Below are 144,179 nucleotides of genomic sequence, written 5' to 3'. Positions count from 1 at the left end.
TATGTATCTTCCTAATGTTCTTTTAGCTCCCGTAGAATTTATGCTTTAAATTAAAGTGGAAATGGTTAAATTGCAATTTAAATAAGGAAATTTTTTACTGAAACAATGAATTTTTTTTTCTTTTAAAATATGAGTACTGAAAACACAGTCGCTTTGCATTTAAGCTAAACCTTATGCAAAATTAAGAATATCTTTCTTAATTTATGTAATATCTTAAGAAGGTTTCTACAAAATTTTCTGAGATTCATCATGAACAGATCGATTAATTAACATTGTTTAGTTTTATATGCATCAAACACTAAGAAAATAAACAGAATCCTTTGAAATAATCTGTCGAAAACATATTAAACCTTCAAAACGAAGTCCGTATCCATTGTCGACAATCAGAACACAATACGCATGCGTGAATTTTCAACGCCAATTATGGTAACGCAAATGCTTGAAATTTCTACGCCAGTTGGGGTAACGCTATGCCGATTAGAAAATTTTAATTTCCTTTAATCGGAGTTATTTTAATTCAAAAGTACTTCAGAATGAATCTGAAAGATCGATTAATTAATAATCTTTAATCTTAAATGCATAAAACATTAAGAAAATGAATAGAATCGTTTGAATTAATCGGCAGGAAAATGTTACGCCTAAGCCTCATTGCTGTTGGGAAAAAATGTTGAAGCCTTACTCATTTGGCGGTGGGGAAAGAAATAATTTGTTTGGCGGGAAAGTTAGTTTTTAATTAAAAGTTAAAATTCTAATTAAAAATTCAAAAAAAGGAACCCCAGGTGCACATTCCCGACCTCCAAGGTATACATGTACCAAATTTGGTAGGTGTAGGTGAAATGGTCTGGCCTGTAGAGCACCCACCCACCCACCCACCCACACACACACACACACACACACACACACACACACGCACACGCACACGCACGCACGCACGCACGCACGCACACACACACATTGAGCTTTATATAAGTATAGATAATGATACATGTTAATTTTTTGCAAAATAATTTAAATCTAATAAAAAGCAAAAAAAGAAAAAAAGAAAAAAAGAAGGAAACTTGGTACTGCGAACAGGAAAATTATTCCATTTTCAATAAGCTTTGTGAATAATCAGAATAAAACCATTTAACACAAACCACAATTTTTAAAAATAAAAGTTTTTTCTCAAAAACTCAACTGAACACATAAATAAATTTCCACATACAAATCAGACAAATCTGCCTAGTATTAACAGAGACTAAGCATAATACAGTGAAAAAATATTCTCAAGAAAATAATCCATATATCCTAGAAAGAGAGGAAAGTGAGTTCAAAGAAAATATATTTTAATTTCAAGATTTTCAGAAAATTAATATCACAACAGCGGTACATTTTAGAATAAAGATTTTTTTGCTTAGAAATTCATCATATTGTAAAAAAAAGTGACAAATAAGTTTTTATCCAATAGCAAAAAATCGGTTCTAAAGAAAATGTATTTTTTAGTTGAATTATCTTTCTTTAATAATTATTAATCAGATATAACTGATTTAAAATATTTTAAAAAAGATTTAGTAAACCTGAAAGCTTCCATTTCTGTAAAAGTTTCTAGAATTCTACATCTACAGTAGTAAGACATACTTAATTTCATCGATTTAAAAGTTTGTTTATAATTAAAGAAAGTGAGATACACTCTTAATGATATTCAAATAAGTTTGGACATATTCGAAAATTTATAATTTACAATATTACTTAAATAAGTCTCCCAAAATTAGAGGCACTCTATTTCCAAATACATATTAAACATATATCTAAAATTAAATTTTCAGTGGATTGTCCGGAATTCTATTTATTTAGAATACAGGTCGAGTTAGATTGTTATATTTTTACTAAAAAGCTTTTTAACTAAACTTTTACGCTAAACTGGGAAAGATATCACATTGCAATGGAGAAACCGAGGAACTGCATAGTCTAGCCAAGAATCCTGTAAAGGAAATTAAAAATAATAAATTATTCATTATTGAGGAACATGATATTGTATAAAGTAATCTATCACAATTAATCTTATTATATCCATCATTTTAGTTTGGAATCTTTGGAAATCAGAAATATATTTAATACAACTCAAAATTTTTTACGCATCTAAAGCAGAAAGTTTATGCTAATTAGTATATTACTACGAACCTACTGTCAATGCGAGCATGATTTTTTTTTAAATATAATTATTTCTAAATCTGAAATGAATTTCATCATAATATATATTTTAAAAAAAATTATATGTGATCCATTTTTAAAAGAACTCGTAGAAAGAAAAGAAGGGAAAAAAAAAAAAAAAATTGAAATCTGCTATCGCAAATTTCAAGTAATCATATGATAACATTATTTGTTTTAAATTAAGTGGTATCGATCCGATAGAAAAACATGTTCTCACATGACTCATATCTCGCAATCACCAACATTTAGGAAAGCGATGGTTTTTGACCATATTAAAATCAATAAATAAATCTTAAAATCAATAAAAAATTTTTCGCGAGGCCAGATTTTTTTCTTGCAAAGCCAGTTTAAACCGGTTTTAAACAATTACGTAAATATCAGATTACGCATATACGTCGATATTTAGAAAACGACTTTTTTTTAACTCTCAAAATCGTTCGAGCTCCAAAAATTTTTGCTAGCCAGGAAAATTGAAAACTAAGAAAAACAACAAAAAAAACATATATTATATAGCTTTCGATACTTCTCTCACTGTTCCGCGTTCATTTCCCGTTTCTTCTGTGCGCTTTTCCGGACGATAACTTCCAACGTCCCTCAACTTTATTGGCCAGACCGGAGAATCGGGTGCATGGCAAACATTCGTGCTATTTTATACCTTTTGTTGGCTATAAGTCACCAAATGTGACAATCTTCTTTATCATTTTCTAACAACCCTAAAAGCAAAAAACTGGTGCCTCAAAGCAATAAATCGCCGATTTTCTGCCCGTGCATTTCGAGGCTTCAAACACCCCAAACCAAAACAACATAATTTTATCACAAGATAAAATGCTAAGTGATAAATTGAAAGTGATAGAAAGACATTGAGTGATAGTGAAAATAATCATGCTAAGTGATAAAAAAAACTCCATTTTTTCTAGATATTTATTTATAAAGGAAAAAAGTTACAAGGATGCAACAGTGCATGTCATTAACATTGAGGTCTGAGATGTGGATGCGTTATACCCCAACTTTCAAATAACGGAAGTATCATCTCAACAATCTAATATATTGCGTTCTGTGCTTAGTTCCGTCTCGTAAAGAAAAGAATCGAGCACTTCTTTTGCAAGTCAACTTCCAGTAGAGCAATTAGATTCTTTAATTTATACAGATTTGCAAGTTTGATCGCAAATTAGCTTAAAGCATTTATAAATTTTCGAATTCACATACGAGCAAACGGATACACCAACAAGCTTTTCATTCTTTGATAGATTTAATCTAAAAAATGTGATATAGATTTGTGATTATGATAATAAATCCATAAATCAAATTTCAGTCCTTCAGATTTTTGGGATTTTGAATTCTGTTTAAATGCAATTGGAAAGATAGAGAATAGATATTAGACAATGATTACGAAAGAGCATGCGATTTTTGGCGATTAATCGCCAGGATTTGGTTAGTACAAAGTACCAGAAAATCGAATGTATATACTTTTTTCCCGTCCAATTAAAAATGAAATTTGACATAAAACTTCAATGATAGTTTCAAAATCACATATCATATTTAAAATCTTTTAGTCATCACGTTAAAGTGTAGAAAAAAGTAAAGAAAAGCTTGTGAAAGATGGTTAAGCCCTGCACGGATTTGGTTCTAAATTAAATGCAGGTCTACACTTTAAATTTTAAATTTGGGTACCAAATTTTATCCATCCAGCTTTTTTGTTTGATATTTATCGTGTTAAGATATACTGGAACAATTGAAGGGACAGACCTTCGTTTGAAATGATCTTGTTCAAACTTTGACAGAAATCTTCAAATTTGTTGTAAAAACCATACAACAAATTTCGCTCGGCTAGCTCAAACCATTTTTTAGTTATCGTGTTCACAGACAGACAAGTATACTTCCAGAAACGTGTTTTTCGGATTCAGGCAGTTCTGAAACGTTGAGTTTCAACGAAATCTCGACTTGCAATTTTTTGACGTGTATAATATTTTCTCTTTCTATACTTCGTGTGTAGGAAGTAAAACTAAGTTAAAGGAGGAAAAACCTACTAAAATCCTCGGGCAGTTGATCCTGGCAGACATTTCCAAAGAGTAGAAAACTAGTAAAAGTCCATATCCTAGCAACAAAGTAAACCAAAGGAAAAAGTTCCAGAAGTTTGAGGTTCTTCTTCGAGTCATAAAAATGAATATAACTGAAAAAAAAATATTGGATTTTTATTAATAGTTTGGTGCAAATTTAAAAAAAAAATTAAGATCGAGACAGTTACAAAAGAATACAAAAATTGGAAAAATTTGAATAAATTAAAACTAGATATTTATGTAACTTTGATTTAGATATAACATGCCAAAATTTAATAAATTATGATTATTCATATAATAAGGGTTAAAAGAGAGGCTAAATCATTCTTATGCCTATAAAAAAGAGTATTTAATAATATGAGCTTAAATAAAGCATACTGGAGCTAATATTTCTTAAATAGTAAAGCAATGTATCGGTTGATTATAATTAAAATTGCACTTTCAAAAGGCTGTTAATAAAGAACTACTGGTCAGAATGACACAATATTTCATATTGAAAAATTCGTTTTATGAATGAAAAAATTCAAAAGTTTACCGATATATGGGGCTGTATTCTTCACAGTATGTTGAAATCTGTTGCTTTAAAAGATGTGTTAATTTAAAGGTGCAAATTCAGAGACATGATATGCGCAGCTCACATTATTCTTGTGATAAAAATAAGGAACAAGCAGTTTCTGCGTTTCAGAAGATAGTCGTGTCTCTACTATGAATATTTTTACAAGAATGGTGACTATGCGAAAATTACCTTCAAGTAATCCCGGACGTTACGGGATTTTAGAAGCGGTTCCGGTAAAATAACAGCATTCGGTCTGAAGAAGATGATTGATAAAGCTGAAGAGACGGGCTCATTTGAAGTGAAATGTGGCATAGAGAGGAAAGCAATTGCTTCGACATCAGGGGAGGATGTGGCTACACCACTATAAAAAGTGCCAAGTACTGCTCTGGTAATGCGCAGTATATAGGGAATTTTCCAGACTTCAGACATATCTGTGTGCATGATTTTGTCATTCTTGCAATACTACCCATTCAAAATTACACATTTTCAGGAGTTACTTCCTATTGATCTGTCAAAACGAGGAGCTATTACTGAAGCCGGTTCTTTTTTTTTTTTTTTTGCTTCAAAGGAAATGGACAATGCATAGCCATAAATCATTTTGTAGACAAAAAGGCCCATTTAATTCTCCAAAGTTCTATCAACATTCACAATTCCAAAACACTGGTAAGAGAGAATATGTTCCAAATGCAACCATTACCTCTTCATTTTCAAAAGGGCACCGTGTGGTGAGAGTTTACGGCAACCTTTATTATTGATTGCTTAATTTTTGAACAGATTGATATTTTGAATCCTATAACCGGTACAGTCAATAGGATACGTTATGAATCTCTTTTGCGCAACAACTCATTTCAACACTGCAACAGAGTGGATGTGGACATCACAATTTTTATGCTGGGTAGCACTCCCCAGGACATTTCAACACAGCAAAGCAGATCTTGATTCTTCACTTTGGAAATGACAAAAATATCAGTCGCCATTTTCCAACAGCTTGGCCGTTACGATCAACATACTTGAACCCTGTGGAGTTACCTATAAATGTTGTGTACAGACGTCCGAATGCGGTCTTAGGTGAATTGCAAACATGCATTATGCAACACATTTATATTATCACCACTGAAACACTCCGATATGTTGTGAAACATGCAGTTTTGCTCCTTCAGCTGGCAGGAGGAAACGGTGGACAGTATACTGAAAATTTCTCAAGCAAATCATCCCCAAACTTCCTTTTCTTGAAGGTTTTACCAGTTTTGATTTAGAAACAGTTAAAAATCGATTTCATTTTTGCTTTTTTACGGTTTTTAGTCTAAGGACAGCTAAAAATCGATTTTTCCCACCTTATCGGGAAGGTGTCACACCGGATAAGGAACAAAGAGTACCTCGACAACATGTCAGGATTTTTAATTAGCACTTTATGACGAATAGAAGGACTTTCAGGGCCGAATCAGTCAACTTTTGAACTTTATTTTTTATTTTTCAAAGTCAATTTTCATTGTCCTACTTATACTCAGATCTCACTGTAAAAATATCCCAAATTTAATATAGGAAATCTTTATTATAAATTTCCACTCCAAAGGAAAAAAGAAGTTTAATCCATATCTGTTATTATTCGATATGATATAAATGTTATTTTTCAATTTAATATTTCTACTGAATTTAGATAATTTAATATTTTTATTCATAAAGTTTAATGTTCAGTATTAATGTTTTTTAATTTAAATTAATTAAAATACTTTCAACTTTTATATTGATATTTTAAAATCCATTTTGAGGAATCCCAAAATAATTTCACTTATAAACGGTTTAAATAAGGCGTATTCAAAAATATTCAATTCTACAAAAAAAAGCATTCTTAGTTTTGTTAAAACAGGCCAAAGCAGTTTTAAATACTTGTATTAGCTTTATTTGATTCCTTCTATAAACGTGAAATTTATAATCACTTTTATACTCAGTTATACTTGTATACAATAGTTTTGACTCCATATGCATGGCTCAATTTATATATTGAATCTGGAAGAAAAAAGGATTTTCAGATTTCGTAATTGTCGTGGCTGGTTCGTGAGTGCTTTGAAAAAATTAGGCAAATAGAAAACTTAACAAATTTATTGCAGATTCGTTCGTGTTACTCTGCTCAGTAACTCCTTCTCCTCCAAGAGCAAACACTCGAATGACCTCACTCCTTTAATTACACTCGCGCAAGTGGTCTAGCGCCATCTATGAACGTTTATTTCCTAACGCTTCGAAATCCAATCACTACAGTAATATTTACAATAGCTAATTACAAAATATTTATTAAAAGGTTAATTAAAAATTTTCTAAATACGCTTTTATTAGTGTGTTGAAAATTTGAAAATAATTTTAAAATGTGAAGGTGAAAACAAAATCGTGTTATCATGAAGTAGTGAAAACAATACTATAAAGAAACTGAAGCAAAATTAAAATTATAAGAAAAAGAAATTGCAAATTAATATGAAGAAAATTTCTAGGTATTCATTAATGATTTAAAAAATTATGTATATGACATATAATCGGTTACGGTTATTATATCTTGTATTCTGATGTTCTTATAATAAAACGTGCTTTAAGCAGTACAGTACACAGATATAAACGTGCTTTAAATATGTTTTTATTTAGAATAATTAAAAAGTAATTCATGAAAGGATACTTACTACCAGCTATGTAAAATAATGTGAATAAAGGAGGGAATATAAATCTGAGAGAAATGGCTACGATATATTCGTGAACAATTGCAGATAGCATAAAAACTGACAACATAGCAACAGTTCTGCTTTTCAAAATCTAAACAAAAGAGAAGCAGCGAGAAATAATCAAATACCTTTAAAAAGCAAAATATTCTGATGCTTTTAAAAACGATTTAATACAATTAATTAGATTATATTAAAGATTTAATACAATCTAAAAATTATACAGCGTTATATTTTATGTAGAAAGAAATTAATATTTACTATTGTTTCTTCACTAAATTTTTTATTAATAGGCTTTTTTTTAATTATGAATTTTGATAGAAATATCCACTTCAATTCTTTTTTAACTTATAATATCTAAGATTTTTGTTAAGTTTATAAATAGAATAATATATGAATTCTTGAACGTTTACTGAATTTTAAGCGTTTTACTGAATTCTTAAAACGCTTATTAAAGATTTCTTTTCTTTTCTTTGATATAAATATTTAAATACCATCAGTGTGGTGCATATTAAATTTAGATGGATATTTTCCCTAAAATACAAACACAAACGCATCATTCAACTTGTCTTCCAAATGAACTAACGCTGTTCTCGAAACAGAGAACTTATAGCATTTTTGCATTATGTGGTTCATTTAAATATGCAAATAAATTTGTTACTTACAGCGTACATATCACAATAGATGTAGGAGTACAGCCAATCATGTACAAGTATATTCAAAGATCGGTAAAATTTTGTATAGGAAGTACAGTTCCACCAATCCTTTAAATAAAAATACACGAGGTATCATCTTTTCTGGGTGCAAGTGACTTTCAGAAATACATTATTTTTTCAGTTCTTTCAGTTATTAGTAGCAGAGTAAAATAGATAAAGACAAGCATCAAAGAAAACAAAATTTAATTTGAAAAAGCAAGTTCTTTTTCACAGGCATACACGCTTGTAGTTTACTGCCTCAATAAGAAACGTTCTCCTAAAGCAAACGTGCATTCATAAGATTTAACTTCATAGAAATGTTCCGAGCCAAACTTTGAAGATATCACTTTCAATTCCAGGAAAAATTGCACAATACTAGAATCTAGATTTCAAACAGTGTAGTTTTAATAGTCTTACATAAGTTCTGTTCATCATGTATGAGAACCTTTTTAATGGAGTTCAGCTCCATGACGTCAGAGCTCTATTATGTCCAGTTCATTCACCTTCTAAATAACGCGATTTTCATTTTTTATTCGTCTATAAACTACTCAGCTATTAATTAGAATCCTTCTTCTCTAGCATGAAACAATGAACGAAAATCATGCGATTACGTATTGGAAGAAACAATGAAACCGATTTCCGTTTCATTCACAGCAATGAAAATATTATTGTGAAATATTCTCCAAAATACATTTAAAACCTAATTATATATATATATAGGTCTAAAAATCTTACAGGAATTAAATTCTGAATCATTGAAAAGATGAAAAAGATAATTGTCTGGTTATTAAAACGATGCAAAAAAAATATTTTTCATATAAATAATTTCATTCATTTTCATATAAAAATATAAATATTTTTTCAGAAGTTACCTCAAAAATCTAAATTATTTTAATTAATTTAAATTTAAATTAAAATTTCATAGAAATCACTCTGAAATGCCCATTCATACTTCTCAAAATCTGAGCAAAATTTAGTAACTCGAGGTCATTTAGAGCGCGCCCACATTCATACATATCAATAGTAGAGATGGGATTCACATGAGAAATAAACCGAAATGACTAGGATATCACTGTGAAATACGATGTACATTAGAAGGTCCATTACACTAACAGCTCTGTTTTCAGCGAGGAAGCCTTGAGACTTTATTAGAAAATTTCACTTATACAACATACAAAAAACATTGGAGGGGTATTAAAGAAAGCTTTAATATCTCTCACAATTTGAAGTTAACAAATTATTTTTGAGAAAATCATAAATATAATTATTATAAGATATTTAATTGAAGTTAAATACAACCAACATACTGAACGAAACATCTAATCGCCGAAGGCGGGTAATTGTCAATTAAATGAACACTCCAATCTATTATAATTTTAAAAATTGTAAACATTTATTGTAAATATATCAAAAAAATATTGGAAAAGAAAAGATATCTACATATAACAATTATAAATGAAATTATAAAATTGGTATATATAAAAATAGTCCTTGCAATTAAATTTAATAAAAAAATTCGCTTAAATTTAATAAAGTAATCTTGTTTTTTAGAAGTTCTAACCACCACAACAAAAAAATGGAGTTTAATATTTAAGGAAATCAATCAAGTTATTCAGAATTTTATGGGAAAGAAATATACAATCAATATCTGTATTTGATTTCTAGCAATGAAAATTTTAAATTGTTCGCTAATATTAGGATGTATCTATAGAAAACGGTATTTAATCTTATACAATATCGATGTTTAAAACTAGGACAGCTAATGTAAGTAAGAATTTTTTTGTTCATCCTCAAAAATTCTATGAAGCTTCCAGTAAGATGGTTCTTTTTTTTGTTTGTTTGTTTCATTTACTGCATTAGAATAAACTCAAAAAGGGAGCAAGTAACTAATTGTTTTCAGCTATATTACTTTTTTGGTGGTGAATCATAGACTAATTACTCTGACCCGTTCGAAGGCATACGGAAAAGAATGATTGGACTGCCGTGACAGCAACACTGCCGGGAACTGGGGTTGTTTCCTAAGGGCCATCACCGGCTACGGTACAACCCTTCCCTAAGAAGCACGTCCCATCATCGATGGGAACTAGCCACCCCAACATTTTGTATACCTACAAGGGTGGCGAGAACCAACCACCATGCCAAACGCTTCTCACTTTCAATTACGAGGTGCTCCCCCGTGGGACTTCCTGGTTATGAAAGCAGAAAATCTCGTTACATTAACAAAACTAATCATGATAAAACTGAATACTGAAATTCAAACAAAGGCATGAGAAATACCAGACTCATCTAACAAGTGAGATTGATTTTTTTTAAAGAATTTTGAAAATTACATTTATCACTCACATAAAGCAAAAAAAAAAGAAAAAAAAACGTGTTTAAAATCTACATAACAAAAAATCTTAGAAAAGGTCACTCCATCAGCAGTTATTCTGAACATTTATAAACATATGAAATCAGCACGCAACTAGAAAGATACTTACGTCATAAAACAACCTGTCGCCAAACCTCAGCATTTCAGCAAAAGCATTCTGCAAACAGTGTAATATGCGATAAAACGTTAAGAACGAGATCATATTACCTGCGAAGATTGCAATAGCCAACAAACCCACAAAATGAGTGATGGGTATGGGTTCAATGCCCGACTTGTTGAAGCTATTCGCTAAAAAACAAATGTAGACAATATAGTCACCCAATACAATAAGAAATGATTGCAAAAGATTCCAGGCAACGAAACCCCAGCGAATACCAGATGTTCTGAAAATAAAAGAAAAAGTGAAACACTTTTACAAACTTTTATTTAACGTGACTTTTCCATATTTTTAACCAGAGGGAGTAGTCTTTCAAAAATTTTCACTCACAGTCCCTAATAAAGCTGTTAACCCAGAGAGCACCCTGCATGGTATTGACCTATTTTAATTATGATATATTCAACTTTGTCGTGAATTTACCATTTTTACTGAATGCATCGTGTCATTCTTGGCGAGTTTTTTTGGCGACCCATCTCTGACTTGTGTAAAAAGTATCCGAAAATCGAATTAGTATTTTTGACACGTTTTTCTCAACTGATTCAAACAAAAATTTGCTTAAAACTGCTTTTTGTAGTTACAAAATCCCATGCTAAATTTGATATTTTTAAGTCACTGCGTTTTTAAGTTTATCGCGTTTATTTGTTTCTGAAAATACAAACCAATAAGTAGTCAACCTCTTGTTGAATTTCTCTCTAAACTAGATACGTAATTACAATACAGTTGCTAAATTTATGTACTGAGTTTTATACATCTCTCTTCGTTTTGTAGTTATCGTGTTAGCTTGTGCTCTAACAGCCGTACAGACAGACTTCCTCAGAACGGATTTTACAGAAAAGTTGACAGATGGCCAGATATTTTTTAATTGTATTAGTCGAACTAGAATTCTTCGAACGTATTTTGAAAAAAAAATCCGTTCGAAAAAATGCACAAATTTTGTGCAAACACTATATACTAAATTTCAACCCTTTAGCTCAAAGCTTTTTTGAGTTATATTTGTCACAGACAGACGTAATGTCAAAAATGTGTTTTCCAAACTCAAGAATTTAAGTTTAACATATATTCATTTAAATCTAGAGTAAAATTTTTTTTAACGATTGCAATACTTTTTCTACGTGAGGAAATAAAAATGGAACTTTATAATCAATTTTTAACGCACTATAGAGTTTTCAAATTAAGTATACTTGTAAATTAGTAAATTATGCAATATTTAAATATTTCAGAATATAATTATCATACTGCATTTTTTTTTCTGCAATAGTATCACTATCTCATAGTGAATTTGAGAAAAAAATTTGTCTCAAAATTCACTGATGTTTGTGTTAATGAATTATAAAATAATTAAAATAAGAAAATTCCTTTTTTAGTACATTCACACAAGATCGCTTCTGAAATAATTTTTTTACTTAAATTTATTTTAAATCTAAGTTTGTTTTTTTTTTAAAAAAAAGAAATCAATTTACATCGATGCTTCCTAAAAGAACTATTCACCACTGATGAACTTGACTCAATAGTTAAAGTTTTAACATCTCATTTGATATGCAGATGAATTTTATTTCAGTATCGAATGAATTTATGAATAATTAAAATATTTAGAATTTTAAAACATTTATCAAATTAAGGAAAGGATTTTTTAATACTATTTCTACTACGATTTCGTGTATTTTTATTTCTTATATTGAATAAAGGAAAATGAATGAATGTGTTCATGCTATTTTAAAATCTCATCTATGCAACAGAAAAATTCTCACAAATTCATATATATTGTTTGTAAACAACATACCATTGCATAGCAAGTAATATCGTCCTTTATTTCTGTTTTCCAAATATTAAAACTGGAGGAAATAATTGAATTTTTCGCAATTAGTAGCGAATATGGTATGATTTTTATTACATAGACATAGCATGTAGGTCTCATGTTCATACTAAATAGGAAAAGGGGAAAAAAAAAAGAATCCCCCACAATCACTCATGTTTGCAAAAAATAAAAATCAGTTTTTTTATTCCATGATGAAATTTGGAAAACAGAGGTGTGTGGTTATTATCTTGTAAGTCGCAGTACATTGCACGTAAATTAACGAATGTAATTTTTTTTTCTATTATAGAGATGATATTTTAAAGCGACAGAAATATATTAAAGCATTTTTCAAGAATTTGTCTAATTTTATTGATGATATATATATATATAAACATATGCATAACTGACTTGCAAAATTCGTAGCTGCAAATTCGTAAAATATCATAAATGAAAGAACGAATGCAAGAATTTTTCCTTCTTTTACCTTGGATAGCTATCCCTGTAAATTAATGTCGGTGCAAATAAAAAATATATCAGTTTTCCTACTTCTGGACAAGGAGGTGAGTTTGATTCCTCATCATCATCTGAAAAAAAATCTTAAACGTAGCTTTTTAATTTTTTAATATGAAAAAAAAAACAGTACAAATAACAGTACTTATAAAAAGTAAAGAAAAAAGTAAAGATCATTAAAAGCTACCAAAATTGCGAAATTTCTTTAATAATTACTTTTAGGCATGATTATTTTAACTTCTTAACGTATATAAAACATTAAAAAATGATAAAATTAAAAAAAACTGGAAAGCTTTTCTAACATTAGGCATAATTGCTTGTTACGATTCATACGCAGTACTAAAGATTTAATTACTTTTAACCTGATAGTGATTGTTGGTTGCATATTCTCTGTATATTATTTGGTGCAGCATGCAAATTTAAAAATTATTCAAAACTCATGATAAGGCAAATTATTTGACCCTCAAAAATCAGATCTAGTATGTTTTTCGGTAGTACTCAGAAAGAGGTTTATCAAACTTTTAATTCTATTTTTAAATAAAAATTGATTAATAAATTTGTTTTTTTTTCCTAGGCAGCTTTGGCGCATGCTATAGCCAAAAAACCACTTTTACAATACTCTTAATTTCGAAAAGTTGATTTTTCAGTAATACCAATTTTAATTAACGAAGTAATTGCATAAAGTAAAGATGCTTAAAGTATTATCACAATACCATTGTTCGATTCTAGATTTATTTATTGTTTATTAATGGAAGGCTTTTTAATAAATCGCTATCAATATTTTAAATAAGTAAAAAAAAAAATTAACTGTCATATTCATACTGCGCATGATAAGAGCGGATTTACACTAAAGAAACTTTAACGTTTAGTTTGATTAAGTTGAATTTATTTTCTGTAGGTGTTTAAAATAAGTGCTTTTGCAGATTCTATCAAAAGAACATTATGTGCAATGACTACACTGAGAAAGGATCTCATTGTTTTGAATCGTAATTAGATGATTAGGAAAACATCAGAGCCACACTCCACACTTTAATTCGAGAATGTCTTGAATATCGACGGCGAGTTTTACATAAAGCTAGCCAACACACACAGTGAATATTCAGAAAAATCGAGTCTCATATTTATAATCTTTTCTTCTCAAAGCCGAGATATCACAATAGGATTAACAGTCTTGGGAATTCCTATAATCATCTTATTTGTAGTATTAAAATTTTCAGTGGGACACATTTTTGCTACTGAAATACTAAATAGTGCAATATTCGAACGCAATTAAGATTTGCGCACTGGGAAAGCAACTGAATGAATCATCGTCATCCTTGTAACCTGTAGTAAGTGAAATATTTTATCAAGATTTGACATTAAATATCAGCTATTGGTGTTCTAAGCAGATTTTTATCGAAAAACGCAGGTAGAAATGTGTAGCTAGTGTTACACATACATAAAGTAGAAATGACTGATTAAAAAGTGAAATCAAAATAGACATTGGTGATTCAATTCTTTATGATAGGTACTCTTAAAGGCAAGCATCAACAATATCAGAAGATTTATATTGCTTTGAATGAATTGATTCTGCTAGAGATCCTGAGCATTTCAAGCATATTTCCGGCAGCAACTGACATATTAGAAACTGGATTATCAATCTTGGATTAGACTGCGCTGGCTTGGGGAAAGGTTTAAGATCTGGATTCGTGGCAAATAATTCCAGATGCAAGTGGACTAGGTTACGTTGAATCTGACATCGAGGACCGAACATCCTCCGAATACTATGGTGACATTTGGAGCAGGTAAGTACCAAATCTTTTAAGTATTCTGCATCCCAAATAACCCTCGTGATGCTCCTGTCAATACTCCTTCGTACAGTGGTTGGCGGGGTGGCCGGCTGTGTACACAAGAGGACCTCGTGATGCATTAAAAGAAAGCGTAAATATAACTTATTCAAACTAAATCTAACCAAACCTTATGTTATAAAAACTGAAATTTGAATTAATAATGCGAGACCTGTGGATTAGGAGAGGGCCACATTTTTTGCCAGTCTGTACTTTATTCTGATTTTCTTTTAAATCTTTTGATGTTAATGATGGTTGCACACGATAATTTATACATGAATTACAGTCGTATAGCTATTTTCTTATATCGTATATGCAATCTAACTTTATTAAAATTGTCATTCTAACGATAAACACCAGAAACGAAAATTTTCTTAATTTTTAACGGCATTGTATAATTTTATGGCTTTAGCAGGATTGAATCACGAAAAATACGAATCAATTGAGATTTCACAATACCTTCATGGAGCTTATACTTTAAAACTCTGTTAATGTTTTCTCGAACAAATGCATAACTCTTCATAAAAAGTCTAAACTGAAATGGAAGAAATACAAAACATATGTCAATATAGATATAAAGCGAAATAAAATATATATAAGTAAAAATTGATACAAAAAATGCTAATATTTTTCCTTTACAGTTTAATATCAATGACAATGAATGAAACGATGAAAATGAAATTTGCAGATAAAATATAAAAAAGATATTTCAAAACTATGAAAGATCAAATAATTTGAAAATCATAATTGTCTTAACTATATTTTTACTTGACAAAATGCTTTTTATCCAGGCATCAGTATGTTATAATAAGAAATAGATCTGTCTTATCAATCAATATCTGCTATCAACGCTGTAGTCTATGTTGCTCTATATTTTACGTCGTCATTATTGGCTTATCTTCATCAGATAGTTCCAAAATGTTGAATATTTCTTACTATACATCAAGGGATATAAACCATTTTTAATTGGACGTCAATAAACATTACGAGAATTAAAAATTTAGAGAGCATAAGGAAAATAAAGTTCGTTTTCCTTAGATTTCTAAAACATTTTTGAATGAATAAATGCATTATAAAAAGGCAGATGATATTATTAGCTTGTATTAAAAAACTGTGATGACTACGAATAATCTATCACTATATGTTCCAAAAAGACTTGTTTTGGATTAATTTGCATAACTTTTCCACTCTATTTCCAAGAATTTTTTTTCGTCGTTCATGATTCTGCAAATTTTTTATCTAATTCAATTGCACAGACTTTCTCTTTTATTGAGCTAACGAAAATGAGAATTCGTTTTAAATTAAGAAAATATAAAACATTTTTCAACTCACTGGAATACAATCCCTTTCATCAAATGCTCTGTTTTGAAAATTATCTCTGCCAAAAGCATCTATTGTATTTCCAATACAATCTTTATTTTTATAAGACTTAGCATTCCTTTATAAATCAATGCTTTGTCATATATCATGTGCTGACTAACCACAGAATTTAGACCAATAAAAATGAAATGCCAACTTCTTTTACTTTCATTTTTCAACAGCTAAACAATACTGATGAAATCTTATATTTTTTCTTTTGGTTAAATTATTCTTTGCTTGTAGGCGAGAATTGGCCTTTGTCAAAAGTTTTGGCTCTATAATTTGCTTCCTACATATAAAACATAACTTTAAATCAAAGTCTTTGAAAAGCACTTTTTGATAGATCTTACAGTTTGTATTCATTTTGCTCATATTGCTTCTTTTTCTATAACTTCTTACTTATGAAAGCATTTGCTTATTGAGTCTGTGCATTTTCAATCTTTTTTTATCTATCAATTGATAATCTATTAATAAAGTCATTAATACCTTGTTTATCAGGAGGTACATATTCACAGACACTAAGGAAATACTGATAATCTGGAAGCAAATCATCGAAAACTTCAGTGATGAGCATATGGTCACGTATATGTCCCGTAGATTGCTTTAGTTTTAAGTTCTAATTTCTTTTAAACTGGAAATACATTCCGGCATTTGTTTTCCATCGCAAGTAGCATTAAAAATCTTTTTGTAACATACACATACTCACTTTGGATTTGTGCTGATACAAAAAACATATTACTTTAGCAATATTACAGGTCCATTTTCATTCCAGCTAGCTGTGATATCTTATGAATTTAAATAACTTTTCTTGCATTCAGTTAGCTGTTTTATGTCTTCCTCTAAATCGTCATTTATTGCTGGAGCAGTTTTTTTAAATATTCTAAAATAATTCTTCGCTCTGTAAAATTACTTTTGCTTGGAATTTCCATAAATTTCAGTTCTGAGCTCCTTTAGAAAGCAATAATTCAGTACTATTACTTGATTCAATCTCACTATTGTTGTTTCAATCTTAAGTTCAACTATCTACTAAACCTAACGTTTTATTCCTCTGTTTAATTTCAACAAATTTATTTATAACTATAGCAGATATATGGTACCTGAATCCATTATCTGTTAAACTTTTAACCATTTTACTAGATAAGCGATTTTTACTGGATTTCAGATTTGTAAAAAAAACTACTTTCTTATAACCATAAATAATTAACTTGAAAAAGAAATTTATAATCTACAAACTATATACATAAATGTTTTTTTTTTCTGATCTTGATATTTAAACTGGTTCCATGTAATAATTAATGACCCTTACAATTGAATACTGAACACTTGTAGTTTAGTTACCACATTATATTGCCTATTATGTACACTATCAGCGAAATAAAAATAAATAAGGCCTCCGAAGGCATAATTCAATTACTATCAAGTATCATATCAAGATACCACTGAGCTAAATAATACAGAAGCGAAAAAAGAATTCTTTAAAACCACATAAAAATATGAAAAGAACTCGTATGCAATAATAATTCATTTACTCTCAATTGTTATTTTTATTGAATGGCAACACGTGGAACTCAAATATTGCGCGAAATGCTAATGCATAAGCCTGGTGTTTAATTAATAATTAAGTCCCGTAGGTCAACTTGGAAAAAAAAGTTTATTCAGTAAAATAAATAAATAGAAAACACACTAAAATTAGAAAAGTTGCACAGATCAATTTTCAGTTACAAACTTCAAGTTACGATAATTAGAAAGGTACTGAACTCTAGAATGATACAAAAATTATAGCTCTCCAATTGCAAACAAAATTATGATGATTCCTAAAATTTCCCAACTATTAATTCTAATTTATCATTTAGAATCAAGTTAATAAAAATTAATTCGAATTTTAAAATAGCTTTAAAAAAAATTCCATTTGGGATAATCCATCTGTGACCCATATTTCATCTCGATATACAATATAAAACGATCCAAGATTGCAAAGCGACGATTAAAACGAACATAAAGATAAACCAGATCTTTTATATATTTAGAATATCATCCCTAAATGGTTTTGCAATTTATTAATTAATAGATTTCTGATGTTTCACCGAATGAGAGAAGTATTAATTATAACATAACGTAAATGTAAGAGAAATAAAGACAACATTAAATTCTTATTTAACTCTTAACTTGTATACTCTATTAACTCATATTTATGTATACTTGGTTTATAAAAAAAGAATACAATACTGACCTGTTCCATTACTAACGCGCAAGATGATGCGGGTGGTATATTGCAGTCTATGATTATTTTTGGTGGAATTATCAGCAAAGCCGCTTCATACAAAACGAATAAAGTGCAAAACATCAAATCATAAAGGCCTATAAAGAGATTAAAATATCCATTAATTTCATATCTATTCATACTAATCCATTGTTTTTGTTTCATACGAAGTGAATAAAGTGCAAAATATTGAATCACAAAATCTATAAAGAGATTAAAGTATCCATCGTTATACATACAGAGCTCTAAATATTGAGCGATCATAAATTCTTTAATTCAGAAACGTTCTTTAATTTAATTTAAAATTAATTCTTTAATTTAAACGTAAGCCACTTTATACCAATTTTCCAGAAAAATGAAAAATAAAAATGGAAAAACTTTAATTCGTTGTTTGAGGATTTATATTCATATTAACCAGAATAAATTATAAAAAGTGTATTCTTAATAAATTTACCTAGTTATGACTTGATGTAAAATCAGATTTTGTATATAAAATTGTTGTAACTGGAAAATCGTCTTTTTTAAATTTCATTCCTTTGGTACTGAAAAGCAGAATTATAAAACACCTTTCAGGATTGAATAAAGGATGAGTAAATTATAGTACTGGTGTAAACTTGATATCTTCTTTGCGAAGAAATTGCGAGTTATTTCCTTTATATCAAATAATGAGTTTAAGAAAGTTAGATATGCGCTACATTGGTGATACGTAAAATATCCAATGGCTATTCAGTCTCAAATCTAGTGTTATGGGGCACGCATTTCAGACATTATTCCTCCAAGGATCTTGTAGCGAATGCCTATCATCTTTCCATATGAATCTGTAAACTACAGTCTCCGTCGAGGCTGTGTGTGACGTAATGGCGCGCTGCACATCATCCGGGTATTGACACGCACGATGCTTCTAAAAAGCTATTCTCTCCGTTTTCTTCGGAATGTTCGCGCACTCGCCTCGGTGAAGCTTGTAGTGAATCAAAATTATTTGTTTCATTTCTTAAGTTTAAAAGTAAATAAAATTATTTTTCTAACATGTTGCAATAATTGGAGTCAACCACAACTGCACGTAACCCTAATTACGACATCCTCAAAGCTTATTCATTTTTGGTCTTAAAAGAAATTCATAATTCAAGAGGTTATACTCTGAATTAGATGACACATTTTTTAGGAGGGAGGATATGGTCATTTCCATTCACATGACAACTGAGAAATTTAAAGTCACATTCAGGCGTTCTTTTTTAAATCTTTTAAATGAATTGCTATTTTAACTGAATCCTTTAACGACGTATCATGCATTAAATACAGAATTTACGTTCTTTAATTCTGTATACGCTTATTTAAAATTAATAAAAATATTAATTTAAAAAACAAAAATCAATTAAATTCTCTTAAGAATATGAGATGCTCTTTTCTTTTTTGAAGCAATAGCAATAGAAGTAAAAAATAAAACGTAGCATTTAATTGAAAGCTAGAATAAATTTATGGTTAAATACAGATTTAAAAATGAGAAATTCCCTAAGATTACTATGCTACCCTATCGGTTTAATTCCACCAGGAATTAAAACCGGTAGGGTAGCAAAAAACTGTTTATTCTATTCATTCATTAAAAACAAAATATTAAAAAAAATCTGCACTGTTATGTTTTTGCATTCAACTTTTAAATAATTTCAATAAAAGCGTTATCAAATTGCATGAGTACATAACCAATAACTGAGATTTTCAGCTTTTTTCAAAATAACGACCCGTTTTGAAACTATATTGGAGCTCTTTTAGGATTCAACTTTCAATTTAGAACGCGATTAAAAAATGCAGGTGAAAAGTGAACCACCATATCCTCTTCAAACCTCCGTCCAACTCTAGCAGGAGGATGCTCAATGGATTTGCCATACAACAGACCAGCGTTCAATCGAATCTCTATCCAGCAACCTTTTCAATCTTTAAGCCAAATATGACTCTTGCGCCAAATAAACTACAGAAAAACAACAACAATCAATCTTTAAACTGAACTCTTGGCCATAAACGACGATTCGGTGTGAAGGAAATATTGGAATGTAATTTAGTTAGTTTTTCCAGAGTTTATTTATTTATTTTTATAATTTCAAAGAAAAATTTATTTTTGTCATGGAAAGTTCACACATAACAACAACAACAAAAAAAATACACTAAAAAATCCAAGTAGAATTTAAAGGATTAAAAAAAATCCAATTAGAATTTTAGGGGATTAAAAAAAATTCAAATAGAATAGGGAAAGCTTTAGAGAGAAATACAGCGCATCTTGGCATACAAATCCTGTAAAGATGAATGAAGTAGCATAAGTATATTTGCTGAATCAAGTCCTAAAAATGATTTATTCAAATGATCATTTTTGGAAAGATGTACTTGAAGTCTGAGTCTGAATTTTGTAGTGCTAACATGGTCTTTTGCATTTCTTTATACACAAAGCGAGACTAACTGGAAGGAATAAGTTTTAGTTATGGTATTTGAGATCATTTTAAAGACCTGAATCTCATAACTAAAAATAAATATCTTAAGGTTCTCTAAAGTCTTATTTGATTAGTTAAAAATTACTTCCAAAAGCAAAATATAAAATGTAAATCACAGTTCAAAGAAATTAGTGCGTTTTAATATTAAAAATATGACACCAAAGTATCTGGAAATTTAAATTTCATATTTCATAAAAATTATGTCTAAATGTTCCGAGCAGAAAACACATTCAGCTCTCGATTCTACCAGTTTCACAAGCATATGAAAAATTCTATCATCATATGAAGCCTTTGTCTTTTGTGCACAACGTTCTCTTTCGTTATAGAAATTTTAAATATAAGATCTTAATCACAAAATAATTAAATTATATATTTTCTAAGGAACTATATAACAATCAGTTTTTCCATTTGCAACTTAACACTAAACTTTGAATTTGAAAGTCATAAAATATGCTGATTTTTTCCTTTTAAATGTAACATGCTTTGAAAAATGATCAAAGATCTAGCAAAGCAACACTGACTTCAAAATTAAATATGTTTATTTCAAAATGTTTTTGAACATTTTGGAAAATATTTCTTTTTAGAAAGCTTAAAAATATAAAATAATAACGAAAATACAAATTAACTTTTTATAAAGAGGATGAATAGTATCACTTGAATCATATGAATATTATCTTACTATCATCATATCTTTCACTTGAGACAACACAAATCATTTCATTTCTACTTTATCCCATATTTTTCTGGACTATTCATTATTTCAATGGCATATTTATTTAAGATACCCAAAAATACTTAATACTTACCCTTCTTCTTCGCAAATGCTCTAGAAGAAGCCCAGAATCGAAAGACAGGATGTAAAAAGAAAACAATCGGTAAGTTGATGCCAATCCATACGGCAGTAACAATGTGAAACTGACCAAATGACCATGAAACCAATGCTAAATCTCTTGTTAACCTAAAATTTAAATCACAATAAAATAAAATAACGAATAGAATGCAACAATTATTCATAAAATCATTATTTAAATTAAAAAAAAACTTTATTTGAATTGGATTATGGACTTAAAAAACTAAGGGATATATTCGATCATGTTGCGTAAATAATTTTTAAGTATCAACTATTTTTAAAATATATTTTTGTATTAAGGTAGTTGGGTCGACCTAAAAGCCTCAATGGGAGTAAAGGTTTATATAAAAAAACAAATGAAAAATTAAAACATAGTTCAATTTAGCTTTGTTCGAATAATGTTACTATAAGAAATTATTTGGAACAGATTTCTCAATTTTTAGCAAATAAAAGAACAAATGAAAAATTAAAAAATAGTTCAATTTAGTTTTGTTCGCATAATGCTACTACAAGATATTATTTGGAACAGATTTCTCAATTTTGAACCATGATCAAATGAATAAAAAGGAGCAAAATATGTAATTTTAAAGGTGGAAATATGTTTAACTATAAACAATTTACTAACATATTTTTAAAATAAGATTAAATTTAATTATAATTATAAAAACTGCACCTGACTGGAACACAAATATCTTCTTGAAGTGGAATAGCACAGAAAATAGTTATAATGCAGTTATAATAAATAGTATTCCTCAAAAGCTAGACTGAGAAGAAGGCAAAACATGAACACACTATTTCAATTAAAAATTTCAAATGTTTATCCAAAGAGAACATAAAAAAATGTGGTTATGTGATTTTAGAAAATAATTCGAGAAAGAAATAAAAAAATGATATAGAACATATGACATTGTATTAATGTAATATGTTTTATAAAAAGTTAATTATGTATATTATTGTGCTTAAATATAAATAATCAACAATAAAATCTGCGTTCAGTGAATTTATTTCGTCAACTCTGTACAGTTAAAATGTTTAGATTATCCAAATATCATAATAAAATTCACATAAAAATTTGCGTCACAAAAGTGTAAAAATCCATCACATATATGAAGACATAAAATAAAGTATATGTCATAAAGAGTGAAGAAATATGAGCGAATAGAAATTTTCATCAAATCAGTAAAAATAAAAAAGGGATTATTCCAAATATTTTAAATAAATGGAAGCAGAGTAATAAAAAAGAAGAAGAAAAAAACGATTAAAATTCAATTTATAAGAATTTATCGTCCAATTAATAATAGAAAAAATATTGTCAATGAACGAATAAAATAATGCAAATGATAATTTGCCCTGAACAAAAGGGAGGAAAATATGGATATCATGCTGTATAGTTTTCTTTAAATTGTTAATCAGTGAATACCTTTCAAAATTGAATTAGGTTTATAACAATATTAAAATTTTTACATGCGGATTATCATCATTAGGCTTTATATGATATTTAAAAGTAAAAACCTTTATTATAAATTGATCAGTGATCCAGTTTAAATTTGTGCATATCATAAATGATCAACTGGCGCATTTCTATATTCTGCGGCATGATTCAGATCACATTGTTTACTGATTTTCAACCCTCCTTTGTATGTTTTTTTTTTGTGAAATAAATCAGGATAATTCCTGCTCTAGATTAAAGGAAATCTTCAATGTCCCTCTCTTCTAAATTCCTCCACTCATTATCGTATTTATTAGGAAAAAAGAAAAGAAAAGAAAAAGAAATCAGATGTGTTATAAAAAATATTCAAGAAATAGAAAGTTTCTTCCAACCACAACAAGCAGCGAAATGACAAATTCAAACCTCCTATAATGATTGTGACATTTAATTTCTTTGACAGCTACGTTCCTTATTACACAATAGTTGTGAAAAAAGTCAATAAATTTACAGTACACCTGTTTTCAGTACATTTTTTGTTCACTAGATGTTATGATGGAAATTTCTATCATCATGCAAAGAAGGGTTAAGTAATGGTATGCTTACGTATTGTGGTTAATAAACAAGTCTATGGTAGGCGAATAAAATAAAAGAATTGTATGTTTATATATACATTTTTTTCAAATGGAGATTACAGCATAGTAACTTCTAGAAACTGAATGCAAACGGAATCTAAGAAAGAAAAAAAAAATCTGGTACTTACCGTTCGACATTAAAGTAATAGAAGATAGCGATGTGCAGGTACAGGAATACAAAAAAAGCAAGAATTAAGTTATATAAAGAGCGTACGTTAGGACTTCTCCAAAGATTTCTGAATAGAAACGGAAAATCAATAATAATAATAATAAAAACTTTTTTTAAATGCTTAATATTTTTAATTTTTGACATTTAAGCATAAAATCAGTTAGAGATTCTTAAGAATTTCTTGATACATTTTATTCGAAATCAAAATTATTTAAAATTGCATACTTTGAAAAAACCATGTTTAAATTTCAGGTGGTATCAACATGCTTGCAATTTTATTTCTTCGTATGCGCAAGTGCATATATAGACATTTTTATTAAAAATTAAACGACACTAAGATTCTCTAAAAATTTGCCATTTTAGATATCGCCGAATTCAAAATAAATCTAATGAAACTATTCATTGAAGCTACTTTTATTAATATGCTTAAACTCAGAATAACTTTAATTTTAATTTTTCTACTCTTTCAATTAATCTTTAATTTATAATTAAAATTATCGTGTAATACGGTAATTATTTTTCTGAAATTATTTACAACGCAAAATTAAATTTATCAAGCCACATACTCCGAATTTTAACACACATTTAAATTCTAGTCAAATTTAGTTAAATTGATTGATAAAATAATAAATTAAGTTTTGAAATATTAGAATATTGCTTTTTTATCGAAAGTACGCAGGTATAAAAATTTTCTAATTTCCAGCATATCAAATGCATGTTAAAATGGAATAACAATCGTCAGTCCTTCTGAACATGAAATAAATCAAATTTAAATTGAATAAAAATTCGTTTTTGAAACTATTTCTGCAGACATTTTCGTATTTGTAAATTAGCATATGTTTTATCGTGTACTATAAATGAGAATTAAGAAAATAATATAAACACAACGAAACTGCATGCATCCATAAAATATATATTATGATTTTGCAGGAATTTCGTAAAAGAAAAAAGTCCCTGTTTTGAAACCTGACTCAGTCTTCTTTACTCTGTTATGAAGTTAGGATAACTGAGCGATATTCACAATTTTTTTAAAATCTCTATTGACACTCACGTTAAATAAAAAACATCGCAAATATTTTCAATTATCGCAGTTAATTAGCTTCGAAATGACCTCGAATTCAGTAAAAAATGGGAAAAAAATTGCAAAGGAATACAGAATACAATTTAAAGATAAAATAAAACTTATTATTCTGGAGCATATCGTAACATACAAGAATAGAAAAACTGTCCACAACTTGTAGGGCATTTCAAAATTCTTCTATGTATTCGAAGAATATTTGAGAATAATTATTCAGAAATGTAAAGAAAGATCTACAGGGTGTCTATAAATGATGGACCCGATTTTAAAAAATCATATTTTCAAAAGTTCTCGACGGAATAAAATAATTAATACTTAAAAATAACGAGAAAAGCACGAAGTTTTTTTTTGTTACCAACAGATAGTTTTTTTAACCTTATAAATGTTCGGTATGGGACCCTTTTGTCACACGGCATACGTCCAATCGATAATCTAGTTCATTCCACACATTTTGTAACATGTTTCTGGTAATGTTTTGTAATGTTGCAGAAATGCGTTGTTTCAATTCTGGGAGTGTTGGCTGTACGAAAACACGGTCTTTCACGTAACCCCATAGAAAGAAATCGCATGGGGTTAGGTCAGGAGATCTTGGTGGCCATGTTAATAACGTTAAATCATCGTCACCCGCACGGCCTATCCATCTTTGTGGAAGCACATTGTTTAAGTAACTACGAACCGTCAAAGATCAATGAGGAGGTGCTCCATCTTGTTGGAAGATAAAATCGGGACTGTCCTCAAGCAGTTGCGGAAATAACCAAATTTCCAGCATGTCGAGATAATTGTCACCTGTGACAGTTTTTTCATCGAAGAAAAAAGGCCCATAAATTTTTTCACATGACATTGCACAGAAAACGTTTACTTTGGGTGAATCTCTTATAAACTGTTGAAATTGATGAGGATTTTCACTTCCCCACACTCTCACATTGTGACGATTAACATGTCCTGATAAATGGAATGTCAATTCATCCGAAAATACCAATTTTTTGGCAAAATTTGGATTTTGTAATTCCATTAGCATGCGTTCACAAAAGTCTAACCGACACACTTTATCATTCTCTGTTATTTGTTGCAACAACTGTAAACGATACGGTTTAAACTGTAATTTTGTACGCAAAACTTTCCATACCGATTGATGTGGCATTCCTAATTCTCGGCCGGCAACTCTCGTCGACTTCCGCGGGCTGCGAACAAAACTCTCCCTCACCTTCTCCACTGCGTCGTTCGTAAGGCTTGGCCGGCCGCTGCTTTTCTTTTTGCACAAGCAACCTGTTTCTTTAAACTGCTTGTATCATCGCAAAATGCTTTTGTTAGTTGGTGATTCTTTACCGTATTGAATTCTAAAAGCAGGTTGAACAGTAGTAGTCGAAAAAACCCTTGCGTACTCCAACACACAAAAACTCTTCTCACTCAATGTCGCCATTTTGGGCTTCTTACTCTCAGCGATCGTAAATGTGCTGTCATCTGTTAGTAACAAAAAAAACTTCGTGCTTTTCTCTTTATTTTTACGCATTAATTATTTTATTCCGTCGAGAACTTTTGAAAATATGATTTTTTAAAATCGGGTCCATCATTTATAGACACCCTGTATTATTCTTTAGAAACATAAATTAGTAATAAACAACATTTAAAATGAAACATTGAATCAAGCCACCATCAAAAAGATTTGAACCATGGTTAATCACATCGAGTTCAATATTCAACTAAGACAAGATGGCTGGTGACTTATAAACAAATCTAGGAATCGTGAGCTTTCATTTGAAATTATATATATTAAGTGGTTGTAGTCAAGGAACTATTCTTTGGTTTTCCTCGTAATTTTAAATATTTTGAAACAATAGTATTTATTAAACTTAAAAGTTATCAGAATTAATGATACTTTAGCAAAAATATTTAATGGCATGGCATCTAAAATAAAACATCATTTTCATGGTTATCTGAATGGAGAAAAATATATTTAAATTAAAGTAATAATCTTATGACTTACGTTAAAGTTGAATTTCTTAAAACAAATTCTTTTCTTCGTAATTCCCTCAGAGCTTCAGAATATCTGAAAAATATTTTAGATGAATAAATGTGGATGGAAAACTACAGGCTGAATATGGCGTCGTTCCCTGGTTATGAAAATTCATTCAGCAAAAAAATATATTTAAACAAACAACTATTTTTTGTAAATTATTAATAATTTTATAGGCTGATTGTCAGTTAATTGCAACATAATTTTTACTGCTAGTGTAAAAGTGAAACTCTGCCACATATCTTTCGTTACGCAATAAATTTCTTAGCGCTATATACTTTTATCTATGGAACTACCTATGGATTCTCTAATTCTCACACTCGACTTGCATTTTTACCCCTTCCGACGCCATGAAAGGATGATTTATAAGAACAAATCCAATTTAAGTGATTATTGTCGTCACTTATTCCACCGAGAATCTCAATTTCAAATTCTTGTCTCAGGAACAATGTTTGAAAAGTCTGAAAAGTTTGTTCTGTATAGGCATACAATTCAGGTCTCCTTGAAACGTTTCTGTCCTAGATGCCTGACATGTTTCCCTTGGTGCAATACGAATTCATTTTGCAGAAATGCGCTAAAAAATAATAAACGAGATACAGAAATGTATTACTTCTTTTAACCTGCCACTTGTTGGAAAGTCATCAACAGAACCAGATTTTTAAACTTATTTAATCAATTTTTGATATTAGCTGTTTAAAATAGAGTTCACGACTCATTCCAGTTCTATAGAAATGGCTAATTTCTTTCATGAAACCATATCGTGCTTTATGTCTCACTAATGAAATTTCTTGAAGAATTAATTTTCGATTTAATGCTTTTTGCTCGGCATTTCTATGAAGAGACATTGCCTACAGATGGCGCTACTAATTTATCGTTTTGTTTCCTAATTAAGACCTTCATATAGCGGTACTAGTTCACTGCTTGGTTTCTTACTTTTAATTAATTAATTTCGCCTCTCAGAGAATCACTTATCGTTGGAATTTTAGAACTTTTTATGTTTTTAAATCACATTTGTGTAATACAACTTATATTTATTCTTTTAACCTTTTGTATACTTTATATCCGCATTTTTACGACTTTAACTGCATGTTATGACCTGTAAATGCCTCTAAAAGAAAATGTAAATATGTGGTAAATATTAAAATATATTTTAAAATCAAGCTACATTATATTCATTGGATTTTACCAAACATGCAACAGCTTTAAAAATATTGCAGTATTCTGTTTGTATGACGGATTTGAATGTTTGAGGTACTTAGTTGGTTTTGAAATGATACCGATTCCCTTTACAGTATTATAATCCTCGTCAAATAAGGCAAAAGAGAACAATAGTGTATTTCACATATAGTATATTAATAAGAGATATAATTACTGTTTTGAGACATAGGAAAAAACCTTATCTGTGATTGAAAGATTTGATGCTGTAGAATTAATATGTATTGAATTTTTAAATAATTTTGTTGTCATCCTGTAACTCATTTATTTTGCCAAAAATATGCTAATTGAAATCATGTATTGTTTTTACTAAAAAATTTAATGCAGAAAATGTTAAGAAAAATTGACTTTTAATACTATTTACATTATGAATCTGACAGCAAGGCATTTAATTATATATTAAATGTCTATTAAAGTTTTAAAATTTAAGTTTGATCAGATTTTAAAGATTTACCTTAAGCTGAAATTAATCAGAGATAAAATATTTCATGAAAAGATAGAAATAGAATACAATTATAGACATTCATAGTTGTTAGTTGTCGTTATCAATAATTTCTTTAAAGTTTTGCCAGAAAATATCTCTACATTTCTTGCATCCTTAAACTAAAAATAATAGTAAATATTCCTTAAAATTCACTAAATTGCATCAATTAGGTGCATCATTATAAATATACCCACATTAAATCTATCGAGTCAGAAAATTACAGCGTGAAGTTTGGCTTGCAATGATAAGGACTGTTATTGCTTTCGCCTGACCCTTGATAGAGTGGAGTTCGCTGAAGACACGGAACTATAATACTAAAACGTTTTTGAGACACTTTGTATACTAAAAAGATATTGAGAGGAAAAGCACGAAGGACATAAAAATTCACAAGGAAAAGCGATATAAATAGAAATAAAAATGCAAACAAAATATGATAAATGTAAAATTTATTTATTAATGGGAGATTTCTAGATTAACATTGTCTATTTCGTTCTTTGCATTTTAGAGGCATTTTTCTTCACTATTAATGAACTATAAAAATCCGGCATATTACAAGATATTAAATCAAAAAGAAAGTATCTAAACGCTCCATTGATATTATAAGTCACTAAAACATACATAATATTACATTATAACGAAATAATGTAGCAAAAAATGCTCCAATTTCTAATTACATTTTAAAATACATCTCCGCTTTTTTAAGAATTAACTTATTTCTTACATGTGTTTTGAAAATTTTTTCAAAATTCAGATGTATAAAAAGTTTTGATTTTCTTGGAGACAAAATTGTGTTGAATAAATATAAAAATAATTTTCTGTTTTAAGAGCCATAAAAAAAAAACTAAAAATAATAAAAATGCTTACTTGGGTAACGATGGCTTATTTATAAAATCGTTTTGAGGTTTTTTATGTTTTAATTCAAGTTCCACGATTATTCTATTATGGCCTTTCTGGAGCTTGGCGTCGACATCATCCAAAATATCACTACTCGGATCCTAATAAAGCAATGTATATATTAAGAATATTCAAATGAAAAAAAAAATCAATTTTTCATTCAATAAATGAAATTGACAGAATATCTCTCTCTATCTATCTCCTCGTCATCTGACCGCGGTTCAAAATGACGAGGTCCGACCCAAAGTAACCCTAGTGTTGCTTTACAACGGGACGTTAATATAACTAAACTAAGATCCGAACTAGAAGAGACAGCATTCCTTCAATGCATTATAATGGAACAGGAGACAGTGGAAGCGAACAGTAATGGCACCCATTTATTGACATTCAGTAGATGAGAATTAAAAAAATAAACGCAAACAACAAATCTGGATTTATCTCTTTTATACCAATGAGAAGCCAACCACGTAAATACTCTCCAGTTTGACTCGATGCCATTCGCATTCATGGAGCAAATGCAAGTAAAAAGAAGTTGCAAAAGAATTTTAAAAAGTTTTAGAATCACTAATGTATGCATATTCTGCAAATAAGACCGCTGGCCGGAATTAGTTTTTTCAAAAGAATATGAAACATCTCGGTACATTGAAAGTTTCGAACCATAAAAAGAGCATAGAAACAAAGATTTCAGAAAAACATCAGGAATAATTCAGTGTATTTTTTATTAATATAAAAAGGCCTTGAGAAACTAGCGCATTGTTGAAATATTTAATGATATTTAAAAGGAATTTATAGTGCAGGATATTATTTTACATATTTATTGATCATTATAAGGGAATATTATGTAAACAAAATTGAACTTATGCTACTTGCATGCCATCCAGTTTGTTGAAAGCACCAAAACTACTAACAAGATTTGTAAAGAATCTGAAAAATGACTATTGCCTAAAATTACTCTCCACCGATAGCTTCCGTATTTCCGAAACGGAAATTTTCAGATAAAACTTTTAATTCGAGTCATTCCACCTCAAACAGAAAAGATATATTTTTAAAGAATAAATTTGAAAATTTTTAATCAATTGGAAAACACTCATGAAATATTCCTCAGTCCAGAAAGTATAGTAATTAATTGATTCATTTACCTGCAGCATTTGCCTTAGTTCCCAAGGCTCTATATCTCGAGCCTTCTTTCCGATCTCCACCCTGCTAGACATGATCCTCAACCCTCTACTCTTGAACACCAACCCTGAATGTGATAAATTTCATACAGAACGATCAACATAAAAGCAAATACAAGAAGTGCACAACAGGTGCGAGCTCGACGGCAGTAAGCAAACAATTTTAGACAGAACACGTGTCCGGTTAAAATCCTTTTCACTACGAAACAATCGTCTGCTCCTAAATAGCAAATATCTGTGTTTAGTTTTACGTTTATTCCTTTCAGTAATTATAATAAAGCTAAGGTCCTATGTTTTGATTTTGTTATTTGCATTTTCAAATAAATATGCATTAAAAATTTATAAGGCATATTTTTTGCAACTTGAGCAACTTATTATTCAATGAAAAAAGATTTTGAATAGATGATAACGGCAATTACAAATATCACTGCATTCCCAGATTTTCAAAACTTTAAATTTTAATATTAAAATACCTCTTTAAATAAGCAATTTCAAAACAATCACATTGTTCTTATCTGGATATAAAGGCCTTTTTGGCAATTTGAAAGTTTATGAAGGCAATTAAGATGCGACGTTATTTCCAAACACTTTTCTGAACAAACTAAAATTAAATCAACGCCAAGGAAGAGAGATACAAATTTAACTACATGATTGAAGAAACAGAACAATACTTAAAGATGCAAATCAACGTTCCCATTTAGTTTTTTGATTTAAAAAAAAAATTAGATTCTATGTGTGTGGGGGGGCTATCTATCAAACAATACGTTTCGTAGTCTTTCGATCGGTATAATGTTATTAAAAGAAGATACCATCACCTTCATCTCTTTCTTTCTTAAAAAAAAAAAAAAAAAGTTTTGATTACTTATTCATTTGCAAGCCAGCTTGCTTTTATGAATGTATGAAGCTACACTGAGGAAGTTTTTTCTACTCACCAACAAATCCTCTAAAGTTTTAGTATTTTTCTACGATGGAGAACAAAGAGAATGAATTATTGATTACAATTTATGAAAGCAAAAGACAAAATTTGTGTTCTTATAAAGCTTACCATGTAATGAAATGCAATGCAATTTTGCTTTTTAAATGGAATAAATATATAAAATTTTGTTTTTCAGATCAAATTTCTTTTAACATTGGAGATAATAATTTAGAAATCACTATATTAATATATTGTTATTCATAAGAACACAAAATTCTTTTCATAAATGCATAAAATTATAAATAATGGCGCTCATACCGATTTCGGGATTATTTTTATTTTAATCCATGGAAATTTCTATTCTAAGCTTTACAAGAGACTTAAATTTTTATGCTAATATATATATATATATATGTATGTATGTATGTAATGATATCTAGTTGAAACATGATTTCCTAATTTTATTTTCATTCAGCCCAACTTATTTTTCTTCCGAAACATTCTCTTGCATCCTGATTTAATTCTTACTTTTTGTTTTGTTTATTGAATTATAACACATTCGAAGTAAAACTGCCGATTCCATAACAACGAAGGGATAAAAATATTAAAATTCTTTTCAAAACACTCCTTTCCAAGTCTGCTCGTGTCCAAGAAATCCCTACCAAAATCTCATAGTAAAATCAATGAACAGAAAAATTTTGCTCTTATGTCGCGATGTAGATAGACGAATTTCTATCACATTTTCGATGTCCATAATACAACTCTCGTGGTAAAATAAATCAAAGTTAAAATTTCAAATATACGTATATATATTCTTATAATTAAATGAACGTAAATTGATATGTAGGAACCTGACCAAATGATAATTTTATCTTAACATTTTAGCTTTTGAAGTTGCAAAATAGTTACACACATATAAATATTCCAAAATTCGAAGTGAATACGGTACTGAAAATTAAATCGATCCCTCCCCCCCCCCTACCGATCAAGACAGAACATAAAAATTAATGCAACATCAGAAATTACCTTTTTACATGATATATACCTAGCCTCTGTTTTTATCGACTCTGAATCAATTAACGAATAAATGATCGAGGAAAATTCAGCTGGAAGTAATGGAAGACATTTTCCATTTTATCACTTCAGGTTATTTAGCATTTAGATGGTAATAAAAGAGAAAATGCAGAACTCCAAAGAGCGAATTCTACGCTATGAACGGATGACTCAAACCTCGTATTGAATATTAACTTCGAACCTCCATTACATCTAACTTTAAATTAAATTATCTAAATGCAGTTTTAATGGTCATTCAAACTGTCCATAAAGAGAAATTATTCAATTCTCCAAGTTTTTAATTAATTGAATTACCAGCTTATCGCAGAAAAATCCACATAAATACGGAAGCCTGGTTAGCAAACTGGATGTCAACTGAAAGACGAATCGGCTCTAACAGAAATTCAAGAATGTGTTACAATTTAAATTAAAGTTCTAAATTATTCCTTTTTTTCCCCACCTTGCAGTTTTACTTGGAACGTATATTAATTTCGCGCGATAAGGAAAAGTAATGCACACAATTTCGAATTTCTGCCGATTCTTAACATTCCAGCGGGAGCGCGTATAACAGAATTTATAATAAAGTATAATTTCATTTAACTTTTAACCTTAGGGCAGTAAGAAATCACAATTTCGACTATTCTTCCTGCCTTTAATTGAAGTTTAGAATTCGAGAATTTAAAAAAAAGTTTTATATTACATATACACACGACCCTTAAATCAAGTTCGTGCTCAAGTAGTGCAGTAATTTTTTAAAAATTTACTTACAATCAATTGCCATATTATTCTAAAAGATCTGCGATTACTGCCAAGTGATTTTATAGATGGTATATTTTGAACTATTTATAAAATGACCTTAAACAGATTAATTAAAAAGAAAAGCACAACCAAGCTTCGAATAAGTAAACGATGTACCAGCAAAGAGAAAATGTGCAAACCTCCAAAAATGACTCGAATAAAAAAGTTTAGCTACGAGTTTTCCCAGAATTTTATGTTTTGAGCATTCGAAACGCATTTACTTGAATTGCAATAAATTGAATACTGAAATCCAATCTTGACCCTTTATCATATCTAAATGTTAATCGTTTTCTAAAATCCCATAGCCGTTATTTTGCTAATGAGAATATTTGAAATTTATCAAACCCGAACTTTTTCTAAAAAAATTCTCCTTCTAATGATTTTTACTACAAGAGACCACATTCCGTTACTATACCGTCGGTCATTTAGGATATATGGAATATATTTGAAAATTCAAATATTTTCAGATTATTTTATTACATTGTTTCCGTCCTTTTTAATAAATTATTAAACTTAACCTTACTACAACCTACAGTTGATGATCAAACCAGTTAAATCTTACAAGTTTATGTGCCAAACGCTCCGCTCCTTTCTTGTTGGTATAGATGACGCCTAACTGAGAGAAAAAGTTACCATTTCATTTCTTAAGTCAAGAATCGAAAGATAAGTTGCTATAATATTATAATATATAACTTTAAACATCTTAATGAATATTATTTTTATTATTGATCACTGTTTTTAGCGAAGCTTCTTTTATTTATGTCTCCCTTGCCACGAGCGAAGGAAGCGATTAGTTTTACCAATATTGTCGATGATATCGTAATTATTTTTTCAATTTAACAAACTAGTTAAAATTTAAATCGCTGAATTAAAGAAACTGCCTCTAATTCACGGGATATTATATAATTGAATAGTAACTAATTAAAAGTTGAAATTTCATTTTTTCCCACTTGTTTGATGCTTGTCACGCATCTTATTCCTACCCAGTTCCAGTTATTCTAATAATTTAAAAGGCGACTGCTTTTAGCATACAGTTCCGGATTTTCTGATATTTACTGAGCAGGCTACAAGGTTGATAACGACTCGAAAATTCGGCAACATTCAAAAACATTATTTTTTCGACTGTCATTTAAAGTAACGTTGCCCGAAATGTAGAGATCTTTGTGCATTATTGCTTTTAAAACTTTACCGGGAATTTTCGCAAAATAACAAAATTAAAATCTGGAAACGATCCTATTCGAGATCAAGGAGTCATATTTCTCATTTTATGGGAGCAAACTTGACGACATACGCGTAAAGTTTCGGTCATCAAATATTAAAACAATACAGGGATGTGAATAAAGAATTCGTCGTACACCAGAGAACATGCTTTAAAAGGGATAAAGAACAATTAAACTCGCTTTACGATATTTAAATATAAATCTATTACTTAAATCCATTTTAAACGACCATTTAAACTAACAAAAAAAAGGCCTGATTTTATCAGCGCGGGGAGCTCACATTATTTGTATGATTTTAATAAGACTAAGCATTTGGGCCTTTCATACTACTTCATTGCGACTTTGGAGAGCTCAATTAAAAAAATTTACAGAAAACAAATTACGTTTTTTTGAAAAAGAGAGATTTCAATGATTTGATTTGCAAGAGGAGAGTCTTATTTAAAACGACACGCCCAATTAAGCATTAATATCAAAGATGCACAACTCTAGTCGCTTTGGCGCAGATAAAATTTTGAATTTCCACGAGAGAGATTAAACGTCAACCGGTTTGTACTTTCAGAAGCATGTAAAAGTGCTAATTCAAAAATGCAACCTTTTAAATATATTTAATTTTTCTACGTTTTAATTTTAACTGCAATTTTGATTTCAAGCGTTTGGCAAGAAGGCGAATATAAAAAACAAATGCACCATTATTAAGAGTTTGGGGTTAGTTTTTTAGAGATGGTTTCTATAACATTTTTTCACTTAACATATGTAAATTACCAACATCAGCGCAAATGCCTGTCTAAGCTACCTTTACTGACGATAGTTTTTAGAATACAGTTATGATATCGATGATATGAAATAAGTTTGTTGATAGCGAATCAAAAACTGTACATATCATATTTCCATTTTCGTTCAAACTAGGAATTTTGTGAAATAAAAAAACTATCCGAAAGTACCTGGTATAAATATTAAATACAACAATGCTCAAATAGCGAAGTGAAAATATTAATCGCATTTCACTTCTGTTCTTCAGGGATAATAATTAGAATTTATACTGTTTAAATTCAATTATTATGTTTAAATAAAATCCCTCTACTCCAATCTCATTTAAATGACAATTTAAAATAAGAATATAAGGCTTGATTTTGATAATTATTTAAATTTTTCTAAACTTAAGATAAAACCTATATATATTATATATATACTCCCTATATAAGATGGCAAATTTGTCTTAAAAGTCAACAAACTAATTTCTTTAAATGGGAAGAAGATAATTCGCTTGAAACAGGAAGTAGAAACTACAACTACAAATTTAGAATAATACCAGATTTCCATAATTGAAGGAGCTTTAGCGCAAATAAAAGAACACAACACAGACCTACTGACCACACAGCAGTCGCATGCCAGCTCATAAAACGGCGTCTGGATGCGAGCGATGCGGGTTTATGGGTGCCTTTTGGCGGCTGTCTATATCCCCTTTTCTTTTGTAGGAGAAAGATGAAGTTATATTTTTTTTTTCTTTCGTCACTTACTAAAAATAGATAATAGTTAAATTTAAATTACAAATTAATGTGGAAGCTCTTGCATGTTTTTACAAAAAGATATTCTTGCATATTGTGAAAGTCCAATGTCTATATCTGTGATAAGTCCTAATGATTTAAAGAATGAAGAAATCCAACACAAAAGATATTTCAACATAGTCTCATTCCGAAGAACAAGCAAAGGAAAAAGTCCAAGAAAGTGGAGAAGAAAGTGTGTTTAAGTCTTCAGAGAAAAAAAAATGTCCATTGTTCATGGATCAGTAACAAATTCAGCAGATTGTCCTTTCAAATGTCAACAGGTGTCCTTGATTAATACACTATCAATTCAGTCACTTGTAAAAGGTCCTTCATTGAGAGGAGTTTCAGACCTGCACTCCTGTCCGGTATGACCAGCAAAAGTTTCTTCAGCCCAGCTGAATGTTCTTCACTCTCGCTGAATGGTAACTCCAATTGTATGGATAAAGGAAGAAAAATATTAATAACAATGCATATAAAAGGTATCAAAAATATATTAAAACGACAAATAATGGACTAAAAGACCGCATTAGATTATTTTGACATGCGAATCATCTGTGTTAACCAAAGTTAATAATTTCAACGTCTGAAATTAACACTTAACAAGAAGTGAAAGTCACAACACGATAAGGATTGGCCAAATACCAGCTCGCGATCTATCTATGTGCTATGCGAGTATGGTTTAGATTTTTGTTAATTACTTTCTTAAATATTTACCTCATAAAACAGGAATACGTCTCATGAACGAGAATTCTACAATGATATTTCAGTAGCGGGTGCTGTCGACAAGAAGCAAGCCATAAACAAACTAAACTTTCATATCATTAATAAATATAGAGACAGAAACCGCACAACGGATTTATCTGCCTTTGTGGGAAAATAAGCGTGTTCACCGACTGATACTTATTTAAATGGAGAAAGTTTATAATCAGTTTTAACCAGACTTCAAAAATTTAGAGAGTCGTACTTACATTTGGACTACCAGAAAAATTCAATGTTAATTACTTACACAACTTCTGTTTTAATTATAATTGATATCCTATGGCAAAGTTATTTTCCTGTGAAGTTTAATTCCTTTCACAACTACGATAAATGCTTTCAAATCAATAAGCCTAAATATAATTCATCATATAGCAATGCAATGGATACACAATTTTTAATCGCATTATTACGGTAAACCGACAGCTAGCGAGTTCATAGAATAAAGTAGATTTGTGAAAATTCTATCAGATCAAGTTGTTTGCTCATAGTGAATAAAATTATTTTAAATAGAAACAATCACCGAGTCCTTTCGGTTTCGAGTTACCACATACAGCACATAATTATTCTTCGGTGATAAGTACACAATAAAAAATATATTTAAAATTTTAAAAAAAGAAATAAATATTTACGGAAGTTAAAATGATTTTCCCCAAAAGGACAGAAGCCAATTATAGTACAAAAACCTTAGCGCAAGGCTTTCAAAAAATTAGCTAGAATTTTTATTTAATTCTTTCTCCAATTTTAATAATTTAAGAAACATTTAGCATATTTAATTATACTTTTATATATATTTAAATATGTTTATTTCCTCAACTGTAGAAATAAGATGCATTTCTTTCCTGTTCGCGTGCATTATAGTTGCTACAATTAATAAAAAAAAAAAAAAATATACAAAAGATGAATTGAACTTCGAACACTATCGAGCTACCACTATTCGAACTAGAAGAAGGAACCTTTAAATAGAAATTAATAAATAATATTCTTTCATTCCAAACATGAACTGTATTTTTTATAGAGAATACAATGCGATCTTTTAAAATATACAGCTTAATTTTTAACACAATCTATTTTTAAAAATCCTGAAAAATTGATTACTTTTAAAATTTTATGTTGTATTTTCATCAATATTTGTGAGATAAAACTATAAAGGAGAGAAAATAAAAGATTTCCAAGCAGATTTTATGAATTTATTCATCGGCATTTATTTTATTAAACTGCGATTGAGATTCGAAGAAATATCTCCAACATTCAGATATTATAGATAAAAAAAATGCCCATTAAAATAGAATTCAAAATTTTGTTACACATTTTACAAACTAAATTTATTCAAAACACTTCAAAATAAGAGTGATATTTTCTATTTTACTTAACGTTAGATTGAATATTAATGATATAGATATGTATTAATGATATAGATATGAAATGTGTATCTTCAATAGAATAAAAACTTTTCTTCTAAATATTTATGCCATAATACTTAATTTAAGCACTAGCCATAGCTCAGAAGGTAATAAAACCTATGCAAGAAATGCATTCCCCAGTTCGTTCCAACTTTTAATCCAATTTTATTGAAGATTGTGGAAACATTTGACCTGTAATAACACTTGAATACAGCATCGCATTCCTTACCACACTGTAACAATAAAAGTGCGAATTTATTATAATTCTTAAATGAAATTTGACAAATTAACCCTTTGCATTTGGAAAAGTATCTACATGCATAAATATATATCTAATGTTTACCTTTGCGAAAAATAAACACAATTGTTTTGATAGAATATCCACGAAAAATTAATTCTACATCATTTTACTACTCTTGAATATTCAAGCAATCAAAAGTGAAAAATATCTATAGCAGGTAAAAGTTTCCGTACGGAAGACAAACATAAAAATAAATTAGCATTATTTCTAAACCTTGTTTTTTATCTTTGTAAATTACTTATATATGGTAAATATTAAGAGGGAGTTTCATAATAAATTTATATTTTTACAAAACGCAGCAAGTTTTTCTGTGTGCAAGTTTTAAGATAACTGATGAAGTAACATGGAAAAAAAGTTTCCGCACGCAATATAATAATTCTTCCTGACGTATTCTAGAACTGGCTAGCAGTAAATATTCGAAATTTGATGGTTTCTCAGAGTGAAGAATACGACATAGCAACAGTTGTTTAATTCCAATTTGTAGAAGATCGTCTTAAAATGGAAGTTCAGAAATCTATTCGAGAGTTAGTGATTCGGTTATTAAAAGATGGATTATTTATGAAAAAATTAGTGAAATCATTAACAAACCAAAATCTACATTGCAGTATATTATTAAAAAATACCGTGAGCTGTAAACATTTAAAGATAGAGATCGATCTGGAAAGACCTGTGTAGTTAAATTGCTTGCATAATAGAAATATGTGCAAGGGGCAATATAATCCCACCGATTAATGCAACTGATTTAATTATTGATTACAATATCAAAGTCGCACCTCAAATGGTGAGAAATGTCATTAAAAAAGGATTGTAATGGGCATGCGGCCAGTAAGAAGCCTGTTATAAGTCCCTGCAACAGAAAAGTGTCTCGAATTTACAAAGAAGCATATAAGTAAGCCTCTTATTTTTGGGAACCTGTAATTTTAAAAATGAATCAAAATTCCATATCCGTAGGTCAGATGGTCGAGTTATGGTCCGGAGGAATCAAAGCAATATATGTTAATTAGGAATTTATGTGGAACTGTTAAGCATGGTGATGGCGGGAACATGGTATGGGGGTGTATGAGTGCTGCTGGTGTCAGACATTTGTTTTCTAGTGATAAATATGGATAGATACATATATCTTGACATTTTAAAACAAAATGTTTTCACCGTTGCAGAAAATTGTCCTTTGGAACTAACTTTACTTTACAGCAGGACAACAATCCTGAGCACACCTCTAAGATATGTCAACAGTAATGTCTCGCATAATATTAAACAACAGCTTCATAGCTCTCCCTAGTCTCAAGATTTAAGGCCTATAGAACATTTATGGGAAAAAATCAGTCATGAACTAAAAGAATATGACACAAAGAACAAGGTTGAACTCAAAGCCATTCAAGACATTTGGAACAGTATTTCTCCAGACACAACAACAACAACAACAACAAAAAACTTGTGGAGGTGAAGTCACAACGTTTGAGAGAATGATAAAGCTCAAAGGAAGGCCTACCGATTATTAAATGCAAGTTGGTCAGCACGAAAAAGACCTTAAATGTACTATGCAAATACCGTACGGAAACTTTTTTTGTTCCTTATTAGTGGCATTTTCTGATTCTTTCAATTTACGTATTTAATTTTCTCCGTAGTTTTTCCTTTATAAAATTCATAAATGATAAATAAAATTGTGTTAAACCAATTTTCAAATTTTCATTTTCATAACAAAATACTTAGTGTCAAAAATTAAACTTTCATTAATAGTCATAACTGCGTACGGAAACATTTTTAACCTCTGTATATATGAAACGTCAAAATGATGCAACGGTTTGATTTGTGCCAGAGAAGAGCCATCAGAGTGCAAAGGTTCAAAAGGCCTTAATCTAAAAAAAATTAAATAAAAATTATTTCACGATTAATCTTTTGCCTCACAAGTATAACTATATTTGTTAATCACTCTGATACATAGGAAAATTTAAGTCTAGTTTACATACATTTCAAATAGAAAAAAGGCGAACGTAGTTTGTCATCCCATGTTAAACATTCCAGTTTTAAGCAACAGGTGGAATACACATAAAAACGAATTTTGCCCAAAAATATCTTTTTAAAAATATTTTCTCGTATTCATAATTACAAAAATACAGAACACTAGACACTTAAAAATATGCTTTCACGAAAAGTGATTTTGCAAATAGTGAAAAGTGATTTTACAAAAAATATTGCTTAGTCCTAGCATCAAACATATTCTCAAAAAGAAATAAAAAAGATACTGAATTCAAATAATTTTAGATTTCAGTTTCATATAGCCCTACAATAATTACAAGACTGAAAATAGTGTTTCACTGCTGGATTTTGAATCAGAAATAGTCATATTACTTTTAACCCTCTGACTGCGTAATTTTTTAAAATTACTATTTATTACTATTGCAAATAAGTTTAAATAATTTAAGTTTTAAATAAAGGGCATTGATACTTTATCTTTAAGATTACAGACCGTGTAACATAAACACTCTAAACTTCCAAAAGCACGGGACGCAATTGAAAATGGACTGACTGTCAATCCTCTGGAATCACGGGATAAGCAACTGGAGGGTTAAAATCAGATTTTGAAACATGGCATTTAATTATTGGTAGTTATAGGCAAGGTAAAAAGGTTTTTAAAAAAAATGATGAAAGGAAACAACTTTTAAAGTTAGCAATTAAGATTACAAAAATAGATATTTTTTCTTTCGATAAAAGGCCGTTTTTGGGAGAACTATGGTGTAAAATTAAAACATTTACACAAAGATACAAAACTGCAGTAGCCAAAAACAAAGAAGAATGGGACTGTTCCTTTCTTATCCACGTGCTCTGTAATCTAATAATATATTAATCTCCCCTTTATAAAATTACTGACCTTCGGTAACACCGCGATTCGCACGAGCATCTAGATTCTTATTTTCAGCAACTAGATTTTCTGCTTCATAGTACAGTAAAGAAAAACATCGGACATCTTTTTTTCTAACCGATTAAAATCCAGATTCTACCAAAGACAATTTTAGTCACAAGATCACATACCAAATTTCATTTAATTATAAACCTCTGCTATTGGGAGTCGTCCCATTTACCTGCATGTGAATGTACTGATTGATTGACGGTCAAAGCTTTGACAGATTTTGTTCAAATTTTGATACTAATTTATGCTTCAGATACAAATTCTGCATATTAAAATTTATCTATCGCTTTGTGTTTAGTTATTTTGTTCACCTGCATTAGGACAGTATAGATACATTAACGTCCAGTTTTAAAGCAATACCAGGACTATTTTGGAACGGACCTCGTCATTTTGAACCTCGGTCAGAAGACGACACCTGAGATGAAGACAGAAATTACGACGGCACCTACCCTCTCCAAACTTCTCCACCACTCCCGTGGGAGAACGTTTGGTTCTGACGGATTTAACGTGCGCCAGACCCACTTACACGATGGTTCTTCGGTGGAATCGGCCTGAAACCTTCCGGTTCCGAAGCCGTGACATTACCACCTTTGCATTCAGAGAGACAACCAGCCAGAATTTCTGCGTCGATTTGGAGCAAAGTTCGGTAGAATTTTTTAAAAATTCGTATTAAGATCACACATAAAATTTAAACCATTAAAAACGCTTTTGTGTTATCGTGTTCAGTGACCGGCAAGCAGAGAGACGCCAGGTAGACGTCATTCCAACGTTGGAGGGAGGGGTGAGGGGAAGGAAATCTCATGTTCGATTTTCTTTGCATATATCATATACGAGAACGTAAAAATGGAACAGCTGTATACTGGAGTATTTACTATCGCTTCTTTACAAAAACTAGGATTATTTTTAAATTAATAAGTTGTTTAATTAAGTGGATTAACATAAAAAGTATTTCGAAATTTTCTATTATGCTCAACAATTTATTTCGTACAATCGAGCAACATGAAATAAGACAATAAGAATAAGAAAAAAATATGATATTATAATTCTTCACGTTTTGCTACTATTGCTCGCTTCTAATTGGGCAAACAAGCAAGCTTATTTTGTATTAATTTCATGATTGAAAATTAGTTAGAAATCTACAAATTTGGTTTAAAGATCTCACACCGCATTTAAGTACATTATAAATGGAATAAGAATTTTAATCGACTTGTATCTTTTCTATGCTTACGTTTTGACAATTTTTGCTAAGATCCATATTTTGATTTACAAATATACTTTCAACTACGTAGCTTTCAACTTATAAAAGCAACTTTAAAACCTTTTGATTCTTATTATTTAATTCAAATTTCTTAATTTTAGAAGTCATTGCATTATTGAACGCAAAAGTAAATACTCTATTGAATTGTTAAAAATTCGAACATTAAAATTTATTACTTCATATTTCGACCAACCCGATTCCGAAAGAGGAATTTATAGAATTAAATATGTCAGTCTGATTCAAAAATGTAAACTAGCATATGGCTTTCACAGACATTACAGATCACTTAAATTTCGATCAAATCGGTCAAAATTAAATGCAATTGTGAAAGTGCAATTATCCTGTAAGTGCAATTATCCTGCAAGTATCCTGTAAGGATTTACAGGACAAAATTCTTAGCACCGAATTTAGGAAATATAAGACATTGTATTAGAGAGAGAGAAAGAAAAATTTAAGTAAAAGTAGTCATTTTACTTGAAAAATTTTTGGATTTTCAATATACAGTCAAAAGGTAAATGGTAATTTGTAATACTTTAATGACTTGTATGACATATGATTACACTGGTAAATTCATTACACGCTTTACTTTAAATTACTTACACGCTTACTGAAGAATTTAGTTTTTCGATTGGCGAACCCCACGTGTCAGGTATGTTTACTACAGCCGCAATCTTTAGATGTTTTATTACCAGTTTTTTTTTATAGTTTCTTATAATTACATATTTAGCTTTAGACGAAATTCCTATCAAAGAAAAATCAGTCCCAGAAATAAAAGAAAAGTCCTAGATGGCCATAGCATCACCCGTCAAAATATTTATCAAAATTTTCACGTCACCGAAAATATCTATACAAATAATTTATCAGAATAAAACAGGAGAATGCGTAAGATGGAATTAAGATATCTGAACTACAGGAAATAAAAGACGAAATCGTACTGTCTGACGCCCCAAGAAGAAACATCTAAAAATTATTAAAAGCTTTCGTTCAAACCATTGTAAGGATGAAAAAAGAATGAAGAGATTACAATTCTTTAAAATACCTGGAATTTATGGGCTTAGATATTACAGAACAGAAATGCTATTATTTAATTTTTATTTCTTTGAGAAATTAAAGAAACATGTATGATTATTTCAATATCTACAATATCACAACTTCTGTAACAAAGGTACAAATCGAAACCTACAGAACTTCAATTATAACTGCAATGTGTTTTAAAAGTGCCAGTTTTTACCATAATAATTGGCATTGCAAATGCAATTCCCGCTGCATCAAATTCAATAGCAGGCATTCCACCATTCATTGACAAATTAAAGAAAAACAACAGAAAAGCATTTGTAAAAAGAAAAGCCAGTTAGTTTCGTGGTGGGTATAAACGCACTTATCATTCCACTAGAAAATACACATCCTCCTTGATAAACAAGAAAATTTGAGAATTTTGCTATTTTCCATATCAAAATATCACAAAACAAAAGACCAAGGTTGGAAATCAAACAGAAAGCTGAAAACTCGTAACCAGACGAAAGGAGTTTACTGGATATCAAATATAATAAAAAATATTTGGAAGTATTTAAAAAATGCAATCATAATGAAAAAACAAATAAAGAAAAACTGCTCGATACTCTGATTACGTAATTTTTTAAAATCAATATTTAGATGCGTTCTTCGCAAATAAGTTAAAAAAATTTTCAAACAAAGTGACTTGATACTATATATTACACGATAATAATATGACATAATAAAAATCGAATCGTAAAAAGACACACTAAACTGCGAAAAACGCGGGATGCAACAACAACAATGGACTGATTGCTAACCCGCGGAAATATCGGGATAAGCAGTTGGAGGGTTAATTCACTAATGGAATAGTTCTTATAACTTTATACCTATCGTTAACTACTAGACCTGCTACGACTGGCCTCTCAGAAGCAATAGGAAATCCCCGAAAACTTACAATTTCAGAAAAATTATTTTCGTCTCCCTCTTCTATTCCTGAAGATGAAGCTCTCTTACCCCTCCTGCTTCATCAGAGCCTGTAATTCAGTTAACGATCCAGTTCATTTCTCCCACCACAAGTATAGCAAAAGCCCATGCCATCTGGAAGTGCAAAGCTTCCCACAATCAGCCCTCACAAGAGATACTTTTTCCGCAAGTAGATGCTCTTTAAAAGTCATCTAAGTGTAAAAAGATGAGCTGAAATTAATGTAAATTATCTACCCGCAGTTACCATTGCACTCTTACAAAACGTAGGTTCAGAACTGCTTCTTAATGAGTCTTCGTAATTGCTCTCCTGCAAATCAATGTTTTCAGAAATCTGTATATATTTTGATATTTATGCACAATGTAATCTTGAAATCAAGCAATTTACTTCTGATTTTTCCTACACATTACAGGGCATTGAATTATTCCTCAATATATATTAATATAACTATGAAAATATTTGCTAAATCAGATCATTGTTACGTAAGCATATTGCTCCGCCTCTTACTTGTAACGCCCTCAAGCGGTATGTGTGAAAAACAATCAGATTTCTAAATTGATAGATGTAGCAGCAACGCCGAAAGGCAAAGCTCAAAGGAACTCCCGAAAGAGGAGAAACAAAATCTTTAAAATTCTAAAAAGGTCCGTCATTGTTGAACCTCTCCATTCTGGCCCTAGCGACCCGGAGACGGATTAGCGAAAATATGGATAAAAATAAAGCTGAAACAGCCAAAGAGTTAAATAGCATACGTGGAAGAATAAAAGCCAAATTAACAAGTATTAAGAGGTTTGTTAAAAGTAGTTCAACGGTTGAAGAAGAAAAATTTATATTCAGCTGCCAGAAATAAATGAATTAGAAATTTATTCAAGGATTATTTAGAAATCAACGAAGAAGAAACACTAATCCAGAAGTGCGATCAAGAATTGTTGGATATCAAAGAAGAAAGAAACGAAATAGTGGTAAATTTGAAATGCTTATTCTCTCATTATAAAGTTAAGGAAAATGTAATGCATAATAAAAATGATCAAAATTCAAATTTGAAAGCTTATATCGATCATATTGAATTAAAATCGAAACTTCCGGAAATTCCCTTACCACTATTTTACGGAAAAAAAAATGGAAGAATTGAATAATTTCAAAAATCAATTCATGTGTCTAATAAACGATAATACCGAATTAACGAATGATTAAAAGTTATTTTATTTAAAAGATGCCCTCCGAGGTGAAGCTAAATTTATAGAAACAAGTGACGATGCATTTGAGTCACTATTTGCTGGTCTCAAAGAACGCTTTGAAAATAAGCGAGCAATTGTAGCATATTTTGAATGTGAATATCAACAACTAGAAAAATTAAATTTTGAGTCTGCAAAAGGCTTACAAAATATCAGATACAATAAACAAAAGTCAGAGCTTTAAAAAGTTTGAATATAGAATGCAATAACTTAAATGCTCTATTAGTAAATATAACATTAGAAAGACTTGACAAGAAATGTCCATACAATCAAAACAAATACCTTCATTGAAGGAGCTCTTGCAATTTTTAGAATCAAGAGCGAAAGTACTCGATCAATTAGGGTAAACCCCTACAAATAACAAATTCCACATAGAATTTCAAGGCGCAATATAAATAAGCCAAAAAACTTTCTCCTTAATTTGAATTAACTAAGTAATGTAAAACCATGTATTTTATGTAAAATTGAACATCTTTTGCAAAGATGACCTGAATTTTTAAAATTGAGTGCTTCTAAAAGAATTGAACTTTTAGAAAAATATAACATTTGTAAGAACTGTTTGAAATTGCATAAGCCACCCTGCAAATCCACATTCATCTGCCGAAGCTGTCGAAAATCGGGCCATAATTCTTTGATCCATTTCGATACCAAACCCAGAAGTACGCTCCTTCCAGGCGGCGAGGAGCAACTTAATGTAAGCAATGAAAGATCTGGCTCGTCAAGGTCGCCACAAAAAACAAACAAATTTACCCCAATCATCCCTCATAACAGGTGGTTTTAATTAGAAATATCACTGAGCATTTCATGCATTAACCCACTGTTATGTCATGGTATGTAAGAGCGCCACCTATAACAAATATGATCTTGGACATTGAAATGCTGTAATCCGTTGGAAGCAGTTGCACAAAATAAAGCCTTAATAACTATAACATCATCCGTATTTTCTTCTACTATACATCCGATAACACGCCCGCATTTTTAAAAAACTGTAGTGCCGTTAAAGATGTTATCAACCCCCCTCCCCTCCCCCAATAAGAATTATAAACCTTGGGCAAGACCGTCAAGATTACGAGAACTCAAGACTTCTATTTTTAGAATCCCATAAGCGTTTTGCACTTAACAGCGCACAGAAAAAAAAAATCGGTTATGCCATTTTTCCATCTGATCAAAAAAGAAATTAACAATTTTAAGTAGCAAAATGACATAATCAAATTCATTTATCTCAGTTTTGCATTTGGATTGTCGCGGTTACATGTATGCGATTATACAGACTGACAGATGGCCATCTGCTTGAAGAATTTGCTTCAGAATCCGATATTAATCTGCACTACAAGGTGAGTCATCTATCAAATTATAACTCATTTCGTTTAGTTACCACGTTCATTTCTAATTGGACAAAAAAGCAAGGTTTCCCTTTATGAATTTCATTATTCAAAATGATAGAAACCTACAAATTAGGTTTAAATATACCGAATTTTAAGTACATTATACAATTTTTGGTAAGATTCATATTTTTAATTAACAAATATTACTTTGAACTACGTAGTTTGCTGATAAAAGCAAGTCTGAAAGCTTTTAATATTCATTATTTGATTAAATTTTCTTAATTTTGAAGTCAATCCCTTATATTAAATGCAAAAGTAAATATACTATTGCATTGCTAGAAATTCAAACCTCAAAATTGATTGCTTTATATTTCAAAACAATCCAATTTCGAAATAGGCATTTATAGAATTAAATATGTCAATCTGTTTCAAAGATGAGAACTGGCATTCACAGAAACTGGTGTTTCACAGGAATTGCAGACCAACCAAAATTTCGATCCAATCGATCTAAATTAAATGCATTTTGAAGGTTTACTTATCTTCATTATAGGACAAAGGGCCATGCTAAGGAAATCGAAGCGCCATACTAAGGAAACATAAGAGACTGTATATGAAATAGATAAATGAAATTTACTAAAACAAGTCATTTTACTAGGAAATATATTTCCAATATAAAGTCAAGAGGTAAATGATAATTTGGAAAACTTGAATGTCTTGTGTGATTTCTTGTGATTGCACAGGTAATTTCATTTTCACGATTTATTGAATTTATTTTTCGATGGGCGTGCCCTAAGTGTCATGTTTACTAAAGCCGCAATCTTCAGGGGATTTTTTTTATTACTAGTTTTATTTTTTTTTTATTTATTTTTTTACAGTTTATATATTTAGCTTTAGATGAAATTCCTATCAAAGAAAACTCAGTCTCAGAAATAAACTTAATGTCTCAGACGACCATAACATCACGAACCAAAATATTTTTCGGAATCTTCAGGTCACCGAATATATTTATACAAATGATTCATCAGAATAAAACATGAAAACGCATAAGATAGTATTAAGATGACTGAAAAACAGGAAATAAAGAAAAGACGAATTCATACTGTCTGGTACCCCAGAAGAAACATCGCTGACAATTACTAAATTCTTTCTTTCAAACTATTGTAAAGATGAAATGAGAATGAAGGGATTACAATTATTTAAAATACTAAGAACTTTTTCGACTTAGAAATTATTGACAAGAATGCTATTATACAATCCTTGGAAAATTAAAAGAAAATGTACGATTATCCCAATATCAAAACCTCAGTATCAAAAGCACTAATCGAAACCTACAGAATTCCAACTATAGTTAGAACGTGTTTTAACCGTGTCAGGTTTTACCATACCAATTAGTATTGCAAATGCAATTCGCGTTGTATAAAATTCAAGGCAGACATTCTATCACCGACAAATTAAGGAAAAACACCTGAACATTAGCAAAGAGAAAGGCCATCTGGTTTTGTGAGAAACGCTCATAACAATCCACTAAATAGCATACAACCTTCCTGATAAGAAAATAGAAGAGAATTTTATTCATTTTCCATATCAAAAAGTAACAGACCACATTTAGAATTTAAACTGGGTAAGCTAAACAACTCATATTCAGACGAAAATAGCTTAGTTGATGTCAAAAGATATTTAAAAAAAACTAATTGGAGGCATTTAAAGAAATCCATACCCCACCCCCCAAATGGATTCTCAGGTCTCAAAAGCAATCACAATTTAACAAATAATGAGAATAAAAAAATCGGATTAATGCATTAATGAAAGAGTTCTCATAACTTCACACCTATCGTTAATTACTAGACCCGTTGTGATTAGCAGTTCAGAAACAATGAAAAATTCCTGGAAACTTCCAAAATTTCAGAAAAATTACTTTCAATTCAATCGTACATTCCTGAAGATTAAGCTCTCACAGTGACTGAGTATTCACCTTTCCACTTACCCCTCCAGTTTCATCAGAGCCTGCAGTTCAGTTGAAGATTCACAGGTATAGTAAAAGTCCATGCTAACCACGAATTACATAGTTTTTAACAGTCGGCTCCTTGACAGAAGATACCCTATCTCGAAGCTGGTGCTCCTTAAACTCTGAATGAAAAAAGAAGCCAAGATGACCTGAAAGTAATGCAATCTATCCCCCTACTCTTAAAAAACGCAGGTTCCGAGTTGTTTCTTAAACGAGTATTTGTAATTGCACTGCACAAATAGCGTTTTCAGAAATTTGCTTATATTATATGTAAATATTAAAATATCTTTTCATCAGGCATCGTTTAATTTATTGGAATTTTTCATTCATAAACATATTAAATTGAAAATATTTGCTAAAAAGACCACAAGCGCCACAATATCTTGCGACAGCACCGGCTAAATTACCTAGGACTGGAAGTTATCCGCTTAAGTATTGTTGCATTTTATTCCAAAAAATTATCTTTGGTTTCACGAAAAACGGCAAAAGATATAGAAACTATTAAGAATAAAAGGCATCGTGCCAGATTGGCATTAATTCACAACATATATCATTGGATTAGTCTGAATCTGTGGGAAAAATGTGAGCAGAATTCACAGATTAGAAAATGAGTAGTCTGGTTTTGATTCAACATTTGCATATAGACACGAGTCGAGTTCAGAAAAGAAAATTTGTCTGATTGTAGGATTAGATTCTTAAAATCTATAGAAATTTGTTGCTTATTTTAATATGCAAGCATTAATGAGTACTATGAATGGCGATAATACCGCCAATTGCAGTTTTGAGTAGTTTAGAATAAATATTAAATCATTCAATAGCAAATAAAATCACTAGTTAGACTTCAAAACTATATGCTTCAATGATTCAAGAAAATGAAACTGTTTTTAATATTCAAAAATTCAATTATATTTCTTGCCTTTTAACTAATGAAACAATTATATTAAAACATATTCTGAATTTCTGATAAAAAAACAAAAACAATTCCTTTAAGATAAGAAAGCTATCACAGTCCTTAGTTAAAACTACCATTGGTAAACCGGATATTATTCAATTTATTGCATCCAATTTCCGTATCATTGACGATGAGAGGTGAAATAATGCAGGTTTTAAATCCCTTAACAAAAAGCCACCAACAGATAACCTCAGTTAATTTATATTTTATTATAAAATTTCAACTCTGAAATCCATCGCTCAAAGCCTTTGCCAATTGCCGATAAAAAGTTTACTTCATTTGAAGAAAAAAAAAATCTGGAAATCCTCAATAAAAAAGGCTTTTATCTTTAAGCTTGTGGCAGTAACCGTATTGCAAATGCAAAATTTCTAAATCTACTAAATTCATTCTTACACATTTGTCCAGTGGAGAGCAGCTGTAAAATCCATAAAGTTCCATCTCATGCGCGATAATCGTGAAATATATTTGATTTTTGAGAAATTCATCATCTTCACCATAGAAACAGAATCTTGTACCAAGCCTATATTTTTCATTGCTTTGAGTGACAACTCCAATAACTTTGTCTCACCTCTGCTAACGTCCTTATCGGATAGGTTCTTATCAGTCCTCTCAATGATTATATTCATTTCAATGTTTCGAGTTCTTGCTGGCAAGACTTACTGAAAAAGGTTTCATGATTTCAGGGAATCCAGGAATGCCTTGCCTATATATCATTCGTGCAATCGCGGAAAAAGTGTACAATGTAGACGTAAAAAATTCAACTGAATAACGCTGCGGTTATCAAAGATATTGCTTAGAATTAAAAAACGAGCAGGCAAAGTTATTGAGTCTAATCCTAAAGATTATGGATTAATTTACGTAATAACAATTTGGATGGCTAAGACTGATTGTGAAACTAATCCATCTCCCCTTCAATAATCCAATTCTTGAGAAGATAAATTTTATACAGAGATGTTCCGCATTTCTAAGTTTATTCATTTAGAAAGTGATGTCACTAGCTTACTCACAATTCTTTTTGGTTTATTTAGATTTCCTCCCATATGACTATCGCAAGTTATCTCTCATCTCACTTCTGCCAGACAAGTTATATTTTGCTCATAAACGAGTCTTTGTATCCGTACTCCCACGAGAAGTAATTTTCAGACATTTATACATATTATATGCAAATACTAAAATATAATCTTTAAATAGTTCATCGTTTTATTTTTTGGATTTTCCCACAACTAACGGCTTCTAAAAGATTCCAGACATGGTGAAGTTGTGATCCGATTTAACAAATATTTTCAATTACTATAACAACGCGAAAAAAACAATATGTGCTTATAAGAATGATGTAAAAATTCTGCTTATTATTACGTAAATAATAAGAAGAATTTACTGATTTACCATATATTAAAGTATAAAATTCAAAGCTTCAATATCCATATCAAGTTTAGTTGCAAAAATTGGAACTGAAAATATTATGGCAATATTTTATTTAATAGGGCAGTTTACGGAAATTTAAAAGATTATATTTTTGAAACTTATTTACCTGTACATATATTGACTAAAACTATGTTTTAAAAAAATTGTTTACTTCAGGACAAGTATTTTTACAATTGAAGCGTGCACCCATTTCTAAATTAACCATTGAGGACATCCAGTAAATTCTTCTAGAAAAGATTTCTAATCCATAACTGAAAACTTTGAAAATAATACGAAAGAGGAAAGAGTAAATATACGAAGAATTATTTTTTCCCTGACGAATCATGCTTTTCTGTTTTATATAAAGAAGCACAAATTGTGCAAGGTTTTCGAATTGATAAAATTCAATTTGAACTAATTTTATAGATTATATTTATTTTATGTAAAATAAAAATCAACTACCAGTATGCTGGGGTCACTTATGCCTTTAAAAAATTAATGAAAACTGATTTCTCCCGTATCTTCTGCTCATATTTTTAAAAACTTAATCTTAAGAGAAATCTGAAGTTTCCATTATAGATATTCTTTCACTTTAATATTAAATCCAGAAAAATAATCTAGCACAATTTTATATATAGTATATATATATAATCTAGTATAATTATATATAATTACGCTTTTCTGTATTATATAATTTCAACAAACTTTGATCAAAATGGCAATATAACCACATATGGAGGTAGAGATGACAAAACGGGAGATTTTAGCTTCTTAGATTAGCACTGATACAAAAAAAAAGTACCAAAGTTACCAAAAAGTCTCAATTTTTTTTTTAAAACTTAACAAATACGGCCTTAAAAATGAATATTTCAAAAAATTATCTAAATACTGTTTTTTTTTTATTAGACAGACTTCTAATACAAAAGGATATAAACATTCAATAAATCAGAAATATTTCTGTTGAGGCAACAAGAATCGAAACCGAACAGCCATTGAGAAAAAGCAAAAACACCGAGACAACGAAGACGAACTTTTGATGGAAATGGAGAGATGGGTACTTTTGATGGAAATGGAGAGATGGGTACTTTTGATGGAAATGGAGAGATCAATTGGTCTCGCTCCACGCTAGGTCTGATCTGATTACAGCTTTAATACCTCAATTCTAAGGGATAAAGAATTGCTTTTTTTTTATTTTGATAAATAAATTAATTGTGGCAATCCATTCTATTTTACCTCCACCTTCTTTTGTCTTATTTGTTGATTCATTTTCTGTCTTATATTTTCACTGCTTTCTTCCCATTTTCTTAGCTTATCTTAAGTCTCAAGCATGTAAAAAAAAAAGCACAGAACTCGAACCCCTAGACTTGAAAGTAAGCAAATGAAATAAAAGAAAACACAACCGGTAAAAATTATTTAAGGGGATGCTGCAGCTCTGCTGCTCTAAGAGACGTCCTTGATCCCGGATCAACAAGTTAATGCATCGTATTCATTAATACATACCGACATAATTTACAAACTGCATGCTTTTGCTTATATAGACGGTTTGGACAGTTTACCAAATCAATATCAATGATATATTAGGATTCCGCATAATAAAAATCTTATTGAACTAGTTAAATACGTTTGATGTGTATAACCGTCAATACAAATCATTTTGGCACGGTCGAAATGTAATTTTTTTCTAATAAAATCATATTTTTGCATTACGTTCGACATGTATATGCGTCATTGCTTGGCTTGGTTTGACTTGAGGGACTTTAAATTCCGCAGTTAACTAGTTAAGCTAGTATTTTAACTTTAAGAAAACTCTTGCATTCACTAAAAGATCTAAAGGAAACCTATTCAGAAATTCATTTACACTTGAGACGAAACAATCATTTAAAAAAAAAAGTCGAACAAAAATCTGCAGCTTTCTTTTGAATTACGATACAAGCACCACAACCGTTAACTACACTTTGGTTACCAACTATTAGATGGAATTTCACCCAAATTAAAATTGTATATTCACTTCGCTAGCACATTCACACTCGAGATGAAACAAAAATCATTTTTAAAAAGGCTGCAGCCTTATTTTTGCAAGTTATTGGCAGAACGAACCGAAATGCACATGGGACAGATAAAAATCCACAAATCTTCAGTTACGTTTAACCAAAGGAACTGCAAACAGTTGAAACATTAAAAAGACTTTTTAAAAATTCTGTTCTGTTAAATTGTCAACCTCTAAAATTCTATAATAGATTTAAAATTTCACATATTTTCTGACTTTACAATAAATTTGTTCACAAACTACTGAAGTGTAGATTGCATCTACTCAGTTTCCAACAATTCTAAATGTTAAAACCTTAATCTCCTCAGTAATGTATTCTATTTTCAAATTCTTTTTATTTATTTCAGATTACAATTTTTGCTCCTAAATAAATTATATGTACAAATTGTCCAATATGTCAATTCCTTCGTGATTTGGCTGTATTCTGCCAACAGTTTTTCAGACCAACAGAAACCAAACATTTTTCTATACATGTTTCTTTTTCAATGTTTTTAACCTGAAAATTCCTTGATTAAACGGAAAAAAACCAACTATAGCCTCTCAATGGAATAGTATCATCAGAATCTTAATTATCAATCCCAAATATTTCAGATACGACTTTTGAAAAAAATTTTTATCAAAGAATTTAGATTCCTGGATAATTCAAATTCATTAAATCTATTAAAATGCGAGCCATATTATACGAAAAACGGTGTTAAATTCTATTAAAATAGATTTTCTATTATATTTTCTTGCATTGGTTTATTACACTTTGCAATAAATTTATATTATTTAGAGTTTGAATAGGATACTTCCATCGAATTTCGAGAACTTATAACAAAAATCGTTCAAAAAATTAAATGGAGTAACAAGTATTATCTCCAGCTTCAAAGTCTTTTGAAAATTCTTTGGAAGCTGTGGTAATACAGCTGGATTCACTCCTCAACCCCCACTTATCCCCTTATTAATCGAAAGTACAAAGAAGAGACAAGAAATTGACACTGATACTGCATCAGTATCCATTCTTTTACATTTGCGGAACAGTCCGGGTAATACCAAGTCTCAAACTGGTTTTCTCTTCTTTCTTATAAAAACACATTTCGACTACATTTTTAAGGACTTTTACAGAACCCAACAAAAAAAATCAAGTACTTTTCTGGAACCCAAAATAGATCATAATGAAATAAAAGGAATTAAAGGATCTTGAGAAATACAGATTTAAATTAAGGTTTGAAATGCGCTGAAAATTCTTGAACACTTATAAATTAAGCACATACGAATGTAAAATAGGCATCATAATTAACAGTAAAATTTATTACGTTACTATGAACTGTATCTGCGGATACACCGGCGTCTATTAAAGCAAAACACATTGTAGGTCGTATATTTACTCTGTCTATGTATTTACATTTAATACGTCGTTTCAAAGATTGTATTTACATTTAATACGTCGTTTCAAAAATACACGATAAAAAATCCAACTAAAACAGCTGTATAACAAAAGCAAATGAAAAAAAAATTACCGACGAATTACCGACAACACTAGAAAACCGCGCGATTGATAAACGTAATAAAACTTAATACTTCAAATGAAAATAAAGGCAATATAAAATGTGCAACATTTAAAAAAAATCTGATTAGAGAAATGGTCTTTTAGAAAGGAAATTTATGTCACTATAAAGCTTAAATTTTAAGATTTTAGAAAATTTTCTACAAAGACTTCTTCAACATTTATGGTGGGAAAATTAAAATTTTTTTACCCTTATATCACCTCCTCCCCTTTAGAGGGTCGTAGAAACCTTTTGACAGAATAAAAAGTCCTCTCAGCTGCTAAGGAATACGTATACTAAATTTCGTTTTAATCCTTATAGTGGTGTTGCGATTCAAACATACATCTTGTTACAGCCAGGCTGTTACCATAGAGCTAAGCCGTATAAGCATTATTTGTCGTGACTGATTGTTATGCCACTCACTATCCAGCTTCACAAGCAGCCAATTCTCGAAACCTGAACACAGTCTTAAGTCCGGTCCGACCCATTCTTTCCCCTTCTCCTCTCTAGGGGCACACCATGTCGGAAAAATCATGTACCAACAGTCACTCTCCGGTTCACTCACATATTCACAATAGTACAAATATTAGAATTGTTTATCTAATTGCAAATCATTACATTAAACAATTAAAAGTTTCAGCACACTTTGACGCTTCACTTTTCCTGCCGATGCGTTCATTACTAATATAAAAGAATGCATGCCATTCTTGTAAAAATGAAAAGTCAAGCCTTGTTAAATATGAGGGATAATTTTTTGTCTACATAGAATTTGATATTCCAATTCATTTCACATATCGGGAATCGAATGGATGTTGAGGCATTGCATTAACCTGCTCAGAGTTCAAATCTCATTCAGAATTTCAATCCGCAGACACAATTGAAATATTTCAAAAAATAATTTGAATAATACACCGTTAAATTTTTAACTTCGTTTACTGATGCTTCATTTATTGCAATAAAAATTATATATTTAAAAATATGCATTATCTTTCAATATTCATAATCTCATACAATTCAGTACAATTTATTTGGAGATTAAAGCTTAAAATATATCAATTTTTAACAAATACGCCTTTATTATGCTTGCTTCGGGCAGAATTTAAAAAAAAAATTAGTTCGCTACAATGCCAGTCATTTTCAGAATATTGAATTCAGAATCTTTCAATTGAACGTTTTATAGAAATTGCCTTATTCACCCCGATTTTGAAACTATAAGAAAAAGTACTCTGTTATGCTTCGCATATGTGCAATTAAACTATTCATTTAATACAAACACATTTTTAAATATTCGAATCATTTACTTTTAATTTAATATAATAGTACATTAAATTAAAAAGAATCCTTAAATTTTGCACGCTTAAACATGCTATACAAAAGAAACCGAAAATTTTGGAATTTCGAAAGTTCATATTGAATACTTCAATTTTTTTTATCTAACGCGTATCATTACAGTCGCAACATTTGGCAGAGATAGACTGAAACACAGAGACAAAGGAAGATCAAAAGAAAGATCATTTGACAGTGGTGGCATTAGCACATGTCACAAATTGGATTATTCAGTTTATTATTGTTTTGAGAATAAACTAGAAAGAAGGCTTTCCCCAAGCGTTTTCGAATACAGTCTATTAAAAAAAGTGACAGAGAACAACCGAGAGTTCCAGGTCTCAATTTTTTCATATTAGAAGTAATACCATAGAAATGTTTTATTTTTTAGTTCGTAATATAGTGAAAAACCGTGTATGCATTTTGAACTTTTTTCTCTCCACAAGTTTGAAAGCAAAATTTGACACCTATATAACTAAATTAATAAATATCATATAAGTCGTTGCCTTTTTGATTTATCGCACTGGTGTACGTACGTAAGTATAGATCAATAAACTACCGAACCTTGAAGAAATTTAGTACAAATTCACAATAGAGATCTATACTTAAATACTAAATTTATGTACAACATTTTATTCATCTAGCTCATATTTTCCCAAAGTGGTCCAGGTGGACCCCCAGGGGTCCATAGGAGACCACACGGAGGTCCACATAGACGTGAAAAGAAAACAGGGGTTCACAAGTTGTAAGTGGCAGTCCACCAAAAATAATAAGAAAATAAGAAGCAATGCTTTGAATACTTATTTATTTGCACTATTGTGCGATGAAAATTTTCAACGACTACTCTTGCATACTGAAGTACGCTGATTGTCGAAAGGTACATGCTTATCGAGATTTTACTCACTTTTCGAATCAGTGATAAAGTGTCGGGAAACTAAACACCAGATTTAAAAGAAAATCTGATCAAATATAAAGCGGACATTGCGTACTTAACAGATTTGTTCATAAAATTCAATGACGTTAACTTGCAGTTACAAGGAAACAGCCTTAATTTAATAAAAACAAAGGGTGTAATTTCGGCTTTTCTTGGTAAATTGAAATTAATGAAGCAGAATATTAGTCGGCGCGAATTCTTCCAGTTTCCGCACTTGTCACAGATAGAATGTCTTGATGAGGATATTCATACATACGCTCAACATTTAAATACCCTGCACGATGACTTCAAAAATAGATTTGAAGATATTCTGACGATGGAAATACCACCATGGATCCTAACCCCATTTGATGAGACGAAGAGGCGAATGTGGTATTACAAGAGGCGCTACTTGAGCTCAGCACCAACGAGGAACTGAAAGTGAAATTTAAAAAAGTCTATCAAACATTTTGGCTGCAAGCAGAAATCCCCGAAAAATATCCTGGGCTGTGGGAAATTGCGAGAAAATTTTTGATAGCGTTTCCCTCGTCATGTCTTGTCGAAAGAAGTTTTAGTGCCGTTACCAACCTGTTAGCAAAAAAAAAAAAAAAAAAGGAGCAGATTGAACATCACAGAACGGGGAGATTTGAGATTACTTCTTACGAAACTGAAGCCAAATATTGATTATTTGCTGTCAATTCATCAAGTACATCCGTCTCATTAAAAGTATGGCTAAAAGTATGTAAAAATATGAAAAGTAATTTTGTATAACCACAAGTATTTTAATAAATAGGACACAAGAAATTGTGCTACTTTTTTTCTTCTTAACACCCCCAATTTAACCCTACACTGCATGATTTTTTATTTTTCCTTGAAAAAAATATATATGTAATAGAGTGTAATGATAAAACATGAAAAAATATTTAAAAAAAATTAAGTCTAAATTTTCATTATTTTTTAATTAAATGTTAGTTTGTTGCCAAGTGGCAACATCATGCAGTTAAGCATAAAAAATAAAAAAACAAACTGTGCCAAATGGCTACACCATGCATTCCAGAGAGAAAAATTACTGTAAATGATAGTCTCTAAAACAGTTCTTCTCTTTATAAAAACATAGAGGAATTGAGCATTTCATGCACTGTACTCTTGTAAATCCTTTACAATTCAACATTTTACATCGTTGTTTATTTGTAGAATGCTCTGGCCAGTGATCAATTCTGTCAAATCTAATATCTTTTGGAGGCTCTTTTCGACAAGCTTTTTTTGATTGTTTTCCAACTGTTTCCTCTGCACTTGATGGTCTCCCTCTTTTTAGTGATTTTACTTGTCCATGTAAGCACAAAGTTTCTGCTAACTGCAATCTAAAAGTAACAAGTTTCATAGGCTTTTCACTGTTACGCTTTTGTTTGTGCACTCTCTTATACAGCAACCAAGCATTGATAATCGTCAGGTCTAATAAATGATAAAACAACCGAAAATACCACTTTTTGCTTCGCATTATTATTTTATACCTTCCAATCAAACTGTCAAGTAAGTCCACACCTCCCATGTGCTTGTTGTAAGTTTTTATAACGTAAGGGCAATTTACTTTTACATGACATTTTTGTTTCCTGTCAAAGCGCTGTACTTCACTTACCGGGTTTGTACCAGCAAATGTAGAGAGCATTGTGACAGTTTTATTGTCTTTCCATGATACATTTGACAGTTCACAGCCATCATATTCAGCCACAAATTCAGTGATGGATCCACGAACTTGTAACTTCAGCTCCCTTTCAGTTGGAAGTTTGCAGTCTGGAATTCTATTTCTTCTAATAGTTCCAAGAGATAAAATTCCCTTTTTCTTCAAATATACTTGCAGAGGAATAGAAGTGTAATAATTGTCAAAGTAAAGTTTGTGATTAACATTTTCTTGAACAGGACGAGTTAATCTAATAACTACATTACTACTAGCTCCTAAATCAGGCTCTTGAAGTATATTAGCAACATCAAGTTCTTTGCCACCATAAATCTCGAAATTGTATGCAAATCCGGATACTCCACTCAAAATGAAGAGTTTGTAACCGTATTTATGGGGCTTGTCAGGCATATACTGTTTTAAATGGTGTCTAGCTTTAGTAGCACACATTTGTTCATCGACACATAAACATTCTTCCATAGGAATGGAAAGGAAAGATTTTTGAAGTTCATCAATCAAAGGTCTCAGTTTGAAAAACTTATCCTGGCCTCCTTGCAAATCAGTTGAAAATGCATTATTGTCATTGAAATGAAGATATCTTCTTATTTTTTCAAATTCGTTAACGGGCATAGAATTTTGAATGAGAGATATTCCAACAGCAGGATTCCAGTACAATCTAAAATCTTTAACACTTGATACAGAACTCAATATACAAATTCCCAAATATTTTCTTATATCAGATGATGTTACATTCAGAGGTTTCTCAGGTGTCTGTTGTACACTATATAGAATAGTTTGTTCAGAAATAAAAGTTATGAGATCCGGATGAAAAAAATATGAAAAAAACTCATAAGGTGTTTCCAAATTCAAAATATTTTGAGGTAACTGTGTATCTCCACTGAAAGTTATGATTTCAGGATTTACTTGCAAAGACTTTTTCTTCCATACAAGTTTAATTTTTTCCTTTTTAACTTTCTTACTTTTTTCCTCTAATGTCTTGTTACCTGAAGTCGAACTTTCGTTTTGAATATTCACTTCATTTTCAGATGATTCAGAATCATTGTTATTGTCAGAAATATCTTCTGAATTTCTATTGAAGAGAACATTAGGATTAAATGTAGGATCTTCATCGCTATCATCAAAATCATCATCGCTTCCACTCGAAAGAGCATTCCATATTTCATCTGTCAATAATTTCTTTTTACCATCTGTATCAACAAAGTAAACAGACCTATGCTCTTCCATTATTCTAGCTTATAGAATTTCAAAGAAAAAATAAATTGCTTCTAATTATATCACAAAACTCATAATTAAAACTGCAAAGACAAAAAAGAAAGACAAAATGTAACATAAGTAGTATAAACAAAGCACATGCTTTCTGAACTACAGTGTTGAGTTGAATTGTTCATCGCATCCTTCCTGCATGATGTTGCCAAATGGCTACAGATACATATTGTGGCTTAAATTTTTTTTAAATATTCGCTTTATCATAAAAAGCCTAATAAACGAATTTTAATAGTTCATTTTATGCATATGATTTTTTTAATGGACCTAGGAAAACATTTAATAGTAAATAAAAATTTCAAAATATGGCCATTTATGTGATTGCAAAAGTCTACTGCTATGTCTCCATTTACTGTTATCCACGGACACCTACCGCCATCTATTGAGAATAAATGGTGATAACTGAATCAAAGAAGTCCAAACTTACTTTTAATGCACAGTGTTGCCTCATGGCTACATTTTTCTGGTCATGAAGATGACAAATCGCCAGTGTAGCCAAATGGCAACATGATGCAGTGTAGGGTTAAGGTGATATTTTTAGGAGTTTTGGGAATACAGTAGAAATGTAGCAGCAGGGGGTCTACCAAAAATAGTAAAACTTTGAAAGTGGTCCACGAGAAAAAAAGTTTGGGACCCTCTGATCTAGCTCTTTTGTTTTACTTAGTGTTTTACCTTATATTCGAACAATCGAACAAACAAAAACATATTTATTAAAAATTTAATACGAATCAATAAATGTAATGCTAAATGTACAAGCCAAACTTCATCAACCTACCTCAAAACATTTTTATTAGGTTCACATCCATAAGTAAAAAAAAATGTGTTTTTTCTGATTTAAAGATGTTTAAAATGCTGTCGATTCATCAAAATTTCAAAATTTGACAATTGCATCACTTTCTCTTTCAATATGCATTTCTTGACAAAAAAGTTCAAAATAAGTTAACAAGTTCATGAAAATAATCCAATTATCTATGGCAAATCTAGTACAACATAATTCATATGGCCCAATTGCAAGAGAGTCTGAAAATCTCTCAGAAATTCGGGTAAAAAACGTGTAAACATTTCTTTCCGAATATGTTTGGTCCAGATATGAAATATGGGTCAACGAATTCATCATACTAGCGTTTAGGACACTATATAATACTTCCATATTTCAAGAAGGGCAAGGGCGATTCGCTTAACATTAGTGACAAAATGGGACTACATAATATTATTTTAAACAATCACATAACGATCTTCTTTACGATGATTTAAATTACTTTTATTATTATAAATCGAATTAATTTACCACTCCCATCCCTCATAACAGGTGGCTTTAATTAGAAATATCACTGAACATTTCATGCATTAAACCACAACGTTCTTAGTTTGTCTTTCGCGATTTTCAAAGATCTTCCTCTGCAGCATAATATTTAACTCTTTGTTTACTTAAAGTTCGTATTCCCGAAAAAAATTGTCTCACAATTCTACATTAAATATGGCTTAATCCTTTCTTCGAAAATTTGAATTTTTATTTATTTATTTATTTCCCAAATATTTATTTGATATGTCTCATCCCTCATATGTTATCCCTCATCCGCCACTTGAATATGAAATTTGATAACAATCCTCATATTTTTGTTTATTCTTATTCAAAAAACCTGAAACATCTTTTATTGAATTGCAATGTTCAGCCTTTGACTATTACATAACAGAATCGTAAAATAAAATAATAGCAGATTAGAAAGGAAATAAAAATAAGTTTGCTCAGATATTCAAATAATTTCCTTTGATAGTTTTAAATATTTAGATTCAATATTTAATTGCTATAAATCTAATTGTTCTTCTATGTTTCTTTAATCATTCTTTTTCAATTATCTTCATTTCCTTAACGATATTCCTTATTTACTAGCATCGATAACTGATTTCGGCAAAGGAATCAAGGTTAATCATTTCTACGTCATTCCATTCACAAGCTAAATAAAAAGGCCTGTTTTGGGAAAAATAATTTCTTTAACGAACTCGTAATTTAAGAAAATTTCTCTCTTCTTCTATTCCCTTTCTCCCAACTTTTTGCATACATTAGATTTTCTTGTTACTTCACATTAAAGTATGCATATTCAGCAACTTAATTCTTTAAAACTGGAAATATTTCCATAAATCCATCCTATAATTTCCTTATATTTTTCTCGTACCTCTACTGTTTTTTCTCCTATTTCTTCGTCAAGTCTTTTTTTAAATATTCGAAATTCATGGTTCTTCAGATGTTTGCTTATGATGGGGAACAATTTTAACAGTGGTCTTCACTCTTTATTGCTATTCTTTCCGTTATATCATTGGAATATGCATATTCATTACGACAAAACCTACTACTTCTGCAAATATAGTAAAGAACTCAAAGGAAAAAGGAATCTAATTATACTCTGTTATTCTAATAAGGATCCATAGAAAAAGTCTTTTGCGAACGTTATTTAATATGTTCCAGAACAACAGACGGTCTCAAAACATATTCAACAAGAACCAAAAATTTTAGAAATCGGACAAATAAGAACCAATTAAACATTTTTATTTCCATATCTATTTACCATCTGATTGAGAAATTGATGTAAGGTCAAACCAACAAATGGGAAAGTCAAAAATGATCACCCCATTAAATATTTAAGGATCATTCTCGATGGGCAGCTTTATTCATCAGGCGCCAAGTTATAAAATCCACACTCACTTGCGTAAGAGAATAGCAGGAACAAAAAAAAAAACCTTGATAAATATTACATTTCACTGAGGCAGAGAGGATGATTCTCCAAGTTTCAATTGAATAGGTTTCGAATATCCCCCGGTATAGAGGAGATTACCAGCCATTCAAAGAACATTTCTGCTATTCAATTATCGGGACCTATCGTACCGCCTCAACTATCCAGACGATATCCAAAATTTTACCTCTACGGAAGACAGAACAAAATATTTGCTACATTCGAATACTAGACTGGAAGGAAGATAGCACTTCCTTGCAGAAAATCATTTCTCACAGAACAGTGCGAGGCCAAAATTCCTATCTCAGATTAGAACTGGCTAAACATGATATCGGTAACATAATTAACCTGTTTACCAAAATTACAATCTCTGCAGGTCTTAATATATACACGATTTCAAAATGGAAAGAAGAGCAAATAATTTCTTCGTGGTTTTGTAGGTTAACAAATCTATATAAGCGGATAGATAAACTCCATCCTTTATAGTTTGCTCTTGGCAACACACGAAGAGGGCAAGATTATCCGATTCAAATTCTGATCTACTTAGCCAGATTTCTTCCAATATAGACATATAATGTTAAACAGGATCAAAGCGTAGACATTTCAGAAGAAAAATACGGACGAATTAGTGTATCGAGCCATGATTGAAGGAAACCAAGTTCACAACTAAATGCAGCGAGCTACTTGAAGAAATTGTTGTATGTCTAAAGAATCCGGACAAAGAATAGCAAAAATGGGAAACTAGTGGCCAGAGGATATCCAACACACAAGGTATCGCCAATTTCTAGTTAATAGTCTAGGAACTAATTTTATTTGTAACAGGGCATAGCCTATTTCCTACGTATTTCGAAAGTTTAATCTGAGTATAAAGAAGATATATAATCACCCTTCCATGTCACTTTATTCTAAAAAGCTTATTGAAACAGTGAATGAAATTTTTTTATTTGTATACATATTCCCTGATTTCTTCTCTCCCTTTGATGCTATACTAAATACTTCGTATAAAATCCCAACTACAATATCAAAGATCAAAATTATTAGATTAAGATATTCTTCCGCATATACTAAGTCGGAACCCTTAAAAAAAGGAGATGATTGCTAGTTTATTAACGATTTCGCTGTTAAAAGTTTCGGGACTCTTATACGGTAAAAAAAGGGTTCGAAATTTTATTTCATATAATTTCAGAGCCTTCTCTTATTATCTAATCTGAAAATTGGGGAAAAAATGTTTCATATCGTTTCACTTATCTCAAATGACCAGGAGTGTTCTACAATCTAGGAACGGGGATTATTAATAATTATGTATTCATAACAAAGCATGTGGATTTCGCTTATATATTGTATTACAAGATATAAATAAGTCGGTATTTAAAACTATTTCTACATTACCTCAACGTGCAATGATATTAACAGGCTATTTCGTTGTGAATTACAAAAGACAATTTATGTGGAATGGACGTTATAACAAATTTTCAAACATTTCGCAACTTCTCATTCATTGAAATTCAAAAGAAATGAACTAACCAGATTATCGCGAAAACTGCAGCATATTAAAAGTATAAGAGCTGTTGAAGATAACGCATTAGAGGAGTCTGTGCTCCTCTAATTTGAAAGCAATATGATGGCATGTACTGTGGAATATAACATCTTGCAAAGCGTCATGAAATGCAATAAGGCTGTTACAATGGTTGATGAATACGATAATGGTTTATTAAAAAAAATTCGTTTTGATACTGTACGATGGGATATTACAGTTTAGATAACGTTACAAATATATTTTAATTTTCAAAAAAAAAATGCAAATATATTTATGAAAGAAATGTGTTCTTATTAAAACAGACCTATATACCCATAGACTTGAGTAAAAGTAGAATATATGATATTGAGCAAAAAATTCGACACATGTTTAAAAGTACTTGTATTTAAAATATACAAGAGCGGATTAAATTTATTTAGAGGGAGAGGATATTCTATAAATATATACATCTTTAAATCATTAAATTAGAAGAATTAGAATATTTTTAACTATCAGAATTGCGTTTTTACCAGTAATAGCTAAAGATTTTACTAGCGTTGTTTGTTGACATTCAAGACTAATTCCAAAATTTCAGTTTCATACTGTTTTTAAAACAATTAATTGTAGCATGATAAATATAATTGGTTCTTTCGCAGCGAAATTACGTGTTATCGATGAATAATTATCCTTCAGATAATATTAAATAAGCCATAAATCTCAGTTATGTTAAATCTAAATTTTGAAATAGAATAACGTATGAATGTCAAAAATGAAGTAGAATAATGTATGACTGATAAAAAATTAAATAGAATAATACATTAATGATAAAAATAAGATGTTTTTAGAAGTTTCACAAAATTTCTGGCACGCGCTTATGTTAATTTCAATTATTTTTACGCATGATCAATCGTATGCGAAACTATAGCAATTTAGCTACATAACTGTGCAAAGTAACTTTAAACTTTTCAATTATTTTCACTGTTCTGAAGTTAAAACATGTGTCATATTGTTGAAGTATTTGAAAATGTCCAAGGAACGCTGGTTTTCTGTTAAAGCACAAGTAAGCTAAAATTTCGATATTTCACAGAATTCAAACTGATATTTTTAAATAAGGAGCTTTGGTGAATGGAAATTAAATCAGTTGAATTTTTGATTCGTTGTTTTATATCGGTTGACTTATTTTAAGTAGATTTTGTAACAGCATATTAAGAATGTGGATAAATATTAAATCTAAAAATTTTCTCTAACACTGACGTTAATTAGAAAATATTCCTTCTTTGCTGCGACTAAATGTATAGTATGTTAAGTATAACCTTAACTGTTTAAAAAATATCCGACATTTAATATGATTTTTTATTATCAGACATTAAAAATTATTTTTTAACTTTCAATATCTGGTCACCAATTATTTTTAAAGAATTCTCACACAATGAACTTATTGGTATTTGGGATCCTATTCTCGATATCTAAATTTTGGAGAAAATAATTCCCGTAAAAATTTTTAAATCTGTTTTTTTCACTGTCACTATTCTTACTGTTTTTTTAATCAATAATTTTACAAATCGGCTCAATCTAGTAAGTTGATGTAAGGGTAAAAATTTCAAGTAATTTAAACAAAACACTACTTTTAGTATTTTGTTACAGACAAGACTTAAGAAAAAGTAAACTGAGAAAAGCGGGTTTACGGATCCAAAAACATGAACATTATTAGATTTAATCATAATATTAATCAGATTATTCCCAATTATAACGTAATATGAGTAGCAATTTAATTAAGTTTTATTATTTTTCTAGTAATTAATAAAAGTTTAATTTAGGTATATTTGAAAAAAAAAGAGTTATCATTTATTCATTGTTTTATAATTGATATATTTAGAGAACAATTCTTAATTGTTTTGACCGTATGCTTAATTATACTAAAAAATTGTTGCAAACTATTTAAATAAAAAATTTAAAACCGATTTCGAAAGAAGCAAAGTTAAAAAAAAAATGTATTTAAAAACATACTAACTTTTCAATCACTGTTCTTGTGATATGAAACAGAAATACACCATGAAAAGCAGCTTTAAATTTTGTATAGTTGAAACTAAAATGTTCTACTAAAAGAATTTAACCAAATTTAAAAAGTTTCATTTTGAAAATTTGATTTACGTGTCTCACATTTTCCATCATTTATAATAAAACAATATACGCTTTTGTTAACTCGTAGCGTTGCCAAATTCTATCAGAATTGAAAGTAATCAAAAAAATATGTTGAAGTCTTCAAAAGGCTTCTCTTTTTAAAAATGGTCCAAATCAGATAGGTAGAAATGAACAATGAAAGAATGGAGAGAGTATCAAAATGGCAAACAATAAGTGCGCAATAGCGCTTTTATAAAAGTGTGCTTTGCTTTACTTCCAGATGAAAAAATTGAAAGCCTACTTTCAAAACAAACAATCCAAATACTAAATGCGATATTTTATTCTAAGTAGAATTTAAGGCGGATTATGAAGACTACAATTCGAACATTACGAAAATGAAAACATCCAATAACTTTCTAATAACATTTATTCGATTACAATGTTTATTTAAATTGAAAGCTTTGTTTTTAAATCAAAAATATTAAGGAATGTTTTAAGTAGTTTAAAATGTTGATTAATTTTTTTTCAATAAAAATAGAAGTTATCCCAAATGATTTCTTATATTACCTTTAAGTTGAAATACACAGATATAAATACCACGAAACTTTGGTTTCGGAGAAATGCATTTTTCCATCAAAAACATGTTAACTGTTTTAGGCAATTATTTAAATAATTGCTTAAAACAGATATTATTTAAATGCAAAATGTTTTATTTTGCGTAATTTCTTTGTTAAGTTTATTTTATCAAATTATTAATTTCTTAAATCATTACATAACAAGAATTTAGGAGTAATTTATCAACTTTTACTAAATGAACGGATTTTTCATTGAATATCTATTTCCGACATTTTATTTTAAAATAATAAATCTTAGAGGTTTTGGATTCCTTTATGTTTTCTATTAATACGATTACAAGTGAACGGGAAAAGAAATTAAATTCATTCACTTACAAAGTGATTGATTCAGAAGGTAAAAATTTCTAATACTAGCTTCGCAATCATTACAATAGGGTTGTCAACTGAAATTTTGACACAGATCATTAAGATATTAACATGACAGTCGTCACTTAAATTGAACTCTCAAAACTTGAATTCAACTGATAATCACTAATCAATCGAGCAGCACTTTCAATTCGGTTTAAAATTATAGATTATTCTTAGTAAGTAAAACTGATATGAATTCATGCTTTAGTGAATATTTTAATTGCCTCCAACACTAAGAAATAATCAAAATTGAAACAATTTTTAGATGTTTTAAATATATTCAAGATATCCATCCTAACGAACTGAAAAATCGTTTGAGCTAGAGAGAAAAATAAGGTTAAAAAATGACTTTGGGAGAGATTCAGTTAAGCAGTAAAACCATCTAACATTTAATCGAATGTACATATTGAAGCGCAATAGCTTGCCAATGCAGAGAAAACGCAGTTTTCTAACTTTTGACTCCTTATATATTTGTTAACAAGATAAATACACAGCGCTGCCTGAGTATAAAACACTCATGATTTTTTAACGTAAAAACTGGCTTTCTACAAAAAATTGTCATTACAGTTCTAGCTTTTTGCGTATTGAATTTTTCTATTTGCAGTAATAATATCACAAAATTCTTTTTTCTGAAACGTTTCCTTAAAATATCTATAGCGCAGATGATTTAAAAACCATCAATAGGTGGTTTTCCCATTAGTTTGAAATATTTATTATATTAGTCCTGCACATTTTACTCATGAATGCTGAAATATAAAAAAGGTTTAAAGATCATTTTTATGGCATTAAATAATTTTCATTCATAAAGAACTTGAAAATAAATAAATTTTTTCTTATACTAAATTGTTAATCCCCTGCGTTTCTGAAGTTCTCTTGAAATATGGTTCACGAGGTTTAGCAATAACTATTAGTGCGTATTTCTGTTTATCAACGATAAAAAATTAATTTTATATTTTCACGAAATGTTTACTTTTGAAATTCTTCGTATGAATTGGAGCACTGCCCTTATGTTCTATTTTGATCATCATTAAATCACTACCTTACACCCTTATAAGGGTAGAAAAATGTTTTAGTACCCCCTTTAGAGGACCGTAGAAACCTTTTAATAGAACCAGAAGTCCTCTTAGGAATAAGTATACTAAATTTCGTTTTAATCCTTTTAATGTTGTGTAATTATATAAGGCTCAAACATGCATTTTGTTACAGCTAGGCTGTTACCACAGAGTTAAGCCGTATGAACAATATTTGTCGTGACTGATTGTAATTTTTTTGACTGATTTCTAGCTTCAAAAGCAGCGAATTCTCGAAACCTGAACAGTCTGGTTCGACCCCTCCCTCTTTTCTTTTCTTTAAGGGCACACTATGTCGGAATAATCATGCGCCCGTAGTCACTCACAGATTCACAATAGTACAATTATTAGAATTGTATACCTACTTGGAAATTATTACATTAAAAAATTTAAAGTATCTGCACACTTTCACGCTTCACTTTTCCTGCATATGCGTTAATCACTAATATAAAATGAAGTCAATTGCTATAATGACAGCTGGTAACAAAATATCAGTTCTTGAAATATTTCTGAAGAAATATATACCATTCTTGTAAAAATTAAATAAAATAAAAAGTCAAGCCTTATGAAATATGTGGGATATTTTTGTTCACGTAGAATAATATTCCAACTCATTTCACATATCGGGAATAGAATGGATGTTGAGGCAATGGCTTGACCTACTGAGAGTTCGAATCCCATTCAGAATTGCAATCCTCATATACAATTGAAATGTTTCAACAAATAGTTTGAATAATACTCCGTTAAACTTCGTTTACAGATGCTTAATTTATTGCAATATCAATTATATATTTATGAACATGGAAAGGTACAGCATAGTTTTAATCTCATACAATTCAGTATAATTTATTTGGAGATTAAAGCTTAAAATATATCAATTTGTACCAAATATGCCTTCATTATGCTTGCTTTGGGCAGATTTTTTTAAAAAATAAGTTCGCTGCAATGCCATTAATTTTCAGAATTTTGAATCCAGAATTTTTCCATTGAACATTTTATAAAAATTGCCTTATTCACCGGGATTTTGAAATGATCAGAAAAGTGCTCTGCTATGCTTCGCATATGTGCATTTAAACTCTTAATTTAATAAAAACACATTTTTAAATATTCGAATCATTTACTTTTAATTTAATATAATAGTACATTAAATTAAATTCCTTAAATTTTGCATAATTAAGCAAGTTATAAGAAAAAAAATTTGGAATTTCGTAAGTTCATATCGAATACTTCAAATTGTTATGAAAATGCATATAAATAGTGCGCACAAGAAAGCAACTTTTTACAAGTCAGGATCAGTTTTCTGCTCAATGAAATGATCACGAATAATTTGTATCACTTTCTTGCCGATCCCATATATAATTTCGCGACCGGATCTAACAGAAAATCATGAGAAAAATACGATTTAAGCCATATCATTACAAACGCACCATTTGGCCGAGACAGACTGAAAGACGGAGACAAAAGAGAGACCGAAAGAAAGATCGTTTGATAGTGATGGCATCAGCGCATGTTACGAAATGGATTAATCAGTATATTATAGTTTTGAGAATAAACCAGAGAGAAGGCTTTTCCCTAAGCGTTTTCGAATACAGTCTATTAAAAAAAGTGAGAGAAGTACCGGGAGCTCCAGCTCTGCTCAAATTTAATTTTAGAAGTAACACACATAAATGTTTTATTTTCTTCCGTTTGTAATATAGTGAAAAACCGTGTATGTATTTTGAACCCCCCCCCCCCAACAAGATTGAAAACAAAATTTGACACCTACATAACTAAATCAAATAAATATCATAAGTCGTTACCTTTTTGATTTATCGCTCTGGTAAAAGAACCTAAGTATAGATCCATAAACGACCGAACCTTGATGAATTTGGTACAAATTTACAATAGATATCTATACTGAAATACTAAATTTATGTACAACATTTTATCCGTCCAGCTCTTTCGTTCTAGTTGGTGTTTTACCTTATATTCGAACAATCGAACAGACAGAACTAAACATATTTCGACAAAATTTAATACGAATAATAAATGTTAATGCTAAATGCACAAGACAAACTTCATCCACCTAGCTCAAAACATTTTTTAATTAGGTTCACAGCCATAAATAATTCCAAAAATGTATTTTTTCTGATTTAAAGATGTTTCAAAGGTAACGATTCATAAAAATTTCGAGTTTAAAATGAGCTTAGAAGTTCATGAAGATAATTCAATTTTCTATGGTCAAACCTAGAGCAACATAATTTGTAAGGCCGAATCTCAAGAATGATTCGGAAAATCTCCCCAAGAAATTCGGGTAAAAGCGTGTAAACATTTTTTTACGAAAATTTTTGGTCTAGATATGAAATATGGGTCAACGAATTCATCATTCTAACATTTAGGACACTGTATTATACTTCCTTATTTCGAGAAGGTAGGGGTGTCTCGCCTAAAATAAGGGATAAAATGAGACTACATAATATTTCTGTTAAACAATCAATTAACGATATTTTTTAACGGCGATTTGAATTATTTTTACTATCGTTCATCATTAATTTGCCACTCGTCTTTCATAACAGGTGGCTTTAATTAGAAATATCACCGAACATTTCATGCATTAACCCACAACGTTCTTAGGTTGTCTTTCGCGATTTTCAAAGATCTTCCTCTGCAGCATAATATTTAACTCTTTGTTTTCTTCAAGTTCGTATTCCTGAAAAAAGTTTTTCTTACAATTCTACATTAAATATGGATTAATTCTTTCTTCCATAATTTGAATTTTTATTTATTTATTCAGTATTCAGCCTTTGACTATTAAATAACAGAATCGGAAAATAAAACAAATGATAGCAGATTAGAAAGGGAAAAAAATAAGTTTGCCCAAATGTTCAAATAATTTCCTTTGCATAGTGTTAAATATTTCGATTCAATATTTAATTGCTATAAATCTAATTCTTATTCTAGGTTTTTTAATCATTCTTTTTCAATTATCTCCATTTCCTTAACGATATTCCCTATTTACTCACTGATAATTGGTTTCGGCAAAGGAATGAAGGTAAATAATTTCTACGTCATGCCATTCGCAAGCTAAATAAAAGGCTGTTCTGGGAAAAAATTACTTCTTTAAGGAACTCATAATTTAAGAAACTTCCGCTCTCTTCTTCCACTCCCTTTTTCACAACCATTTGCATACATTAAATTTTCTTGCTACCTCACGATATTCAGCAATTTAATACTATAAAACTGGAATAATATTTGCATAAACACACCCCATAATTTCCATTAAATTTGTCCCGTTCCTCTACTATTTTCTCCTATTTCTTAGTTGTTTTTTTTATAAATATTCGAAAATCATGGCTCTTCAGATGTTTGCATATGATGGGGAGCAATTTTAACAGTGGTTTTCACTCTTTATTCTAATAATATAACGGAAGGAGTAAGAAACTTATTCCTTGAATAGAAAATTAAAATGATTCAATAGGTTTCTTTTCCACTGAGGAAAATATACTCGGTCATATTTGTAAGTTTAATTATTACCACAAAGGGCTATGAAAGTTTTAAACAATACAACTACGGAAAAATTCTAATTGTAATTCATTGCGTTATCGACCAAAATAACAAAATCCAAAATTTTCTACAAAATCCAAATTTTTTTAGGATTTTGTAGAACTTAAATAGCAGATATTAACGAAGATCACCTCCCCGGAGAAAACAGCCATCAAGCGTTCATAAAAGCAATTAAATGTCTTAAATAGAGAAGAAAAACGGGCCAGAAAAAATAGTGACAAAAATCAAACAAGAACGACAAAACCTACTACTTATGCAAATATAGAACAGAACTCAAAAGAATAAGCAACCTAACTATACTCTTTTATCCTTCTAAGGATTCATAGAAAAAAAAAAGGCTTTTGCGAACGACTTCGTTATTTACGTATGTCCCAGAACTACAGATAGTCTCAAAATCTATATTAAACAAGCACTAAATGTTTTTTTAAAATTAGACAAATAAGAACCAATTAAACACTTCTATTTCAAAATCTATTTACCATCCGATTTGGAAACTGATATAAGGTCTAACCATCAAATGGAAAAGCCAAATAAGTCACACTTTTAAATATTTAGGAATCATTCTCGATAGGCAACTTTATTCATCCAACACCAAAGCAAAAAAGCCACAATCGCATAAGAGAAGCAGGTACAAAAAAAAACCTTGTAAGATATTACACAAGATATTTCATTCAGAATGATTTTCTAAGTTTCAACTACATAGGTTTCGAATATCTCTTCTAGGACAGAAGAAATTATCCACCCAAAGAAGATTTCTTTTATTTATCATCGCGACTTATCGTACCACCTCAACTGCAAGATATCCAAAATGTCACTTCTCTATTCACTTCAAAATTTCATTAGTTAGACAATATTAAATAGGCCATAAACCTCAACGAGTTATGTTATATAAAAATAATGAAATGCATTAATACATGAAAGGAAAACATAAGATAGTTGTAGAAAATTCTCAATTCAAAATCCCTGGCATGCGTTTATGTCAATTTCAATTATTTTCACATATAATCAATCGTAAGTCAAACGATAAAAATTCAATTATGTAACAACTTTCAGTTATTCAATTATCTCCCTATTCTACGAAATTAAGCATAACATGTATCGTATTGAAGTATTCGAAAATATCCAGGGAACAGTATTATCGCTAGTTTAGTTAAAGCATATTTACGTTAAAACTTTGTTAGTCCACCGAATTCAAACTGATGATATTTTATAAACGTCAGTGTTAAAGAAAAATTTTAAGGATGTGGATAAATATTAAATTTAAACAAACTGTAGCAAAATATACTGTTTAAGTAGAATCTACTACAATAAAACTTTTTAGTTAGTTTTTTTACAGATGCAAAAAATTGAACTAATATGGTTTCCATTCACCAAAGATTCCTATTTAAAAGGGACTTTCTACAATTTCTAAAAAAATTGCCGTTTCCTGTAGTGATTACATGTAAATTGCTCAGAATTTTAAATATTAAAAATCATTTTTTATGCTCAAATCTTTGAAATTAAAATTATTATTTTCCAATAATCACCAAATATTTTTAAAGAACATCAATGAACTTATTGGAATTTAGGATCCTATTCTCACGATTTAAATTAATTTCGAAGAAAATATATTCCCAAAAAAGTGGAGTTTGGTTTTGGAAAATTGTTTTTTGTTTCACTATCACCATTCTTCTATTTTTCTCAATTATAGCGAAGCATGTAATCGAGAAGTGATTATTTCATAGAATTTAATCGTTTCTCTAGTAATTAATATTGCTTTATTTTAATTATATTTGGAAAAAGTTAAAATTATTTATCAATGGTTTCATAATCGATAGATTTAGGAAATCATTCTTAATTTTCTCACTGGATGCTTATTAATACCAAGAAATAGATTTAAATATTTTATTTAAAATAGTTTACAACCGATTTTGAAACAAGAAAAGTTTTCAGAAAAACGGATTAAATAAAAACTTGTTTAAGAATATTTATATTAACTTTTCAATCACAATTCTTATACTATAAAAAGTTTTAAACTTTGTCTACTTGTCTACTAAAATGTCCTAATAAATATTCAGAATTATTTCTTTCACTGTAAATAAAGAATTCAACAACCTAAGTTAAATTTTTTCATTTTGAAAATTCCATTTACTCGCCTCACATTTTCCTTTATTCATAGCTAGCCGCCTTTGTCGACCAGCCGGTTCGTCAATCTTAATGCACGTTAAAATTTTAATGATTAAATATTTTATGGAACTCCCATTTTAATTGCTTCTTCATTAAAATATTTTAAAACTTCAAATTTTAATAACCATATAATTTACTCATAATATTATAAAGGCCTTCAACCATAACGTAATATGTATCTCTAATTTTCGGTTAGCTCCTGTAGAATTTAAATCCCTTTAAATTAAAGTGGAAATGATTAAATTGCAATAAATATATTTTTTTTTACTGAAACGAAGCATTTTTTTTAAATACGAGTACTGAAAACAGAGTCGCTGAGTATTTAAACCTTATGGGCACTAAAGAATATTTTACTCAATTTATATAATATCTGAAGAAGTTTTTCAACAAAATTTTCTCAGATTCATCATGAACAGATCGATTAATTAACAATGTTTAGTTTTAAATGCATCAATCACTTAAAAAATAAACGGAATTCTTTGAAATAATGTGCCGAAAATTTCTTAAGCCTATCCTTTTTAGCGTGAGAAAAAAAATTGAAGCTTTACTCATTTGGCGGTGGAGAAATGAAAAGATTTTTTTGGCGGGAAAGTTAGTTTTTAATTAATAATTAAAATTATAATTAAAAATTCAAAAAAGGGACACCAGTGGCATATTCCCGACCTCCATGGTATGCATGTGGCAAATTTGGTAGCTATAGGTCGAACGGTCTGGCCAGTAGAGCGCCAACACACACACACACACATTGAGATTTATACGAGTATAGATGAGACAATGCCTTTTTATTAACTAGCAGCGTTTCCAAATTCTATCGGAATTAAAATATTCAATTATGCTGAAGTCTTGAAAAGGACGATTTTCTTTAAAAATGATCCAAATTAGATGGACAGAAATGAACAATAAAAGAATGGCGAGATTATTAAAATTGCAAAAAATGAATGAACAATAGCGCTTTCATAAAAGTGCGTTGCTTTACTTCAAGATGAAAAATTTGATGTCTACTTTTAAAACAAACGTTCGAAGTATTAACTATGATTAATATGATATTTTAATAAATTTTGTTTGAATATGATATTTTATTCATACGTAGAACTCCAGACGGTATATGAAAACTAGAATTCGATGAGTAAGAAAATGAAAACATCTAATAACATATATTCGATTACAATGTTTATTTGAAACGAAAGCTTTAGGTCTTAAGATTAAGAATTTATTCCGTTAAATTATTTTCAAATATATTAAAAAATTTGTTTTACAGTAGTCTCAAACCTTAATTTTTTTTTTCAATAAAGATAGGAGTTATCACAAATGATTTCTTATACTACTTTCTAGTTGAAATACACTGATAAATACACGAAACTTTGATCTCGGAATAATTTTCCATCAAAAATATACTAAATGTTTTATTAGTCACGATAAACAATAATTTAAATGCAAAATGCTTCATATTGCGTAGTTTCTACTGATAATTTATTTTTATATCAAATTAATTTCTTCAATTATTACACAACAAGAATTCAGGAGTAATTTAGCAAATCTTACGAAAGGCACAAATTTTTCTTTGAAACATCTATTCCCGACATTAAAAATAGATCTTAGCGGTAGCGGATTTCTTTGTCTTCTATTAATAAGGTTGCAAGTTAATGGGAAAAGGAAATTAAATTCATTCAGTTGCTAAATGATTTAATCAAAAATCTTTACAATTTCCAATAACAGCCTCGCTATCCTTACAACAAAACTGTCATCGGAAATTGACGCTGTTCAAAGATATTGGCATCACAGACGTCACTTAAATTGAACTCTCAAAACGTTAATTCAACTGATAATCACAATCCATCGAGCAGCACTTTCAATTCGGTTAAGAAATATAGATTATTCTTAGCAAGTAATACTGATATGAATTCAAGCTTTAGTTAATATTTTAATTGCCGTCAATACTAAAGAAATAATCAAAATTAAAACAATTTTTAAATGTTTAAAAAAACCCCAGATATTCATCCTAACATATTGAAAAACACACAATCGTTTGGGATAGAGGAAACGCTCAATTTAAAAAATGACAGATTCAGAATAGTAGTAAAACTATAACATTTCATCGAATGTAAAGCGCAATAGCTAGCCCATGCAGAGAAAACGCAGTCTTCAAACTTTTGACTGCTTATATACGAGTAAACAAGATAAATACACAACGCTGCCTGAGTATAAAACCCTCATGATTTTTTAACATAAAAATTGGCTTTCTAAAAAATATTTTTTTTATCATTACAGATATAGTTTTTCGCGTATTATTACTGCAAATAGAAAGATTTAATATCACAAATTTTTTTTCTGAAACGTTTCCTTAAAATATCTATAGAGCAGAGATTTAAAAACCATCAATAGGTAATTATCTCATCAGTTTGAAATATTTATTATATTTTTCCTGCAAATGTTATTGATGAATGCTCAAATATAAAAAAAAGTTTAAAGAACAGTGAGAGTATTGAATAATTTTCATTCATTACAAAACTTGAAAATATGTCAGTAGTTTTCCTGATGCCAATTAATAATTCCCTCTACTTTTCAGGTTCTCTTAAATGATAGCTGATGTAATCTGGCAACAGCTCTTTGTGCGTATTCTTGTTTATCAAAGATAAAAAAAAATATTTCTTTTGCTCATAAAGATATATTTTTGCATTTATTCGCTTGAATTTGACCAGTGCACTTTTGTTCTTTTTCAGTTATCGTTAAATCACTACTTTAAAACAAACAAGAAACATTATAAACAGTTATGTATTAACGTGAGACATTAAAAAATGTATAGAAAAGCCTTTATATTTAGTGGCAAAGAAGTACCTCTAAATATCCATAGCCTCCGCTAAATGTTCTTAAAAATCAGTATCGATCAAAAAATTAAAAATAAAATTGACATGGTTGAAAAAAAGTAAAGTTTGAATTTTTAAATGCAAGTAAAAATATTTTCTGGTATAATTTTCTCGGAAGTTATTATAGACAAGACACTCAATTTTGGTTTTTCCTCATCGCTAGAAGCTGAAATTGACCGTTTATTAGCTTTTTCAATTACTGACGAAAGCTTTACTTTTCATGCCTCTGATTGAGAGAGTGAAGTACGTTTACGTTTTGGCAACGTTAAAGTATTTAAATTCCATTAAAAATGACTACATGTGAGTACAAAATAAAAGAATTCTTAAAACTAGTGGTATAATAATTTAATAAGTTGCCCAGAAATGTATCTACAAATATTCTTATGCCAAAATTCTCTGCGATAAAGTTTCTAAATAATTGAAAGAAAATCTATGCAAAAATAATGATATTTGTGAGGTTAAAAAAGTAACATTTCATGCTGCAATTTACTGTTAATTCTTCTGAAATTCTGTAGAAAAAAAAAAGGTCAAAACCTAAATAGCCTGCAGCTGTTGCTATCAGTGTGCATCTGTTTCATTTACTTACAAGATTGCAAATTATTTTTCTTGAATGTCTGACTCACGTTTGTATTGCTAAATCACTACATGCAAACAATTGAAAACAAGATGAAATGATATGCATTGAAATTTTAAAAATTAAAATGCTAAAATAATTTTTTAAAAAAATTTCAACTGAGAGAAATAGTGTGCAAAAATATAATTGATCTCATTAAAATAGTTAACTTTTTAATTTAAAAAAAATACCGTAATATTTTTTATAAAGTTTAATTCGAAATTATTGCATAAAAAGGTAAAATTTCAGTTAATTTCTAATTGAATATTTAATTAACTTCTGTACTTTAAAAAATATAGCATTTTTTCTCCTGTTTTGAGGAACAAATGTGTTAAATTTGATGAAAATTGGTTTAATCGTTTGGACACACAACACCTTAGATTAAGACTGTCGACTCTTTCAGCTACCAAACATCGCGGTCGGTAATCGTTAGTAACCGGAAAATAGATTTCATTCTTGAATGACTTTTCCAAATTAACAACTTAAAATTTTAATTTACGTTTAAATTTACACTAATAAATTAAATAAGTATAATTTAAATTGATGATAACAATTTAAAGTAATTCCAATCATCTGATTCTGATACTCAAACAGTGCCCATACTCAGATATTTCAACCATCTATGATATGTTAAAGTAGCCTTAGCAACCACTGCTCCAGCTATGTTTATGGGTTCTGTTTGCACGTACATAATATGTATAATTTCACGTCGTAAAACTTTTAAAATCGCATACTCAATCCTTTAAGACGTTTCAGAGTCCTCAATATTAATTTCATTAGCAATTAATATTAAAGATTTTGGATAAACATTTACACTGAGTCTTTCATTTGTCTTATGTAAAGCTTCCTTGGACTTCCCACTGTAGAACTCTTAAATACGTATTTCAATGTAAAAAGAAAAGACCTTTCTAATTTAGAAGTTAAGACGCGTAACAATACATACAAATCTCTAAATATTAAATGCAACTTAAATAGAATTCCGATAATTACAAAATTCAAATAAGTAAACAATTTTATGGAGCAAGGGCCAACGTGCACTCAGCGGAATGCCAACACGAAACATGAAATTAATGTTTTTATTTTTAAATAACTGCGTTTATTCATAAATATTTTTGTGGGAATATTCTGATTTCGCGGAAATTCCTTTATTTACATTCACACCTATATTGATTTAGGAAGAATGGTATTCAATTCTTTTAATTAAATATTCACATTCCAGTGTTTGAATCTTGAACTCTGATATTGGTTAACAGCGAGGGAAAATGCCTCAACCGAAAATATCACCAAATTAAAAAGAGGCCGGAACTTTGTAGTTTGTTAAAGCTGGAAAAAGTTGTCCGTTACATGTTTCTAAAATGGAAGACCTGTGTAAGAAATGTGAAACCGTTGCAATTAAATATAAAGTTAATGAGACGCAATATAACAAAAATTTATCGAGTGAAGTTCTTATTCATTGGGCTAAATTTAAAAAAAAAACAATCATGTAAAGGAATATGTCAAATAGGACATTAAAATTTTCAAAACACTAAAATATGGAGCAAAAATGATGCAAACAATAAAAGAAAAATTCGGACAATTTTGAACAACAGTATTTAAAGATAGACTGCATTTTCTAAGAAACTAAAAGGCAGAAGAAAAAATAATTTTAAACATTGGCAAAAAGTACGTATGAGAGATGCGATTTATAAACTGTTAAAAGGACTCAATACCCCCAAAATTCTTTCCAGAATTTTCAACATACTTTTCAAATGTTGTAATTGATGTTAATTGTGCAGATATTAAGATTTCTAAAATAATTTCCAGATTCAAAAGTTACAAATTTAAATATTTTGAATTAAAAAAAATATTTACCCTTTTTTAAAAAATACTTCTACGATTTTCAATATTTTTCCCCAAATTTTTTTCAAAGGGGCCTCACAATGTATTTAACAGAATTAGGGAGGAGATTTTTAATATCTATATTAGTTTTGGAGATAAGAAAAATTGCTCAAAATATTCTGAAATTTTTCGGGAAAAAAAAAATTCTAATCAAATTTTTTACAAACATATCCCTAATTCTATTAAGCATGCATTTAACAGCGAGCAGAAAAAAATCCTGCAATTGCAATAAAATGTGATTGACTTAACATTTTGCAACAGATAGAATTTTAGAAGAAAGCAAATTAAGATAAACAGCTTTAAAATTTTCAACACAATAAAAAAAAAAAAGGAAAAGGAAAAAAAAGTTTTTTTCCTCAGAGCAATAATGTGACAATTTTAAGTCCTAAGATATCAATTTCGTTAGTATATATATTATATTTTTTTAAGGACCATTATCGTATATAGGGAATATTAGAAAAAAATTCACTTTTTTTATTAGATAAAAATTTTTTCGTCAAAATATTTATTAAATTATCTGCAGTTCTGTTTATCAAATATCTTAATACACTGCGAAAACTCTAGACCATTTGATTAAAATTCAAATAAAAGTTCGGAATTTTGAAGATTATTATAACCAGCAAGAAATTCAATCGAAAAGAGAGCATTAAGACTATAAACAATGATTTAACCGTTACTGTATGAAACAACTGTCCTGCTTTTTATTTCATGTAAAAAATTAAGCGGCTTAGTTACTTGCACATGAAATATTTTTGACGTAAACACTCAAAGTGGTCGTGGCACAGGATATCGCGTTAGACAAAATAATTCCATACCTCACTAAATACTTGCCCAACGATTTTGAAATTTTTAAATTAATAAAGGTTCAAAGGCCATTTTTCACTCAAAATTGGAAAAATCGATATATTTATCGACTACCCGAAATCCACAGGGTACCGAGTACCCTTAATTAGGCTTATTATTTTAAAGAAAAAAGGCAGTGTTCTAAGTTGTGTGTAAATTAATACTGATAACTGCTTAAAGTAGAGAAATAGTTGTATAGAAGTAAATTTTATGTCACTAAATAATTAATGTTTTGAATTGCAAAAGGATGTGAAAATTTTTGTATTATGTCTAATAATTATGACGTTATAACGTAAAATTATATTTTCATTTAACCCACGGTAGAAATTTCAATAACGCAGTTAATGCCTCTGGTCTTATGAGTTTGTGTTTTATGGCAAAAATCTCTGGCTAATCCTCGCCATACACGAGATATTAAGGAATGTAAATGTGTGAAATTTGACTCCTTTCTGTATTATATATATAAATTATTCTGTATAGTCTTTGACGAGAATCCAAGGTGACATTCCAATCCAAGGAACTTGCACGTTTGCTCAAAGAATAGGAATTGGACAACTAGAGCAAAGTACAATTAAGGTGGCCTATTTTTTTAATCCGGAATTCTACCAATACGTTCAGATAACAGTTCTTCGTTTGAATTTTTGTTTGAGATTTTTAATCTTCATATGCCATCTAAATGTTAAAATGTTTATGAAAATGCTTCACTTTCTTTGCCTTTTTCAAACCACCTGTCTACGCAATCCATAAAACTCGCTTTTTACTATTTCATTTCGATTATTCAAGTTTGTATTGTTTGTATTTAGTAAATTCTGAGCATTATAAATTATTAGAATGTATTAAAATTTAAAACTTAACAATTTTGAGATATTTATTTACATTATTTACCACCGTTCAAGATATTTAATTATTTTAGTTTAATTCCGATTAAAATTTAATATTTAAAGTGTTAGGAGAATGAGCATTTATTTTTCATAAATATTAAAATTAATTTATAAATAATTTTACTTCACTTGATAAGTTTCTCAAGATTCTTTAACATTGTGTATCAAGGACTGAACCCTGACATCCCGATTGTTAAGTGACAGAGCTGATGACCACGCTATTTCGAAGCCATGAGATGAAAACATTCCAAAATATAAAAGCAATGCCAGAAGCCCATTTCCTTGAAATGGACCGACTATTGTATTTGGAACATTTTAATGAACGAATCTAAATGTATATTATTATAATACTAATTTCCCACTATATTATATAAAGTATTTTTAACAGTGCAAACATATTTTATCAGATGCTAGTCCGAATAGAAGAATAAAATCTTGAACTTCGATTTATTCCATCCCGGGAGGCGCAATTTATGTACGAGAATAAATGGTAAAAAATGCATCAATCTACATCACGGCCCAAGAGCAGAAGAGCAAAAGATAGCGAAATGTTTCCTTCAGTGGTTTTTACAATGACAATTTAATAGGGATTTCTTCGACACGTGTCGATTTATGATAGGGAAATTTAGGTATCTTTAAAAGAATATGCTAAGGATTAAGGATTTTTATTCCTTCCCTCAGAGCGTGAGAAAATGCAGAAGCATTTATACAGAGTGCGTGTAGCATAAATTGAATAAAAAGTAAGAATTGGATTAGGAAATAAGAGATTTTAGAATAAAGTTAAATTAAGATAAAAATTTGGAAATTAAGATTTACATTAGATTTTAAAGCATTATTATATATTATTCCAATACATATTTTCTATTTGAGAATATTAATTCAGGCCGTCTTAACAATTTTGGGCACCGATCAAGATCGTAATGAGAAATGAATGAAAAAAAACCCATAATAACAGAGTAGAGAAAGAAAGAATCTTGATCAAGGCTTGTATATCTTTCAAATCGTTCTTTTCAAATTAAAATGACAAATTATTTTCTTCTCTATCTAAGATATAAATTTTGTTTGCTATATTTCAGAAAGTATTCTATAAATTATTTAATAATAATATTGAACAATATTTTTAATACTTAGAATATAATAAAACAAACACCTGGCATTTTACTTAACACTAATAAACTTACACGATTCAGAAGTATGCCTTTTAAATTATAGTATGAAAAAGTATCATTAAAACAAATTCCATATTAGCTAAATATATATAATAAGTATACAATTACATAAACATTCTACGAATACATAAAATAATACACCTACATAAAATATTTTATAAGTAATAAATAATAATAAGTAAAAAATACGATTACATAAAATATTCTACAATATTTATTTGTACAATCAATTTCAGAATCAATACAGTGAATTTTTAGGCGCTCTTACATCACTGGCACTCCTTGTTACCTACTTATTAATCTAATGCAATAGATTAACCTGGCATTAATGAATTTTCTTTATCAGTCTTCAACTTTTAAAATAAATGCGAAAACTTTCAAATTTAAAGTTTCTTAAACACAATTACTCTCAAAGAATTTTATGATTACCTCATGATTTTTGAATTTTTATGATATTATGATTAAGAGAAACACATGCAGATTTCAATACTTACCTCAAGCCGTAGAAATTTAAATATTAAAGCAAAATGTACCAATAAATTCACCTGTAAGCATTACTTACCTTCAAAAGAAATCAATTAACTCATTAAATATCAAAATTGTAATACAGAGATTTAATATGAAATCGCATGATTAAATATAAACATGCAAATGTGAATTTTTAACACAGTTATTGAACTGTACATGCGTAAGTAAAAGGAATTCTTCCTCTAATCAATGTGACGATTGTACCGGTGTCGCTCTGGTATTGTTCTCATTTCGTTGGAGCGATTCATACGACGAGACAGTCCTCGAGAAGGAACAAACCAATCTCGCAGTGTTGACCAAGCAAGAACTTTTGTTCCTGCAACACGTTTTATTGGTGGAAAGGGGTGAAAACGGATATTGCACAAAGGCGGAAAGGATTTGAAACCGTATTTTTGATGACAACGATTTATTTGTAATTATTCGTTCAGATAACATCTTGCTTTAGTAATTGTCAAAAATGAACACCCATCAGCGGCATGATTATAGTAGCGAGAGACAAGTGCAAAAGGAGATCAATGGGGAGGCACACCAAATGTCAAGCAGAGAGGGTTCCAAATAGGAAGAGAAGTTTTAACCCTATGCCCCCGGAAAAGTAATTTGATGCATTATTATTCACTAAATGCAGGGACTTGTAAGTTATTCAAAAAAAATTATTTTGAGTTGAGTTTTTCAGAAAAATTTATCTACATCATTTTACTACCCTGTAGGTATTGCTAATAATTAAAATAAAAATAAGATGCCTAAATGATACACTGTCTTGAATAGTGATTGAAAGAAGGCATTCAATTTTAGTTTAGTTATATTCAGGTCCCGTTCTAAAGCAACACCAGGGCTATTTTGAAACGGACATCGTAATGTTGAACCGCGATCATATGACGAAAGCGACACTTGAGCTGGCACCTTACTCGCCAAACTTCCACACCACACCAGTGAGAGGACTTTGGCTTCGACGAATTTAATCTGTACCAGACTCCCTCATACAACTGTTCTTCGGCGACATCGGATCTCGAACCTGAAACCCTCCGGTTCCGAAACCGAGACCTTACCACCAGGCCACCACGGTCCGAAGACATTGGACCGAAGTGCAAAGATTTAAATTTTTAAACAGTTGTAAATTCGGCGTTGGATTTTGGTGTGGGCACTTCTATATATTTCAGCATTGGGGAGGGGAACAGTTTCAACTTCTTAAAAAAAAATTCTGGAGTTGAGTGCGTTTAAGTTATGAAAATACATTTTCAACAATTTATAACTTTGACTTTTACGCAACCTCCCCTCTCTATATGAAACTTAACAATGCCGCTGACGGTATTGGAGGATATTAAATTTTGCGGGATGTTTGGCGATTCCCAAATAGAAACAATCTGCAAAATTTTACAGATGTTCGGCGACGAAGCGATGGTTTATACGTAGATAAACTAATGATGCAAACATCTTCAGTCTCACATTAGTGGAGAGAGAAGCTAGTTCTAGTAGGACTCCAATATTCAGGTCTGAGATCGTTACTGATCCAGTTTGGTTTCCATTGATGCAGAATCGATGAGTCGGTATCAGAAAACTTGGATACAAAAAATTAGCATTTGATCTAAAAATTCTCTTTTCATATAGGGTCAGCGTCAATCAATACATCTATCACGATAACGCAGCCATTTATCTCCCACCCCCATTTTATAAGTGTTTGGTCTAAACCAATATCCATACTTTGTCAAGATTCTTACTCATACGATATGAATCTTTCCACCAAGCATGAAAAATAATCAGTTAATTCACTTATGAATAAAAGTTGGGTATTATTTGAACAGTGGTTATAATTTCTTCAGTAAATATCGGAATCCTAAGCTAAATCGTTGAGAAAGATGCATTTAACATTTTTTTATCTAAGAGATTACAAAGATACTTTTCAAATTTTTACTTAAAACTGTTTTCAAAGTTTAGCCATTTCTCCACAATTAATTTTTTTGATTTGTTAAATAATTCAGCAATAATTTCCTCCAGATCATCCTGCTGACATCTAAAATTGTGCTAAAGTTGTAACTATTTCTAGCATGTATCTTTTGGTACTTGAAGGATTCCACCATGATTTTGTATGTAAAGTTACGGTTTCATTAGATGGACAAACGATGAATTGATAACAATAAAATTGGGGACGAGGGGTTAGCATTTGATCTGTTAATTCTCTTTTGTGATAGGTCATACACTAAAACTGAAAAAAATAACACCATTTTGTAGCACCATTAAATATAATTAGATTGGAAAATCCCTGTTTCAGTTGCAATGGACAATACAGAAATTGCTGTATAATTTTTATCTTTGCATCTCCGCCCGCAAAGTTGCATTTTACGCTAGAACATTGTAGTGATTAATTCTAAAAAATGCAAAGATTTAGATTTTTTCCTCTAATTTTGGTAACGAGTTCGCTATCTGAATTGTACTCCATGAATTGTGTTTTCACTCGTGAAAATTTGTAAAAACACAAAACACATTGAAATTAGTATTGCAGATATGCAAATAGTAGAAATAATACTGGTAATCGTATATTTTTGTCATATATTTTAAATTACTGCCTTATTCTTTTTAGTTCCGATTCTCCGGATGTTTCGCATTTCACGAAGGGAGAAGTTATTGTAAAAAATAAAAATTAAGAACATTCTGAAATGGATGAAAGCTTACAATCTGGAAGTGAAGAATTGAATAATTCTTTCAAAAATGTCGATGAATTCGATGTCTATTATGAACATTACTTGTCACTCACTAATAAAAAGGAGGAAAGTTTAAATACAAGTAGAATGGCAGAATAGAATGAGATTGTTGATAGATCTTGAAGAGGACACTGACGGAAGCAATGAAAAACAAGATATTGAAGCTACTATTGATAGAACAGATGGTGATATCCAGAAGAGGAGCATGAAACAACATGCTCTTCTGTAAGGCCATCTTTTCAAACTATTTTCAAACATGTATCTAATCAAACTGGATACACAAAATGAAACATTAAGCAACAAGGTGTGCACCGTATTTTATTTAATGCAAATATGTCAAAAGACATTTTCTGTTCGAAATAGGTATACATAAAACAATGACAGATACAATGGTAAGTAGAAATTGCACTTATTAAAAAAAAATTTAACATTTAAATGTTTTATCCTCAGTATTTATTACAAATTCATTCGTTTCCAATTACTCATAAAATGAAATAAAATTTAATTTTTGTTGCATGGTTAAAAGTCCAAACATGAAAACGCTAAAGAAATCCTTTGGAATATTTAGACAAAGAAAAATCCAACTCGTATTTGGATTTAAGGTTTAAGTTCGATTATATGATACATGGATAAAAATACAGAAAATTATGCCTCATCTGTCACACAATTTAGTTTTAAAGACTGGCGTCATTTCATGTCTCTAAAAAATTGAAGTTCTGAAGCGTCTCTTTAAATCACATCTGCAGTACACTAGATAAAATTCTAAAACTATATTAATTATTATTAGAATGGGTTTTAGCTTGTAATATTTCATAAATTTCTATATTCTTTTTAAAGTTATCAAAATTTTATATTCCAGGAAAAATATTTGATATTCAATAGAAATGGAGAGCTTTTATTTGTGAAAAAAAAAACTTTATGATGTAGGCATGAAACCAGATTTACGCGTTTTTCAGGCAAACGCGAAAGAAATATTTTTCTACTCCTTGACATAATTCGTTTTGAATAGGTTCGGTTAAAATGGCAAATTATTTCGTCAATAAAACTTTGCAATATCTGTTGTCTTTTGAATACTATTCCGCGCATCACCAAATTAATTCTGTTTGAAACGAAAAAAATCTTTCTGAAATGTCTGTATTCAGAGGATTAAGGAGATAAAAGAAAATGGAATAATTAAATCACTGGCCTCTACCCGAAACGATTTTCGCATGAAAAATTTAAGATTCATCGCAGGAAAATTCTTTAAACTATTTACTTAAAAACGAAATTTTACAAAAATTCATATATCTGAGGACTTAAATGATGGCATACATTCTTTTCAAAAGTGAAATAAAAAAGAAAGCAACATTCAAAACTGGCAACGTTATAACAGTTTTACTTCAGTGAATGAAGAAACATTGATTTAACTTGAGAAAAAAAGTTCACTGCTTTATAATTTTGGATTTTTAATAATTTGAATACAATTAAATTATCTGAGCATTTGTAATTTCGAGAAAATGTATGCAAATGCGATCGAAGCAAATGTAACATCGGGAAAGAGCTATTAAGTCTTTTCAAGTGGGAAAAATTAAGTGTTGCATTTCTTTCAAATATATTAATGATGGAATAAAAATCGACAATCAGGAGAACTGCAGATCAAAGATTTAAACCATTACATCTTAAAAACATTTACTTGCTCCAAATGCTTTGCTGTTGAGCTTAATTGAACAGAAATTCATCAAAAGGAGGAAAGCACTTGAACTACAAAATAAGGAAGAGTTGGTTGCTCTCTCAAAAAGAAAGCACTTCTTAAAAGCAAGGCAAAGTGAAAAAAATATAGCTTCGACATTTTTAAAAGTAAAAAGAATTTAAGAAAGAAGTTGATTTTTTTTTAAGGAAAAATGCAGAAACCATAAATCTTGAGCTCAAAAGTATTTTATTAGAGTCTATATACAACCCGCTTCCATTTAATGAAATTTTCTACAGGACTCCGACTTCAAACGGCATTTGCGTGTTATTTAAACTCGCCTTTGTGAAAGATATTCTCTATTCAATGAAGTTCAGCTCGACTCATTTTTATTCCAATATTTGGCGATTTTTCATTTGTCAATTCCTAATAGAACCAAACAAACCGACTGCTGTAAAAATAACGGCATTTTCTAATACGCAATAACTCTCATTATTTTCTTTACACTGATTGCAAACTCCTCTTCGATGCTAAGACAGACTGCGAAATGTTACGAAGTATAACGATACTACAGTGAGTTATGAAAATTGTAACGAAGTATTTATTTAAAAAATAAATGCCAGCGTCTCAATTTCGAAAGAGAATATTAGCATTATTCTTAACATAGTACAAAGTACGATTAAAATTTTTCCATAATTAAGGATACGCGCTAAACGCTAAAAATTGCGCAACTAAGACTGATTTTTTTTTTTTAAATTCCTTTAATTTAATTCCTGTATAGCGAATTGGAAACCGGACGTTATTAATACATGTCATCCAGGATAAAGAACAGTTATAAAGAATAATTACTGAAGATCTAAATCGAATCTAATTTCATATTATTCTTTACACTGCTTGAACAGAAATCCCAGACAGCAACATTATAAAAAGGAAGCCTAGGAATCTTTCTTCGTAATTTACTACAAGAGCGAAAGAATGCAATGACAATTTACAGTCGCTTATTTACTTTTCTACCGAACTTAAATTCAGAGACAGTGGCTCGCTTAAAATTGTGTTCATTTTATTGCATTGACTCTCTAAATCTTGAATTTCACAAAATTTTCTTGACATTGATATTCGTAATCCTAAATATTTTAAAATGCCTTAGAATACTTGTAAAATTAGTTTTTAATATAATTTCAATGTTCTTAAACGCTTAGAACTTTCAAAACTTCTTTTTTATTATTATTTTGTGACAAGCCGCACTGCAACTGATGATCTTGCAATGAAGAATATCTTAGAACAAATAAAAATAGAGATATACTCAAACTTTTTGTCTAAACATGGTACGATCACCGAAATATAATGAAATTTTTATGTAATTCCGCATCTAACTTAAGACTAATTGCTTGACTAGATAAATATGCTTCACTTTATAAAAAGGAAATATAAAATTAGTACAGCTCATTCAATTCAGATTTCTTTATAAATTAACGTAAAGATATATTTTTCTTATTCTTTTTAGTAATATAAAAAATCAATAATTAATAAAGAGGATAACTTTTGTAGAATACGTCGAAATCGAATTGTAGAATTGTATTTGTAAAATTAAAATCGAATGAGCTTTGCTTATTTTCAAGGAGCTCTTCAGAATTGACACTATTGAGTTGCATGGCCTGCATTTCTGTTTTGATAAATTATTCGAAGTGCCATTTTAACAGACAAGGAAGGAGTAAAAGATTTATAACCTTGAAGAAACTTGACATTAAACGTGCAGGTAATTTGAATAAAAGCGAACATCCATATCAAAATATCAAGCTTCAATGCAATTTGATTCGCCGTTTTTAGTGTGCAAAGGAATAGTTTCTTTTCGAACAGTGGCGTTTCTTTTCGAAAGATTCTCATATTTATTAACAGAATATTGTCATTTGGGTCAATTTGGTTCAGAACTGTCTAGTGAAAAGTTCCATCTATTCTCATATAATATAAGAGAAACTTCAAAATTCTTTTGTATATGATTAGCTCTTCTTGAAGCACTTCGTCAAGGATAGTAACCATTCCTTCTACACGCCTTTAATACCTATCTGCGCGCCGAACTCACAACATTGTAAAGGGACATTGCTATAATCTCTTCTCTCACTGCTAATATTTTCTAAGAAAAAAAAGACGTTACTTCTTCATATATTATATATTTATCAGCGTTTTTACGACTTTCTAGACATTAATTATTACATTTTTCTATGAACAATAAGCCAAACAAAATATGATTAGGAAAGAATTCAATGCATTGAAATGAGACAAAGAATCATTTCAATATCTCCAATTTAAAATAATTTGATTTCTTAGCAGTTTTGATTGTGCAATATTGAATAGTAAATATTACAATCAAATGATTTTTTTAAAAATTCATTTTAATTTCAAGATCAACATGTTAATCGGCGAGTTATGTGGCGGGATACATTTATTGTTTATTAGATAATTTATTCTTCTTTCGAGTTATTATGTAATTACTGCATCGATAAAATTAAAAATATCGATATGGCAAATAAATTCTGTTTTAATAGTATCAAAAATAGTACTTATAGTACTCTAAAAAAATGGAATGTTGCCTTTTCTACCCTCTGGGGTTTATAGCTTTGTGGCGCAGATCTGAAACACAGACATCTAAATTTTTAACTCTTGACGTTAAAATCCTTTCAAAATTAAATACAAGTATTTTCTTTATTTCAACACGAAATAAATGCGCGACACTTCTATTATAACTCCATATCAGAAAGTATATACTATGTAACATAATGATAAAATCATGGGGTATATATTAATGATTACATTATTGCACCGCGTTGCTCATATCTGTACGTTTGGCTACCATTACCAGAATAAGCATTCTGCGTTGCTGCTGATCAGGATGTAAAAATCTTAAAAAATATAGCTTCACCGAAATGTGATAAAAATAGTATAAGGGGTATTACTTTTCCGAAAAACTATATCATAAAAAGAAAAATTAAAATAGAGTTTGAGATGTGCATGGTATACAAAATATTATCGTTTAGGAAAGAGTTGCATGCATATTATTCACTTGCTATGAAACTATTTATTTCACTTTCATATGAAAAAAGCGAGTTTTATTCATAACTGCTCCGAAACTCTTAGTGATGTTTAACCTCCAGAGTTAGAGGGAAATTATGCAGAAAATATTTTCCCCAGTAGATTTAATTTCGCGAATCTAATTTGTAAATTAATTATTGGATTAAATTTGAAATGAACTAAAAAAATTTCTGAACTGTAATCACGACTGTTCAGAAGATAACTGCTGAGATAAATCAGAACTCTAAAAGAGTTGAACTCTAAATTCTTTCTTAGCATACAGTAAAAAACCATGAAATATTTAGAAATAGTGTTTTGTTTTATGATTGCAAATGCTGCATATGATATTTACGAAAGGAAGAAAGAACTTTTCATTTTAAAATTATCATTTAGCCAAAGAAGATAAGTATTTGAGAAAATTAAATTTTCAATCTTCATATTCCATTTCTGATGTTTCGATTTAACCGCATTTCAACATGCGCAGATTCAAAAAAAACCGTATGAAATTTCATTCATTGTATAAAAATATTTAAGGTAAGATCAATGGATAATTCAACTAAAGAAGAAAATTTTCTCAAGTTCAAATAAAAATAATTATCCAAGTAACGTGATGTGGTCTAATCAAAATGTAATGCTAATCATCTGCCTATGAATCACTAACCAGTCGATCATTTTTTTTTTTTCACATTGTGGTAATAATTTCTATTTTTAATTACTTCTTTAGAGAATGAAATTTAGTTTAATTTCCCATTAAGAAGATATAGAAATTGTGAACTGCAGTCAGATGAAAAGGATGAGACGCGAGCTGGAATCTCTGCCAGCGCCAATGGGAGAAACTAAAGATTTAGCGAGTACTAGACCAACTAATACTACGGCTCTTCGGTTGAATCCAATCTCGAAATTGAAACATTCCCGCTCCGATGGCGAAATCCTACCACTAGAACGTCGCTGTCTTTCACAAAATAAAGAAACTGGTTAAAGTTTTCAGGTTTCTTTTCACCAGAAGTCTAAAAATTTCTTAAAGTGAATGAGATATTTCCACCAGAAATTAAATATTAAAAAAATGCCCGACATTATTAATATGATACAGACATATTGCAAAGAATCAGAATCTTATAAAAATAGAAGCATATATTAAATTTCCAATTTGAAAATAAAAAAAAATTCAGAACAGTATTATTTATTGACCATGTATTAATAATCTATTATAACACTTAAATAAAGAAGAGACCATAATAAAGGGCTTTATTTTAGTGTTATATATCAAGCTAAATGTCGAATTCGTGACCTATCAAACGAAAGGCCAGCATTTCATTTTGATAAACTTTTGTAGAAAATGAATCAAATTTTTTTTAAGAATATTTTTGTTGATGATTCAGAACTATGCATAATTTTAATTGATGGATTATTCTCACTTCCCTCAAAATTCAAAATTATTTTCAATGTTCTACAACTTCCCATGAAAAACTAACTTTACTTCGGTTTATAATGAACTGAACAAAATTCGTAGCTTTAGACAAATGAAACTAGTTTTAAACAAGGCAATTTTAAATGAATCAAAATAAAGGATTTGGGGGCACCTTTAATGCACTGAGAAACATAACACGAAGCATTAGTAAAATCAAGGGGCGTAAGGCGGTATTAAATGGTTATTAATCTTTCTTTTACAAACTTTTATAAAAACTTTAATTCGAAGTGACCTTATTTTTTGCAAATTTCAGTTAAATATATTTGCCCAGTCTTGTAGTGAACTGAATAAGCAATAAATGGAAACGGAAAGTCTTAAGAGGAATTTAAATTTTGTGGATGCACGATCAGTTCATATTCCTGTATTCACAGGATATTTCATGCTCTTAGGAAGGGAAAAAAATCTCAGAAATAACTGAAAACAATATCAAAAAATTAGAAACATTTCTTCGGACAAAAAGGCTTTCTTAGTTATATACGGAATTACTGTATCGTCATCACACACGGCAAAACCTCAATATAAGATGAAGTTTGTGAAATATTAATTTACGTTTACAGCATTTCAGAGAAAATACAAACAGATGCCTTTACAAGTCTATATACTAAATAAATAATTTATTTAGTATGCCTTATAATACTACATTAAAACAAAAATCATACTTTAGTATAGAAAGAGTACAGGTTGCTCAAATGCTCTGTCGTAATGACAGACTAAAGTTACGAAGACTAACTACTTTAAAAAGTTTAATATTGTAACAAAAAACATTGGTATTTAAATAAAAATTGATAAAAAGTATTTCTCAATTCAATCTTTAATATATGCATTTTTCAACTCACAAAAACTAACTATCTACTTATCTTCATAGAAGTGCGAATGAATCTCTTAAATGCATAATATAAAACAGTTTAAAATGTGCTTTTTATCAAGCTTCTTACAAAATTTTAAATACAATTTAAATGTACTCAAATAGAGCATAATGTCAAATTTGCTTATCTCTATCCGCCTAATTGTTTAAGGATTATTTTTAAAGAACCACTGACATACGATTCCAAAATTTTTTCCAATAAAAATGCACTAAAATTCAAACAAAGCAATATTAGAATATTCCTTGTATATAATATACAAGAGAATGAAATACAATACGCATAACCAATTATAAATTATTCATGATAAATTATTATAATGAATTATTACCATGAAATAATGTTGGTAAATGTAATTTGAATTCAATTTTTAAGCACAAAGTACAGATTATGACATCTTAATTATAGCAAGAAACATTTCTGAAGTTCTAACAAGTGTTAAGAATTCAATTTCTTAAAATTTCTTCCAATTCATTGGTAAAAAATGATTTTAACAGGCACTTTGTTACACTACGTGTTTTCTCTGAATCTTAAAAAATTCTTCTTTTAATCAGATTTTTAAATTATAAAAGTAAAATTTCAATATGCAAAACGCACATTTACACATTTATAATTTCATACATGTTGAAAATTCAAATTTTAAATTTAAAAATTTCACAATTAAGTACATACATATCATTTGCACAAAAGCATTTGTAATGAGATTTCATAAAAATTTCTACATTATTTTCAAGTGTCTCTTTGGGGAGCAGGGATTTTTTTTTTCTTCTTCTTTTCCCTCCTTCCTTCTGGTTTTTTTATTTCAAGAGACAAGAACAGCAGTGAAATATACAATATTCATTAATTGCATAAAAATAATAGATATTTTTCATTTTAAAGGCTTAGGAGAAGTATAGATCAAACAGCTCTAAAAGCAACCATTTAAAACATTACCAATCTCTGAATGGGATCCAGTTTTAGATTTGGTATATGCACGATTTGAGAAATTTCACACCGGATATTAAAACATTTTTTTTTTAATATTTCTTAAGAGTTTAACAAAATACAAACTTGGACATTATAGGAGCCACGACAGAAAGGAGGCATTCTATAAATTTCAGGTTATACAGAGGATTTCATAACTGATATTCATAAAAGGTTTTCGAAATTTCAATGGTATCCGAGCTTGCCCAGAAAATTGCTTGGAAGAGCTACGTTCTGGACAGATCGGCCCGTGCAATCTATTTCAATGAATTATATTCAAATTTCACTAAATAATTTATGGAATAAAACAAAATATAGCAAACTGAGATGTCAAAACGCCATCATTACACAACTTGTGAGCAATACAGAAGAGAATATTTAGTGAAATCGAATTTTTAATTTGTATAGACAAATTTTAATTAATGCAGCAATCCTCGAATGCAGTTTTTTTTATTTACTGACCTCCATTTTATGTAAATTTAAATAAAATTGGAACTTTATTTTATCCGTTAATAAAAAAAAATTGAAAGATCAAAATTATTAGGTAACATTCACAGATTTATTTACGATATTTCATTTACCAAATATGAAAGTATAAATACTATTAAATTTTGCGCCAGTACTTAGTATTGCATATTTAAAAAGTATGTGAGCATTAGTATTGCATTGTTGAACAAATATATAATTTAATCTTATTTAGTGAGTTTACTCTTTTCGAATAAACAATTATAAAGTTTTTTTTTCCAACTAATTAGATTATAAATATTGTATTCAATACTTTGACATTCATTTGTGAAAAATACTATTTTTGAAAACTGCAACATCATATAAACATACAACATGATTTGTTATACATTTCAATTATTTTATTCATCACCATCTTCTAAACACATTTCCATCTGCAGCATCAATTTATAAATACCAACACAAAACCAAAAGTTTTTTTTTTTTGAGCTGGCTGTTTATCAAATTGAATGAATAGATTTCCACATAAGAGTTCTAATTAAAGTTCATTCGTATTAGTTTTTAATTGGTTTCAAAGGTGCTTGATAAATTTTCGAAATCACCTTCAAAACACATGGCAGATGAATATACTGAATGCAGGAAGATAGTCTTCAATTCGGTTTTTTTTAAATGTTAGCAGTGTTTATGTGTCCAACTTTTCCTGCTATTGAATATTGTTTCATAGAACATACGCATTAGAACAGTCTCGCACTTCGATCAAGCCAGTTATGCTGCGCTCTTCCCTTAAGTTCGCAGGCACCATTATGATGAGGAAAGGTAATTATTGGCGACGAAGTACATTGGGCAAATCCAGTATAGTCAATTCAAGAGTGAAGGCCATTCTTTGCCCAGCTGGAATATCAGGCTTTAAGTTTAACTATTCTCAAGGCAGGCACTGGCTTAGTAGGTAGGCACACGCTGTAGATCAAATGTTTAGTTTGCACACACAGATCATATCATTGGCAGTCAATCATTTGAAGACGGACTGTTCGCTTTAATTTGGCTGGCAAATAGGCTATTTCGTCCATTTCTTTGAATGGAGAAGACTTCTGATCCAATGAAGTCGACACCACTGATATCCCGAACTATAATTGCCAAAAACTGTAGATGGAAATCTTTGTCTGCACATACTGACCATATCACTGTCAGAATGGTTTGAAGACAAATTATTTACTTTAGTGGGTTGGCAAATAGACAGTTTTATCGGACTTCCTCAGTGGAAACTATTTGATACATTTAATGCAGACAATGTTGGATCCTTAATATGAAAATGACATATCCCTGTGTGGAGCCCATATAAATTGTACTCGATGACGAACAAGCAAGACTGATAAGCAGGCTGGAATATGGTCCTGGATGGCAAGTTTGTCTATGCAGATTAGTAATTCCTTGAGCTTGCATGGCTGAATTCATTTATCCAAAAGATGTCCAGTACTTGCCATGAGCTTAAGCGATTAAAAAGACTTCTGCACCACAGAAGTTTCCTACATATTTCTGCAGATTCGAAAGTAAGGACACTGCTGGATACCAACAGATATGGCGTTATCAGAAAAATGGCAGTTTTGTAAACACTTTTTTTTTTTGTACTTGGAACACGAACATTGGACTGACTGCTTAAAACTTTGAAAGTTATTTTTGATCAGTTACACATATATAAGGCTATCCAATAAAGATCCCAGCATTGGGAGTTTGATGACAAACAAGTTCAAAGGATGCAAAGTTCCAGATGTTGTTTTCAAGTGACAGTGCATACAATGTAAATCTAATACTGTTCACAAGCTACAAATATCTAATAAATTGCAATGAAAAGGCATTTTGGCAAAGTAAATAATATCCATCAGCAGTAACAGTGCTGTAAATTTCATACTTTTGAAATGCTCAAATAATTTATGAGGCTACAGTTTTTGAAAAACAGTACATTTCATACATAACTAACTATATGCAAGTTTAAAATTTTGGAAGACATTCTAACAAAGTCAATAAAGAAATGCTTTTTATACATGCATCTCATAAATAACTCATGTTATTTTTAAATACAGAACTCAAAATATTATTTAAAGGTTTACAAATATAATTCAAAACACTTTTTAACATATTAACGACAGTACTTCAAATATGAAACGAAATATTTACAGATATGGTTTCTGCATTCATAGCTGAATATCTAATGATACGTACAACACTTTAAAAATAGTGATATATATATATTCTATTTAGAATTTTTAATACGTACAATACAATATTGCATACGATATTTTTATGACTCAAAGGCACTGCAAATATATATTAAAGCATACAAATATATATATTAATTATTTTCTATTTGCATTTCAGAATAAAATAAATGCATGTATACAAGCAACCAAAATGAGCGTTTCTGTGAGGTATTTTAAGATAAAGTTAAGAAAAAAATTATGAAACAGCTCAGCAACATTTTCTGAAGTAATGTTACTTTGCTTTCTTTTTAAATTCGCACTTTAAAATTTCAAAACAGGCTATTTTAAGGCTTCCAAGTTTCATTCGATTTTAAACTATTCAGTTTCAAGCCTTTTCTTTTAATTTCGAGCTATTTTTTAACTTTAAATTATATATAATTTTAATTTTTCATCCAGCTTTATTTCAATTAACAGCCATTTTAATTTCCGGCTGTTTTTTTTTTTTTTTTAATTTCCAGCTGATTTTTTTTTTTAATTTCCAGCTGATTTTTTTTTTAATTTCCAGCTGATTTTTTTTTTCATTTCCAGCTGATTTTTTTTTTCATTTCCAGCTGATTTTTTTTTTCATTTCCAGCTGATTTTTTTTTTAATTTCCAGCTGATTTTTTTTTTAATTTCCAGCTGATTTTTTTTTTAATTTCCAGCTGATTTTTTTTTTTAATTTCCAGCTGATTTTTTTTTTTAATTTCCAGCTGATTTTTTTTTTATTTCCAGCTGAGTTTTTTATTTATTTCCAGCTGAGTTTTTTATTTATTTCCAGCTGAGTTTTTTATTTATTTCCAGCTGAGTTTTTTATTTATTTCCAGCTGAGTTTTTTATTTATTTCCAGCTGAGTTTTTTTTTAAGTTTGCATACAGTTTTACTCGATTTTTAAACTTTTATTTGAATTTAAGTATCTTTTTTAATTTCAAGATACCGATTAAAAGTTTTTCGGTATCTTGAAATTAAAAAATTTCAAGATACCGAAAATCGATCGAAATCGATTTTCCAGTTTACGCCTTTACAGATTACTTCGAGTTTAACAAGCAAATTATATAATATATATATTCAAAACTTCACAGAAACGCTCAATTCATTGACATAAATGATAAAGAAACCAATTTCCAAATTTGCAACCTAGGCACTAACGCAAAAAGTTCTATTCTCAAAATCTAACGTACTGCATTTTGACATCTCAGTTTCTTCAGAATATTTATACAGACATAATATCAATGAATTCTTTAGTGACATTCCAGATGCCTATATAAATATTACAACATTCAATATTAATAAGCGTAACAAAAACTTTGGAATCATTTTCTTCGTAGAGACATTTAGGTTTTAAATAGTTTTTAAAAACCTGTTTACTTTGCAACTTTCTAATTAAATTTCTAAATGGTAATCTTTAAGAAAGCACATGCATTTTTTTTAATTTAAAAAAAATTAAAATCTGCTGTTAAAAGATATTATCAACAGTTTAATGTCAGCAATTCTTAATATTAAAAGAACCAGACATTGACAAAAAAAATCTTTATTTAAAATTTAACAAAGATTTTAACTGAATTATTCAACAGCATATATTTTAAGCAAATGAGTACCATTTTCTTTACACACGCCGTCAAATGATTTAGGAAATTAAGTGAGGAACCATAATTATGCATTTATTTAATCAAATGAGTCTTCGTCAAAATAATATTCATAATGTAACATACTAATAGTATAACCGTTGTATATGCTGTAAACGTAAATAAGTCAATTTTATAGAAAGTAGGTTTAAATACAATTATTGACTGTATTTTGAAAAATAAAAGTTTATTTCGTAACAATTCCGTTTATTTTAACAAGATTTGTAACAGCAAATCACTTCATTTTAATTCAGCATATTTCGGCGAAATGCATTCGCTCATCTTACTGTATAGAATTTGTAATCAAAGGAAGTGAAGGGTCTTAAATGGAAATGAATATTAAATTATCAAACATCTGCAATGTATACATGCATTCGTAAGATATTTGATGATCTTATGAATAAAAGAAGTTGCTATAAATAAATTTCAACCAATCCCAAATCAACAATAAGCGTTTTTACCAACGAAAAAAGTTCCTCAGTTGTGACCATAAAGTAATTCCAGATAAATCTCACAAGGTGACTAACCAATACAAGACGAAATTGCTGCAGAAAAGTGATTTTTTTATATTTCAGCTTTGATAGCTATTTAAATTCGATTTATTTATTCTAATTATGAGCTTTTTACAGGTGTAATGCCACATTTGGCATATACCTAATCATCAGAATATTTCAGCACTCGTGATGCAAGACCTGCATCTTATTTACAGTTAGTGGTTAATATACGAAATACGTTACAATAGGGAATATTGTAATCTAGTTCAGCATAACTTGTATTATAGAATAAAGTAAAACTTTCGTATATACGTTAGTGGTGCATACGAAAGTTAAAATTTAGCATACAAAAATTTCAGGTTGCTCAAATAGGTAGTCGTATCTCTACAATGGAAATTCCGTAAAAATTAAGTACTTTATTAAGTTATTCATTAGCTTTAAAATTTCTAAAATTCGATTTAATTTTAAAATTTATCGGAAATACTTTTCAACCCAATTTACTTTTGACTCAGATTTGTGCATCTTTTCATTGCTCATCTCCATAAATTTTTGGATTTTCAAGAATATAAGGAATATTAAGCAACTATGAAAATTTATCTTTTATCATGTTTAGAAGAAATTACTTAAAATCGAATACAAATAGCCTCATTAATATAATAATATTTATTCCATTATATATATATTTTGAAAATAATCACTAGTGGGATTCCAAAATTTTTTACACAATGTAAAAATTGACTGCCATTACACTGGAATTCGAGACAATACACTGAAGTAGTACATTTAATTCTCATAATTATATTATTGGAAGTACATACCATATATTAAAACTATTATTAATACAAGAATTTATAACCAAGAAATATTATTGGTATGAATAATTTCAATTATATATTTAAACATAATGCACAGAAAGGCTACACTTAACTATGACTGAAACCTTCAACTTCTAACATTATTATAGTTGGTTATTTACAAAATAAACTTCAGTTTTCATTATTATTATTATTATTTGCTAATAAGCACTATTACTTCAATTTGTAACGTGCAATCTTTTGGGATGTAATGAAAATTTGTGGCAGTCAAAGTTTTTAAAAAGTTACAAATTTACAATTTATATATGGAAAATATATATTAACATATTCATAATTTTGCAGTATTCCAAATACAGTTCATATATTCAAAAATGTAAAAAGCCATCAAAATAATTTTTATTAAAAGTTAATGAAACTTAAAGAAATGCTCTGTATTTATCATTGTTTTTTTTTTTCCTTTTATTCGGAAAGGGAGATTTTTTTTTCTGTTCTCGCCACTCCTTATTTCCATTTTTTAAAATCTTCAGCAATAAAAATAAATATCTGAATAAAATAATTGAAACAAAATTTATTTAGTCCAGTAAAAAAATTAAACTGTCCTAGTTACATTAATTTGGCTAAATACTAGTAGTTATTTTTTTTCATCTTTCATTTTTAAACGCAGAGCAGTTATAAATCTTACAGTTCCATTTACAACCATTTGAAATGTTACGAGTCCCAAAATGGGATTCGTTTTTCCAATTGACATACAAAATTGATATTTTCTTGTAAATACTTTAATAATTTAAAAAAATACAAATATGGAAACAGGACTATGATAGAAATAAAGCATTTTATAAATCCAGACACAGTGGTATTTTTTGAAGGAAATGTACGAGAAGTTTCCGAAATTTTACTGTGGCAATTAGCTCAGAAAATGACCCATAATCCATTTTCCGGAAAAACTCTTGCAGTTCATTTCAATAAATTAAATAAAATTATAAGCAATAGGTTTATGCATTACTATATATGAATTATGGACTGAGACATCAAAATGCAATCACAATTCGTTTAAACAATTTGTAAATAGTTTAGACTAATAAGAATCTTAAGACGGATTTTTTTTATAAATAGAGTCGGATTTTTTTTTCTTTCTATTTCTAAAACAATATGATGTACATTCTCCGACAGCCAAGGAAGTTTAAATAAAATTACAGCATTTCTATACATTTAAGAATCAGAGCTATTAAGAAGAGTACACTGAAATTTACCTGGTAAAATATCGGGATTGCTTTAGATAGCTTGTTAAATAAATTTTGCGCCAATACTTAGAGAGACTGAATATTTTAAGATATCGAAGTTTACCAAGAAAGTGAATAAATTTTAAATCCATTTAGGTAATTTCTTTTCATGAATACTTTTTGAATTTAATTCTTCTTATAAACATTATATTTAATATACGCCATTTATTTTGTGGAAAAACTGCCTCTTTGAAAACTGCATCACCATAGAGAAATTGTACAATAGATACTGAATAACAAGTCATTTTCATTCACTGTTTGGAAATTTCATATTAATCAGTTCTGCATCTTCTGATCACATTACAGTCTTCAATGACAACTGCTGGATATTGCAGAAGAGAAAGGTTACCACGTGTTCAAGAGAAGCTGTTCATCTTGTGGGAAATCCATTCGTCCAATTTTAAAGTTCCGAGAAAAGTTCGTTTGTACCAAGTTTTTAGATTGCATGAGAGACGTTCAGTAGATAATCGAACTTTTAAATTTTCTTTTCAAACGGCATAGCAACGAATACACAGAATGCAAGTGAATGATATTTGTTCAATTTTCAACGACTTTTTTTTTTATTGAAGGTAACAAAGTTTTTCAGAAATTCCCAGAGTTGATTTAGGAGATATTTTTTGCTGTAGATTACGTAGTATCTTAGGGCATATGATTTTGAATAGTCTCGCACCTCGATCTTTCCAGTCATTCTATGCTCGCTCTCTTTAACCCCATATGTATCAGAATGGTGGAGGAAGCGGATCTTGGGTCAAGCGGAGAAGGTCATCGGATATGGTATAACAGTCAGCCAAAGTGTGAAGTCCATTCTATATCAGCGGATGTGCCAGGTGCTTAGGTCCAACTATTCCCAGAGTCTCAGAGCTGCCATCAGTGTATTTTATTAGTCAAAAGTATTTGGTTTGCACATTTTGACCTCATCGTTAGCAGATTATCATTTGAAGACAGACTATATGCTTCGACTTGGTCAGCAAAGACATGTTTCATCGAAGTCACGGAATGATTCAGTACAGCTTGCCGGACGCCATTTCTCAAATATGAGATTAACTGCATCTCTTTGCCTTTCTGAATCCAAGAGCTTTTTCTTGGAAAATTTTTGAAGTTGCCAGCTTATGGTTTTTGGTGGACACGGGAGATTGTCTATAAAATGGTTGTAATTTGATAATTACGCAAGTAGATTCATTTAACCAAAAGGTATCCCGTATCATGCAAAGGCCTCCACGGCTTCCGAAACTTCAATTTTACAGGAATCCTCGTAATTAGCGCTAAGAAGCTAGTCCATAAAAATTTGTCTTGCTTTTGACTGCAGATTTTCCTAAGGATGAACACACCTAAACAGTAACTGCACCATTTTTTTTTTTTTTTTTTTTTTTAGCACTGGAACAAGAATCTTGGACCGATTGGAACGTTGTGTCATCTAGCGAGACTTATTACTATAGCATTAAGTTTATATATAGGTTGATGAGGTTATCCAGGTCCTTGAAAGGGAGTCGTTTTAATTTTCTTGTGGAAAATAGTAAGTCTCGATGCATAGGTTCCAACATAAGCTTTCACGTGAGAGTACATACGATGTTATGCAGATGAGCGATTGTTATTCACAAGTTGCAAACAGATCTAGCATCAATGAAAGTTTGAAAATGTCTTGGCACAGGTACATAGAACTACCAGTGACTGTATAGGCACACAGAACTTCATGAGTCATTTGAACATTTTAAAATGATGTTGCAGTTTTCGAAAAACAGTATATATTTCATTATCAAATTTTTAAAGTTAAGGCAAGTGTTCTACCAAATGCTGTGTTAATTAATGGAAAAATAGCTTTATATTTACATCTGACCAAATTACTAGCGTAGTTTTAACACAGAATAAATATAAAATATATACAAAATTCAGTATTTGAAATAAATTAAAAGAATATTTTCGGATTTATAGCGAACTTTGAATACATGTAACTTACATAACATTACATAGTACATCTTGCCCTTTTAAAATTTCAAGCGATTTTTTTTTTTAATTTCAAGCGCGCGCTTTATTTTTTTTTAATTTCAAGCGCGCGCTTTATTATTTATTATTATTTTTTTTAATTTCAAGCGCGCGCTTTATTATTTATTATTATTTTTTTTTTAATTTCAAGCGCGCGCTTTATTATTTTTTAAATTTCAAGCGCGCGCTTTATTATTTATTTATTTTTTAAATTTCAAGCGCGCTCTTTATTTTTTATTCTTTTTTTTTAATTTCAAGCGCGCGCTTTATTATTATTTTTTTTAATTTCAAGCGCGCGCTTTATTATTATTTTATTATTATTATTATTATTATTATTTTCAAGCGCTCGTTTTTAACTTCATGTGAGCACTCTGTTTTTAAACAGGGAGCGATCTCTAATTCAAATTATTTAAAAATTTATAAAAATCATTTAAAATTGAACTAAACTTTATACGAAATTTTTCATTAATTAATTTTTTTTTTAAATTTCATAGATAGTCTCAGTTCGCTCATGCAAAAGATAAAATAATAAAATTTTCTATCTATGCACTGGCGCAAAAAGTAGACATTTTCAGAATCTAAAATATTACAATTTGAAGTCTCAGTTTTTTCAAAAAATAATCATACAGACATAATATCAATACTCTTCAGTAAAATTCGAGGAAAATGTTGCGATACTTGATATATCATTAATATATATATATTATAAACATACGTAAATATACATACATATTATATACACACATAACTTAAAATTTTGGAATCATGCTATTCAATTAGGTTATTTTTGTTTTAAAAATATTTTTTTTTAAATGCAATTTAACTAGCAATTTTTAACTCAATTTTAAATGAGAATGATAAAGATGCAAAATGCGTTTCATCGCATTTTTTTACTGAAAATAAAGTTATATGTTTGCTTTTAAAAGATTATGGTAAATAATTAAATGACAAAAATGTACACGTTGATAGGAGAGATATTAATAATTTTAAAAATATCCTTCACATTATCTTCAATTTATCAGAAGGTTGGAAGATTTTAACCGAACTTTTGCAAACTGATCCAATTTTATTTGAATGAAATGCCATTTTTTTACTCCCACTGTTAAATCAGCCGCGGAGTTAAAAGAACAACAGTTGTATATATTTTATATAAATGAGTAACCGTCAATTTTATAAAGAACGTAAATTTTAAAAACAAATAGTACTAATTATATTTAAAAATATAAGGATTCCTTGCTAAAATTATATTTTTTTGGCAATCTTTATTCAGTTACCAGTTTATTGTATGAGAAATTATCCGTCCAATGACAAATAAGAAATCCTTTTAGTGTATTCTTATTGGATGCTTATTAATTGATAGGGGGTGGGAATTTTCACTAGAATATTTTTCATTGCTTTATGTTGCAAAGCCACATTCATATTTCAAAATTCAGGATCGCTATATAGCATATTTTGCCATAATTATTAGCCTTTCTGGTCTTAAAATTTGAAAGCAGGCATTTATTTGCAGCTAAAGTATTTCATCTTGCATAGAAAACATTTTTAAATTTCTTGCTGGCTAGTATTAATGACAAATATTTTCCTTTGGAAACAAATTAAAAATGGAACATAAGACTGAGTAACTTGCAACTCTCTGAGAGTGTGAAAACGGTAGTGACCGAATTATTCAAACGCCTTGATCTTGAGAAAATTAAATTCAAGATACAGTTCACTACAAAACTGTTCAAAGTACGGTGAACTAAAAATAATTTAAACTTATGCATCTATTTTCAAGAAATAAGTTCGACGAAATAGTAAGATAATCTGCAGAACACGAAGTTATAAATTTTGCTTTACGACTACAAGCGGAATACAGGAGTTTATTTAAGCATGAGAAAAAATTCTTTAAACAATTAACGAAGTCAATGATCTATCTTAGCTTTAAAATACTAGTTCTTCCCGAATAAAATGTTGCACAAAAATGAGTAAAATCAGATTCAGTAACAAATTTCGAAAAAGAAATATAGACTGATTCACCTCTCTTTAATGACATTGGATATTCATTCACAACAAATTCAATAAATCAAACACAAAAAGTGTTCTTTTTTATTTAGGTACGTCTCAAGTTATGATGCAAAACAGCATCAAGATTTAAAATACAACTTGCGCAAAGCAGAAAACAAGAATGCAGTATATTAAATAGAATTTTAGCAGATATGTATTTGCTAAAAGGTACCCTATAAATTCATCTCAGACCACTTATTTTTGGAGGAAAGTGAGAATAATACATTGCCATTTGGAAACTCCATCAGTAACGATCGAGTCCAATAAAATTTCTAATTTACATAATTTATAATTAAATATTTAATATAAATTAATGTATTTTATTTTCTTGAGTATCTAATTTGTATTTACTTATATAAGGTTTTGAAACTTTTTACCTACTATTGTTTTAAACAAAATAAATAGATTGCATTATTAATTAGTAGCAATTGAAAAGCAGGGCATCTGTTAAGATGATACAGAACTGTCCGATTTTCTTCATATTGATGAAGATACAGCGATTACTATAATCAATGATCACTAAGAAAACATGCATATTGAAAATCTTACGAAAAATAATGAAAACAAAGATGTTAATAAAGAGATTTAAAAAATCTTCACAAGAAATCCAAAGGAATTTTTATACAATACAAGGGAACTAATTTCTAGAAAACGTTGAAAGTAACTATTTCAGTCTTTACAAGATTGGAAGAATTTATGAAAAGAATAGACTTATTTAAATTTTTATTTACTTTTCAAAAATTTTTATGCGGAGCGATAACATTATATTTTGTGATAATAAAGACTGAGACCTTTTCAAATAATCAAAGTAAGTATCCAAAAGCCAATGTGATACACCTGCATTTAAAAAGATTTGATAAGTTTCAATAGTCAAATAAAATATGAACACATATTTGCCCCTTCGGGATACTGTTGATAAACACATTCATCAGAAGACTTTCTGAAACTCGATGAAAATTAAAAATAATATTCAAAAGTGAATTGAAGTGAAAAGTGAATTGTTTCTTATATAATTATGATTCGTAGGCAGATGATTCACTCTTGACCGACAAAAATTGCCGGTTCGAAATTAATAAAAAATTTATGAAAGCATTTGTAGTCAAGTGGAGTTGCATGTCTAACTATCAACCGAACCACAACCTATCCCAATCAGTTCACCAGCCTTCTTTGAAGTAAAACCGTGCTAATAAAACTACACATTTTATCAAATGCATTGACTGCTTTCAAGAAAGTTCGGAAACACGAAATATAGAACATTTATGCTACAGGTTAAAATCTAAAAAGTTTCCGACATGGAATATAAAGAATCAAGATATTCAGTTAAGTGTCTAAATTGTTGGAATCTGAAATAATTCTTACACGAATTTCTTTTTCATTACACTAAAAATGTCTTATTATTTCAGTGTTCTTTTCTGAAAACCTATCTCAAAACTGGATTTTGTTAAGGGTTTTTCCTGTCGTAATAAGCGTTTGAAATCGTTTTGTTTTCAGCTGGAGAAGATTGTTTCATTTGAAAGGCACTATTTTCCCATAATTTTTATTTATTGGATAGGCATATGCAAGCATTTTGGTATTCTTTTCTAGAAAATCTATTCAGCTTTTTAATCGATGTTTTCCCCTCAAAATATTACTTTATATTTCCAAATTATTTTTTAAATGTTTTTGTCGAATTTTATTTAGAAATACATTATAGGAAACTATACATGAATTGCAAGTACATCTTGAATAGAGTAAAAGCCTTCGCATTTATTCAACATGAAAATGTAACAATCCTTAACATGGAGAAAATTACATTTCAATTGTCACTATCGAATGCACTTCCTTTATCATCGTAAATTAAAATTAAGTAACTATTTAAATACTAAAGAAGAGATTGTTAATGATATAATAAAAAGAATAACGAAATAGGCTTTCAAAATAATTCGTCTAATTTTCAGGCACTGATTTTTAAATTCTTGAAGAGAAATCTAACTTGAATCAACTTTTTAAGCCGATTCTTTTACAACATTAATTTTTAAAAATAATACATGGATTAGATTATTTTTTGTCTTGTTAATTTATACCGAATGACAATTTACAGATTTGGAAATGAAACATCGTTTAAAATCATCTTAAAAGAATACCAGCAAATCAATATTTAATACAAATTATTTATCAATAATTTAATATTCACTTTTTAGTACATTTAAGATATCTAGAAATTCTAAACGAATTTTCTTTGGATAAATGACGAATACGCTAAGGATTTTTTTTTTTAAGTTGCATCTTTTACATTTTTGTATGAAATATTTTGTTCTCTCGGCAGGCCTTTAATTATTTCAAGAAGTTGTTTTTAATTTTAAACGCTATTTGTAAATATAACAAATTTCCATTTTTTTTTGTTGTTGTTAAATAAAAAAAAAACGTTTCAAATTCATTTTAATTTAATTTTTCAAATTTTTTAGACAGTATTTCGAATTTGTTAAAGAAACATTCTTTGAGTTAATTAGTGAGAATTTTTTCCAAGTACAGATATCGAAAGAAAATCTAAATCGCAAACAGCACTTTCTAGTTAAACTTGAGAAATAAGAGGGAAAATGTGATCTCAAATTTTGCTAAAGACACTCCACTATTTTTAGTAATATTTGTATGCAACACTCTTAACCACTATCAAGATTTGAAGATAAAGCAATAAATCGTTTGATTCGGGCGTAAATCGATATGTATTCATGCATTCCTATGAATCAAATTGTTCATTCGGTAAGTTTGAAATTATTTCAAAGAATATATTCCACTTGTCGAGAAGATACATGCCAAAGGCTATAAAAACTTTTAACGTTCAGACATTTTTTATATTCTTAAATTTTTATATAATAAAATATACCTACATTAAATCTCTATAGATAAGAGGAATGTTGAAACGGTACGTTTATTAGATGAACTTTACAGAAACAAAGCGTCTCATCCTCAACTTAAATACAGGGGTAAACTGAATTTCAGGTTTCTGCTAAGTCTTTTTTTCCAAAAGAAAAGCTATATTATGCAAGACTAGAAATATTTTTCTGTAAAAATTAAACTATTTATAGCCAATGAAGACAAAAAAAAAGCTTTCCTATGAATAGCTCGATTTCCATCCCCCCCCAAAGATACACTTTTCTCCTAACACGCAAAGAGTATTACATTAAAAATAAAAAAAAATCAATATTTTCAACCCATTTAAAAAATATCCCTCTAAACAACCAAAATCTATCTTCCTCTTCTAAGAAAAGCATAAACAATTTTAGTTACATTAACGTTATGTTTAAAAGCAACTTTAGGGCTATTTTGTTACGGTTCTGGTAATTTTGAATTACGGTCAGATGACGAGGCCGAACCTGAGGTGGCACCCCCTCCCCCTCTCTCTCCAAACCTCAACAGCTGGAGGACGGATTTAACGTGCGCCAGACCCGCTTACACGACTGTTCTTCGATGGAATCGGGTCTTGAACCTGAAACCATCCGGTTCCGAAGTTGACACCTTATCACAAGGCCACCGTGGCCCATAAAGGCATAACCAGAAACCTACTTTTGAGCTCAAGACTATATTGTAGAAAGGAGATGACAACAAGTCGAATAAGAAAATTTCTATCAAATTATCTATGTTTAAAATATTATAAATTACAGCGATAATTCATAATATTGAAAAATCTTACGAAGTTACTTTCCTTTGAAATTCATAATTACTGAAACATGCAAGTTGCCAATTAATCAAGAGGCTGGATAACATGGCAAAAATAAAAATTTTCGATAAGAAATACAGTACAAAATATGCCACAATTTAAAACAAAGCACCTAAAAATATCGATCGACGCATAACTGATTATTTGACAATGTTTGGATTCATTAGATCAATCTGTTCAATTTATGAACATTCAACAAATAATTTGGTATTTTTATATTGAAAATGAGAACTGCTTAAATAGTGTCTCAAATCCATCCAATTGAAAGTAAACTAGTGGATTATATTGAAACATCACGAAGGATTGTTTGCTAACATCTCCCGTGTTAGCAAGCGAGCATGTAAAGAATCCGAAAATAACCGCATCACAAGAAACGAGTTTCTTTTTACCTTATAAGAAAAACTTCCGTTGAAGAACTTCGAATAAATTTTTACTTCATTTAAAAAAATCGCAGGGAAGAGGTTTTACTACATTTTACTACTTATTTAAATAATCAGAAACATATGCGTGTCTCTACTTTTCAACCATTCACCCGTTGTGCATATACTCCATTTCATCATGAATTTAAAATATTTCAAGTTTCTTTTATTTCTACTGAACTTTTCTTCACGATACCAAACTTGCTTAAAGCTTGTTGATATGTGATGGCAAGCAAATATTTAGGACAAATTTATTTTCTTTAAAATGTTTCAATGTTTTAATATCAATACGATTTAAAAATATTAATACCTGTCACTGTATTTACTTCCAATATGCGAGCTGAAAAATCCTGATTTACTTTATAATTAAGTAAAGTATAATTTCCAACTATTCTCTACAATGTTAATTGTATAGATTTCAGTATTTAATTATATATATTCCATTATTTGTCATAATTTTAGGGTTAAATGAGACCCACTACATTTCGTTTGAAGTCCAAATGATGTATGTTGAAAGAGAAGAAATATTCAGCATTCCCGATAAGAATGAAATTCAAAAAATGATGAAATTCTTATAAGCTGTCAATGGTACTTTAAAATCGCTTATTATGACTTTCTATACTTTTAAAGGTCATCTGAAATACTTCCCCGAAGTTAGAAATATGGAAACTACATAATATTAGTATTATCTTATTCAAATTTCTTTTTGAACCAGAAAGAGAAACAAAACCAAACTTTTATGTAGTCTTCAAAGTCTTTCGAGTCTTAAACTCACATTTTATGAAAAATTTCATCTTCAAGGACAAAACTTAAATATTGCAGGCAGCGTGTACAATTCTAATATTAAATAAAGGAAATGAATATGCCATCTATTGTAAACTTCTATATCATCTACAGAAGCCAATGGCGAGACTTAATATTTTGTCGAAAAACATACGCTACCTTCAAATTCGGAAAAAGCAACTTTAGGGATTTGCAACAAAAATATTAATCGAAATTCTTCGAATAAAAACTAACCAACTGGATTAATAATGTATTTTCTATTTAAGCAAAATAATTCAAACCAAGATAGAAGAATACTTGGGAATTCGGTTTCATAAAGAGTCCGAATGAACTCCATTGTTTGAATTAGCATTTCCAGAAGAGCGCATGCATCGGCATCAATCATTGGTTTTAGTAAAATTATTCCCCAAAATACTTGATTAAATGAAAAACTACCAGAGCTGGCCAGAAATTTTTCAGTACAAAAAACAAAAATCAAATGTCAGTTGTACAGTCACTAAAGCAAACAGTGTGTATGAACTACAGTCTTGATCAGAATACACCTATCATCCCTGAATCAAACGAGTCTTTAGGCTTTTAAAACGCTACAGGGACGACATAATCGGAATTTTTGAAAAAAGTTTTGCTACTTTTTTTTGCTTTTGCAAAGAACATCAAAGACTTACGATTCAGTGTTCGATTTTTTTGTATTTACATTTTTAACTTGCCAGGTATTTTTCAAATTTTCTTTCAAAATCATTGATTTTTTTTATTAGCAGATTGGTTATTTATGATTTTGTTTCGTTTTGGTCTTTAAAATTAGTTCTAAATTTGGTTTTCTTTCAGTTTGAATTCGTAAACAGGCCTTCACTGTGACAATATTCAGCATAATATTACATAGTGAATGTTCAGACAGAATTTTATTGTACTATAGCCATAATTTCTCTTCATCACAATTTTTTACGGTTTACGACATATTCTTTTAGATCCAAATATTCTTAAGAACTTCATCTCATGTCAGTTGCTGCCTGTACGGAACTCATCTAAGATTTAAACTGGACAGATTTATAATTCGATATACATTTAAAAAATTTGCACCACACAACTGCCTATTTTCGCCAAATAAATCCATCATTTCTCTTGGCTTCAATAATTGGATCTTGTTAACTATTTTAATAAGCAACTATTAACTTAATTATTAAATGTGCTAACTTTTGATTTTTAGATGTAAATTTATTCTAAGCGATGTAATACATCTTCAAAATCTTGTATCTGAATGTTTAGACATCAGTGAATGAACTGATGACATCAGTTGCAATGAACTGATGTAATGGAAAGATTACATTTTTTCAATTCTTATGTAAGAAATGTACGTCATTCAAAGAAAGAATTCATCAGCTTTGGAATAATTTTTTGGATGCTACAGAGAGCTGGGGTAAGAATTGAGGTAAAATTTTCAAATACCAGATGTTTCTTAGGAATGAACAACTCGCATGAAACTGTAAAAGAAATTCCAATTTTAACTCATTCACTGCTACTGTTGGATTTAGCAAAGTTTTTACTTCTGCTTTTCACGAACCAAAAGTACACATACAAAAGGTTCATAGAGTGTCGAAAAAAAATAATCTTAATTATTCTTTTTATTTTTATAACTGAACCAAACGATGTACTGAACCAAACTTCAGAATGATTGAGCAATGTGTTTTCCTAAATGGGAAAATAAGATCTTCCGAAAATAGGATAGGTAAAAGGTTTTGCTGTTTTATGCTTCATAATTGTACTCGTCAAACTTCAGTTTCAACGTGTCTTTAGTTTCTCATGTATATAAAGCAGAAGGAATGCATTGAACGAACCATTATTTCAGTCTATATTTCGTTTTCTCAGATGCAATAAATATTTGTATTTCAATATTTTTTCATCCAGAAAATTACCAGAAACAAAATTGCGTTGTTTTCTTCCTTTTCTTTAAGGACCGATGTGCCTCCTTAACATTACCTTTCCAGTCGATCATGGTTGCTATGCAAAAAATGCGTCTTCAAATTAGACATCTTCACGCAAATCGCCACATCGCTGTGGCTTCCGTTGAGTTTATTCCCATTGTATTATTTTTTGTTTACATTAATCACATGATTTAAAAGTGGGTGTCGAGCATGAGAATGAATGCACAATAAAAAATTTATGAAGTGAAACCTTTTTACGATTGATACATTTACCAAAGACGTTGCATCCTATGATAATAGTGTTGCAAGGTAATTTTGTTTACATAACACTTTTAGATCTTCCTGCGACTGTATGGTATTTTTTTTATTTTGAAATAGTCAATATTATTTAAGTACTAAATATATACATGAATAACACTGGGATCATAAGAATCGAAAATTCGTCAGCTTTTGTGGGTTTCTCAAAACCATCGCAAACCTTTCTTGTGAGTTCGAGAGTTTCCTCTCTAGAGTTAATTTTTTCCAATAATAATTCCCATAAATTTCTTCAAATTGTGCTTTTGAATTCTCAGTTTTTAATTAAGATATTCGAATACTTTTTCAAATAGTTATTCCTTTAATTACATGAATTCAGATAAATTTATTACTAGAACTACTAATACCGCTGCTAAACGTCGTAGACAAAAAAACAGCAGAGAAAAATTAACATATATATATATCGGTTTTTAAATTCAAATCCCTGCCATGTTAAATTGTTCAAACCCGAGTTCTGTTCAGTTAGATTTGCTTTATTTTTAAACTGAATAGGAAAAGAAGAAAAAAATACGCTGGTGATATAAGAAACAAGATCTCTATAAACAGTTGCAGAAAGAATAACACGTCTCTTCCTAAGCAACTCTAAAGTTACTTTAAGAGATGCTACTTTGCGTATTGCATATATACATTAATATTATAAAATTCAAAATAAAATAGAGTATTATGTATCAATTGTATAAGAAAAATAATTACATTAAGCTGTTATATTCATTCGATTCCTTCCTAAATTTTGAGTGTTGGAGAGAAGACGTTTGATCCTAAACCGCGAGTTAAATTCACGGCTATTTGTTAATAAGGCATCGTATTCATTTTTCAATACAAAATAATTTAAAAATATTTTAAATATCAATTTTTTTTAATATAAATATTTTAAACGATCAAAAAATTTACATGCAGCGTAACTATAACATGAAATTCATTAAAGGATCAACACTTTACAGGCTAATTTTTCCCCCCAATAGAAAGCAAATTTATCCTCCCAATGAAATTAAATGAGAAAAGTTCACATTTTCAATTCAACCAAGGCGAAATTCAAGTCAAGTGAGGGTTCCGCAGAATGCATTATTTTCGATAATTCTCAGGTGAATGGACATTAGAAAAACATTCTTAACATATCTAGCAGTGAATGAGTTAAAAATGGTTCCAAATTCTGATCCAAGACTGTAGCCCAACGTCTTGTAAAAATACGAGATTCAAATTCGTTCTACCTTTGTGTCATCTCAAATTTTCAGCCCTTCCCACTAGATAAAACGCGTTGCAGAAACAGAAGTTCATGCTTGACCAACACTTAGAAATCGATTTGTTCCTTCTCGAGGACTGTCGCGTCGAATGAATCGCTCCAACGGAACGAGAACAACAACAGAGCGACACGGGTAGGAGCGTCACACCGATTAGAGAAAGAATTTCCTTTTACTTACTCATGCGTAGTTAAATAACTGCGTTAAAAATACAAACTGCATTACATATCTTTAAATGAGATTCCACTACAAATAAATGTATTGACACTATTACAAAATAAACCTTTTGCATTCCGATGGCCACTGGGAAAAAATGCGAATACTAAAGCTACAGAAATGGAGCAAATCATTTTCGGAAATTTTTTTATACAATCATTTCCCGTGGATAGACATTTACAATCTTTTCCCTGTTTCTGATCAACTAGTCTTAAATCGAAAAATTTTAGGTCTGCTTGTACAATTACTAATTATACAAATGTAGTATAATAATTATTCAATTAATTTGGGTAGACTTTGTTGTGTTTGAGTGTCTGTAAATTTACTATAGGTTTTTTTCCCCTCATTTGTGCATTTTTGTTATTTTCTGCTGAATTACTGCTTATTTTGAAGCTACATTCCCTAAATGTTAGCTGATAATTCTGAGTAGGATTTTCATCGTGCACAAAAATATAACTTCAGATTTACATTAATTAATTTCTGACTTTACTGTCGTAACAAAATCCTACAATAAGAGTCGTTTTGATAAGAGGGTTAATTAACCGTTCTTCATTCATTTAAGGATTCATTCGATTAAGCCATGCAAAACATTTTTGAAATCAAATTATTTCTTCACTAGCGAATCAAGTTCTTTATTTTTGCGAATTTTCCCATATTTATTAACATATTATTGTGATATTTTCCTTCTACGTATAGAGAGACATCTCAGTCATTTCTTTAAATCATGTTTATTTCCCCCCTTTCATAGCTTATACAAATAATTTAACGATAAAATTGCCAGCAAAAAATTATATACCGTTTACATTAGATGATAATAGTTGAGATTTCTTAGTATTCTATTTAGATTACAGAGTTAAAAATTTTAGTTTAAGTGAGTAAGCCTTGGAAAATTTGAATATTTTTTAACGAAGTTTAACATCTACAAATGATTTATTTGCTGTTTATAAATTTTATTTTATAAGCTCAAAATATCATTCAGGCGCAAGTGGCACTTGAGAAAATGATTAATTCTACTGTTTTAATTCGGTTTACTAAAAAAACTCGCAACTTCTTTGAAATAACTAATGCATGGCATTTTCTTAGCCTGCACTCCGATCAAAAGGATAACTTTTGAAACTTGCAAAATTTTACAAACAAGGAAAATAAGAGATTTCTTAAAGCTTATGCAAAACGGATCTACATTTTTCAAAAAGAATATGTTGAAAAGAATTTTAAACAGTTCTCAAACTCGACTATTATTTTCAGTAATAGAGATTTAAACATGAAATTTTTACATTTAAATTTCTTTTTTCATTTTAACAAAAGAGAAAGGATTCAGTCATTTAAAAGGCAAAGCAGATTAAGATACATTCATTCGTTCGTTTTTTGAAGAAAACAGGGTCCAAAAATTAAAAGCAAGCGCTGATATATTTATAATTCAAAATATTATTTACAGATTAAAATTTTTAAATTGTTAAGGTCATCTGTATGGAACTTGATATCCTAAAAACCGTTGGAATGAAAATTTTCAAACCATTTCTAAACTTTTGATTAAGTCTTCGAAAAATTCGAAAAAATATTTAGTCAGTGATGCAATTGTTTTGGTAGGTGTTATCGTCGCTCCTTATTTGGGATAATTTTACAAAACAAAAACAGCTAGCATTTTTAAGGTATCAACACAATTCCTTTATTACTTAAGTTTCGAAAAGGTTTGAAAATGTTCTTTTAATTAATGAAATATCAATTAAAAGATTTTCAATGAAAAAATTTTATGTGAAATGTCAAGACAAAGACGATAAATCGGATGTTTCAAATAAATCAATTTATAAGAGATTTCAAAATCTGAGAGTCAAATTCGTTAATTAAATCAAAATTAAAGACACTGCGGATACAACTAAAAATTTCAAAGTCAATATTTGGAATAGCTCTTTACATTACAGCACTGTTTCCAGCAAAAAATTTTGCGATTAAAATTTTTGCAGTGTTTTTTTTTATTCCATGTCTTTCTGAAAACAGCCGACCTGTTTCAAGACTTTCGTTATTTTTTTTAATAGCTTACAATTATTTCACTGCTTTTAAAAGAATAAATTTAATATAAAGGAGAATGACTTTGTAAATTCGTCGACTAGAAAAATGTTATCAAATAAAAAGTTTTTAATTTTTGCTTAACAATTACTAATTATATTGATATAGTAACAATTATTAAATTGCTACTTTCCGATTTAAACATGCTTGTTTATTATAGAGAAAAACATTTTATATAAACCGGTTTTATAAAATTTGTGTTTAAACCTTTAAAGTTCTCAATTTCAATTTTTCGAAATCGTCTCCACTAAAATGTCAAAAATCGTAGCAGTAAAAAGTTTTAAGAATAAAAATGGAGCATTCGAATTTTGACCGATTGAAATTTTACAAAAAAATAAATTCTCGGCTTCCAAAATCAAATCTAATTTTAATAAAGATTTTATAAGAATTTTAAAAAAATGTACAGCAAAATTAAATATTAACGGAAATTTTTCTAAAAAGGACTATTTTTTTAAAAGTTCTTAATCTTAATTTTCTAAATATGAAAAATATTTGAAAATATTAGTTATTGCACAATTTAGATGCAATTATTGCAAAACAAAGCAAATTTGATCCAAACTATCATCAAAAAGAAATTTTTCCTTAAACGAGGTAACATTGTAGTTTTCACCTAATTTAAGAGCTAAATAGTTTTAAAAGCATCAAATACGTATACGCAGTCTTTTAAACCGCAACTATCTATTCCTGATGCGAAAGTATGGTAAACGTTTTGATCTTGAAACTTCGGCTAAACATACAGCCTAGCAAGTGCTTTAAATTAATGATTTTACTATCTTTGTAGATTGATACATATCACCTTGCAATTATTTTAATAAAGCCAACTTTTATGAAAAATCAATGAATATAACTGAGTGTAACTATGAATTTGACAATAATGAATACTCATTTACGAATTGAGGACTAAATTTTTCCTGCATATGCAAAGGAAAGAGACAATAACTGAATAGGATTAATAACAATTAAAAATATTGTATATAACTCTTTTTGAAAAAAAATATTGAAGAATACGATAGGATAAACAGTTTTCATTTTAGTATTCCATTGGTCATTTTAAACAAACATAAAACAATTCAAACGGCAAAATATTTTTTCCAGCTAACATTCAGCAGCAATTCATCGTTAAATACAACTGAAAAAGTACTCAAGTGAATGGTTTATATTGATACAAGTATATATGCGTTTAAAGAAATTTTTGGATGTTTCATCTTTGCTGATGGCATAGAGCAATTAAATATCGATAAAATGTATGACTTCATTCTATTACATTTCTGATCAAATTAGCTCAATTTTCACGAAAGAGGCTAAACAAAAACTAGGAAAAACGCTTGGGATCTTGGTAAGCTCAACAGCAAAATTATTACCGACTAAAACTCTTGAACCTTCAATGATAAAATAGTTCCTTAATGGACTTTCTAGGTTATTTAAATAGAAAAAAAAGGAAAGCAGCAATTCAATCACAGCAATTAAACAGTCCTCAAAGAAATGACCGAAAAAAAAAATTCGTACCTATTGCCGATAACCGAGTTGTTTATTGCTCGAAAAATATTTTTGAAAAATATAAATTGGGACAATTTAGAGAGAAGACGCCTATGATTGTCCTGAATTCTATCTCAAGATTGTATATGCATCTATTATTTGTTCCTATATTTAATAAGAACCCTGAATTGTCCTTTTATTATAAAATAGTGCTCATTATCCAAAAATGACCAGGCGTAATTGTTTTTTTTAAAGTTAATTTAGAAAATCCTCTTTTCAAGTTTCTCCAGTTTAATAATCACTGTAAATGAATATTAAAAAAATTTTACGCAAAATGCATCTTATTTTTAAGTAGAAACTAGTTTATTTTTATGTGATCTTTTTATTATTAACAGGAGATTCCTCAAACAGCAAATTCACTCATTCATTAGTGTTTAGAAAATGTGATTTTAACGATGTCCTTTATATATGATCTTCACATATAAATTAATTTTAAAATTTAATATCTGAAACTTTTTAATATGACTCATTATTCCAGTGACGAATTTAAGCTTTTGTATCCCTACGCATGGGCGTTCTAACTCAATAAATTACCTTTATCTCATATTTTTAGCTTAGAATATTAATGCTTTATTTTAGCTTACATTTTTATTTTAGCAGCTTTGTGAAGGTATCCTTATTTTTAATTATTTATAGTAAACCACGACTGCGCGGTCTTGACGTTTGTATTATTTAAGCGGAGGCTCAGTTTTAGTAAATTTATCCAAGATTTATGTGAACGTAAGGAAACGGATAAGAATTGACTATTTGTATTTGATACACTATCAATATATTTTAATAGTTCATGGAATTTCTATCAAATTCGTAAAAAAAAAAAAAGAACGTTTCTAATTGATCAGCTTACAGTCTAATGCAATAGTTTAACCTCTATTCAAAAAATAGAAATAAATTATTCCAAAATATACCAATTTTAATAATGCACTATTATTCAACCCAATATCAAAAGACCGAGACTCGAAGGAAACTTAATCAATTCGAACCGAAATTAAACAGAATACCGAGAAATACCCGACTTCACAAAAGAAAATATGTGTGAAATCTATGAATGTCTTGGTAAAGAATATAAATGCTTAAATAGCATGAATTTGCTTTATCACCAATGACGGTTAAGGGGAAAAAAATGCGCCAGATGAAAGGCAATCCGGGAATTCAACAATATAAAGAAAAATAATGAATATAATGTATTTTAGAGGACTGGGTTTGGTAGATAGTATTTTTACTTTAGTAAAATAGTATTTTTTTTAAACTAAGGGAATTCTAATCTGAAGGACGCTTATTTATCACAATGGCCATAGAAATGCAAAAGGCATATATCCACAATTAAAGCTGTAATTCAAAATACTCACATGACGGTATAAACTGCTTTCATACAGTCTAGGAAGCTTACACAGTATGCAACTACTTACCTTCATCAATGTTCTTTTACATAAAATTTTGTAATTATTCACACTTCATGATTAAAATTCACTGTCAAATAAAAGCATATTTACAACAGGACAATTGAAAATAATTGGTACATTATAACTAGTACCGAAATTTTGCGAGACTAAAATCATACTAAGAAACGATCAAGTTATGTAAAAAACTATGTTGCGTCATTATGTCTCCTTAAACTTTTGAAAATAAATTTGTCGAAGATTAGATTTAAATTGATTATTCTATCTTAAAATAACGCATAATTACAGAAAGTGATAGAGAACAGTCTAGAATAAATATTATCATTTGAAACTAGTGATCTAATGACATTTTTGAATCGTCTAATCAAAAATTTTAGAAATACAAAATTACAAAATACACTAATAAACAAAAACCTATTGTTTTCAGTAAAATATCATCTAAGAATCTTGGCTAAAATAAATATAGAAACAATAGGAAAAGAATTAAAACTATTAAATAAGCAAATATAAATTATATTTAATATTTATATGATAATGTAAAAAAACAATAAAATTTTCATAATTAAAACAGAAGTAACAATGTTTTGAATATTTAGATGGATCATCCGCCATTTATTTCATATTCTCCGAAATTCCATTTAATAATAAATTCAGAAAGAATTTTGAAAAATGGGACACAATGATTTGCATTAAACAAGAGGAAAATTGTTACAAGTTTTACCAGGAAGCAAAATTTAAAAATATGCGTATATATTTTTGCTTATGCTTTTATTTCGTCTTTAGGTTCTAACAAAATCCGTCAATTTTTCCATGTGTCAGTTTAATCTATTGTAATCCAAAATAATGTTATTCTCCGTTTCGGAGTCAGATACTTTGATATTGTCTGACAACGACTTTCATAAATAGTAGAAATGGTTTCAAGCCAAGTAATCACTAAATGCTTATAAATTGGAACCAAATATCAAATTGATTTAAAAAATTCCACAAATTATCGAATTTTAAAAATATTATGTAGTTAACAGCAACAAAAATCGTACCAATCATTTTTTTACATTCTTGAATAAGAAGTAAGCAAAGAGAATTTATTGCAATCATTAAAAAGTTCATGCTCGAAATTCTGACGAATCCCCCACATTTCATCCTTCTAGTCCGATGAAATCCTTTTTGAACTCGTATAACTCAAAAATACTTAGAGCCAGATGAAAAAAAAAAAAAAAAAAATCGCGTGAAGTTTGTAAATCAAGTTTATTAATTTACATCAATTTCTATTCAAAATCCGTTAACGGAAGTTTGAGTACAAAGAAACAATTATAGAATTTAGAGAGTTCCATGTATCGAATCTGATACATGATTGGCGCCCTTACAGTGCAGATCCGTACTGGATTTCGACTGAACCCTGTTTAATGCTTGACCGTCTTTTGGTACATTCATTCTCACGCAAGAACTCAAAAACGCAATCTATATAAATTAAATTTGGTATATGACCTTGTAATTCTGTGTCAAAGTTTAGTTTAAAAAATTTAAATAAAAGCCATCTAAAATGCATACTCGGGTTTCTTCATTTTACGACGAAGCATAAAACGCCCTTAAACGAATCCTGGGAATAAAGACATTAAACACACATGGCATTTCTAACCTGTCCCAAGGTCTAGTATTAATGCGGTTTAAGGAGAGAAATCACCGCCACATATTACAGAATGTGAAAATTTCAAGCACATAAGCCAATTAATCTATTGCATTCTTAATTCATTGTTAAATCATCCGATGATTATTGCAATTGGACCACATAATTATGACCCTAGAAAATCAATTAAAAATTTTGCACGCTACATAAACAAGACAATTTTATATTTAATAATAGAATACACCATATAAGGCCTTTTATAAGGCCATATTTCTAAATTTACAAATAACTTTCTGTCGGAATTGGACCTCCAACATGTTATCCTCCTATCCAAAGCTTTTTAGTGCAATTAGACAACAATTTCAGCAGACTCTTGCGTAAGAAAATTCCCCAAAAACAAAACCGATACCACCTTCTCATTTCTGTAGATACTAGTAAATGTTTTTTTATATAGTAACTACTTGAAATAATTTTTTTTTATTAGTCAAGTGCACTTATATATTTGGCCAATCCTTCACAAAAAAAAATTGAAATTTGAATGAAACTTACATTGATGAAGAGATGAATGGATGAAATGATGAGTCGACAAAATGACGAGTCAAAATGATACCACTTGCCTGAAAGAATAAGTTTTATTAATAAAAAACACAAATGCAGTGACTGGGTATAAGTATTAAAAAAACATTTATAAAAATAAAAATAAAACACATTAATAAAACTAAAGACATTTAAGAAGTGGCAGCTACTTTCAATACAATACTGAAGAAAAAATAACGAAGAAAAATGGATACAAATTGCTATGGATTAAGACATTTTTAACAACATGCAGTGGGCATATTTAGGCTTCTCGTTTCATAGTTTTAGACAAAAACAAATGATCAATTTAGTTTAACATTTTAACACTTATTTTTGCTTCACATTCTATGAAAATATAATTTTATGTTTATTTTAATTATGAAAACATTTGCAAATAAACGTTATTCAAGCAGATGCCCAGTTCTTTTCGAATATTAGAAAAACAAATTGAGCATAATGAAGCAAATAGAAAACACAGCAATTCTATTTGTGAAGGAATTAATAATTGTCATTTATGTTCTAAAGAATTCGTAATATTTAACTAATTTAGCAGCTAGGCAAATAAAATCGTTTTAATAAACCCCTTCAATGACGCATCTTATTTTCGCGTCGAATTACTGAATTTTAAATCCATAGATTTAAAATACAAAAATCGCCTAAAAATGCTTATGCAAAGTTTCTTATATTATTATAGGAATTAAAATAATTACTGTCCGAAGAAGGATATGCCTCATCTAATTAGTTAAATAAATTCGTACGCCAAGGGGCTAAATCTCATCTCAGTCCACCGGCCTAGATTGCTGCCTAATCCGGAATTCTACCACTAAATAGTGGATATTGGTTGGAATAGCATTTCGAACCTGCAGTCTTCCAGTCACATACTTAAAAATCATCCATAAATTGATTAATCTACTTTTACAAAACTATTCTATTTTCATTAAGTTTCAATTGCAGTCCTTTTCTTACCTTTTGCATTTACTTTAATGTAACATTTAAAACGATGGTAAATTTCAGTGTGATATTTTATCAAATTCCTTTACCATAAACCGGAATTAAAAAAAAAAGAAAGTTTGGTAGTTATTATAAAATAACTGAAAAAGAACAAAAAAATGTCAACCTATAAAAGAAATAAAGTAAAGCATGACAAACAGGGTACAGGTTAGCTGCATGTCTAAATTTTTAAAAATGATAAATTTCACGCTAACATAAAATCAAAAGTGGTTAACAGCGCGTTACAAAAAAAAAAAAAAAAAAAAAAAAATCAAAAACTATATATATTATGCGTTTAATGATGCATCTAATTTTGTTTTTTTTCTATACTTAAAAGTAGTTTTTTTCAAATAACAGATTTTTATTTTCAAAAATGTAGGTTATTTAAATTGACACAGATGTATTGTGATTTTTTTTAACATTTTATATAAATACTTCCATAAATACTTAAAAACTTTCCAAAAACGTCCTTCTGTTTTAAAAAAAATTAAGTTAAACAAAATATTGACAAAAATTAAACAAAATATTGAAAAATATAATTAATTTTTAAAAGAATAAATTACCTAATGCAATCGCTTACAGGCGATTTTCTATTTTCGATAAAATTTCAGTCTTCTCTTTGCACAGAGGATTTCGGAGAATTTTTTTAAAATTATTTTTCGGATTTAGCCCAAACCTCATCTCTGAATAACGTTACTTGATCCAAGAATTATCCATATACTTACAGAAATCTGGTCTAAAATAATGCACATCAATTGTTACATACTGTGACAATACATGCTAAGACGAATAAAACACAATATCGGAGAATTTTATACGAATGTATCCATTTTAAGTACGAATATGAACGCTCGCGACTTGAAAGCGAAATAAACGTCAAAGATTTCACACTGCTCTTCAGATAAAGATTAAAATCTGCTGTTCCGAATAAAAAAAAGTGGAAGAACATAGCAGGCAGTCAGCAAGCTTCAAGTGCCAGCCACTCCAATGAAATTGCATAACATATGAAAGGCAAAACAATTCCTAGCTAGACTGAAAAATTATCAGGGTAAAGTTCAACCTTGACTTCTGTATGACGCCCCTAAGCAATATCTAGTCATAACATCCCGTATACTTACAGAATACAGAATTCTGGATTGGGCAAAAGTAATGCATAAATACTCTTTTTAATACATAGTTTCGTTTGTATTTTTATGACTTAATCGTCCCCTATTTTGATTCATCTGAGAGAGGTTTGTATAAAGTAAATATAATTTTATGAAACTAATAATCGGCAGATCCCATCGCTATTTATCTCAGGCCGACTTCTTTTAAAAACAATTCGACAGGTGCAGATGAAAAAAAAAGGGGTTCCATTTGCAGAAGTTTTGCCTATTATTATTCATGAGATTCAAGCCAAACTTCCCGTCAAGAAATGTTACGATTAGTAGGCGTTGGAATTACTTTTGCCAATGCTGCTGCTGGAAGAGATTACAGAAAAGACTAAATAAATGAGGCAACTGCAGACTATTGTTCTAAATAATTTCAACCATTCGGTCTTTCACATTTAACATCTATTTTGGAAATCTTGAAAGTTTTTAAGAAAAAGTACAAACAGAATATTTCAGCTGATAGAAATGATTAAAAAAATTTGTCGAATTAATCGAAATATGATTTTAAAAAACGCGGCTATTTACTGAAGTATTTAATCTCAATTGCATTGGTAAATAGGCAATCATACTCTGTGTATAAAGAAAATTGAGAAAGGGAATTCATTAAACTTAATGCTTTAAACACGACATTTCAATAAATTGCTTGCTTATAATATATGCGAATAAGGGGTAATATTCAAATGTAGGACAAAAAGAAAGTTGTAATGCAATAAATGAAATCAAGTTATTGAGCTTTTATTTTTAAATTTTAATTCGAAACGAAGTAATTTTACCTATAATATTTATGAATTAATAAAATCTGCTTATACAACAAATGCCTTTATTTAATCAAATTCGTGGGGCTGTTTACATGTCTCCTTTTACTTACATGTCTACATTATACTTGACATTTCGATGCACTACTCCACTAAAACGAAGCTTTTTAGAAGTCCACTGAGAAATTACTTTCAAAAACAAATATTGTAAAAAAAATTTGAATAATTTGCTCCAGAAAACAAGTCGCTGTAAAAGTGAATTTTAGTGTGTCCCTTGCTGCCCCAACAATACCAAGTCGCCAATAAATATGGCGAACAAAATAAACAAATACTTCCGCGGAACAGTTATGGTTACCATTTCCCGCCATATAATTAGGACTTTTTACTGATAAGTATCTTTTCCAGACTGCCCGGTGCCTTCCACAGATCTGTAGAAGGCATCGGGCAAAATTTTAACTTAAAAAACATCCTACGGATTCCGCTAGCAGCGGGAGCGGGAACCTAGTAAGCTTCACTAGCACATTGAACATAAGGACTGTGAGGATAACAGGAACAGTACATAACCAAAAGAAAAGAATGGAGAAAAAAGCAATCGGAACATTCTCCTTACAAAATTTCAAACAAACATCCTTTTCCCAACTTCATCAACTCGTAAAAATATATTCCACTCACCCTTCATCCATTCTGCCTGTTCGATATCAAACCATTCTCCATATAAAATTTCAAACAAGCATCCTTTCCGAACTTCATCAAATCTTAATTATATATATATATATCGCTCCCCTTCATGCATTCTGCAGGTTCGAAATACTGTCTTCCATCCCATTTACTTGACATCCATTCTTGCACAATTGCCATCATAAATTATGAAGGGAACCAACCGTTAGAACACCAAAAGAATTACTAGAATTGCGAAGTATTCCATTGCAGCTGTCTTTTAAAGTGAGAATGCAGACGATTTCATAAAATAGGAATTCAGACGATTTTTTAAAGCGCATACTGACAATTAAAAATTGCAAAAGAATAAATATTTTCTATTCGTATTCACATTAAAAAAATAATATAACTTAATTATAAGCTTAACTTTATTAAACTTTTAATTATAATAAAAAACAAAATTAAAATCGCTAATCTATATTTTTTTAATATTTTTAATTTAACATTTTTCAAAATATAGTAGTTCATGTACAACTCAACCATTGCAAAAAGTAATAAAAACAGCATTAGGGTTGCGAGAAGAGCTTTCCAATGGGTTGTCATATGGGCGACAAACTCAGGGGCACACTATTCTTCACTACATCACATGTCGCAAAATTGCAAGAATATTAAAGGTTCAAATATCATTTCTAGTGACAACGTAAAACTCGCGTACAACATCCTTTTAAGATTCTGAATAAAAACTTTAAAATAAAGTCATTCAGTTTCATATGAATCATTTCATTACAGATTGTTTTAAAAATCTGGTCATTTAAAGAGGTCAAGTATAAACATGCATTTGATTCATTCATATCAATCAATAGTAGAAGTTGATTCTAAAAGCTAAGTAAGTTTCAAGTCATTTTTGTAACTTGTAAATCGAAATAAAAGTAAATTACTAAAACGACTATCTACTTAAGTTGTAAAATTTACATCACTATCCAATAAAATAATTTTTCGTAAGAGACGTTGTATGCAATAGATTTTGCAGTTAATGGTCGTTGGTTTATATAGCCACGAAAAATGGTATTCTAACCCTTAATATTTTTCAATTTTGCGACCTACAGATATTTGACTAAAAGTGATCCCATTAACAGAGAAGAAAAATGAGATGTTCTTGTCATAAAATATCTGTATAAGGTAAAACAGCAAATATCAATAAATTGTCGGCATGCAAAAAATGTTACAAATTTACAAGAACATTTTATACTGTAATAGAGATGGCCTTTTCCCTTCTACAATTATTTTAGCTGTATACCGATGACACGAGTAAAGTTTGTTATGCAAATATATAGTTTATTCATCACGAATATGTTATCTTTTTTGGTGGAAATTCTTAGAAACCTTTGAATTGTAATTGACATATAATTATATGCTACATTTGCACATATATATATGCAAGCGATTGCTTTAGACATACTGATTATCTTTCATATCATTACACTTTAATTATTCATTTTTATTAACCAACAGAAAAATGATTCATCCAGCCGATTGTACTGAAATCTACAGAAATGTATTTTGAGAAATTCTAATGAATTACAAATCTTTAGTGAATAATTTCATAATGTTCTAAATTAAACTACTTAGCCTACCTACTACTTTTTGGTATTCCATCTCACTGCAAATTTTTCAATTCAATATACTTACATAACAATCTAAACAAATATGTTTTTGGTATTCTAAAGGTGCTATAAAACTCAATTTCAATTCCATTCCAAAATACAATAAGGGCGGGGGGGGGGACAGAAAAAGAAAATGTATAATTCACCAAGTTCAAATACATATACAGATTAATTGGTCTGTATATTTTTATACACTGACATTACACAGGCAAAAACTAAAAAAAAAAAATCATAGGATATTGAGATCTGGCAACAAATACTAAGAAATAAAATAAGTATGACTAATTGAACAATAAAACGAATGATAAACAAAATATTTTGAATTATTATATAAAAGAAAAAAAACATTACGAAAAAGAAATTCGCGAATTCCATTCAAATGTGCCGTCAGAGACCAAAATGCATTTCACAACGCCAAAATTTAATTTTTAATAAAATATATCATATTTTATCATTTAACACACTAATATACGAGTATAAATATTAAATGCACTAATATTTGCCGTAAGAGAAACTCCAATGCGAATCATCCGAGTGCTTTTTTTTTCCAAAAAAATAACAATAGTCTGACGCACAATTTTCAGGTTATTTTAATTTCGTAGGACAAATTACACAAACCTTAAAAGTGTAATTGTATCCCGATGGCATATATTTTTTTTTTAAAAACTAAACAGCAAAAAATTTAACTCATTTTTATAAAATAAGAAAAACGATAACCAAGAAATCACATCTGAAAATAATTGATAAAAACAGCCATTCACTCATTATTGAATTGTACTCGTTTTATTTTTCATCTGATGTACTCGGATACGAAAATTTGCATTAAATGAAATTTAATGATTATCGTCAATAACAAGAGCAATCCGTTTTAATCATAGCATGCTCTCGAATATGAAAGTATAATGCGTATCAGAAAAGGTGACAAAGTAAAACCACACATCACGACTTCAGGATTTTTCACAATTGATAAATTAACAGAAAATTATGTGACAATTTAATGAAAAATAAATGACAATACATTTCACTATCTTTGAAGATTCAAAGAGTACCATTTAAAAAAAATTCCATATTTTTATTTTTCAAAACATAAGTGAGAAATTTTAAAAGAGCTTAACACGATTCTTGGTACATTACTTTTATATAAATCGCAAATAATCAGCACATCATGTCAAGATTTTAAAATTAATTACTAATGTCATGCATATAAATACAATAAAATAAATGCATGAATAAAATTGGATAATTTTCTTCCCTAACGATAAACATTTCATTTCAAATTCCGATTATTTCCAATGATTATAAAATTACTACATTTAAATTAATTTTGTTACATTTAATTTTTAATAATCAAAGTAATCAAACATGGGTTTTAAACACAATAAACTTAATGTCTTTCCTTGAAAGACGTACAGTCGTTCTTTACTGTCCATGCAAGAATAACTTCAATTTTCTCCAATACCTATTAATTACACATTTTTAGTCTTAAATTACATCTAGCAATAAAAATTGCATTCAGTTATAAAAATTATTAAATAATCAATACATCAAACACTTCTGTATCCGATACTTATTAAAAAAATCGCAAAATTAAACAGCGTTATAGCAACCATCAAAGAACTAAGACTAGAAAAATGTTAAAACTTACCAAATACGCATGCAAGAGAACGTCAAGATGGCCGGTAATTTAGAAGTTCGAAGATGCCATTTTTTCTTTTCTTTGTCCAATATTTTAGCAAATCCACAGAAGATTAAATTAATCTTGATGTCTCTTGATTGTTTCAATTGATAATTAAAGACCTATTTCTTGCATTCCTTGGGAGATCAAAAAAACTTGAACAGAAAAAAATTGCATAGCATTTCCAAATTTGAAATTGAATCGGAATACACGAAACGAACAGAATATCTGCGACATTTCTCCCACCACCACAACATAACAAAATGATTAAAAATGCGAAAGCAAAGTGTAATGCGCAGACAATATGTTAATCAGAATTTTGACGTCATAGTTTCCAGAAACTTCTCTCAAATTCAGCAAATGGTTTTCAAAGATGATAAAGCATAATGAAATCTGCATCACATATTATCCAATCGGGAACGAGTGATGTTTTCAAAGAATATTTTCTAATATCCGTCTGGTTTTTTTGCATAAATGTTTTTTTAATCAAATTAAATGTTTATCACCTATTTGAATGTAGAACAAACTTCTGAGCTACATTCTCGTCGGTTTGGCGAAATTTGTTTTCAAAAACGTGGCCAAAATATCTTTCTGCATTTCATTTTATGAAGAATTTTTGTGTTTGATAAAAAATCGTTTTCAAGTTCACGATATTTTAAACTTAATTAGGAAATATAATGCAATCTAATAATTATTAAAATTTAATAAAAACACAACATTTTAGTTCAGATCAAATTCATATGCTAGACAAAAAAATAAAGAAAGAAAGGAAATTCGGGATTAATAGCTGAATTTTTTTTTTCTTGACTACGCAATAGAATTTTGTATAACAAGAATTTGCTATATTTCTTATTAAAATAAGGGAGTTTATCTTTGTATCACTTAATTACTAATCATCTTTCAACTTTACATAAAATTCATTGAATTTTCAGATGTGAATAAATATCAAAATAATATATCAGACCGATTGAGCCTAATTTAATATTTTAACCTTGCCTCGTAGTTTGCGATTGCATATGCTAATCTTATAAATAGCTCAGTTATGAAATTAATTCGGGATGTGAAAGCAAAGAAAGTCGATACGAGGGGTGCTTTTTTAACTTGTGGCGGATTGGTATGAGTGACGGATTAGTATGAGAACCTGGGACCTTGTGGTTCGCAGTCTGTTGAAATCACGTCCTGGTCACCAATGTGGCGGATTGGTATGAGTGAGGGTAGAACCTGGAACCTTGTGGTTCGCAGTCCAGTAACATGACCATGATACAAAAGCAATTGCTCATGCAACGTAGTTGTTAACTGGCTTATAAACTTTCACCACAAACTGAGATCGGTTAATAAGAATAACACCTATACAAATAATCCTTCCAAATCATAACAATGTTAAAACAACAGTCCGATTTTCCATGTTGAAAAATGCGATTTAAAAATAATTTTCATACGAGTTTGGGCCACATTATATATATTAACAGGAGTCAGATGTCTGAAAGCTTTAAAGAGTGCGTGAGATGCACAGAATGGATTATTATGAATATTTTCAATTTAACTTACTATGCAATTTCTTTTTTTACTTTCTCATATAAGGCGCATAAAAAAAGGAATGCTGAAATATTGCCAAAAAATTCGCCTACGAGATTTTGACGAATCACCACCACATTTTCAATCTAACCGAGTTTGAGTTCAGTTCAGCTCAGTTATATTAACGTCCCGTTTAAAGCAACGCTAGGGCTATTTTGGGACGGACCTCGTAAATTTGAGCCTCAGTCAGATGACGAGGACGACACTTGAGCTAGCACCCCCTTCTCCACACCATGCCACACCAGCGGGAGGACGTTTGGTCATGACGAATTTAACGTGCAACAGATCCCCTTACACGACGGTTCTTCGGTGGAATCGGGACACAAACCTGAAACCCTCCGGTTCCGAAGCCGAGACCTTACTACCAGGCCACCGTGCCCCTTCCCCGAGTTTGAAAAACATAAATTCGAAATTATGTTTGTCTGTATATCTACAAATACAATAATTAAAAAACATTTTAAACTAGATGGATGAAATTTGTTATTTGGTCTTTACACCAAATTTGTAGATTATTTTTTATCAAATTTTAAGCGAAATACATTTTTAGGGAATTTTTCTGCCTACTTGCCTGCATATTTAAAAAACGCAGCGAGTGGGAAAAGTAAAATTTGTATACAATCTCACAAATTTATACACAAGCTGAACTGTAAATTGATATAAAATTTAGAAACAAATCTGAACAAGTTTGACCGTCTGTAGACCAGCAAATCCGCATGCATGTAAACACGATGACTGAGAAACGCAACAACGTAGATAAACTGAAGAGAGTTTATGATTCTGCTACTAAAACTGTAGTTTTGTGTCCAATTTTGTTGTCAATCTGTCGACAAAGAAAAGCACAGAATGGACACTTAGGTGCAGGATTCTAAATATATACTTGTGTCTCCTTGATCTAATTTTTATGTGCAAGGGGATGAGGATAATATAAAATCGTTATTTGGGCGTATACGAGATGTTTCGGAGAAACCACACCGCTGATTGTTTGGTTAGCTTCTGAGGGTAAAGACTCCTGAGCACCCGAGGGCAGAAGTCTGACTTCTAGCTCAAACAAAGATAGCACACACACACACTTGCTTGCAGAACCCCTTTTTACGGGGAGGGGGGGGGGCTCATTCACGCACCTCGCTGAGAAAACACAAGGAAGAGAACAACCATGCCCGAACTAGGACTCAAACCCGGAAAGCCTAGATCGAGGGGAAGACGCGCTACCCCTAGGCCAGGACGCCGGCTTGTAGTCCTTTTTATAAACAGATTACATTTCATTTCTGTGGTTAAACTGAACTCGTTTTGTTGTGTCTTTTTCGATTTATATAAGAAGTTAATAAGTTTTTTGAAGATTCTGAACCGGTATATGCCACCAAACAAAAAAAGTGTTTTTTATGGTTCTATAAAAATAATTTTTTCTTTGAATAATTTTTCGATAATTTTACAACTTTTTTTTAAGTGACCGTAAGATTGTTTGCGTTTGATATGCTTATATGTAACAACTTACATGCAAAAAAAATCTCTTGCAAACGAAATATTTTTATCTCCTTCATCTTAGTAAATGATAGCCACTATTGTTACACATAAATACGTGCACATTTCACATCTCCACCTATATAACCGGGCCTAATTAAACCAAACATCTACATTTAATACTTATGACAAAATTGGCATCAATTTTTCTAAGCGCAAACAATGACTAAACATCCAATTAAATGGAAATTAACCAAATATCGTCGTTTTTACTGCATCGACTTCGAAACAAATACCACAAGAAATATTTTTCTGCAATCGCAAAATCAAAAGTTTTGTCTTTTCAATAAAACCAATTCCTTCCAATGAAGTTTTGCTTAAATTTTTATTCGTTCTATAACATTTCATAAATGATTTGATAGATGCAAACGGTTTTGATATAAAGAAATTTGTATGTATTTGTTTGTACTATTGGTAAACAACAATGAGAATTAGAAATATCCATAATTTTAATACTACTATTTTACTTTTTAAATACTTTGGCAATTTTTTTATAGATTTTAAAAGACAATATATACAATACTTGTAAAAAACTTTTTTTTGTTGATGAAGAACAAGAATAACACGAAAAACTATTGCTAGAACTCATTGGCAAAATTCCGGAAGAACATAAGAAAAAGAAAAAAAATTAAAGTAGATTATTAACATTTTAAATCAAAAACAAACTGTTAGTCTGATTTATTGATATGGAGCAAATTAATTTTTGGCATTTTAAAAAAGTCATCTGATTAAATTAATATTGTCATTTTAATTTAAAAAAAACTTTCAATCGATGAAAAAATTACTTTTTTATAAAGTTTGTACACAAAAATAGTTTTTAAAGTTAAAAAAACACATGAAAATTATTTTTATCCTAATCAAAACTGAATGTGTTAATTAGTTTCATTTAAAAATGTAATTATTTAACGACGATTTCTAATTTTTTACAGCCGTTTCTGTTTCTAAATACAAATTTGTAATAAGGGAGAAAAAAATTAGTGAGTAGGATGCGAGAGAGAAAAGCTTATATCTGCGTATTAATTCCCTTTTTTCAAGGTTATAAAAACACGAATCCAGCTGTTCGGCTGCGAGAGGCTGTGATTGCACTAGCTCTTTTATCTCTATATTACTTGCATGGGGTCGAATCAAACCAGTTTTGCTTATCTTTATGAGATGTCACAAAATTTATATGTATTTCATCTCGCAGTGAATTGTTACATCAATTGCCTTTCTTTTGGAAACACGGAGTCAATTTAACTTCTAATATACAGTCACTCAAAAAAGTATTGGGACACTTGGCGTGAATAACTACAAAGCTATTTATAAAACTATTTATCATATTAAAATATAAACAAAGTAAATCAATAAATATTTTAACATTTGGTGTACAATTTGTAAGGAAAATTTATTTGGTATTTTAGAATTATAATTTGATATAACTTTCCAAATATAATTCAAAGGCAAATAAGAGTCAAAAAAAGTATTGGGACACTTTTAAATTGAGAAACTCAGCAAATATATAGCACATCAATAAAATTGAATTTAATACCACTTTTTTTAGACTGTAATTTTAAACTTAAAAATTTCAAGGAATAAGAATGCTTATAGAAAAAAAGTGGAGAAACAAAGATATATCGGTTGATGTGCGAAATCTTGTAATAGATCACTGAAAAACTGGAAAATCAGTTCTCTGTATAGGACATATCTTGAAATGGAGTAAGTCTACTGTTTCTAACCTTAGTCACAGGTTCAAGAAAACAAAAGGTATTCAAAACAAGGAAAGATCAGGGAGTCCAAGGACATTTAATGAAAGTGAAAAGAGGTAGATTGTGATATAAATTCACTTTAATTCAAAAACTAGAGCAGTAAAATTGACTCTGCAATGAAAAAGTAAGTTTGGAAAATCTATAAATCTTGAAACTGTCAGAAATATCTTAAGAAAACAAAAATATCATGGCAGAATACCTCAAAGAAAGTCTTACATCAGCAAAGCAAATCGACAAGCTAGGCTGGCCTTTGCTAAAAGTATGTAAAGCAGACAAAAGAATTTTGAGAAAATGTAATTTTTGTTGATGAAAGCAAATAAAACAATTTCGAATCGGACGGCAAGCAAAAAGTTTGGCGGAAAACAAATGCAGCAATGCATATCAAAAATTTATGGCCAAATTTAAATCAAATATGGAGGTGGCAATCAAATAGTCTAGGGTTGTATGACAAGCACTGTTGCCGGGTAATTACATTTTTTTTGATGGAATGATGAATAAATATGTCTCCCTTGACATTCTCAAGTGAAATTTAAAGCAGAGTGCAAGCGAGTTGGGAATCTGAAGACATTTTAAGATAGACCAAAATAATTATCCGAAACATATTTATAAGTTATGCTGATATTTACAAGTTATGGGTCCTCTACCACTGTCCCCACTTAGTGTTATTAGGAGCCCTGCACAAAATCCAGACCTGAACCCAATTGAGCATGTGTGGGATTATTTGCAGCAAAAACTGTATGAACATCAAATTTCTAACAAGCAGGATTTAAGAAAACATTTGGTCGAAGAGTGGGCCAAAATCGATGGATCATTTTGCAAAAAACTGTTCCAATCCAAGCCAAATAGTCTACGGGAGATCATAAAAACAAGGGCGGCCTAAAAAAATCTTTACCAAATTGTGTGAAGATTAAAATGCCTGAAACATTACTACGCATAAAACCTTTTCATGTCAAGCTAATAAATTTTTATTCTTTGCCTTATAATTAGAATGTGTATTAGAATTTAATCTTAAAAGTTGTTCTCCCAGCTTATAAAACAGGTCAATATATATTTTAAAGTCGATTCTTCTAAATGGTTGTATGCAAATTTTATTTGGCTTTGCTTGTTTGCGTTTTTTTATACCAGAGCGATATCTGTATAAACAAACTGCGTAACTTTTTATATACTAACTCTTGTTTATAAGATATGATATTAATATTATTTTCATTAATACATTAAACTAAACTTAGGTTAGGAACCTTAAATTTTCTTTATAAATTTTAGAAAGCATTTTAATTTGTCGAAAAATAAACACCTGTTTGATTTTTCATTTATTTAAATTTATTATGTAGTTTATCCAATGCCCAATTCTCTCTCAGGATTTTAGCTTTACAACTTCCTTATTAAGATTTTTAAAAATCTCGAGATTCAGTTTACAATTAGTCTAATAATTTTTAACATTTTGCATGGAATTTAATTTAAATTGTTGCATGAAATAAAAATTGTTCATAAATACTTTATGAACAATTTTAATATTTTATATAATTGAATAAATCATGAAAATACAATTTTTGTTTCTTATCTATGAAGTATTCATTCTACATTTGACTATTCTCCTGATAAGAAAGCCGCCTTTCCTATTCTAACATGAAAGAAAAATTTCAACAGTAATAGATAAATCATATTTTTGAAATTCCCCTCGCTTGCTTTTGCCTGCCATACAGAATTGTATATACCTCCGAATCAGCATATTTAAGAAATGTTTATTGATTCTCTTCCCACATTCAGATGCAGATGGTTGTGACTCACACACATCACAGCTGCTTCTCATTAATTATTTTTTTGATTCGGACAGATGAAAAAATGTTACTGAGTGCTAATTCAACAGTTTATAATTACTCGAAAATTGTAAACTGATAATGTAAGAATCTTTATTTCAGCTAATGCTGTGTTTTCCAAAATTCCTCGAACTATGCATATATTTTATCGTATATTTTTTGATTAGCTTATTTTTTATCCCTTTGGTGGCTGATTGGTAAATACTCCAAAATTTCCATACTACACACACACACACACAAATACTCCACACACACACACACACACACACACACACACACACACACACACACACACACACACACACACACACACACACACACACACACACACACACACACACACATATATATATATATATATATATATATATATATACATAAATCAACAAATAATTTCTGTTTAATTTGTAAATATTATTATAAAGAACTTTTAATTAATGAATATAACTCTAATGCAACTTATATGTTAAAGAACACCGGGAAAAAGGAATTAGATAAAAGAATGCTAGCTTTCGCAAAAAAAAACAACCAAAACTAAGACTTGCTCTCTTAACTATCCTTATTTATTCCCAACAGTTAAATTTCATAATAATCCATTAAAATTCAGATTCGTAACCTGTAGCACTGGCAATTATAATTACTATATGGGTAAACATTTCTTTAAATACTTAAAAATTATCCTGGACAAAATAAAAAATGAAGACAACTTTATTATTTCTAGTAACAAAGAAGTATTGGATTTCTTAAAGATAACAACATTAATAAACTTAATACTTTTGATTTCGAAAATTTATACACTAATCTACCTCATGAAAAATTAATAAAGGTCTGTACTTTTATATATGACGAATATTTAAATGAAAATATCATTCTTAAAAATAACTGGCTTGAGTTATGTAATTTTAATATTACTGAAAATTACGTGTTCAATGGTATTAATTTTTATAAACAAGTCAAGGACATTCCAATGGGAACATCTTTCTCAAGTGCTTTAGCTAATATTTTCCTGCATTACTATGAGAAAAAATAATTAAATATAATTTAATAAACGGGTGGAGATATATTGATGACCTACTTTTGATTAACTTCGACAATACTAATATTATTACTAATTGCTATCCAAAAGATTTAATTTTAAAAGATACAAATAAAAATCAACTTGAGGCTACCTTTCTGGATTTAAAAATCGAAATTGCTAATGATAAAACAATAGTTGGTATATACGATAAAAGGGATGATTTCAACTTTAAAATAACAAAACTATGTAACTACCATTCCAATCTAAACTCTAAAATTTTCAAAATTCTAATTTCCTCACAAGTTAACAGGATCAAAATGGTTTGCAATAATAAAAATTCTTATATTGAAACATCAAACAACCTCCTTAAAAATTTAATTAAAAATGAATTTCCTAGAAATTACTGTAATGTCAATTTTTTAATTAAACAAGGTGTGGTTTGGGATTAATCCTTTGGCTTAAATAAAAATAGAACTTTCCTTGCATATTGGATCACTCAATAGATAGCGCTGGGAGCCTACATCTGTTTACATAATTTACCGTTAGTTTTTTTAAAAACAGGGAATCACAATCGATGTTTAAAGTTTCCTTGACTGTTGATGGTATGTCCTGGCCTTTTCGTTTTTAATTTTAATTTTAGTGATATTTTTTGTTTTTATTGTTATTTTTGTTATTGTATTTTTACTTTGTTGTGGTTATTTTCTTCTAATTTGTTGTTTTGTATTTCTTTCTGTTAAAATGGTATATCTCTTGAGCATAATTTCATTGGATTTTCGGGTCACGAGGAATCATTATTAGACAATGTCTGTATGTCCTCACAGAAAAAAATCCCTTTCTTTGAATCCCTGCCTGAGGGTGACCCTTGAAAAAGTCTTCAGGCCGGATTCTTTTTTTATATTTTTTATAATTTTTTTGGTTTAATATTTATTTGATTTTTTGTTTTTCCTATTAACTTGATTCTAATACTTATATATATATATATATATATATATATATATATATATATATATATATATATATATTTACGTACATTTAGCTACTGTATGATTCGAAGGAGTCTTGAAAGTTTATAAGAATAGTGATGCCATATTTAAGTTAATTGTTATCAATAATTACATAAAATTATGTTTGCGATTGTTACTAATATAGGATGTAAGTAATATTTTCTCTGTCACTTAGATAGCAACTAATCTAAATAATATGTAAATCTATCCTTAATCCTACGTTATAAACACTTGAATTAAAATAATTTCAAATCTAAGTAATGGAATATTTTTACCGAATTAAGATACCTCTTTTGCCAATTTGTATCCAGTTTTACACCTTTTTGGTAAACTCTGAAAAAAAAAACAACTACGATTTCTAGGCAGAAAAAACGAAGACAAAGTTTAGCCACTTCTGTTGAAATTATTTACTGAAGCTCTAATCGTATTCCTACGGTTAAATGTTGCAATTATATTCTGCGAGTTTAGAAAGCGAATTCTTCAGAAACTATTTTTTCTCTTACAAATAAATCTAACTGTTCAAAATTTTTAATGTTTACGATTACGGAAAACAGTATATATCATTCAAATTCGAACTCGCTCAAAGAAACTGAATCTATTTTGGCTTATCCGAGCAATTCGACACTTCATGCATGATTTATCATAGGAAAATAAATATTTCAAAATAAAAATAATCAGTTTGCATTACTCATTCATCGTCTAGTTCAGATATATAGTATATTAAAAGTGACTATTTTGCAAAAATGAATTCAATTTATTTTACATATATCAAAAATTGAGAATTCATCAAAAGATATTTTTTAATTAAAAATAATTAAATTCCTTTGTATTTTTATCACGAATTAATTTTTTAATATGGGATTGTAGGAATATATATATATATATATATTAATATGAGAATAATTTAGTTAGAAAAATTTGAGCCAATACAGGAAATAACATTCATGGACAGTAATTAAAACAAAATGTTGAAGAAGTCAAATTTAACTTTAACCTTTTTTACTTTCTCTTACACGAAAAAAATATAAAATATGTGTCAAAAGATATGTATTGAAAATCAAATATTATATATATAAAAAAATTATTTTGTCAAAAAATTAGAACTTAAGATGTTGACGAATTTTCATGCTTCTGAATCTGAAAAACCTATTATTGTAATCCTGTCTCTATAGGTACACGATAACTCAAGAATGTTTTGAGCTAGATGGATGAAATTTGGATGGTATATATTTTTTGTATATTTTTGCATTTGTATTTTTTGTATTACAAATTTGTATACTTTTATTAAATTTTGACAGAAGTTCATCCACAGGAAGTCTGTCTGTGCGGCTTCCGAATAAAAGTGAACTTGATAATTGCAGAAAGTAAATAGATGAATATAATTTGGAACAAAGTTTTAGTAATAAAACATATATACTTATTAAATTTTGATCCAATGTTAAAGAATCGACCGTCTGACCAGTAAATTCTCATGCCCTGCATCTAAACACAATAAATCAAAATTACTTTAACGGAGATAAATTAAATTTGGTATATAAGCTTGTCATTTATATTGTAGTTTAGTGCCAAATTTTGATTTCATTCCGTGGATTAAATGACTTACAAATGCACACTCAATTTTCTTCGCTGTACTTTGAAGCACAGAACGCTTATGTGTAGGGCACTTAGAAACAAAAATCTGAGCAGACGTGGCTCTCAAAAAACCACTCCTGCCTAATTTCCATTGTATTTAAACCATATATTGTTTGAAATTGTTGAACAATATTTTTATAGTAAGATTTTTATTCTTTTAGACGACTTCAGACAGATTTAAGAGCATTTAAAAACATTTTTCGACAAATTTGTTTTCTTAGATAAAACTGAATTTTTAAAAAAAATCATTTAAATATTGATCTGTAAAAATTTTTGTCAGTTTATCCCTTCCATATGACACCTGTAATTTAAAAATCATAAAAATTTTGCTCACATTATAGAAAAACATACTTTTTTTAAAAAAAAGGGGAAAATATCTTTATTTTTGTTTATGCTAATCATTTAATACTTTATCAAAATCAACAACGCAAATTAAAATTAGATCACAAAAGAAAGTTCCTTGAGAATTAAATAAAGGAAAAATTGCGCACTTTGTGGACGGATTTTTCGCTTTCTTTTCATCTTTTACATTTTAAATTTAAACTGATGTTCATTTTTATTGTAACTGTTAGGATATTTGTTAGCATTTATAAGTAAAATTGTTATAATATTTGACTATATATTTGGGATTGCTAAAAAAAAGCATTACCTATATTTTCAGCCTTTGTATTGGTTTTTAAGGAAGATCCAATGTTCTCGTAAGACAGAATTTCTTGATTTTATTATATACCTCTGAACAAAGGATTCCCAAACTTACGATCTTCTTTTTGAAATCGGATCTCTTAAGATCCCCTTTATCTTCGGCGTGTTGAAACTTTGTAAAGACGAATAGCACGAGTTCTTTTAAAAGTTTTTTTGGGGGGCGGGGAAGGGAGGAACATACTTTAAAAAAAACTGACTTCCGACCCACAATTTGAGAGCCCCGCTTAAAGCAAAAATATAGCTCAAATTCAGCATACGATGTGTACTGATGCATATATGTTTCATTTTGCAACTTAGTCTTTGTGAAATTAAATCTGAAAAATGTTTAACGAACAAAATGTTTTAAATTGAAAATTCATAATTTCATTTGGTTTTTCCTATCGTCTGAAATCTTGAAAAACACGTTCTTTTACATTTTTCCTGAAGATTCCTAGTATTATTGTATTATAATATTGCACGGATGATGTGTATATACATGACAATGGCCAAATTAAAGTAATCTTTGTCAAACTGTCTGGTATACTTTTTTAATTAAGCATTATCTCTCTTCGCCTGCACATAAGATTATGCACCAAGACTGTGAACACCATGAGTGTTCAGATTTTTATATACAGAGTCCGATACTTAAGAGTTGCGTGCGTCGTCGTAAAGTAAAAGTATTATAGTAAACAAAGTATGCACTTGAGCATTAATTATATGGCTTAAACGAACAATAATTACAAAATATCGATCTTTATCGTGAATCTAGTGTGCGATCTTTGGCATTTTTTGACGATAAATCACTGTCATGCTTTTTATACACAATCGACATTTAACTGTCTGGTATATATTTTGCATGTCTTTTTTCTGACCGAATGAAAACAAAATTTTACAAATACTTATAATTGCAGTCACAAGATCGCATGCCGAATGCTATTGATTTAAACTACTACGTTTTTGGACTATTGCGTTTACATGAATTTGAAAATATAGACCAACAGACGGTCGATCCTTTCTTAGATTTTATTCGAAACATCTCTAATATTCAGAGTTTATTCCTGTGTTCAAAAACTATTAAGCGGGGGTATATATGGGGAAGAGATGAGTCGTTCCCCTCCTGCTGCTCATTTAAAAGTCTAATTTTCTAAATAATATGGTTGTGAGATTCTCTATAATGTACAATTTGCATCATTAATAATATTAGAATCATGAACAAACAATAATGGTGTTTCCTTTTTAGAAAAAAATTCATATTGAAGAAGATTTTATTCTGACAATCTACTCTGGTTCTATCGATTTACCTTCCATTCAAAATTCTGCTATATATAATACAAATATTGAAGATGCAGTCTTCTTTATTTTGTTCCATATCGTACATGGAAATGGGAAAATAATAAAAAGAGAATGGATAAATTAACAGTTAAAATAATGTAAAAACTTTCTTCATGAGAAAATTCTAGCTTCTTAAAAATTATATAATTTCCAGTCAGGCAATACCTAATTCATTGGTTCCATTACAAATGTCGGCGTCCTGGCCTAGGGGTAGCACGTCATTCCCGCGATCTGGGCGTCCCGGGTTCGAGTCGAGGTTCGTCTATTCTTCGCCCTGTGTTCTATCTATGAGGTGTGTGAAACAGTCCCTCTGTGAAAAGGGTTTGTGCAAGTGAATGTCACCTTCATACGAGATAGATGTCAGACTTCTGCCCTCGGGTGCGCAAGGGATCTTTGCCTTCAGAAACTACTGCGTCCCCTTTACGTGGTAACGCGAACACGACATCATCATCCAATACCAATCATTTGCTGATACACGTTGCTTTTTCCTTTTACATTGTTTTAAATCGTGAAATAATCAAACTCTTTCAATTATTTAGATTTAATTTGAATTTAGAGTTGAATGAGGAAGAAACAAAGAGAAAATGCAAAATGTAACTTTAATAGTATATTAAATAAATAAAATCCTAGAAAAAAATTCCAGAAATCTTTCTTTGATTCAAAATAATATTTCATATGAACTTACCCTTTTTTATTTTTTGCTAGTTAAAAAATGAAGATAAAAAATGTCGTTTGCAACAAAATAGCTGAAACGAAACGAATTATTTTGTCATTAATATTAAATTTATTAATTGTATATTTATTTTGCATTTTAAACCGTTAGGTATCTCTGGCCTTGCTGACGTGAATAATTATTTATAATCATTGGACAAAGTATAGATTTACACAACAATTAAATGAAAGTCGCAATTTACCGCAACATTTCTGTTGGTCATACTTCCTTCTTCAAATAGAAATGCCGCTTTCATTGAGCAAATTTTCACTTTTGTGTTTATTTAAATGTAGTCCTAATAATTTGTCATTAGTCTTATATTTTCTATTTCAAACAATGCCGTCTCACTTATATTATATGTCCTGCATTTGTGAAAAGAGACTTTCAACACCTGGAAACGTGATTTGTTTCGAAATAAATGGAGTCTAGACATTTCTGAAATTAAAGGGAGAAATCTCTTTCGAAATATATTGTCTTGGTGTCGAAAATGCAATTTTAAATTCCTAACGCTTTTAGCTAAGGTAGACGAGTAACGCTATTTTTAGCTCGTAATTGCAAAAGAATATTCTGATTGCCGAAATATCTGATTAAAACATTTAAGTGATGCGAAAAACGAATACGAATTTTTATCGAACTTGAAAAAATATTCAAACAGTTCTTATTATAAATAATAATAATTAAATAATAAATATAATATAATAAAATATCCAAAATAAAAGAGATATACATAAATATCGGGAGATAGAACTCTCAAAATTAGAAAATTAACTGTATTTTGTAAATGCTTAAATCGAATATCGGCCTTTAGTAATTTTTTTTTCAAACTGAGAGTTCTATAATCATAGAAAGGGGAAAATAATCAAATAGAACAAAGAATATAAAAAAAAGAAAAGAATTCAAGAATGCAGCTGCACATCCAGTCATTCTGGAAAGCATTAGAATTTGCCCCTTACTTATAGTTGTGGAATACGTTGAAAGGCAAAATTGCAATTTTTCTCTTAAAATTTTTAAAAACTCATATCTAGCGGTCAGTCAAAGCTATTTTGCTCCTCCGTCTATCCTAAAACTTGCTTTCTTTACTTGCCTTTCTTGTTTCTGCTTTTATCTTTCTGTATCCGTAATTTTTGTTTTGTTTTACCGTTTATGTTACTCAGATTGCAACACAGTTCATTTTTGCTAGAACTTTTATTTTTAATAAGATCTAGATTTTTTTATTTTTGCTAGAAACATTTAATCGTTAAATGATCAATTTCTAATTCTTAATACAAATTGAGGTTGTTAAAAATGTTAACAACTTAAAGATTTAAAGAAAAAAATTCTTTGGATAATTTTTTTATTACTTGATTTTAAATAGTCATATCACCTCCGATTGATTTTGAAACTGTTTTCAGCAGGGAAATAAGATATTTCATTGTCTACGATAAACATCAATCATTCATTTGCTATGCTCTTTGGTGTTTCATGCTAAAGCAGTAAACACCAAGTGAAGTTTTGCTTTGACAGATCTGGAATTTTGTCAAATTTAAGCTGCCACTTAAAATACAGACGAATAAAAGTCGAATATCTCAAATTCAATCTTCTTAATTCTAAAGTACCCAATAGCACTTTCTGCGAAATGATATAAAAGTTTTCTTGACCAGCATGGGTCAAATGTTCGGTCGAAAGCTTTAGAATAAGTTGGCGGATGTATAAATAGAACTTTAGGATCCATTTTAGAATATAAATATAAATATTAGCTTTTTAAAAATATATAGAGAGATGCAATATAAAGTATCTGAAAATAATACGTTCAGAGCTACTAAAAAGGCCATTTAGCATTTTAAACCTTTATTTAATCTCTTTTAAAAATATCTATGCCATCTTGAAAGGAAAGCTAAAAAGATGTTAACGCAGCTAACAGTTCTCGGCTAAGCTTTGATATACAATCAGTCATTATGCGCTTTGCGAGGCTACCAATTTTTCGGTAGCGCTTTGTTTGGAGTTACATTGCTGCCATTTTTTTACTACTTTTTGTTCTTTGCCGTTTTTTTTTTTTTTTTTTTGGGTACATTCTATTTTACTACATTTATTTATCTATTTTTATATTTCTGTTAATTTGCTGCGGCGTTCATCGGAACTTTATGATTGGAAAAGCTATTGCTGCCGTTCGAGCCACATTTGGCCATTTTGCTAAAATTTGGCTATAAACTTTTTTTGTGTGTGAAAATGATTCTATATCAAAGCTGCTCTATGAAATTACTAGCCACCTTCGGCGACCAGCCGGTTCGCCAATTTTAATGTTTGTTAAAATTTTAATAATTAACTATTTTATGCAATTCCTACTTTAATAGCATCTTCATCAAAATATTTTAAAACTTCAAATTTTGATAGTCAAATAATTCACTCCTAATATTATAAACGCCTTCAGTCATAACGTTATATGTATCTCTCTAATTTTCTGTTAGCTCTCGTAGAATTTATATTTTAAATTAAAGTGGAAAGGATTAATCTGCAATTAATATATTAATATTTTTACTGAAACAAAATATTTTTTTGTAATATGATTACTGAAAACAGTCACTGAGCGTTTAAACTTTATGGGCACTAAAGAATATCTTTCTTAATTTATGTAATATTTCAAGAATTTGACAACAAAGTTTTCTCAGATTCATCATGAACAGATCGATTAATTAACAATGTTTAATTTTAAATGCATCAAACACTAAGAAAATAAAATGAATCGTTTAAAATAATCGGTCGAAAACAGGTTGAAAAAAAACTACTTAAAAAACGATGGACTTAAAACTATATGCATATACAAAAAATATATAACTAACATAAATACACTTTAATTACAAAAGTATGCAACTAATCTAAAAATAATTTAAATCATCCGTTGATAATGGTTGTCATGTCAACAACCAGAACACAATGCGCATGCGTGAATTTTCAACGCCAGTTACGGTAACGCAAATGCGTGAGTTTTTCTACGCCAGTTGGGGTAACGCTATGCAGATTAGAAATTTTTAATTTCCTTTATTCGGTTTTATTTTACTTCAAAAATACTTCAGAATAAATCTGAAAGATCGATTAATTAACAATGTTTAATTTTAAATGCATCAAACATTAAGAAAATAAACAGAATCGTTTGAAATAATCAGCCGAAAAATCTTAAGACTAGCCTCATTACTGTTTTGAAAAAAAACTGAA

The 144,179-nt window shown here is 29.5% G+C and overlaps 2 protein-coding genes and 2 long non-coding RNA genes across 4 annotated transcripts; all 4 read right to left on the bottom strand.

Moving 5' to 3' along the window:
- Positions 1 to 1,819: 1,819 nt before the first annotated feature.
- LOC129959142 (sterol O-acyltransferase 1-like) lies at positions 1,820 to 8,508 on the bottom strand. Its single transcript, XM_056071967.1, has 4 exons — positions 8,171 to 8,508; positions 7,470 to 7,599; positions 4,218 to 4,360; positions 1,820 to 1,960 (listed from the first exon to the last, which is right to left on the bottom strand). The coding sequence occupies exons 1-4, from the start codon at positions 8,177 to 8,179 to the stop codon at positions 1,895 to 1,897; spliced, it is 348 nt and encodes a 115-aa protein (XP_055927942.1). The 5' UTR covers positions 8,180 to 8,508; the 3' UTR covers positions 1,820 to 1,894.
- Positions 8,509 to 15,342: 6,834 nt separating this feature from the next.
- LOC129958246 (uncharacterized) lies at positions 15,343 to 21,846 on the bottom strand. Its single transcript, XR_008783185.1, has 3 exons — positions 21,762 to 21,846; positions 18,449 to 18,576; positions 15,343 to 15,394 (listed from the first exon to the last, which is right to left on the bottom strand). It is a non-coding gene; the product is annotated as an uncharacterized LOC129958246 (long non-coding RNA).
- A 14,837-nt stretch (positions 21,847 to 36,683) lies between these two features.
- LOC129959073 (uncharacterized) lies at positions 36,684 to 128,196 on the bottom strand. Its single transcript, XR_008783387.1, has 3 exons — positions 127,927 to 128,196; positions 121,038 to 121,105; positions 36,684 to 36,852 (listed from the first exon to the last, which is right to left on the bottom strand). It is a non-coding gene; the product is annotated as an uncharacterized LOC129959073 (long non-coding RNA).
- On the bottom strand, positions 58,611 to 61,238 carry LOC129959072 (piggyBac transposable element-derived protein 2-like). Its single transcript, XM_056071866.1, has one exon. It carries the CDS (start codon positions 60,678 to 60,680, stop codon positions 58,827 to 58,829), a length of 1,854 nt encoding a protein of 617 aa, XP_055927841.1. The 5' UTR covers positions 60,681 to 61,238; the 3' UTR covers positions 58,611 to 58,826.
- Positions 128,197 to 144,179: the final 15,983 nt, after the last annotated feature.

Source organism: Argiope bruennichi, chromosome X1 (assembly GCF_947563725.1).
Source record: "Argiope bruennichi chromosome X1, qqArgBrue1.1, whole genome shotgun sequence".
Classification (NCBI taxonomy): domain Eukaryota; kingdom Metazoa; phylum Arthropoda; class Arachnida; order Araneae; family Araneidae; genus Argiope; species Argiope bruennichi.
The sequence above is the reverse complement of the archived record's forward strand: the minus strand, read 5'-3'. Positions and strand labels throughout refer to the sequence as shown.

Coding starts and splice junctions, on each gene's coding strand:
- LOC129959142 (XM_056071967.1), bottom strand. Junction 4,361..7,469: donor ATTATTTTACATAGCTGGTA/GTAAGTATCCTT, acceptor TTTTTTTTTCAG/TTATATTCATTTTTATGACT. Junction 1,961..4,217: donor TCAACTGCCCGAGGATTTTA/GTAGGTTTTTCC, acceptor TTTCCTTTACAG/GATTCTTGGCTAGACTATGC.
- LOC129959072 (XM_056071866.1), bottom strand. CDS start 60,680: ATGGAAGAGCATAGGTCTGTTTACTTTGTTGATACAGATGGTAAAAAG.